At 38.3% G+C, this 124544-nt stretch overlaps 3 protein-coding genes across 6 annotated transcripts; 1 reads left to right on the top strand and 2 right to left on the bottom strand.

Annotated features, from left to right (window-relative positions):
* Window positions 1-2927: 2927 nt before the first annotated feature.
* LOC130905184 (chloride intracellular channel protein 5-like) lies at window positions 2928-93931 on the bottom strand. Of its 4 annotated transcripts, none has more exons than XM_057818340.1 (6): window positions 93828-93931; window positions 8628-8737; window positions 4290-4415; window positions 4078-4184; window positions 3814-3983; window positions 2928-3740 (listed from the first exon to the last, which is right to left on the bottom strand). In XM_057818340.1, the coding sequence occupies exons 2-6, from the start codon at window positions 8681-8683 to the stop codon at window positions 3576-3578; spliced, it is 624 nt and encodes a 207-aa protein (XP_057674323.1). In that variant the 5' UTR covers window positions 8684-8737; window positions 93828-93931; the 3' UTR covers window positions 2928-3575. The 4 variants fall into 4 exon arrangements, with proteins under 4 accessions (XP_057674323.1, XP_057674314.1, XP_057674319.1 ...); XM_057818331.1 differs by lacking the exon at window positions 93828-93931 and adding an exon at window positions 39874-40828; XM_057818336.1 differs by lacking the exon at window positions 93828-93931 and adding an exon at window positions 34558-35816.
* enpp4 (ectonucleotide pyrophosphatase/phosphodiesterase 4) lies at window positions 34829-56556 on the top strand. The gene is made up of 8 exons (XM_057818310.1): window positions 34829-35060; window positions 39899-40145; window positions 43719-44012; window positions 45947-46051; window positions 48760-48958; window positions 53557-53730; window positions 53796-54065; window positions 56274-56556. The coding sequence occupies exons 1-8, from the start codon at window positions 35035-35037 to the stop codon at window positions 56378-56380; spliced, it is 1422 nt and encodes a 473-aa protein (XP_057674293.1). The 5' UTR covers window positions 34829-35034; the 3' UTR covers window positions 56381-56556.
* On the bottom strand, window positions 85411-113500 carry xkr6a (XK, Kell blood group complex subunit-related family, member 6a). Its single transcript, XM_057818298.1, has 4 exons — window positions 112318-113500; window positions 93828-94024; window positions 88141-88558; window positions 85411-86257 (listed from the first exon to the last, which is right to left on the bottom strand). Exons 1-4 carry the CDS (start codon window positions 112887-112889, stop codon window positions 85753-85755), a joined length of 1692 nt encoding a protein of 563 aa, XP_057674281.1. The 5' UTR covers window positions 112890-113500; the 3' UTR covers window positions 85411-85752.
* Window positions 113501-124544: the final 11044 nt, after the last annotated feature.

Genomic DNA, 124544 nt, shown 5'->3' with positions numbered 1-124544 from the left:
TTAAAAATAATTTTAAAAAGAGAGAATATTCACTATTTTTTTTCCTATTTTTCTCTCTCTTTTTTTTTTTTTTAATTTAATGTTAAAAATTGTTTTTTTAAAAAAAGTTTTTTTGTTTTGTTTTTTTTTTAATCTGTTTTTTCCCTTACCAGCTGTTGTTAGAATTTAAACATGTAAGAAATTTAAATAAAATAAAACATTTTTTAAAAATGTTGAACTCTTTAGATTCAGCCATTGACGGCACTGGATGTCTAATCTATTCCAACCCTAACAAAAAACACTACCTGGTTAAATGACATTACATCCCAACCAATGCAATTTATTGATCAAAACAGACTCCATTAATTGCACATCAAAAAACACATTTGATTATTTTCCGTATTTTTCATATTGAACACATTTTGTTTTGTTCTTTCCCGGCCTAACCGTTATTGGTCAAAGTTAATTGGAAAAAAATTAGGAACGTTATAAGAAAATATTGAAAATAAAATAATGATTTATGACTATTTTTTTACTGCTAATATTTTGAGTTTTTAAATTACCAAACATAATCGCATGCCGAGAAAGGGCTAAACGTTTTATGTGTCCCAAAAAATAATAATATTGATTACATGAAATTACCAAAAATAGTCCCTTGCCCCTATAAAGAGTTAAAGATCTTAAGAGTCATCTTTTGAGTAGCTCTCCATTGTTGTGACCACAGCCCCTGAAAGGGTTAAATTCTGCTGAAAGACTACATAGAATTTTCTTTTCAAGAGTAAGGAAATTTCCATGAATGAGAATGTGACAAAGCTCATCCTCATTTGTTTGTAGAACAACTTTGACCCTATCGGTTTACATGTCAGGTCAGATCATATTCATAACTATTTTCCAGCACAAAGCTACAACTAACGACCTCTTGTACAAAATCCAGACAGACAGTACATTGTATTCAATGTCATGAAAAATTGACTTTGCATTCTCACACAAATGTTAAGGCGCAAAATCCATTGATGTATCATTATATCGAATTTTCTGCACAATACAAAGAGGAAATGTGAAGCATGGAGAGAAACCAAGGCAAAATAATGACTTCTTTATTGGGTGTCATGCTCCTTTCGAACTGATGTCTTAGTTTTAATTCAAATTTTATTAATTATTTATACAGTCTAGATGTCTAACCCATTTTGACTGGGAACAAATGATCGCTGACAGACCTCCAAGACAAAATGTACAGTGGGGCAAATAAGTATTTAGTCAACCTCCAATCGTGCAAGTTCTCCTACATGAAAAGATTAGAGAGGCCTGTAATTGTCAACATGGGTAAACCTCAACCATGAGAGACAGAATGTGGGGGGAAAAAAAACAGAAAATCACATTGTTTGATTTTTAAAGAATTTATTTCCAAATTAGAGTGGAAAATAAGTATTTGGTCACCTACAAACAAGCAAGATTTCTGGCTGTCAAAGAGGTCTAACTTCTTCAAACGAGGTCTAACGAGGCTCCACTCGTTACCTGTATTAATGGCACCTGATTTAACTCATTATCGGTATAAAAGACACCTGTCCACAAACTCAGTCAGTCACACTCCAAACTCCACGATGGCCAAGACCAAAGAGCTGTCGAAGGACAACAGAGACAAAATTTTAGACCTGCACCAGGCTGGGAAGACTGAATCTGCAAAAGGTAAAACGCTTATCTTAAAGAAATCAACTGTGGGAGCAATTATTAGAAAATGGAAGACATACAAGACCACTGATAATCTCCCTCGATCTGGGGCTCCATGCAAGATCTCACCCCATGGCGTCAAAATGATAACAAGAACGGTGAGCAAAAATCCCAGAACCACAAGGGGTGACCTAGTGAATGACCTACAGAGAGGTGGGACCACAGTAACAAAGGCTACTATCAGTAACACAATGCGCCGGCAGGGACTCAAATCGTCCAGTGCCGGACGTGTCCCCCTGCTGAAGAAAGTACACGTCCAGGCCCGTCTGAGGTTCGCTAGAGAGCATTTGGATGATCCAGAAGAGGACTGGGAGAATGTGTTATGGTCAGATGAAACCAAATTTTTTTGGTAGAAACACAGGTTCTCATGTATGGAGGGGAAAGAATACTGAATTGCATCCGAAGAACACCATACCCACTGTGAAGCAGGGGGGAGGAAACATCATGCTTTGGGGCTGTTTTTCGGCAAAGGGACCAGGACGACTGATCTGTGTAAAGGAAAGAATGAATGGGGCCATGTATCGAGAGATTTTGAGTGAAAATCTCCTTCCATCAACAAGGGCATTGAAGATGAGACGTGGCTAGGTCTTACAGCATGACAATGATCCCAAACACACAGCCAGGGCAACAAAGGAGTTGCTTCGTAAGAAGCATTTCAAGGTCCTGGAGTGGCTTAGCCAGTCTCCAGATCTCAACCCCATGGAAAATCTGTGGAGGGAGTTGAATGTCCGTGTTGCCCAACGACAGCCTCAAAACATCACTGCTCTAGAGGAGATCTGCATGGAGGAATGGGCCAAAATACCAGTAACAGTGTGTGAAAAGCTTGTGAACAGTTACAGAAAACATTTGGCCTCCGTTATTGCCAACAAAGGGTACATAACAAAGTGGTGAGATGAACTTTTGGTATTGACCAAATACTTACTTTCCACCATGATTTGCAAATAAATTCTTTAAAAATCAAACAATGTGATTTTCTGTTTTTTTTCCCCCACATGCTGTCTCTCACGGTTGAGGTTTACCCATGTTGACAATTACAGGCCTCTCTAATATTTTCAAGTGGGAGAACTTGCACAATTAGTGGTTGACTAAATACTAGGGCTGTCAAACGATTAAAATTTTTTAATTGAGTTAATTACAGCTTAAAAATTAATTAATCGTGATTAATCGCAATTCAAACCATCTATAAAATATGCCATATTTTTCCGTAAATGATTGTTGGAATGGAAAGATAAGACACAAGATGGATATATACATTCAACATACGGTACATAAGTACTGTATTTGTTTATTATAACAATAAATCAACAAGATGGGATTAACATTATTAACATTCTGTTAAAGCGATCCATGGATTGAAAGACTTGTAGTTCTTAAAAGATAAATGTTAGTACAAGTTATAGAAATTTTATATTAAAACCCCTCTATAATGTTTTCGTTTTAATAACATTTGTAAAATTTTCATTCAAAAAGTCAACTAGTAGCCCGCCATGTCACAAAAGCAAAAAAGAGCTGTGTTAAAGTCAAAGTTATGTTTGAAATGTATGCTTTTACAAAAATCTCAATTTCTCTGTTTTTCATCAGAGATTGGAAAATTGCTCAAACTAAGCTCTTTTCTAATGCTGATTTGTAAAGAATGGAAAAAGATATGAACTAACTTTTTTCCTGCTGAAAGAAGAGAGTCTAATCTTTCTTTTGGTGGGTTCCATGTTTATATAGCAATAGAACAGAATTTTCTGTGGGCCTTGCAAAATCAGTCAAAATCCAGTAAAACGGCCGGGAGCGAAGGGCCTTGCTCCGGTGAAAGTGGCTGGGAGTAAATGAGTTAATGACCTCAACGATGCAAGTCAGCTACTCTAAAGTATGACTGCTCATTTCCCGAGCGTTTTAGCGACATCCTTGTAAGCTAGCTCAATTTCCACATCAGCTGCACAAGTGTTGGTGAATTCATCTCTGCTGTACGCATTGCCGAGGTAACGCCACACGCCTCTATACTGGGAGGGGATGTCATAATTGCGGTATTTCTTCGCCACCACCTGGAGGTTAGATCGGATAACTTTGGTTAACACTGGATTCTGCTACAAAGGCGGAAGCGTCATTACTAGCTACCTTGACAACGTGAAGTTTGGGAAGAAGGTTACAGTCAGCTAGCGTCAGCTCATCACCGTCCAAGTACTTGCGTGTAGATTCTCCATTTACAAGGTGATCCTCATCTGAGAGCGGACTCAACAGATACTCATCGAGTTTTACTAGAGCTTTATTGAGACTCTGCTCCAAAGCTTAGAAAGAAAGACAAAAAAACATGCCACAAGGTCAAAGATTAATGGAAGCAGAGTGATAACAATGCTAACAGAACTTCCTTAAATGACTCACGCTGATTTTTATCAGGACTTGTGTTTTTAATGTAAGCCGAGAACTTGGCAAACACATCATTTCCTGCTGTGTTGGACTGTCGGTTCTTTACTGCCAGTTTGGGATACCTGAAGAAGAGGATGATGATTGAGCCATTTTTTTTGGACCTGGGATTATTACTCCATTTTGCCCGTGTGTACATGCGTGCACGTATTTGTGTACACATGGCCTACTTAGGTGGAGCAAGTGTTTCCTCTAAGTATTCCTCTATTTTGTTGACATCAGTCAGCACCTCTCCCTGGAATGTGAGAAAGGGTGGGTGTGTCCCTGGGGCCAGGTTGTGAAGGTCAGCTGGTTTCCTAATAGGAAAGAAGAAATTTCCTTTACACCGTAATCATAATCCAAGGTGGGTTATGGAGGTAGAGTTGTGTCTTTATTATTCAATCAAAAAAAAAAGTTGCTTCAATCAAATAAAAAGTTGCTTCAATCAAAATATATATTTTCAATTGAAGAAAAAGTCAGTTCAATAATAAAAAAAAAAAAATGTGTTTGAATGCAAAAATAAATTTGAAACTCAAAAAAATATATTTGAAAACTATTTTTCTTTGATTGGAATTTTTTTATTTTTTTATTTATTGAAACACCATTTTTGATTGAAGTCATGCAATTTTGCATTTGGACCACATTTTGGCTAGGACATTTGTGTCTTTATTATGCAATCAAAAAATAAGTTGCTTCGTCACGGGTACTCCGGTGAAATGCCGATGTCACACCCCCGTACCGGTGCCCTAAATTCGGCTTGGACTCCAGCAGAGTCCGATGGCTGGATGAAGCCCTGGTGGCCATTATTCTTGCTTCATACTTTTATGCCATTGGCGGAGTCACCTGCCACTCAAACACACCGGAACTAGCGTTGAAGTTGAATCTTTGTGTCAAAATGATTCAATCGAAAAAAAGCGCCTTCAAAACTTTTTCCTCTTAAAAAAAAGTGCGTTCAAAAGTTTTTCCACTTTAAAAAAAACAAGTTTAAAACTTTTTGCTTTGCAAAAAAAAGTGACACTTCAATTAAAAATATATATATTTCAAATAAAAAAATATATTTTCAAAAAATATACATTTTTGTGAATGATTTTTTTCTTTGATTAAAAATAGTTTTTTGATTAAAGCAACTTTTATTGCGATTGAATGATTTAGACACAAATGTCCTACCCCTAATATGGCTCAAACACAAAAAGGATTGCTTCAATCAAAGAAAACAGTTTGAATGAAAAATAAAGTGTTCAAATGCGAATTTCTGAGTCTCAAATATTTTTTCCACATTCAAACCTTTTTTTCTACGATTGAATTTTTTAAATTTTTGATTGAAGTGATTTTTCTTTTGAAAATATATTTTTTTTTTGTTTGAAGCAACTTATTTTTTGATTGCATAATAAAGACACAAATGCCCTAGCCAAAATGTGGTCCAAACGCAAAATTACATGACTTCAATCAAAAATGTTGTTTCAATAAAAAAAAAAAAAAAATATGACTCAAAAAAAAAAAAAAAAAATTAATCAAAGAAAAATAGTTTTCAAATATATTTTTTTGAGTTTCAAATTTATTTTTGCATTCAAACACATTTTTTTTTTTGATTGAAGTGACTTTTTCTTCGATTGAATATATATATTTTGATTGAAGCAACTTTTTATTTTATTGAAGCAACTTTTTTTTTGATTCAATAATAAAGACACAAATCTACCTCCATAGTGGGTAAGGTAGCCAAAACCTGTACTCAAATAAGAGTAGCATTTTTTCAAAATTTTATTACTAAAGTAGAAGTGGTCTTCTAATTTTTTAAACAATGGTACATTTTTTTTCTCAGCACGTCAGACCCTACTAGACCAAAAAAAAAAAAAAAAAAATACACAGAAATTCAGATTAGAAAATGAAACATAACGTCCAAAGAGCATGAGTGCCCTCTAGTGGAGCAAAAAAATCCTACCATGAAATGAAAATGATCATATCTCCGGTTTTCCGTGGACTGTCGGTGTCAAATAAAAACTGTGAGGAAAGTATAATCATCACGCCGGGCAGTTCAAGCATCTGGCACCTTTCAAGTGCCGTAAAAAATAAACAATTTCACAGAGAGCGCTGCCATTAACATGACTCGAAAGTAGGGGTGTGACAAAATACCGAAATGGTGATATATCGGGATACTTTGTATCCCAAAAGGTTATCGTTATGCTCCTGCCAAGAATCGAGATATCGTTTTGAAAATGAACCAACAAGTTGCTACCAAAATCTTTCACCATAATAGTGTCTCAGTTAACTCTAAGGCTGCATTGACGGTGCTCGCCACCCAATCCATAGTGACTGGGAATGTTCATTCATCCGAAACCAGAGCATTCACAGTCATTCTGTCCGATTTTCAGGACATTTACAGGTCACTTGCTGTTCATTTTAGGGCATTTACAGGTAATTTTCTGTTGAGTTTGAGTCACTGCCTATTCATCTGGATGATTCCAGGTCATTTCCTGTTCTGTAACTCTCAATAAACAGGGAGAGACCCATAAAATACCCCTAAATCAACAGGAAGTAACTGAAAATCAACAGGTAAATGACCTTAAATGGCCCAAAATTACCTCATTGCCTGGCGTTGGCTTCCTCTGACGGCCGTAGACATTCAATCAATGTTCATTCCCTGCCACCCTCCCGGTTCAAACGGATTGGACGTCTACCAGTGATAAACCAATTCCAATTCACAGCAAAAGCTTGTTTTTCTGTTTATTAGTTGTTTGTAGAATATCCTAGAATGATTTCCTGACCAAGATAATCGTTGTATCGCCATATCTTTAGATCATCGTTATCGTGAGCTACGTATCGCAAATCGTATTGTATCGTGAGGTACCAAGAGGTTCCCACGCCTACTTGAAAGCACAGATTTAAAACTTTCTCCCATTTTTCTCTGAAAAAGTTGTCGACTTGAACCCTCTCTATTGAAGGTAAAGAAAAGTGCAGCAGCAGTGTGTGAAAAGCTTGTGAAGAGTTCCAGAAAACGTTTGGCCTCCGTTATTGCCAACAAAGAGTACATAACTAAGTATTGAGATGAACTTTTGGAATGGACCAAATACTTATTTTCCACCATGATTTGCAAATAAATTCTTTAAAATACACACACATCCGCACAAATTGTTCCCACGACAAAATGGTAACAAAGGATGATTAAATGTCAGGGACCGAGAATAAGACATAAAATTGCTCTGGAGATATGCCCTCCAGTAAAATTAGATTACTGATCTGCCAATGTAACGCGAGTGCTGTGTTTAACCTGCTGTGAGATGGAGCTTGTTGACTGGACACTCAACTCTTTGGACAAACTATTTTCCACAATGAGACCTACACCAAACCAACTGCCATGTCCGGCCAACACCTTCACGTCTGGTTATGTGGAGGATGCCTGGGGAAAATGGAGGCCAATCTGCTTAACGTCTCTCCAGATTGAGGACGTCGAGGACCTCTTTATCTTCGGCTCTCTGATGGCGCTCGCCTTCCTGCTGCTTCTTGGTGCCCTCTGGGTACACCGATTCTCGGTGAGAATGAAGCGTCAACTCAACGAGGCAATGGAGGTTGCTCGTAACAACGGCGACAAATTATCCCAGGTGACGAAGGAACAAGCAGCGTTAAGTGATGCCACCGCTCAAATGGTCACAAAAATCATCAAGGAGCTCCGGGATCATGAAAGGCTCGCTCGCGGGAACCGGGCAAGGGAGGATGATGACTAATCTTTCGAAGCGGATACAGCAGACGTGGGCCTCCATGATACCCCCCGGTCATCCCTCCCTACACCAACATGGACATCAACTGATCCAATGAACCCACTCAAATTGACAATATGCGAAATCCATGGCAATCAATGACTTTTTTGAATTATATGTGAGTAAAAAACAACAACAACAAAAAACAACAACAACAAAAACTCAAAATAACTGGACTGTAACACAAACATGCTAGACTGTGCGTCCCAGGCTGTTGGGGGACGGGTATCGATAAGCATTGGCTTTTTCCCATTTTCCTTTGTCTGTCATCGTCTTTTTTTTTTTTCTTAGACTGTGTCAATGTTTCTCCTTTCTGGCCAAAATATCCCACACTCTGAAACTCAATGATTATGATGATGATGACAATGACAAGAAATTCATTCATTCATTCAAAAAAAAAAAAAAAAAAAAAAAATCAAACAATGTGATTTTCTTTTTTTTTTTTCCACATTCTGTCTCTCATGGTTTACCCATGTTGACAATCACAGGCCTCTCTAATATTTTCAAGTGGGAGAACTTGCACAATTAGTGGTTGACTAAATACTTATTTGCCCCACTGTATTTATAAACACACATCAATATAAAACGATATCTAGCCACATGGCAGCATTATTTAGTAAATGATTAGGATTATGATGATGAAGTTTCTATGCATGAAAATAATGCTGGGGTGTCTATATTTGATCTTTTAAAGACAGATATGGATTCAAACAATGGAAAATAAAGCAAATGTACAATATATTTAGTACTGTAATAGAGTGCCATCATGACGACTACCTTTTGAGGTCAACAGTGGTGACGTTGAAGACCACACCTTTTAGCCAAAGGACCATGAAAAGGCGTTGTGAGAATGGACAATTTCCAATACTTTCTCCATCACTGCCAGCCTGTGCACATATACAGTACATACAGTACATCATTCAAACAGTACATGTGTTGCACCGATACCATTTTTTCTGCTCCTGATACCGATTCCGAAACCCGGCTGTGTGGTATTGGCTGATGGTTATACAGTACAAATATTTTTTTTTCTTTTAATACTAAAGTACTGCATACTCATTGACTGTAAAGGAATTGCTATCATGGCTTGGTCAGACACTACTTAACTCATTGTTTGCCATTGACAGTGCTAGAATGCTCATTCGCTGTCACCCTCCCGCTTTAAATAGATTGGATGTCTACTCGTGATAAACTAATTGAAATTCACAGCAGAAGGATGATTGGGTGGCACACAAGTGGACGTACAATAGACCCTACCCACGTGACATCACAACTCCTTCCTCCTCACTGGTGCCGCCCATTTGTCAGTCAACACATCATGTTTACCTGTTACGGCTACGTACATTCCTCCTATTTACGACGTGTTTTTCTGCTCGTTAACATTAATAATCAAAATGGTGAAGGCGTGTGTGGCGGTTGGTTGCAATAACAGAGAAGATAGACGGAGAAGACGGAGAGACTTGAAGTTCTACCGGATTCCGAGAGACCCGGAGAGAAGAGAGCGAGATGGGCTGCTGCAATTCGACGAGAAAACTGGGCTCCAAACGATTACCACAGATTATGTAGTAGTCATTTTATATCTGGTAAGATGCATTTAATATATATTTAGAGGATTTTGGGCTGACAACCACAATTAAGATCATTGCTAGGCTAATCGCCGACAACATACACGTATGTATGTAGTGAGAGTGCTATCGCTAAACCATATAAACATTAAAAGCCCTAACTCCATTGACAAACGACATGAAATACATTAGACTTGACAGTGGATGTTAGCAATAACAAAAGATTTTGAATTGAAAATTTCGTAACTCACCTTTCCAAGCACAAGATAGATTCCTGCCGAATTTTCGTGGACGAGGACCTGTTTCACCCAACCAGCAACGAAGTATTTATAAGCCTCCAAGCTCTTAAAGTTTTTCAAACTTTCGTGAGAATAGGCTGATTTTGTGTGGACAAGATAGTTGTACATATCAGGGTAGCTAGCAGATGTCAGGCAAATACGGCGGAGACAGCGGGTCGAAAAACATCGATTTAGGCATCAAATATGGATCTGGCGAATGGATAAACTGAAGCTTTTCCACATAACGCCTTTTATGCAACGCATCAAATGAGTTTACGGCATCCGAAAGCACCGGGTCTTCGATGAAATGCATTATAAATTGCTCGATCAATTGAGACCATTGATAATACAGACACAAAATGACGGACAAGGGGGCGGAACCATACAGCGAGCACGCGATTTTGTGACGTCGGTGGGTAGGGTCTATATACAGTGTATCACAAAAGTGAGTACACCCCTTGCATTTCTGCAGATATTTAAGTACATCTTTTCATAGGACAACACTGACAAAATGACACTTTGACACAATGAAAAGTTGTCTGTTTGCAGCTTATATAATTTATTTTCCCCTCAGAATAAATAAAAATATAGCCATTAATATCTAAACCCCTGGCAAGTGAGTACACCCCTAAGAAACTACATCCCTAAATGTCCAAATTGAGTACTGCTTGTCATCTTCCCTCCAAAATGTCATTTGACTCGTTACAGGAGTGCTGTCAGCATTGCTGCAGAGATTGAAGAGGTGGTGGGTCAGCCTGATAGTGCTCAGACCATACGCCGTACTCTACATCAAATTGGTGTGCATGGCTGTCACCCCAGGAGGAAGCCTTTTCTGAGGACAGTACACAAGAAAGCCCGCAAACAGTTTGCTGAAGACATGTCAACAAAGCACATGGATTACTGGAACCATGTCCTATGGTCTGATGAGAAGGGCGGGCTTTCTTTTGTACCGTCTTCAGAAGAGGCTTCCTCCCGGGGGGGACAGCCATGCACACATTTGATGTAGAGTGTGGCGTATGGTCTTAGCACTAACAGGCTGAACCCCCACCTCTTCAAGCTCTGCAGGAATGCTGACAGCACTCCTGTAATGAGTCACATGACATTTTGAAGGGAAAATGACAGGCTGTACTCAATTTGGACATTTAGGGATTACGTCGTTTCTGAGGGGTGTACTGACTTTTGTTGCCAGTTGTTTGGATATTAATGGCTATATTTTGAGGGGAAAATAAATTATATAGGCTGCACACAGAATACTTTTCATTTTGTCAAAGTGTAATTTTCAGTGTTGTCCCATGAAAAGACATACTTAAATATCTGCAGAAATGCGTTGGGTGTACTCACTTTTGTGATACACCGTATCATCATCTTGGGTAGAGTGGCCAACGGTTGGAAACGAGATCTCGAAAAGTACATATATTGCACAGCATCAGCTCATTGTTTCTTATTACTGCCCGATACCGATGATGCCATTTTCGTACTGTTTTGGCAACACTAAGTCAGATGCCTGCCCAGTAGATTCTCAGTCATTCACATCATGGTTATCCTCAACTGTTAAAATCAAAGAAATTGGACTTTTTGAATGGTTGCAGATGTAGAAATAGAGTGACTTTTTACTCCACACATCCCTTTTTTCATCAAATTGAGGAACAGACTCTGCTTCTAAAAAATAGAACTGAAGAAGCCTTTTGCCATAATTTTTTTTTTTTTAAGTATTTGAAATTTAAGTGATTTTTATTATTTTTTTTCACAGAAGACAAAAAAAAAATACAGTGTGTCACAAAAGTGAGTACACCCCTCACATTTCTGCAGGTATTTAAGTATATCTTTTAATGGGACAACACTGACAAAATGACACTTTGACACAATGAAAAGTAGTCTGTGTGCAGTTTATAAAATAAAATTAATTTATTTTCCCCTCAAAATAACTCAAAATAGCCATTAATATCTAAACCCCTGGCAACAAAAGTGAGTACACCCCTTAGAAACTACATCCCTAAATGTCCAAATTGAGTACTGCTTGTCATTTTCCCTCCAAAATGTCATGTGACTCGTTACAGGAGTCCTGTCAGCATTGCTTCAGAGATTGAAGAGGTGGGGGGTCAGCCTGTTGGTGCTCAGACCATACGCCGCACTCTACATCAAATTGGTGTGTCATCCCAGGTGGAAACCTCTTCTAAAGACGTCACACAATAAAGCCTGCAAACAGTTTGCTGAAGACATGTCAACAAAGCACATGGATTACTGCAACCATGTCCTATGGTCTGATGAGACGGGCAAGCTTTCTTGTGTACGGTCTTTGGTGAAAATTGGTTTCAATTGCTCTTTAAGTCTCCTTAGGCAGAGGGTTCACTCATGTACTTTCCCCCCTTCTGTCATCGTTTGCATGCTATCCTCATTATAATATGTAAACCTATAAATGTTTGGGTTGTTTTAGTTCAAGCAGATACTGTATTTTCATCTGTGTGATTTTGACAAAGATCAAATCCCATTTGATGGTGATTTTATGCAGAAATGTGAGAAATTTCAAAAGGTTCAGCTACTTTTTCGTTCCACTGTATATAAATATGTATATGGCGGAAAACACAGACAAGACTGAAAAAGCAGTTTCTGCTCTTGCACCCCTCTTTAAAATAAAATGCAGTTTTTTAAGTGAAAAAGAACTGTTGTGTTTGATAGAACAATACGTCTATATGCTGCCATAGCAGATTCATGGCACATTCAGTCCCCAAACTATTTTTAATTTGTCCTTTTTACCTTTGAAACCCCATTTACAGACGTCACGCAACCGCTTTTGTTTCAACCTAGCCATAAAAAGAAGGTAAGTATTCGTATTTATTAACTTACTAATTCCATTCACTCATATGGATGTCGATGCCATTGACGGCCATGGACAGCCAAATTTTTCCCCATTCATTTTCAACGGCAAAAAATCCATTGTCCCCCAAATCAAAAGGAAATTACCAGATATCAATAGGACGTGTCCCCAAAATGTCCCCGATTCTATTGACGCTTATGGAGGTCATTTCCAATGACATTTACTTTGTTTTGTAATTTTGGTCTCAGAGCAGAACCTCAAGTCACCTGAGTGTTTTCCACCATTACCATTTAATTCAACTATCACAATCAGCACCAGTATCCGATCTTCAAAGAATGTACTTTAAAAAGTTCCCATAAAATTTCTCTTAATTGATCTTTCCTAGATTGATATGTAATATATTCGTAGTGGATATATGGAACAATCAATCTGGTGTGCCAGATTTGTTTTGCCATATTCTGAGATAATTGTTATCGTGAGCCTTAGATTGCAAATCGTATCGTATCAGGAGGTATCCTAAAGGTTACAACCCTCTAATAAAACCTTGGTAAAAATGATAAGTGATAAGTATATTTTTAATAGAATCAGTGCCTTTTTTTACGAGGATAATTTGATGTAGTGTATGAGTGTCGGCGGTGGAGAATCTGCGGCAGGACACGTAATACGAACCGAAGCACATCATGAATAATAAACCTTGGTTCCTTTAGCGGTCTGACTGCTCATTGGGAAAGGCCACTTTTCCCCTGTTTTTACAGTGTATTCATGAGAACATACGGAACCACATCTGTTGCTTCTTGAATTTTCATTCCAAATTTATGTTGTAAGGCTTTGAAATGTGTCTGTTTAAACAATGAAAAGTCATTTATATGTCAAACAAGGAAAACCTTGAAGATAAGGAGTAATAACGTGAATCATTGTTGAACTGCACAAAATTGGAATTATTATTTTGAAAATGTTAGCATTTGGATAATAACAAGGGGTGTAAATAACCCATTTCAAAAAAATGCAATATTTCTTTGGACACTGATATAATATTTTTTGGAGATCTCAAATTGATTCAAGGGCCTACCATCTATTTAATATATCATGTACACATCCAACTCAATGAATTACATTTCAACCAAAACAATAAAATATTCAAAGTAGGGCTGTCAAAATTATCGCGTTAACGAGCGGTAATTAATTTTTAAAATTAATCCTGTTAAAATATTTGACGCAATTAACGCACAAATGCCCCGCTCAAACAGATTAAAATGACAGCACAGTGAAAGGTGTACTTGTTGTGTTTTTCGGAGTTTTGCCGCCCTCTTCTGGTGCTTGGGTGCGACTGATTTTATAGGCTTCAGCACCCATGAGCATTGTATAAGTAATTATTGACATCAACAATGGCGGGCTACTAGTTTATTTTTTGATTGAAAATTTTACAAATTTTATTAAAACGAAAACATGAAGAGAGGTTTTAATATAAAATTTCTATAACTGGTACTAACATTTACCTTTTAAGAACTACAAGTCTTTCTATCCATGGATCGCTTTAACAGAATGTTAATAATGGTAATGTCATCTTGTTGATTTATTGTTATAATAAACAAATACAGTACTTATGTACCGTATGTTGAATGTATATATCCATCTTGTGTCTTATCTTTCCATTCCAACATTAATTTACAGAAAAATATGGCATATTTTATAGATAGTTTGAATTGCGATTAATTGCGATTAATTAATTTTTAAGCTGTAATTAACTCGATCAAAAATTGTAATCATTTGACACCCCTAATTCAAAGCAATTTCGACATTTTTGTTGGACATTTTCAGAATTGTACGTACAGTATCGATCTTGATTGGCGTTTCAATCGATTTGATTGTGGATCGTTGCTCAACTGTAATTGGATTTATCAGATTTCCTCTCACTTTCTTTTTTTTCAATTAGCTGTTGCTGTAAACTACTTTGATAGTCGCTAAAATGTTAATAGACTTTTGTAAGCTAAAAGTTTTCCAAATCCATTTTTTGGAGTGTCTCTGTTGCCAATTTTTTTTTTAATTTGTTACATTTGTTTACATTTTTCAAAAAGAAAAGAAGTTGGTAAAACTGTAAATATCCACAATTTTATTTATTTCTCGATTTCCTCCAGTTTTCATTTATTATTTTTTTATATACATTTTTGATTAAAAAGGGGAAAACAATATTCTTTTTTTTTTAATTGTTTCATTGTCATTTTATTAAATGAAAAAAGTAAGGAATTACATTTATGTCAAAAAAAGATTCAAACAAAACTTTTTAAATTGCAAGCGAAAAAACTAGTCTTCGAGCAAAAATAATGGAACTTAAGCAAACAAATGTATCTGAAAAGTAAATTAAACTCTTACAATGTTTGCAATTCTCTATTTTTTGTTCTCACTGCCCCCTATTTTTTTGCTTGCGAAACATGTTTCTCCCACGGGCTCAGAGGCGTCGCGTCCCATTACGAAAACCAGGCAATTGCCTAGGGCCCCCAGCCAGCAGGGGCCCCCTGAGGGCCAACAGATTTAGCACACGCAACTTTACTGCACTGTCGCAGCAACAAGTGTAGGGAGTGTTTCAATACCATGGAATCATTTGGCAGATTATCTAACGATTCTGTTATCAATGCTAATCAGCACTAACCATGTCACGTAGATTATACATGTTTACGAAAGTCCAGTCAGCTATTAATACCACATGATTTTTTTAAAGAGTGAGTCACCAAGAACTCTCTGGAAAGTCCTTGCCGAATTGTTTTACGTTGATTTTCACAGGCCACCTCATTATTCATGTGACTACTTAAAGAAATGGTGATTTTTCCAAAAAAAAGTCTATTAATATGAATGAAATCAGCAAAAAAATATAATTATAATGGGTCAAAATAATTTTTCCAACAGATCGTGTGACTAGCACCTTGGATGGTCATTTGCTTTGCTTAGCCAAAACCATCCGAGGACTGAAGAGGCAAGTTGGATATACGTAATTTTTTCAAACCTAAGATTTCAAAAGCGACAACAACTACTGAGCATTAACCAAGGATTGAAAATGTGGACCATGAAACGACAGACAGCACCGCCAAAATGGTTAGCGGAGTTTCAATTTGCCCCACTAAAGACAGTGTCTTGCCAATGTAGTTACCCCCCGTCAAAAATGGTATCCCCTGGCACACACACATTAGTTATGAGCTATGTCGACTTAAACAATTAAAGCCAGAAAAATTATTTATAGTCAGTTCTAACTAACTTATTATTATTAAATATATGTTATAGGTTATCCTACAAGTAAAACAGTAAAACATTGCCTTTTTTTACATTCAGAATATATGTTACTTTATACATTGGAATTTTCTTTTTTTTTTTTTTTTTTTTTTAATGGATGGGCCATTTTTAAAAACCTCATAGAAAAATACATCACCAAAACACAGAAATCAAACAAGCAGCGCAGTGACTCTGCCCAGGGGATACAATTTTTGACGGGGGTAACTACATTGGCACGACACCAGTGGGCGTACCATATTCAATGCATGACGATCTTGGCGAAAAGTATTGCTGTCCAAGCAGCCGGATTTAGAATTCCCCTCAAGAATGGGAAGAGTGGGAAACAAACAAACAAACAAACAAAAAAAAACCACGCTAATTTTCAACTTATTATAAATATTCTTGTAAGTTAGTTTTATTAATGACACTGTGTTTCGGGATCATAAACATGTGGTGCCACCCCTGCCCCAAACGTCAAACTCCGCCTATGCATAAAATCACTATCAAATGTGATCTGATGTTTGTCAAAACCACACAGATGAAAAAACATTGTCTGCTTTAACTAAAACCACCCAAACATTTATAGGTATTTATATTTTAATGAAAATAGTATGCAAACAATAACAGAAGGGGGAAAAATAAGTAAGTGAACCCTCTGCCTAAGGAGACTTAAAGAGCAATTGAAACCACTTTTTACTAAACATTTTAAGTGAGGTGTTTGCCCAAGCACTGATGAGTGGTTTAAAGCTGCCCTGCCTACCATAAAACACACACCGGGTATATCATTATGACAAGCATTGTCTTATGTGCATCACGGCTCGGTCAAAAGAGCTGTCTGAAGACCTGCGATCAAGGATTGTTGATTTGTATAAAGCCTGGAAAGGATACAAAATCCTCTCTAAAAATCTGGATGTCCATCAATCGACAGTCAGAGAAGTTGTCTACATATGGAGAGAGTTTGGCACTGTTGCTTCTCTCCCAAGGAGTGGCCGTCCACCAAAGATGACTCCAAGAGTTCAGTGCAGGATACTCAGAGAGGGAAAAAAGAACCCTACAGAAATTACTGGCACAGTCCAATATCTCTGTGCACACATCAACTATATGTAAAACAATGGCCAAGAATGGTGTTCATGGGAGTACTCCACGGAGGAAGCCACTGCTGTCTACAAAAAACATTGTTGCTCGTTTAATGTTCCCAAAAAGGCACTTGGGCACTCCACAGAAGGTTTGGCAAAATATTTTGTGGACTGATGAAACCGAAGTTGAATTGTGACACACGTCACGTGTGGAGGAAAAATGGAACAGCTCACCAACATCAACATCTCATCCCCACTGTGAAGCATGGTGAAGGAAGCATCATGTTTTGAGGCTGTTTTGCTACCTCAGGGCCTGGACAACTTCATATCATTAATGGAGGAATGAATTTAAAAGTTTATCAGGATGTTTTGCAGGAAAACCTGAGGCTGTCTGTTAGACAGTTGAAGCTAAAAAGAGGATGGATGCTGCAGCAAGACAATTATCCTGTTAGGTTTTGTTTGGGTTCCCTCCTAGTGTGTCCCTGCGATTGCCCGTTGATTTCACCTGTTTTAACTGCTCCCAGTGTATCCTCCAATCTGCGTCCTCCTGTGTCACCCATCTATTCCTTGTTGTCTCGTTACCCCTTGTCTGCGTAAGCTCCCAGTTTCTTTTCACTCCTTGTTGCGTCATTGTCAATGTCAATGTGCATGTCCATGTTCATGTCAGTGTTTTTCCCCCTGTCCCTCGTTCTGCTTTGAAAGGCAGTTAATTTGTTAGCCTGATTTTAGTTTGTTAAGAGTTTTTGGATTCCCCGGTCGTTTTGTTGGTACTTTGAGAGAGCACATCACCCCTGTGCTCCAGGCCCTTCACTGGATTCCAGTCGAGTTTAGAATAAAGATTAAAATCCTCCTTCTTACATTTAAGACCATTAACGGATTGGGGCCATCTTATCTCACCGATGTTCTGGTTCCATACCGCCCCAAGAGAACACTCCGTTCTCAGAATGCAGGTCTACTGGTAGTTCCCAGGGTTTCTAAAAGTACAGTCGGAGCTAGAGCCTTTAGCCACCAAGCTCCTGTTTTATGGAATCAGCTTCCAGCTAGTATTAAAGAAGCCAAGACAGTCTGTACATTTAAGATTAGACTAAAAACGTTCCTATTCGACAAAGCTTATGGTCAGGCAAGTTGAAATCTGACTAGACTCCCAGTTCAGTCTAAGCTGCACTAGAAGCTATAATGCTGGGAGAAGTACAGCCACTGAGTCCTATCTCCTTTTTCTTACTCTACCTACGTCTTGTCTTACTTTATTTCTATTTTCTAATTTTAATATCTAGTTGACTAGTCTCTTCATCACTTGTCACCCGGTGTCCCCTCCCCCCCCTCCCCTCTGGGGAGGGGCTATTTTTCAGCTGCAGCCTCCTGACTATCCGGACCACTGGCCGGATGGACATCCACGTTGTCCCCCCGTCTCATCTGGCTAGATGGACCTCTCCTTGTTCCCTTACTCTATTGCATCTTTACAAACTGTAACTCCGTCTGCTAATTCCCATTAGCAGTCCTGGTGCATCCTGTCTATCCGTCCTGGGAGTGGATCTCTCCTGACTGTGGTACACTCCAAGGTTTCTCATTTCTCCCAAAGAGTTTTGGAGTTTTTACTTGCCGACATGGATGGTCAAAGCATGGGGGATGCCCAAGACTTGACCTTTATTTATTTCATCTCTATTTACACTCACCGGCCACTTTATTAGGTACACCTGCCCAACTGCTCGTTAACACTTAATTTCTAATCAGCCAATCACCTGGCGGCAACTCAGTGAATTTAGGCATGAAGACATGGTTTAAGACAATCTCCTGCAGTTCAAACCAGCATCAATATGGAGAAGAAAGGCTATTTGAGTGACTTTGAAAGTGGCATGGTCGTTGGTGCCAGAAGGGCTGGTCTGAGTATTTCAGAAACTGCTGATCTACTGGGATTTTCACGCACAACCATCTCTAGGGTTTACAGAGAATGGTCCGAAAAAGAAAAAATATCTAGTGAGCGGCAGTTCTGTGGGCGGAAATGCCTTATTGATGCCAGAGGTCAGAGGAGAATGGCCAGACTGGTTCCAGCTGATAGAAAGGCAACAGTGACTCAAATAACCACCCGTTACAACCGAGGTAGGCAGAAGAGCATCTCTGAACGCACAGTGCGTCGAACTTTGAGGCAGATGGGCTACAGCAGCAGAAGACCGTGCCGGGTGCCACTCCTTTCAGCTAAGAACAAGAAAGTGAGGCTATAATTTGCACAAGCTCATCGAAATTGGACAATAAAAGATTGGAAAAACGTTGCCTGGTCTGATGAGTTTCGATTTCTGCTGCGACATTCGGATGGTAGGGTCAGAATTTGGCGTCAACAGCATGAAAGCATGGATCCATCCTGCCTTGTATCAACGGTTCAGGCTGGTGGTGGTGTAATGGTGTGGGGAATATTTTCTTGGCACTCTTTGGGCCCCTTGGTACCAATTGAGCATCGTTGGAACGCCACAGCCTAAATGAGTATTGTTGCTGACCATGTCCATCCCTTTATGACCACAATGTACCCAACTTCTGACTTCTACCTAATAAAGTGGCCGGTGAGTGTATTTCATCTTCTGTTTCTGACTGTGTATCATATTGCCTCTGCAAAGCCCTTTGAGACAACCTTGTTGTGATATAGGGCTATACAAATAAAACTGAATTGAACTTTGTTTTTTGGTCGCTTTCCTTAAATAATTTTTGCACCGTTCATCTGCCTCGCCTCCCTTTCCCTGGATTTGGGTCCACCTGCATGCCCGCCCTTCCTGACAAATCCAAAACACAGAAGTAAATCAACTTCAGAATGGTTTCAGAAGAACAAAATACATGTTCTGGAACGGCCAAGTCAAAGTCCAGACTTGAACCCCATTGAGATGCTGTGGTATGACCTAAAGACAGCGATTCATGCCAGACATCCCAGGAATCTGACTGAACTACAGCAGTTCTGTAGAGAAGAATGGGCCAAGATTAGTCCTGATCGATGTGCCAGACTGATCTGCATCTACAGGAAGTGGCTGGTTGAAGATATTGCTGCCAAAGGGGGGGCCACAAAATATTAAATGTGATGGTTCACTTACTTACTCATTGTTTGCCTACTATCCTCATTAAAATATGAAAACCTATCAGTGTTTGGGTGGTTTTAGTTAAAGCAGACACTGTTCTTTTATCTTTGTGATTTTGACAAAGATCAAATTACATTTGATGGTGATTTTATGCAGAAATGTGAGAAATTCCAAAAGGTTCAGATACTTTTTCACACTGCTGTATGTCAGATCTGGCCTCTGAGCCTTGAGTTAGGTACTTTTTCGCGAAAAGTTGACATCTACAGTGTCCTTTTTAAAGTTCAGTTCCTTAGCTTGTGCAGGTGTAACTTGTTTCCAAAATTGCAGAATTGAAACGAAAAAAGTGAAATTAGGATGAAGCCGTAGTGTTATTGAAGGAAGTTAAAAAACAAATGCTTGCAAACCTAACCCGAGGCCATTTTAAGCTTTTGCGACTCTGGCTATAATTCAGTGAGAGGGGTAGAGAGTGATTGTCCATGCATGTGGGTGTCCGGTTCACACAAGGGAAAGTCAACACAACAAAAACTGATCTAACACTCTACAAGTTCCACCCTGCAACCGACACACATAATCTTCATATTTGCAGTTTTGCACACACAGAGCCCACCTTGACAAAGAGCTCGATGTCTGGGTCCTTATCTTCCTCTGCTGCAATATCTGTCATAGTCACACATACACACACAAAAATTGCTGCTTGTGCGTCTCCGCTACACAAGTGTGTATTTATGATTGCAAATTCTACTCCGGGTCCATGAGGTGAAAGTTGTTTGGCGCAATAGCAGCTCCAGCACTGTCAACTGAGGAGGGATGTGTGTGTGTGTGCGTGTGGGGTGCATGTGTGTGTGTATGGACTCGGCAATGGGGCATAACGTATCAGTTAAAAATAACCCCCTGGTTGGGCCAGCTGAAACTGAAACATAGTTAACCATTTCATGCACGAATTACCGTATTGGCCCGGATATAAGACGGCCCTGATTATAAGACGACCCCCTTTTTCAAGACTCAAGTTTGAACAAAGACGTTTTGAACAACCAAATTAATTTTTGTACAGAAAATAATTACAGTACATCTGCAACAAATTATTATAACAATATATTTAAGAGAAAAAGCATGTTATTTTGCCTCATTCAAATCTTAATATCTGAACATTTAAATATGTAAACTAAAGTGAAATCACATTTGAATTTTGAAATGTAAATAAACCAATCTATTGTGATAAAACAACAAAATTGCAATAATTGCATCAACCATCAAAGTGAAGTCTAACTGTAACTGTAGTCTTGAAACAAATCTGAATATGGAAAAACATTGCAATAAAAGAATGCAAACTGGTTAAACTTGAGAGTAGCTGAGATCTGTCATGACAGAACATCGCTTCAATGAGATCTGGCGCCATCTAGCATCGTGAATGGGTATAATGTCTAGACCGCGAATATAAGACGATCCCTACTTTTTCAGTCTTATTTCAATGCAAAAGACACCGTCTTTTTACCGTCTTTTATCTATCTATCTATCTATCTATCTATCTATCTATCTATCTATCTATCTATCTATCTATCTATCTATCTATCTATCTATCTATCTATATATTAGGGCTGTAAAATTATCGCGTTAACGGGCGTTAATTAATTTTTTAAATTAATCACGTTAAAATATTTGACGCAATTAACGCAGATGGCCCGCTCAGACAGATTTAAATGACAGTGCAGTGAAACGCTCACTTGTTGTGTCTATGGAGTTTTGCCGCCCTCTGCTGGCGCTTGGGTGTGACTGATTTTATAGGCTTCAGCTCCCATGAATATTGTGTTAGTAATTATTGACATCAACAATGGCGGGCTCCTAGTTTATTTTTTGATTGAAAATTTTACAAAATTTATTAAAACGAAAACATTAAGAGGGGTTTTAATATAAAATTTCTATAACTTGTACTAACATTTTTTTTTTTTTAAGAACTACGAGTCTTTCTATCCATGGATCGCTTTAACAGAATGTTAATAATGTTAATGCCATCTTGTTGATTTATTGTTATAATAAACAAATACAGTCCTTATGTACTGTATGTTGAATGTATATATCCATCTTGTGCCTTATCTTTCCATTCCAACAATAATTTACAGAAAAATATGGCATATTTTATAGATGGTTTGAATTGCGATTAATTGTGATTATGATTAATTAATTTTTAAGCTGTAATTAACTCGATTAAAAATTTTAATCGTTTGACAGCCCTAATATATATGTGTATATATATATATATATGTGTGTGTGTGTGCGTGTGTGTATAGTATATACATACTGTGTGTATATATATATATATATATATAATATATATATATATATATATATATATTTAATTTTTCTCACTTTTCTAAGGGGAAGAAAAATTTTGAACAGGAGGGGTTCAAAATTTTTCTGTCCCTCAGAAAATTGAGATTTTAAGCTTTCCAATGATGAATCACACGTTAATATCGGACAATTTATACAATGTATACAATAATAATTGCTATTAAATTTTTCAAATGACCAAAAATAGTCACTTGCTCAATAAAGGGTTAAAGGCCATAAGTATCAAATTTTCAATAGCTGTCCACTGTAGTTACCACAGTCTCTGAAAGGGCAAAAGGAAGCCTGATCAGACCTCCCAATGGTTTACTCACCCATCAGCATTGCTACACAATACTGAGACCTGTGCACCTTTTACAACGTTTAGTCCTACTGACACTAAAAATACGGCAAATCAGCTGGACTCTTGTGAAATCCACCCTCCCATTATATTGCTTTAATTTACAAATCAGGAGTCTTCAAAGTGTCAGATTTTATAAACCATTTATACGCTAGTACATTTCAACTTTAATGTGACGATGGCTGATGCTACATGAACTAATGAGTGATTACAAGGGTCTTACGGCTGCTCGATGAGAACTCGACTATCAAGCAGTCTGAACATTCTCGCCACTTCAAGTTATATTTGGACTCAAAGCTGTTTGCTATGATGAGAAACACGTGCACTGCCACTGGTTGAAACGTCTGTCTGGTACAAGATTAGCTAAAAGACGATGGGACAATGTCGACCCCCACACACACACACAGATAAACATGTACTTATTCATTGCCATTTACAGTGATAGACATCTAATCTATTTGAATGGCTATAATGAGTAATCATGTTTCACTGCCAATGACAGAGATAGACGTTCAATCCAATTATTCTACATATTGGATTTGACTTTATTTTTGCTTGAGATGCCTACAGTGGTTCTACCAATTTCACCAATTAACATCACAACAATAATCACGACTCCATTATACTAGTCAGACCTAACAATATACACTGTAAAAAATTTCAGTGTAAAATAACGGTAAAGAGCTGGCAGCAGGGTTGCCATTTATATACTGTTCTTCTACGGTCTTGGTAATGTAAAAATGTTTCACAGTAATAGTCCGTAATCCAGAAAAACTGTTGATTCCTGTATTTATAGAAAATACAATAAAAGTCCGTCAGCAGGATTGCCATTACCAGACTGTTATTTTACAGTCTTGGTATTGTAAAAATGTTTCACAGTAATAGTCCGTAATCTACAAAAACTGTTGATTCCTGTATTTATAGAGAACACAGTAAAAGTCCGTCAGCAGGATTGCCATTACCAGACTGCTATTTTAGTCTTGGTAATGTAAAAATATTTAATAGTCTGTAATCCAGGAAAAACTGTATATTCCTGTATCACCAGAATTCACAGTAAAGAGCAGGCAACTGAGGAACTGCAGTATGCTGCATTTTTAACGATATACTGTGTTTTAACAGTATTATTTGGGAAAATGACTTTACAGTCCATGAATGCATATATTTCCGTCTAGTACAGAAAAAAATGCGGATGTCAGGTTTGAAACAGAACAGGTTTTATTTCATCGTGTTGGCAGGCGGTGAAAACGGACAGGAACTAGAGAGATGGTGCAGTCGGGTCGTGTAGGTCAGGCTGGAGATCTGGCGTAATCGGGTCAAGAAGGACAGGCTGGGTCAGAAGTGGTGATCGGTCAAGGACAAACGACGAGCAGGAGTGTGCTGAATCGTTGACGAACTGATACCAACTTTAGGAGGCCGTGCCTTTCTTTTTTCTTTTATTTGAGCAATGTGGAAACCTTTCTCCATTAGGTGAAAACCTTCAATAAACAATACAAAAAGAAAATGTCAACAGTCTAAATTCAACATTAACATTGAATCTCTTGCACTTAAACTACAACTATTTTAGAACAGTCAATTAACTCTAAATTGCACACAGTCAATAACTAATTTCAAATTACAGTGTTCAAATCTCTCATTTTTTAATATTTAAACTTTTATACCATAAAAGGACAAATTCATTACATTGTTTTAATTAACACAACAACAAAAAGTGAAAGCTAGAATACATTAAATGTCAATGTCAATATTAAAACAGTGTCTCAAATCCCAAATTACCCCTAAAATATATACTACAATTGTCCAAACATTTCCACCGGTGAGTCAAGCAATGTGGTAATGGCCGCTGCTGGCACATTTCATCTTTTAATTCTGCTGCTTACCGGCTGCCTCTCTGGTTATCTTTTGCCAACGTCTCCAGCTGCACAGGACTGCAATAGCCAAACCAGGGTGCCATCTTCCTTTCCTGCTTTTATAGCTCTGGGTTGCTTATGGGTTGATTGGCCAATCTCTTCCAGCTGTGAATCGTTTCCATAGTGCTTGCATGCCGGGGATTTTCCAGTTCACACCCTGTGGCCTATACTACGAAGCCGGTTTTCTGGCTTAGCAGGGTAACTTCGAGAGTAACTTTATCACGTGCGACGTAAGTTCGCGGCTATGCGAGACTACGAAAGGTGGATATGTTGGAACCGAGAAGTGTTGCCATGGCAACACACGCCACACGCCAAACCTGGTCGTGTCAGAGTTAGATCTTGCTTAACATCAGGATTCCAATTAACCACGCTCTATTTAAACGGCACTCCTCCGCGGACGTGTCCTCCTGACAATGGCAGCGTACTTGGAAGACCCATACGACATTGGCGCGCGGATTGTGAGGGGCTCTCTCCGGAGGGCACGGGTATTTCGGGACCGCCAGAATCCACTGGCGTACCCGGAAGATGTTCTCCATGAAAGATATAGATTTTCAGCTGAGGGAATTCTTTACCTATGCCAACTGATCTTGGCAGACGTCACTAATGTAACCCGCCGAGTCAGGCCCTCACAACCGCGCAGATTGTGTGTGCCTGTCCGTGCGCTCTTTCGCCAGGGACAATATATGTATTCCATCGGTGATGCTGAATATCTGCGTAAGAACACTGTATGCCGTGCGATTCGGAGTGGGGTATGGAAACGCTTCAAATTGATGCATTTATAATAATCATAGAAATATGTAGACTATTTAAACATTGAGATAACTTGCGTTTTTTTCTGCCAACTCGAGGAGATTAAATTAAATGTCAAATCCACTGATAGGACAGACGCACAAATATAAAAGATTTAAATGTTTATTGAATATGTATCTTACAGTCTTGTTTAACTGTGAAAAATCGTTACAAAAGACGGGCTTTTATTTACGCAACAACGCATGACATCCCCGCATTTCCTTCTTCTCCTGAGTCCTCACAAATATAACATAATTTTTTTTTTTTGGGGGGGTTGTCGGGCTCGGGCCCGCAAATCAAGTTTATTGATCGGACTCGGGTCGGGCTGGATTTTTTAGGTCCAAACTAAAAAAAGAACATACGTATTCGTACAGTCAAGGGGACTAAACATACAATCATCCTGTTTCGTGTGGTGATGCGTGACAATTATTTCTTACTGTTAATGTACCAAATCTTATTTTATTGTCCTGACAGCAGGCTTTATTTCTTTTCATGGACATAAATAAACTGGCATATTGACGCATTCACAAATCACACGATCTGTAAATTCGCTGTCAACAGACCCGTTGCGCTCTACTCGCCGAAGCGGTGTTGGATTTCGCGGTGAGGGTGGATTTTAATTCCTCATAATTCCGCATGATCATCGCGCATTCCTCCTCCGTGAAGTAAGGTGCCCGTGCCATCGTCATAAGTAGTGTTTGACTCTGGTCACCGCCCCCTTTTATGTGAACGCGCAGTAACTCTGACTGGGTTGACACAGGTTCGACTAATCAACCTCATAATCAGCGCCGTAGCACCGATTGACCACAAACTAGACAACCAGGTTTTGTCAACTCCGGTTACCCGATGGTAAACTGGATTACTTCTGGGGAGGTTGAACTCGGTTCGTAGTATAGGCCACTGGTTGTCTGCTCAATGCTTTTTTGTTGATGTTTATCAGGGTTTGACTTTACAATGGTTGAAAAATAATTGTCCATGTTGTTCTTCAATATGAAGAAGTAAGAGTTTGTAAAAAAAAAAATTGAAGCAAAAAAGCACCTGTCTAATTTACTCCAAATGTAAACATTGGTCACATGTGTGACGTGGGGACATAGTTTGTCGCAGGCAGAGACGTTTCCACAGTAATTCACCGCCATACCACTAGATTGGTGTGGCTTTGTCTTTGTACGGTTTTGGGGGACTCTTGTCGAATTCTTTTAATTTTCCACCAGTCATTGACAGCAATGGCAATGGAGATGAAACGTGTGCATTTGCAGCTGCAGCTAATTAATATTAAACAACAAATGTTGTCAATACAAATGTTGACGCGTAGGCGACACAGAAGTCGTTTGCGAATGTTTGAAAATGGTGTTGTTGTTGTTGTTGTGCTAAACCGGAAACAATGTTCTGAGCGGACCAATCAGTCCTTCGACGTTCACGTCACGTGCGTTGATGTGATGTGTAGTCAGGACTTTTTAGAGGTGCACATTAGGTTATGGCGTAGGGTCGTAATCGGGTCTGCGTTAATGGCGTAGGTCTGCCGTCACCGCTATGCAGAAGCATAAATCAGCCTTTATAGTGATGGAATGCTACAATTTTTGGAGAAGGGCCAGTTTAGATCAGAGTGGGGATACAACAGGAAACATAACATATGAGTAGAATAGAATGGAGGCGACGTCAAATAATATAATAATATAGCGTATAGGCCAACCAAACATCCAGTCTGGTGTTTGCGTCGATGTGATTGTGCTGTAGTCTGAGGCTCAACACCCATACATCATCCGGTACAGCTAACGCTAATGCATTTAGCTAACATTTGCAACATCAAAATTTAAAACTACTAACAATCAAAACATAAACATTATACATTTATCAAATAAATATTAATATAAATAGAGAAATAATTAAAAATAAATTGTATCGTGTTGTAACTCCACTGTTGGATACATATGAGACACTTTTATTTATTTCCCCCAAAAATTCTCTCAGCTGCATCTTTTGCAAAACAATAGAAAACTGCCCTCTACTGGCACTCCAGAGGAATTAACATCAATATTATATATCGCTATCCAGCATTCTCAGAACTTTAGTATAAACATTTTTAGGTAATATGAGTAAGACTTAATTAACTTACCGTTTATAAATTGGTACACATAAATCCCAAAATAAGTTGAACAACAAGCAATGAAGAGCAGCAAATGTCATCTAAAGTCATTTTCTGAAGAGTCTCCAACATCCAAATTGTGGGTAAATAAGTCCTCCGGGATTTGATGGCAAATTATTTGCGGTGTCTAGTTATTTTAATTTAAATTGGAAAAAAACATAGTCTATATTGCCACAATGCTCCAAATTTCCAGTCAAAACTCAGTTTCCAAAAAATACGGTAGTGTCATGTAATTGAAACATTAACATACCGTTTACAGCATTTGTCTTGTTTCTTTAATGTTGGTAACCCACAATGCATTGCTAACTACCCACAATGCATTGCTAACTACGGTAATAGACTGTTTAACATAAAAACGGTATTTTAGTGTTCAAAATTGGCCGTAAATTTACAGCAATTTTTTACAGTGTAGTCAAATGACCACACACAAGCTTGCAGTCGAAAGTCCTATAATCACACCTTGCCTGGTATACCAGACTCACTGCTGTTCCAGCGATTGAGTCTGGCGACCGTCCGGCGGATCCAGAGGCGTAGCAAGGGGTCCCCGGGGGCCCCAGGCAACAAGCAACATGGGGCCCTTCTGAGTCACGTGACTCACATAAATACTTGCGCAGTATAAAAAAACACAAATGTGGGGGGGGCGAGTGCGTGCACGTGCGGTCATCTTGGCCGTAAAAGTGGCGAACACTAAGCACTTTACACTGACTCATATGGATGTACTTACATTCGTTCATGGACGCACACATTTTAACAGGTGGCCGTCCTCTGCTCGAAATGCACACCTTACGCCTATTCTCGCTCCCAGAATACGCAGCGCTTGTGATGTAGGACAATAACAGGACTGGTTGCTATGGTAACGTACGCATACCCAAGGAACCTTGCTAAAAGGAGTATTAAAATTGCTAATAAAAATCGTTTAGGATTATTTTAGATGCATATATGTTATATTTTTCTTATAGAGTATTTGACGAGGAATACGATAGACCCATTAAGAGACTTTTTGGGAAAAATCCCCATTTCTTTAAGTAGTCACATGAATAATGAGGTGTCCTGTGAAAATCAACATTAAACAATTCAGCAAAAACTTTCCAGAGAGTTCTTGGTGACTCACTCTTTAAAAATATCATGTGGTATTAATAGCTGATTGGACTTTCTTAAACATGTATAATCTACGTGACATGGTTAGTGCTGATTAGGGTTGATAACATAATCGTTAGATAATCTGCCAAATGATTCCATGGTATAGAAACACCCCCTACACTTGTTGCTGTGACACTGCAGTAAAGTTGCGTGTGCTAAATCTGTTGGCCCTCTGGGGGCCCCTGCTGGCTGGGGGCCCTAGGCAATTGCCTGGTTTGCCTAATGGGACGCGACGCCTCTGGGCGGATCAAATTCCCAGGGCGGAGGGCAGAGTAATATAACAACATCATCATCGTATTGATGACATGCTGAGAAAAAAAAAATATATGGCATATGGCGGAAAACATGGACAAGACTGAAAAAGCAGTTTCTGCTCTTGCAACCCTCTTTAAAATAAACTGCTGTATTTTAAGCCAAAAGAATTGTTGTGTTTGAAAGAACAATATGTCTACATGGTGCCAAGCAGAATCATGGCACATTAAGCCCCCGAACTATTTTTATTTGTCCGTTTTACCCTCAAAACCCCCGTTTACAGATGTTGCACAACCCATCCATAAAGCGTAGGTAAATAATTATATTATTCAAAATGTCTGTCATTTTTAGCTTAGAATCATTAATTGATGTCTAATATTTTGTTTTTTAAAAAAAAGACAAAAATTGTTCACTCGCTTATTTTAAACTTTTAAACAAATACCATCACAATGAAAAAAATGGTGTCTATAAAAAAGTCACAGATATCAACCTCATAACTATCGTTTATTTGTATTTTTTTTTGTTACTGTCGCACTCTTAGCGCTATTTTAGATGGTAAATGATTGATCCAAACAAAGAAAAAAAAAAAAAAAAAAAAACGTTTAAAAGGGTAAATATATGAAAAAAAAAAAATCTCGACCACTGCTTGATGTCTGCGATTTCTGCATCGTGATGCCTGTTATATTAACATGTTTCACTTGTAAAATCCCCAAAAAATCCAAATGTGGCTATTCACAGCTGTGTCTTGACACTCGGTGATACATGCTACATGGAGTTTTTGGATCGAAACAAGGTAAGTACGCGATAATATCTCGTTAAAGTCATGGTGTCTGTAATTCTGCTCTCGCGTGCTCTCACCTCCAGATAGGGTTTTGCTGTTAATTTTTTTTTTTTTTTTTTTTAAATGCCCTCCTGTTCAAAATTTTTCTCAAAAGCTTTCCAATGATGTATCATATTGCACAAGTTTGAAATTTGGCCAAATTTGGGGTCTCAGAGCGGAACTTCAAGTCACCTGAGTGTTTTCCGCCATATACAGTGGGGAGAACAAGTATTTGATACACAGTCAATGGGAAAACCCATTGGCAGTGCATCAAATACTTGTTCTCCCCACTGTACAATTGTTAAAAAAAATAAAATAAAAAAAAAAACAGACATTGTAAGCAGTCACTCACAATATTACTCATTACTTGAGTAATCTTTTGACTGAATACTTTTTTAAAATTGTACTTGACAATTTTTTTTGGAGAAGTACTTTAATTTTTACTTGAGTAATTTCGTTTCGAAGTAACGCTATTCTTAATTGAGTAAAAAATTGGCTTCAAACCTCTGACTATAATTGACCTAAAGTGTATCACAAAAGTGAGTACACCCCTCGCATTTTTGCAGATATTTAAGTATATCTTTTCATGGGACAACACTGACAAAATGACACTTTGACACAATGAAAAGTAGTCTGTGTGCAGCTTATATAATAGAGTTAATTTATTTCCCCCTCAGAATAACTCAAAATATAGCCATTAATATCTAAACCCCTGGCAACAAAAGTGAGTACACCCCTTAGAAACTACATCCCTAAATGTCCAAATTGAGTACTGCTTGTCATTTTCCCTCCAAAATGTCATGTGACTCATTACAGGAGTACTGTCAGCATTGCTGCAGAGATTGAAGAGGTGGGAGGTCAGCCTGTTAGCTGTCACCTGTCAGCCTGGAACTACTCATGGTCTACATCAGACATGTCCAAAGTCCGGCCCGGGGACCAAATCCGGCCGGTGGTCAGATTTAATCCTCTGTCAAAAAAATCAGTAACGTCTGGCCCGCACACAAACTTAATCAATTGGTCAGCAGTACTGTTACCAGCAAATGAAGGAGCGTACACACTAAGTGCTGCTCCTCATTTACCCACTAAAAGGCAGCAGCACTCTAAGCAACATTACCCCGTGTGACCCTTTACTTTCAATTTTCTAAAGTGGCGACAACCACAAAAAAGTTGACTGCGACGGCCGACACTTCAAGGATAGGTGAAAATTGGATTACTTCTTCACTAAAACACGCAACTGTGTGTGCCTCATTTGCAAAGAGACACTCGCTGTTTTTAAAGAGTTCGATATGAGGCGATATTACCAAACATGACACGCTGACATGTACGACAAGATTATAGGGAAGATAAGTAGCGAGATATTGAAGCAACCTGAAGCTAGCATAATTTCACAGCAGCAGTATTTCGCAAGAGCCCGAGAGTCGAAAGCGAACGCCACAGAGGCTAGTTGAGAGATTATTTAAATTAATAATTTAAAAAAATATTAAAGCAAATGTGACACACAGAATGGCTTACTAAAATTTGCTTAAATATATTGTCTACGTAAAGGACGTCAGCGAAGGTCGGCCCCCCACATTTTTACTACACCAAATCTGGCCCCCTTTGTTTGGACACCCCTGGCCTACATCAACCACGTGACCACCCGCGGCGAGATCAAAGCCTGTCGTAACCCTCATTACATGGCCCTGATCCCAGCTGGATGCTCTCATCTCTTCTTCTCTGCATTATACGTACACACTCCTACAGCACCACTCACTGGCCTAACGGGTATTGTCACAACATAAACATTGCATGTGTCTGTAAACACAACAGAATGGGTTTTACAACGAAGGAAACCTTATTATTTTGCCTCCTCTACATCAAATTATAATCAATAGAAGAATTCATACTAATGCTTCGTTGTAGCTCCCAGCTAAGGTACATGTATGTCAAAAGAATGTTTTCTCCGTGAGCTTTTGAAAAATTAACAAACAAATAAACAAAAGTGCACTCCTGTGGAAAGAAACTTCATCACATCTGAGTTCAAAGATTGATATTTATATATAGGTTAAAAAAAAGCCCTGTGTTCATATACCGTTTATATAAGACGGCCATTATTATAAGACGACCCCGTCTTTTTCAAGACTCAAGTTTGAAAAAAGACTTTCTGAACACCAAATTAATTTTTATACAGAAAATAATAACAGTACATCTGAAAAAATGATTATATATTTGAGAGAAAAAGCATGTTATTTTGCCTCATTCAAATCTTAATATCTGAACCTTTAAATATGTAAACTAAAGTGCAATCATATTTGTAAATGAATGGCTTCTGGTTTTTGAAATGTAAATAAACTAATCCATTGTGATAAAACAACAAAATTGCAATAACTGCAATAACCATCAAATTGAGGTCTAACTGTAACTATAGTCTTGAAATAAATCTAAATAAGGAAAAACATTGCAATAAAATAATGCAAACTGGTTAAACTTGAGAGTAGCTGAGATCGGTCATGACAGAACATTACTCAAGTTCAGCATTCGCTTCAATGATGTCTGGCGCTATCTAGCGTCGTGAATGGGTATAACGTCTAGACAACCCCCACTTTTCCAGTCTTATTTCAATGCAAAAAACACCATCTTATATTCGGGCCAATACGGTAATTCATAAATTTCATGTTAATTGTATGCATGATAAATAATAATAATAAATTTTAAAATCATATAAATAATAATAATAATTTTAAATTCATATAATTAAAAAAAAAATCAAGACGGTAAGACATTAATAGGAACTAATGAATTTTTAAACTATAGATTTTTTGACCCTGCCTTTTTTATTTATTTATTTTTTTTTTTTACCCTGCCTCTTGGAATTGGAATCGTTCAATTTGAAACGATGCCCAACCCTAAACCTCCTATATTTGCGTTTTTCCATTCAGCAATAGATTATACACTGAAAAAGTAATAAAAATAAAAAGTAATAAACTGATGAGAATATATGATTTTTTTTTTTTTTTTAACCTTGAAGCCTCTGGTTAAAACTTCTATAATATTTTTCCATGTTAAACTGTATATAGCTTTTCTTTCTTTCTTTCTTTCTTTCTTTCTTTCTTTCTTTCTTTCTTTCTTTCTTTCTTTCTTTCTTTCTTTCTCAACTCATTTCAGTCTGGATTTCGGCCACAACACAGCACCGAGACCGTGCTTATCAAAGTCCTAAATGATATTCGTCGGAATACCGATGCAGGCAAATGATCTGTTCTGCTACTATTGGATCTCAGCGCCGCATTTGACACGGTTGATCACAACATACTACTCAGCAGATTGGAACAGTGGGTAGGGCTTACTGACACTATTCTTCAGTGGTTCACATCCTATTTACATGATAGGGATTTCTTTGTGTCAATTGGAAACTATCAGTCAGAACGAACCAAATTCACATGTGGAGTCCCTCAAGGGTCAATTCTTGGACCACTCTTATTTAACATCTATATGCTTCCGTTAGCTCAGATAATCTCCTATCACGCCTATGCAGATGACACACAACTGTACATTTCTGTGTCCCCACATGATTATAGTCCCTTAGTCTCCCTGAGTAAATGCATTCATCAAATCAATGAATGGATGTGCCAGAATTTTCTCCAGTTAAATGTGGAGAAGACAGAGGTGATCATTTTTGGGCCAAAAAAGGAAAGGTCAAAGATAAGCAGCCAATTTAGCACAATGTCACTTACAGCTACAAATCAAGTCAGAAACCTTGGCGTAATTATTGACTCAGACCTAAAATTTGATAGCCATCTAAAGTCCGTCACTAAATCCGCTTATTACCACCTAAAAAATATAACCAGAATTAAGGGCCTTCTGACTCAACAAGACATGGAAAAACTTATGCATGCATTCATTTTCAGCAGATTGGACTACTGCAACGGTATATTGACAGGTCTTGATAAAAAATCAGTCAGGAAGCTGCAGCTACTACAGAATGCTGCAGCCAGAGTCCTCACAAATACAAAGAAGCTGGACCACATTACACCGGTTTTGAAATCGCAACACTGGCTTCCAGTGAGTCAAAGGATAGACTATAAAATACTACTGCTCGTCTACAAAACACTTAATGGCCTTGGACCAAAATACATGCTTGACTTGTTAGATTCCTATGAGACATCTAGACCCCTAAGGTCGTCTGGAACGGGTCTTCTGCATGTTCCAAGAACAAGAACCAAGCAGGGTGAGGCAGCATTTAGTTATTATGCTCCTCACCTCTGGAACAAGTTACCCGAACGTCTGAAGTATGCTCAAACTGTTAGCTCCTTTAAATCAGGGCTAAAAACGCTTTTGTTTGGCACTGCATATTCATAACTGTCTATATATTTCAACCTACCTGCCTTCTATTCCTCTTGTGCTTATCTCCATTGCTTATTTCAATGATTATTATTAGTAGTAGTTTTTGCTTTATTTTTATTTTTGTTTTATTTTTATTTATTTATTTTTATTCTGTGATTAAATGCGATCTTTTGTCTTGGTTTTTACGTTGTGTTGATTTAAATGTGATTTTTATGGTCTTCATGTGATGTAAAGCACTTTGAATTGCCTTGTGTTGAATTGTGCTATATAAATAAATTTGCCTTGCCTTTCTTTCTTTCTTTCTTTCTTTCTTTCTTTCTTTCTTTCTTTCTTTCTTTCTTTCTTTCTTTCTTTCTTTCTTTCTTTCTTCCTTTCTTCCTTTTTCTTTCTCTATTACTGTCTCTTATTTTGCAATAATAATGTAACCGTGTTAATTACATCTGTATGAGTGAATTTTTTGCCAAATGACTGTTTTGTGAAGCAGAAGTTTGTATGCATGTAAATTCGGAAAATAAACAAATTAATAAAAAATCCACATCCAAAATGGCGACGACGTCGACGCACGACCCACCCCTCAAGGTGGAGATTACATGTTGACTCACCTTTTTCTGGTTTAAACCGATGGTATTTTGACAGCGAAAGAAACTTTTGGAGAATGAGTCTTTTAAGTAATAAAAACAAACGATATTCCTCTCAGGCCGTGAGGAAATTATTATTCGCGACAGTGTCGTATCGTCAAGTTAAAAAATAGAAATGAGTGCGTTTTCATTGGTTCCTTATTGATGCTGCAGTACACTCGGGGTTTTATGATAATTAGATTAGTCAGCGGTCTCCATTCCGTAATGACACCTCAGTTAAAGACAATTTTAATGATGGTCTATTTATATTTGTGAAGAATGTTCTTACCACCCGAGATTTCGAGTTGTGTTCAACGCAAGATATTTATTCTGAAAAGGATTAACCGGAAGTAGTCACAATATAGCAACGCTTACTTAAATGTGCGAATTCAGGAAGCCTAACCTGTCAAAACTACTACATAGCAGAAAGCACCGCAAAGCCACAAGAAATTGAGCTCGTCTATGTGGACGACTGCCAAGTCTGCAAGGTAAAGTAGACTAGTGGAACATCAGAAAATTTAGTCGTTTTTAAATAGCACTTGCTAATAACCAGTATTTTAGATGAATGTACTGCTTAAAGGTTGTCTTGAGGAACATTCGATTGAACCTTTTCATCCGCATGTTTCTCGCGTTTTAGGTAAACTGAATCTCGTGTTAGGTAAAGAATAACAGAATATTCTTTTTACTTCCTCATGTTTCATTTGTGGCTTCATTTTTCATAACATAGTGTAAGTTGCTTGATTTTGAGGACAAACGTACTGCTCCCTGCATTGGCGTAATTAAGGGGGGGGTTTAGGGGGGCGATGTGCACTGCCACCCCCCAAAAGCTTCACTTGACTTAGTTGGGTCTTGCCAAAAAATGTACTGTGCAGCATAGAAGCATTTTTTTAAAAAAAAAAATATTTTTTTGTTTCAAAGTTTACATGTTTACATGAGTTGTAAACATAGTTGCATGTTGTATTTTTTGCACAAAACGTTCTGCTTTGTATCTTAACCCTCACGAGTCCGATCAATCATGTGGCGTCTTAAAAACAAACTGTAATAATAAGTTTGCATAAGGATGGTAAGGACATAACACTACCAACTTTACAGGACGCTCAAATATCAAATTTTCCCCACCAACTTTTAAGCAACCTGATTTCCGTTATATAATCAGTGGTAAGAAAAAGTATCTGAACCTTTTGGAATTTCTCACATTTCTGCATAAAATCACCATCAAATGTGAGCTTATCTTTGTGAAAATCACACAGATGAAAAAACAGTGTTTGCTTTAACTAGAACCACCCAAACATGTATAGGTTTTCATATTTTAATGAGGATAGTATGCAAACAATGACAGAAGGGGGAAAATAAGTAAGTGAACTAAGTAAGTAAGTAAGTAATAAGCAGCGTTGGGAATAACCAGTGTTGTTAATAACGGCGTTAGAATATAGCGGCGTTATTTTTTTCAGTAATGAGTAATCTAATTGATTACTTTTCTCATCTTGGCAACGCTGTTACCGTTACTGAGGCGGGAAAGGAGTGCGTTACTATGCGTTACTAAGTTGGTTGAATAAAAGAGTCTGAGAGAGACGGACTCACGGAGACGAGAGAGCAGAGCAGGAGTGGGGAAGACGCCGTTGCAAACGTGATGCTAGGTGGCTCCAATAATATTTGACTGTAGCCGATAGCCTACAAACTACGCCCACATGATATGGTAGATATCACATATTATAGAACTAGATGCAAATGACAGAAACTGCTGCATTGGCAACATGTTTTAAGGACTACATGCCTTAGTAAACAGGCGCCATCTTAAAGCAGTAGATCTCCCAGGAAGGCTCTGTTGTAGAGAACCTTCCTAGTGAACCTAAGTAACTTTTTTATCTAAAATGCTCCTAAATCGGCAAAATCTTGACTTAAATCTAACTTTAAATGATGAAACAGCTTTAAAACTCACACATGTGGAAATTAGACAGAAGGGAACTAATGCAATAACGGGAGCAATTTTAACAACTTTAATGGTTGATTCACAACATTAAATGACTTCCACACATACTGTAGCAAAGATTACTATCTAGCTATCGCAATACCCCTGTGTCTAGTAAAGTGGAGGGTAAAGAATTAGGCTAGGGCCAATTGTCCCAAAAACCCTTTAAACTTCACATTGTGTGACTGTTTTATTTTATTTATTTATTTTTTTTTTTGAGGAAAAAAAAAAACATGAAAATTATCACTAGTTACTTTGCCAACTAACTAATTGCTCTTACATTCAAGTAACTGAGTTACTAACGCAATTACTTTTTGGGAGAAGTAATTTGTAACTGTAATTAATTACTTTTTTAAAGTAAGATTATTATATCGCTGCCCCTTATACATTCCCAACCATAAAAAAGGACAAATTCTGCAGCAGGATGGTGCTCCATTGCATACTTCAATCTCTACCTCAAAGTTCCTCAAGGCAAAGAAGATCAAGATCCTCCAGGACTGGCCAGCCCAGTCACCAGACATGAACATCATTGCGCATGTCTGGGGTAGGATGAAAGAGGAAGCATGGAAGACGAAACCCAAGAATGTTGATGAACTCTGGGAGGCATGCAAGACTGCTTTCTTTGATGTTCCTGATGACTTCATCAATAAATTATATGAATCTTTGCCGAAGCCCATGGAAGTCGTACAAAATATTACATTTTATCTCACAGCACCACCTAATTCGCTTATGTTATGTAACATATTTTTGTATTTGAAGTCCATTTTTTGTTCAGTTTTCACACTACTTTCTGTAGGCGACAAAACTTTTGTCTTGCCAAAATTTGACCTTGATGTCTTCATTAAATGATGAATCTTTTTTCAGTGAAACAAATATATTTTAAACATTCAACGTCATTTGGGAGGGTCTTAGCTTTCATATGAGCCATGTCTGAAACCAATTTAATAAGTAAAAGTCAAGTTATTAGCAATTGTTTCACAAAATGGAGAAGCGACAAAACATTTGTCAGGCACTGTACACTATAATATTAATGCTAGGTATTAGACAGACTGTGTGCAACTCCCGATTAACAAATGTTACACTAAATGCCTCCCAAAATGTCCCCCACGTCAATCTTAGACAGTTTAGCCTCTTGGACTATGCCACTTTAACAGAAATGGTGTCAAAATTAAAGCCCACAACATGCTGCCTTGATATCCTTCCTTCAAACTTTTTCAAAACTGTTTTTCATTGCATAGCCCCGGACATATATAAATACTTCTCTCCAAACAGGAGAGTTTCCTCAGACTTTAAAAACTGCAGTAATAAAACCGCTCCTAAAAAAAACCTAATCTGGATGCCTCAACCATTAGTAATTACAGGCCAATATCAAATCTGACATTCCTGGGGAAAATTATCGAAAGGGTTGTGTTCGAACAGATCCAGACTTTTATGATGCAAAACAATCTTTTTAACTCATTTCAGTCTGGATTTCGGCCACAACACAGCACCGAGACCGTGCTTATCAAAGTCCTAAATGATATTCGTCGGAATACCGATGCAGGCAAGTCATCTGTTCTGCTACTATTGGATCTCAGCACCGCATTTGACACGGTTGATCACAACATACTACTCAGCAGATTGGAACAGTGGGTAGGGCTTACTGAGACTATTCTTCAGTGGTTCACATCCTATTTATATGATAGGGATTTCTTTGTGTCAATCGGAAACTATCAGTCAGAACGAACCAAATTCACGTGTGGAGTCCCTCAAGGGTCAATTCTTGGACCACTCTTATTTAACATCTATATGCTTCCGTTAGCTCAGATAATGGAACAGTATGACATCTCCTATCACGCCTATGCAGATGACACACAACTGTACATTTCTGTGTCCCCGCATGATTATAGTCCCTTAGTCTCCCTGAGTAAATGCATTCATCAAATCAATGAATGGATGTGCCAGAATTTTCTCCAGTTAAATGTGGAGAAGACAGAGGTGATCATTTTTTGGGCCAAAAAAGGAAAGGTCAAAGATAAGCAGCCAACTTAGCACAATGTCACTTACAGCTACAAATCAAGTCAGAAACCTCGGCTTAATTATTGACTCAGACCTAAAATTTGATAGCCATCTAAAATCCGTCACTAAATCCGCTTATTACCACCTAAAAAATATAACCAGAATTTAGGGGCTTCTGACACAACAAAACATGGAAAAACTTATGCATGCATTCATTTTCAGCAGATTGGACTATTGCAACGGTATATTTACAGGTCTTGATAAAAAATCAGTAAGGAAGCTGCAGCTAGTACAGAATGCTGCAGCCAGAGTCCTCACAAATACAAGGAAGCTGGACCACATTACACCGGTTTTGAAATCGCTACACTGGCTTCCAGTGAGTCAAAGGATAGACTATAAAATACTACTGCTCGTCTACAAAACACTTAATGGCCTTGGACCAAAATACATGCTTGACTTGTTAGATTCCTATGAGACATCTAGACCCCTAAGGTCGTCTGGAACCGGTCTTCTGTATGTTCCAAGAACAAGAACCAAGCAGGGTGAGGCAGCATTTAGTTACTATGCTCCTCACCTCTGGAACAAGTTACCCGAACCACTGAAGTATGCTCAAACTGTTAGCTCTTTTAAATCAGGGCTAAAAACGCTTTTGTTTAGCACTGCATATCCGTAACTGTCTATATATTTCAATCTACCTGCTTTCTATTCCTCTTGTGCTTATCTCCATTGCTGATTTCAATTATTATTAGGAGTAGTAGTTTTTGTTTTATTTTTTACTTTTGTTTTATTTGTATTTATTTATTTTTATTCTGTGATTAAGTGTGATCTTTTGTCTTGGTTTTTACATTGTATTGATTTAAATGTGATTTTTATGATCTTCATGTGATGTAAAGCACTTTGAATTGCCTCGTGTTGAATTGTGCTATATAAATAAATTTGCCTTGCCTTGCCTATTTTTTTAAGAATTGTTTTAAATCATGTTGGAAAGGTGAAGTCAGTGTTCTGAATCTGTTTACATTCCATTCTTTTGCACTTGTTAATTCTATCAGCATTTGAACTCATTGTTAATTTGTGATTTATTATTGTTATTTACATGTTTATTTGTACTTTAATTGATAATTTAAGTGTTCCTAAATGTTTTTGTGAATTGATAAGCGTCAACAAAAATGTCATTGCTAAATTAGTAATTTTTTTTTTTTTTTTTTTTAATTATTAGATTAGTTGACTAATCGTAAAAATAGTCGGCTGACTAATCGGGAGAAAATTAGTCGTTTGGGACAGCCCTAGAAACATGTAGTATGTTAAATATTAATGTCAGAATTGAACCGTGTCACCTGATAATATTCTTTCTGTCTTCAGTATGTTCCTGAGAGTACTTGTAGGCTTCTGGCACCTGTTTGGTCTTTGGCTTCTGGTTACTGGAAGCGGTGCACGTGAGCAGAATCCTCCTCCGCCCCTGTTGCTGGTATCATTAGACGGCTTCCGAGCTGACTACCTGCAGAGATTCCCTATGCACAACTTAACACGCTTGTACAGCCAGGGGGTCCTGGTGGAGCAACTCACCAATGTCTTCGTCACAAAGACCTTTCCTAACCACTACAGCCTGGTAAGTTATTTATTCATAAAAAAAAAAAAAAAAAATTGGCCACTGACAGTCATAGGTGTCTAAACTGTGAGGGTGACACATTTTTCTCCATCCTTCATCGGACCAAACCGTGAGTCCACAGAGCCAGTTCTCGATCCGAGCCTCGACGAGATCTTCCAATACCTTGAATCGCACCGTCTGGTCCGTGGTCAATTTGTTGATTTCCTTGAAAGCTGCCATCTTAGAAGCTTTCCAGTAGAGCAGGGCACCTCCTAAGCCAAGCAGAAGGAACTCCACAACCGTCACGCCAAACAGCCAAATACCCTCAATATCTTGCACGGACAGGACAGTAACACACGCTGACTGCCGGTGATCCCATGAATCTCTCACATAACCAGCGGTGAAGGTCCCGCCCGGGCAAGACCTGGTGCACCGTGTCTTGTTGAAAAAATATTGTCAATTGCGCAGAGAGACCAACTAATCAGATCCATTTTCGTATGAGAGACCAGCGCGGATGATCCACAGAGGAAATACAAAAAAAGCAGACTGACTAGACTAGACGAAGATAGCAGCAAGCAGCAGCAGGGAGGAAACACGTCCGCCACCGTCGAAGGCAGGGAGAAGAAAAAGGATTTAGTGTAGGTTTTTGGGCTGTGGAACAAATTAATGGAATTACAGTGCCTTGCAAAAGTATACGGCCCACTTGAACCTTGCAACCTTTCGCCACATTCCAGGCTTCAAACATAAATATATAAAATTTTAATTTTTTGTCAAGAATCAACAACAAGTGGGACACAATCGTGAAGTGGAACAAAATGTATTGGATAATTTAAACTTTTTTAACAAATAAAAAACTGAAAAGTGGGGCGTGCGATATTATTCGGCCCCCTTGCGTTAATACTTTGTAGCACCCCCTTTATCTCCAATTACAGCTGCAAGTCGCTTGGGGTATGTTTCTATCAGTTTTGCACATCGAGAGACTGACATTCTTGCCCATTCTTCCTTGCAAAACAGCTCGAACTCAGTGAGGTTGGGTGGAGAGTGTTTGTGAACAGCAGTCTTCAGCTCTTTCCACAGATTCTCGATTGGATTCAGGTCTGGACTTTGACTTGGCCATTCTAACACCTGGATACGTTTATTTTTGAACCATTCCATTGTAGATTTGGCTTTATGTTTTGGCTCATTGTCCTGTTGGAAGATAAATCTCCGTCCCAGTCTCAGGTCTTGTGCAGATACCAACAGGTTTTCTTCCAGAATGTTCCTGCATTTGGCTGCATCCATCTTCCCGTCAATTTTAACCATCTTCCCTGTCCCTGCTGAAGAAAAGCAGGCCCAAACCATGATGTTGCCACCACCATGTTTGACAGTGGGGATGGTGTGTTCAGGGTGATGAGCTGTGTTGCTTTTACGCCAAACATATCGTTTTGCATTGTGGCCAAAAAGTTCAATTTTGGTTTCATCTGACCAGAGCACCTTCTTCCACATGTTTGGTGTGTCTCCCAGGTGGCTTGTGGCAAACTTTAAACGAGACTTTTTATGGATATCTTTGAGAAATGGCTTTCTTCTTGCCACTCTTTCATAAAGGCCAGATTTGTGCAGTGTACGACTGATTGTTGTCCTATGGACAGACTCTCCCACCTCAGCTGTAGATCTCTGCAGTTCATCCAGAGTGATCATGGGCCTCTTGGCTGCATCTCTGATCAGTTTTCTCCTTGTTTGAGAAGAAAGTTTGGAAGGACGGCCGGGTCTTGGTAGATTTGCAGTGGTCTGATGCTCCTTCCATTTCAATATGATGGCTTGCACAGTGCTCCTTGAGATGTTTAAAGCTTGGGAAATGTTTTTGTATCCAAATCCGGCTTTAAACTTCTCCACAACAGTATCTCGGACCTGCCTGGTGTGTTCCTTGGTTTTCATAATGCTCTCTGCACTTTAAACAGAACCCTGAGACTATCACAGAGCAGGTGCATTTATACGGAGACTTGATTACACACAGGTGGATTCTATTTATCATCATCGGTCATTTAGGACAACATTGGATCATTCAGAGATCCTCCTTTGGTGCACTGAAAGTAAAGGGGCCGAATAATATTGCACGCCCCACTTTTCAGTTTTTTATTTGTTAAAAAAGTTTAAATTATCCAATAAATGTTGTTCCACTTCACGATTGTGTACCACTTGTTGTTGATTCTTGACAAAAAAATTAAATTTCATATCTTTATGTTTGAAGCCTGAAATGTGGCGAAAGGTTGCAAGATTCAAGGGGTCGAATACTTTTGCAAGGCACTGTATAATGTATTCTTATGGCATAAGACATACACTCACCGGCCACTTTATTAGGTACACCATGCTAGTAACGGGTTGGACCCCCTTTTGCCTTCAGAACTGCCTCAATTCTTCGTGGCATAGATTCAACAAGGTGCTTGAAGCATTCCTCAGAGAGTTTGGTCCATATTGACATGATGGCATCACACAGTTGGTGCAGATTTGTCGGCTGCAGATCCATGATGAGAATCTCCCGTTCCACCACATCCCAAAGATGCTCTATTGGATTGAGATCTGGTGACTGTGGAGGCCATTTGAGTACAGTGAACTCATTGTCATTTTCAAGAAACCAGTCTGAGATGATTCCAGCTTTATGACATGGCACATTATCCTGCTGAAAGTAGCCATCAGAAGTTGGGTACATTGTGGTCATAAAGGGATGGACATGGTCAGGTAGGCTGTGGCATTCCAATGATGCTCAATTGGTACCAAGGGGCCCAAAGAGTGCCAAGAAAATATTCCCCACACCATTACACCACCACCAGCAGCCTGAACAGTTGATACAAGGCAGGATGGATATATGCTTTCATGTTGTTGACGCCAAATTCTGACCCTACCATCCAAATGTCGCAAATGTCGCAGCAGAAATCGAGACTCATCAGACCAGGCAACGTTTTTCCAATCTTCTATTGTCCAATTTCGATGAGCTTGTGCAAATTGTAGCCTCAGTTTCCTGTTCTTAGCTGAAAGGAGTGGCACCCGGCGTGGTCTTCTGCTACTGTAGCCCATCTGGCTCAAAGTTTGACGTACTGTGCATTCAGAGATGCCCTTCTGCCTACCTTGGTTGTAACAGGTGGTTATTTGAGTCACTGTTGCCTTTCTATCAGCTCGAACAATTCTGGCCATTCTCCTCTGACCTCTGGCATCAACATGGCATTTCCGCCCACAGAACTGCCGGTCACTGGATATCTTTTCTTTTTCGGACCGTTCTGTGTAAACCCTAGAGATGGTTTTGCGTGAAAATCCCAGTAGATCAGCTGTTTCTGAAATACTCAGACCAGCCCTTCTGGTACCAACAACCATGCCACGTTCAAAGTCACTGAAATCACCTTTGTTCCCCATACTGATGCTCGGTTTGAACTGCAGGAGATTGTCTTAAACCATGTCTACATGCCTAAATGCACTGAGTTGCCGCCATGTGATTGGCTGATTAGAAATTAAGTGTTAACGAGCAGTTAACAGGTGTACCTACCTAACTTCGTATATAGTGGAACAACTGTATATGTGTTTGAAATTGTAGTTGCTTAATTTAAATTTCTGCGTAACTCTCAGGTGACGGGACTCTACGCAGAGTCTCACGGCATCCTTGCCAGCTCGATGTATGACCCAAGCAGCCACAAGCACTTCCACATTAGCAATAGCAGCGATCCAATGTGGTGGAATGAGGCAACACCTATCTGGATCTCAGCACATGAAGCAGGCTACAGGACGGCCATAGCCATGTGGCCCGGCTCTGACGTTGCAATCCACAACCAAACTCCCACACACTTCTTACCTTACAGCTCTGAAGTGACCTTCCGCGAGCGTTTGGACAATGTGACAAAGTGGATGCTAGGAAGTGAGAAGGTAATATGCACAAACCCTAAATCCAATGAAGTTGGGACATTTAACCCTTTCATGCGCGAATTGTTTTTTGAATGAATGATGTTTCTTCCTGGTGTCGGCTGTCAACATTTTCAGACACAATAAACACTAAGAGTGTGACAAAATATCGAAATGGTGATATATCGTGATACTTTATATCCCAAAAGGTTATCGATATGCTAGTGCCAAGAATCGAGATATTTTAAAAAGGTGTCAATGTTAAAAAAAAAAAAAAAAAAAAAAAGGAACCAACAAATTGTTATCAAAATCTTCCACCATAATACAACCCCTCGCCAAAAGCATTTTTTATAAAGTAAGTAAAATGAATTAGTTCAAAAGTGCAACTGTTTAGCATTCAGAAACACGAAATGAATAAAAAAACATTGTGGTGGTCAGTAAATGTTAATTTTATAGAGCAATTGGAGGGAAATATATATGGAATCACTCCATTCTGAGGAAAAAAGATGGACTCATTAGAAACAAACAAAGAAATAACAATCAAAACACATCTCTAATATTTAGTAGCACCACCTGAGGCATGGACTTGATGAGTATTCTTCATCAATTTGTTGCCAACTCTTTGACTGCAGTTGCCAGTTCATCCATGCAGGTTGGAGCCTTGCTGTGGACCATTTTTTTTCCATTTCCACCACAGGTTATTAATAGGGTTGGGATCTGGACTATTTGCAGGCCATGACATTGACTGGATGAGTCTTTCTCCAAGGAATGCTTTAACAGTTTCAGCTCTGTGGCGTGATGCATTGTTATCTTGGAAAATGACAAACATATTTTCAATTGAAGGGATAAGAAAGCGGTCAAAAATTTCAATTGTGCATTTATTGAAGATTTAACCACAGCCATCTCCCCGGTGCCTTTGCCTGACATGCAGCCCAATATCATCAAGGACTGAGGCAATTTTGATGTCTTCTTCAGGCAATCATCTTTATAAATCTCACTGGAACGGCACCAAACAAAAGTTCCAGCATCATCACTTTGTCAAGAGTCAAGAATCTGCATTGGATTCTTGACAAGAGTCAAGAATCTGCATTGGACAAGGTGAGGATGCTGGAACTTTTGCTTGGTGCTGTTCCAGTGAGACCCTAAATGACCCAAAATTACCTAATTGCCTGGCATTGACTGCCACTGACAGCCATAGACGTCCAATCAGTTTGAAGTGGGAGGGATGGCAGCGAATGAACGAAAGTTCATTCGCTGTCCTGTGGCCATGGACATGCGACGTGGAGTTTTTGGATCAAAACAAGATACGTACGCGATAATTTCTCATTAAGTCATGGCGTCTGTAATTCTGCTCTCGCGTGTTCTCACCTCCAGATAGGATTTTGCTGTTTAAAAAACTTTTTTTTTTTTTTTTTTTTAAATGCCCTCCTGTCCAAAAATGTTCTTCCCCCAGAAAATTGAGATTTTAAACTTTCCAATGATGTATTACACATGCATATCGGACAATTTTGAAATTTGGCCAAATTGGGGGTCTCAGAGCGGAACTTCAAGTCACCTGAGTGCTTTTCGCCACATACCATTGTTTAGAAAAATATCAGCAATTGTGAACAGTTACTTACAATATTACCCATTTAGTATTCTTTTACAAGTATTTGAGTACATTTTTTTAATCATTAACCTACAGCTTATTGTCCGCAAAATACTTTAAAACAGATTACAATGATTTTCAAATTCTTTTATACCCATTAAATACAATACAAAGACATGTTCAAACTGAAGAAAAAAAAAAGTCAGGGTATGAACGCCTTGGGTATAAAACAGAAGATGTGTGAATGGATTGGACCTCATGTCCCAACTTCATTGGATTTTTTTTTAGTTTGTTATACTTTCCTATAAAGGAAAGAGGCACATGGCAGTTGAAAAGTTTGACTTACTGTGTAGAAGTTGTCTCATTCAAGGTGGAAGGAGCCAAGTTTGCAGCTCTCTACTGGGAGGAGCCCGACCGATCGGGTCACATTTATGGACCTGAAAATACTTCAGCCATTGGCAAAGTGCTGAAAGAAGTAAGAACCTTCCTGAATTTTCTCAGTCATTGAAGAATGGTAAACCATAGTGTCTTTAGGGGTTACACAGTTGTAATGTGCCTAATGGGAGTTCGATGTACTCTTTTAGTGTTTTTTTTATTTTTTAAATTTTATTTTATATTGTGTTGTTTATTGAAAAAATGTGGGTGAACAAAAAAAGAAAGAACAGAGGGAATAGTAGCTGGGTTTCCATTACTCCTACTAATTTCCAAAACGGGAATTTGGCAATGAAAAACACCTGAATGTAGAAAAAAAATAAATACTCAAATATTGCAAAAAGGTTTTTAAGCTGTCACATAGGGCACGTGCCAAACAAAAGTTCCAGCATCATCACCTTGTCCAATGCAGATTCTTGACTCTTGACCAGGGGTGAAAGTGGCTAGAATTTCTTGCAGGAACTCCCCTACGTGGAGGGTCCCACGGAGCCAGAAATGTTGCTTATTTTTGTATTTTCTTTTTTTTTTGGGGGGGGGGGGGGAAACCTCCTAAAACTACTGAAATGCAAAGAAAACTGTTTTGGCACAGTTATTTTTATAACACATACAAAAACTGATTTTCATTCAAAATTGTATTTTTTTCAATGATTTGCAAAATAAAAGTTAACAAAAACAGCAATAACGCCAACCACCATCTCCTAATTTTTATTTTCCCTCATTTCCTCACATACTAAATGCCAAATCTAAATTTTAACTACCTAAGAATACATGATGTACATTAAAATTGAAGTTAATGTCAACGTTTACTTTTGCTTTCTCTTTTTAATAATAACAATATAAGTAACATACATTCAGAAAAATACAATTGACTTATATTATGCAGAGTGAAAATGAATATGGTGGAAAACACTCAGGTGACTTAAAGTTGCGCTCTGAGACCCCCAATTTGGCCAAATTTCAAAATTGTCCGATATGCATGTGTGATACATCATTCGAAAGCTTAAAATCTCCATTTTCTCTGGGAAGAAAAATTTTGAACAGGCGGGCATTTTGAAAAAAAAAAAAGTTTTTTAAACAGCGAAACCGCCATGACTTTAACGAGATATTTTTGCGTACTTACCTTGTTTCCATCCAAAAACTCCATGTAGCATGTATCACTTAGTGTCAAGACACAGTTGTGAATGCTGGATTTTTTGGGGATTTTATGGGTGAAACATGGCAGTATAACAAGGGTCTCGATGCAGAAATCGCAGACATCAAGGAGTGGTCGAGATTTTCTTTTTCATATATTTACCCCTTTAAACATTTTTTTTTTTCAATTTCTCTTTGTTTGGATCAATTATTTATCATCTAACATATCGGAGAAAATACGACAGTAACACACACAAAAAAAAAAAAAAACAATTAAGCGATAGTTATGAGGTAGAAATCCATGACTTTTATACAGACGCCATTTTTTTCAGAGTGACATCATTTGTTTAAAAGTTTAAAATATGCGAGTGAATAATTAAAAAAAAATTTTTTTTTTTTTAAACGAAATGTTAGACACCAATTAATGATTCTAACCTAAAAATGACAGACATTTTGAGTAATAAATATGATTAATTACCTTCGTTTTATGGCTGGGTTGAAGCAAAAGTGGTTGTTCTGAACCTCCACATCAGAACAAATAAAACTAAATATGATAAATAAGCCTCCTCAGCTCTTTTCGTGCTCTTAAAGATTTGATCTATTTTCTGTTGCATCGCCCTTTTTTTGTCGTATCAATTCAAAAAACGTTTTTTGTTGTTGTTTCTGTTCCAGGAAACATGCACTAGCTAGCTAACTATCTCTGCTGATCACATGTCAGTATGTCAGCCAATTTAACGGATAAATGAGTCCAGGCGTTTTCCTTTGCTGTGTGCATTCGCACATTGACATGACTCCTCATCGTCAGACTGTGATAACTGCAGCAGCTAGGGAAACCTCCATGCCGTCCATGGAATAAAATAAATAATAAATATCGGTGGAAACGGATTACGCTACACAAGCACTTTATTATGCTTGTTATTAACACTTGTGCATGTAAATCTGATGTTGGTAGATTGTTTTCTTCTTGGAGATGAAATGCATGTGTGACAGCTCAGCATTAAAACATTTTTTTTTTTTACATAACGTTTTGACAGTTGCCGTCATATTTTTGGAATCAAAGCAGCATGTACTGGAACAGCATTCCGGCCCTGAATCTTATACTGGAACTGCGTTCCTGCCCTGAACCTTACACCGGAACTGCGTTCCTGACCGTTCTGGCCCACTTTCACCCCTGCTCTTGACATCTTATCCAATGCAGATTTCTTGACTCTTGACAAGGCTGGAACTTTGGTTTGGTGCTGTTCCAGTGAGATTTACAAAAATGACTTAAAAACGAATGGCACCATTTCAGGTCCATTTTGCAATAAACGCGGGGGCTGCGTGATGTCATGTCTTTAATATCTCAATATCTCAAAAATGATAGCCGCTCAAATGAACTTTTTTTCCAGCACAAACGTAGGATAAAACGATTGACACCACTTTTAGCCATTCATAATCAAAAATAGGGGGGGGGGGGGGGGGGGGTTGACCTATGATTGACCTATTAAAAGAATTGTTAATATCTCAAAAACGATAGCAGCACAAACGAAAAAAATTTCAGCACAAACTAATGACATCATTTTTCTATAAATTTGCGACAGATGGGGGCCAACTAAAGTAAGTGTCAAATTGTATGGCCAGGTTGACGACAACATCGGCCTGCTGATTTCGGAACTGAATCGGACCGGCCTGTGGGATCGCGTTAACGTTGTGGTGACGAGTGACCACGGCATGGCTCAGTGCTCTCCCGATCGCCTCATAAGGCTGGATGACTGCTTGCACCCTGACAACTACACACTGGTAGACCTCACACCTGTCGCAGCCCTCATCCCAAACAATGGTAAGCAGCCTTTTTCAGTGTTTGACCATAGACTTCATAATATATTGGCGGGACAAGAGGATGCATGGCCGATTAATAGGAAGACTATCTCCGTCAAAGCTGACAGAGTGCAAACTAGAGGAGTTCCAAAAAATCGATTATTACATGCATCCTGATTCGACACGTGACTATTCGATTACGATTCGTAAAGGTTCAAAAACGAGGATTTTCCCTCATAACTTTATAATAGCAGCTCGTAGCGGAACGAAATTCAAGACACGTTTGCCACCCGTCCACCGTTAACAGACGCAGGCACAACGTTATGATGGATGCTGCCGGTTACTGAGAGAGAGATTTACTCCTTTTTAAAAGACTGGAAAATAAATTTGTGTATGAGACCAGCAGACACAGAAGCGCGACCCGCTTTTGTGCGCAAGTTATTTTTTAGAGTGAGAGGGGAAGAGAGAGATAGTTCGTTGCTCCTTGTCTTTCAGATGTCCAGCAGTAGTTTTAAGGCATTTCAATTGAAAAATGTCCTGAGTGTGTTGCTAAGACCCGTATGCGTCTATAAGAGGTGAGTACACGAACCGTCTTGTACTGTTTAGCCTTTATTGTTGTTGTTTTCGAGATGTTAGTAGTTAGCGCCGAGCGCTAAGCTAATTAGCTAATTCGCTAGCATGTATTTCATATTCAGAACGTGTAAAACCATGATTAAGTACAGTGGTAACGCTACAAACGTGAAATAGTACAGAAATCTGTGAAAACAAAGTATATCGGTTAAAAGAAGTCTTATTTCTTAAGACATTTTGTTTCCAGAAAATGTGGAATTCATTCCACCTGTACTCCCTCTGAAATGGCTAATGTTTTTGCACTTTCTAAATAAAATAAAATAAAATAAAATAAACAAGTTAAGGGCAGCTTTTTGTTGTATGGGCATGTTTCCGCGATGATCGTCAATACCGTGATAATTGTTCAATAATTGAATCGTAGCACCCTGAATCGTAATCGAATCGAATCGTGGGGTGCCTAAGATGTCACACCCCTAGTGGAAACACAAAGAGCTTTTTATGTTGAAAATTCTTGTGAATAAATGCTTAAATCCCTGATATCTTTATAGATATGGACGTAAAACAGTCTCGATTCTTGGTTAAAAGCTAAAGAACCGGGCAGTTAGCATTTATTTTACGTAAATATGTTGAATGTGCTGCTGGTCTTTAAGCCACTGTAGCACCGCTTTATCACCATTAAAAGCTTTTTTTGTTGAAAATTATTGTGAATAAATGCTTAAATCCCTGAATTCTTTATTGATATGGACATAAAAGAGTCTCTATTCTTGGTTAAAAGCAAAAAAAATGGGCAGTGAGCATTTATTTTACATAAATATATCGAATGTGCTGCTAGTCTTTAAGCCACTGTGATGCCGCTTTAACCACAAAGAGCTTTTTACGTTGAAAATTATTGTGAATAAATGCTTAAATCCCTGAATTCTTTACAGATATGGACGGACAAGTCTTGATTCTTGGTGAAAAGTGAAAAAAAAAAAATAATCGGGCAGTTAGCATTTATTTTATGTAAATATTGAGAACTATGATGCTAGACCAGACATGTCCAAAGTCTGGCCCAGGGGCCAAATGCGGCCTGTGGTCAAATTTCATCCGGCCCCCAGCCTTTGTCTTAAGATCAATAACATCTGGCCCGCACACAGACTTAAAAAATTGGTCAGCAGTACCGCCACCAGCATATGAAGTAGCTTACACACTAAATGCTGCTCCTCATTTACCCACTAAAAGGCAGCAGCACTCTAAGCCACATTACCCCGTGTGACCCTTTACTCCCAATTTTCTAAAATGGCGACAATCAACAAAAAAAGTTGACTGCGACGGCCGACGCTTCAAGGATAGGTGAAAATTGGACTATTTCTTCACTAAAATATGCACCAACCATGTCTGCCTCATTTGCAAAGAGACAGTTGCTGTTTTTAAAGAGTTCAATGTGAGGCGATATTACCAAACAAGACACGCTGACCTGTACGACAAGATTACAGGCAGCGAGAAATTGAAGCAACTTGAAGCTGGTTTAATTTCACAGCAGCAGTATTTCGCTAGAGCCTGAGAGTCGAAAGAGAACGCCACAAGGCTAGTTGCGAGATTGTTGAAATTATTACCGTATTGGCCCGAATATAAGACGGCCCTGATTATAAGACGACCCCCTCTTTTTCAAGACTCAAGTTTGAATAAAAGACTTTTTGAACACCAAAATAATTTTTATACAGAAAATAATTATAGTACATCTGAAACAAATGATTATAACAATATATTTGAGAAAAAAAGCATGTTATTTTGCCTCATTCAAATCTCAATATCTGAACATTTAAATATGTAAACGAAAGTGCAATCACATTCCTAAATGAATGGCTTCTGGTTTTTGAAATGTAAATAAAAAAAATATATACAGTATATTGTCATAAAACAACAAAATTGCAATAACTGCATTAACCATCAAAGTGGAGTCTAACTGTAACTGTAGTCTTGAAACAAATCTGAAAGGAAAAACATTGCTAAAAAAAAATAATGGCAACTGGTTAAACTTGAGAGTAGCTGAGATCTGTCATGACAGAACATCGCTTCAATGATATCTGGCGCCATCTAGCGTCGTGAACGGGTATAACGTCTAGACCACGAATATAAGTCGACCCCCACTTTGTCAGTCTTATTTCCATGCAAAAAACACAGTCTAATATTAGGGCCAATACTGTAGTTAAAAAAGATAATGAGGCAAATGTGACACACAGAATGGCTTGCTAAAATTTGCTTAAATATTTTGTTCTATGTAAAGGTTGCCAGCCAAGGTTGGCCCCCCACATTTTTACCACACCAAATCTGGCCCCCTTTGCAAAAAGTTTGGACACCCCTGTGCTAGACCGTAAGCAAATGTAGCAGCCTAATGAAAACAAACAGCTTTTTCCATTGAAAATTCTTGTAGATAAATGCTTAAATCCATGAATTCTTTATAGATATGGACGTAAAAGAGTCGATTCTTTGGTAAAAGCAAAAAAATGTGCAGGTAGCATTTATTTTACGTAAATATGTCGAATGTGGTGCTAGTCTTCAAGCCACTGTGGTGCTGCTTTATCACCACAATGAGCTTTTACGTTGAAAGTTATTGTGAATAAATGCTTAAATCCCTGAATTCTTTACAGATTTGGACATAAAACAGTCTCGATTCTTGGTTAAAAGCAAATAAACGTGCAGTTAGCATTTATTTTATGTAAATATTGAGAACAATGATGCTAGTCAGTAAGCAAATGTAGCGGCGTTATGAAAACAAAGAGCTTTTTCAGTTGAAAATTCTTCTAAATAAATGCCTAAATCCCTGAATTCTGTATAGATATGGACGTAAAAGAGTCTTGATTCTTTGTTAAAAGAAAAAAGTGTGCAGGTAGCATTTATTTGACGTAAATATGTTGAATGCGCTGCTAGTCTTTACGCCACTGTGGCGCCGCTTTATCACCACAAAGAGTTTTTTTACGTTGAAAATTCTTGTGAATAAATGGGCTCAAATCCCTGAATTCTTTATAGATACGGACGTAAAAGAGTCTTGATTATTTGTTAAAAGCAAAAAAGTGTGCAGGTAGAATTTATTTTACGTAAATATGTAGAATGTGCTGCTAGTCTTTAAGCCACTGTGCCGCCGCTTTATCACCACAAAGAACTTTTTGCGTTGAAAATTCTTGTGAATAAATGCTTAACCCCCTGATTTCTTTATAGATATGGACATAAAACAGTCTTGATTCTTGGTTAAAAGCAAAAGACTGGGCAGTAAGCATTTATTTTAAGTAAATATTGAGAACTATGATGCTAGTCAGTAAGCAAATGTAGCGGTCTTATGAAAACAAAGAGCTTTTTCCATTGAAACTTCTTGTGAATAAATGCTGAAATCCCTGAATTATTTATAGATATGGACATAAAACAGTCTTGATTCTTTGTTAAAGGCAAAAAAAGTGTGCAGGTAGCATTTATTTTACGTAAATATTATGACGCCAATGCCGTAGCGGTTAACTTCTCCCATTGATTTTTTTTCACGTTGCATGCGTGGTACGAAAGCTGTAATAATTATCTTGAATCCTCTAACAAATCACTCCTGAGACAATCCTTCCTGTTTGTATGCGGTACAGCTTTCACACTTTTTCAACCTAAATCCTGCGTTGGATCGCTGCATGTGTTTGAGAATAAATGCGACCGACTTTGACCGACTGAAGCAGAGTGTGGGACGGCCCCATACTTGAAGGCATGGCGCAGTGTCTGGGGTAGAGCATAGATCTTGAGCCCGAACCCAAAATTCGGGCCGGGCCCAAAAATGTCATTTTCGGCCGTCTCGCGCCTACAAATAAAACATACAATTTAGGGTTTTTTCGGGCTCGGGCCTGCAAATCAAGTTAATTGATCGGGCCGGGTCGGGGTTAAATACACGCTGGCCGGGTCAGCTGGATTTTTTAGACCAGATCTAACCTCTAGTCCGGGGAATATGTCCCGTCAATATCATTATGAAGTCTATTGTTTGACAACACCTACAAATGCGTTGTGACTCATTGCTAGTGTGAACGTATCGTGTCGTTGCAGAGCCGGAGGCTGTCTTTGCCCTGCTTAAGAAATGCCACGCGCACATGACTGCCTATTTGAAAGAGGCCCTCCCCGATAGTTTGCATTACCGCAACAATGAACGCATCCAGCCCATTTTACTGATCGCTGACGAGGGATGGACCATAATCCGACGAGGGAACAAGCTACCGAGGCGTAGGACTACCGATTTAACTCGAGAAATATGACTGCCGAGCTGATCTCTCTGTTCCTTCCCTCAGTGGGCGATCACGGCTACGACAACTCCCTACCCAGCATGCATCCCTTTATGGCAGCTCGGGGTCCCAGCTTCCGCAGGGGTTACCGACTAAAGACTTTGGAAAGCGTGGATATTTACTCGCTCATGTGCCATCTGCTAGCCGTGTCCCCGCAACCTAACAATGGTACCCTAGCCAAGGCGCGGTGCATGCTCGTGGCCGAATGCGGCTGGGATGCGTCGGCACTGGTTGGTCTGGCGATGGGCATCATAATCGTATTCGCTACGCTAACTGGTGAGTACCAATAGTTATTTGCCGCTACTGATAGTATAGGCTATTGATTAAATTAGAGGTGCCAAACTAATATTTGTCGAGGGTTGCCTTGTATTTCCCGATCGATCGGGTCCGATTACATCATTTTCAAAAGTATCGGAATCGGCAAAAAAATATCGGACATGCCTTTTTTTAATATATATATTTTATTTAAATCGTTTCCTAATTGTATTTAACGTTACAGACAAAATGTCTTACACTCATCCAGAGTAGTTTTGGCTTAAAGTGGGGCTATCAAATTTATTGCGTTAACGGCGGTAACTAATTTTTTAAAAATTAATCACGTTGAGTAATTAACGCATGCGATGCACGACCCACTCACGCATTGTCGCGTTCAATCTATAAAGACGCTGTTTTACCTATAGATAGCGCTAAAAGGCAGCGTATAATGAGTAGAGAGAATTTTGACAGCCTTTGGGCCATTTTTTATGTGGCTAAAGCCTTACAATACCTCTCTCAGCAATTAAATATAACGTGGGAATGTGGGGAACAAAGGTAGTAGTTGATCATTTTCTTAACACACTATGTTCTTTCCCAACGCAGAAAAGATATATTAATTGGTAGCCCTACGCACAGTCATGGTTGCACTTCCCATCATGCATTTGGGCAGAAGTTAAATGGCTGCAGTATCATTTACTGAAAGCTCAACAAATACACTAGATGGCAATATTTAGTCACAATATACAAAGTCACATTTATCCTTTAAGAATTACATGTCTTTCTATCCGTGGATCCCTCTCACAGAAAGAATGTTAATAATGTAAATGCCATCTTGAGGATATATTGTCATAATAAACAAATACAGTACGTATGTACTGTATGTTGAATGTATATATTCGTCTGAGTTTTATTCATTTTTTTCTTAATGCATTGCCAAAATGTATATGAATGATTGGAATTGAATCGGGAGCAAAAAAAAAAAAGCAATCGGATCGGGAAATATCGGGATCGGCAGATACTCAAACTAAAACGATCGGGATCGGATCGGGAGCAAAAAAAACATGATCGGAACAACCTACTTCTAATAATGGCTTATTTAAGAATTGGAGAACATTTCTGCTACACATTCATGAACTATCAAAAGCTTGTAGTGCTGCAACGATTAATCGATTAGAAAAAAATATTCGAATTAAATTTTGTTGCTTCGAGTATTCGTTTAATCAAAGTGGCGTTGTAATGGTTTATTTTGAAAGTGTTTGCATTTAGTTTTATTGATTAGGGTGGATGCACTACCCTCTGGTCTGGCTCTTTTCACACAGCTGCTCCCTGTTAAGACCAACGTTTTCAGCTTTTTTTTTGTTTTTTTTTTTAGCTAATGTTTTTAATGCATTCATAATTTAGTTTATCGGTATATTTAGCCGTTTTTTGTTGGAATATGTGTCCGAACCATTTTTTAAGAGCATTGTAAAAAAACTTAAGCATTTTATAGCATTTAAGCTAGCAGACTTTTTCTATGTATGTTAGCCAATTGTTCTTTTGTTGTACATAAATCCTCATTTTAAAGAAATATTTTACCGTTTGAGGCTCATCTCAAGTATTTTAATTTTTCAAGTTTCTTATCCGATTACTCGATTATTCGAACTAAGTAGTCCATCGATTAATCGACTACTAAAATATTCGATAGCTGCAGCCCTAAAAGCTTGATCGATTCGCTAGTCTTAAAGATCGATGTTAAATTTTTGCTTAGATGATATATTGGATATTTACAAAATTTGGCATAATCGCAGTACCATATTTTTCGGACTACATGTCGCACCGGCGTATAAGTCTCAATTTTGGGAGAAATTTACTTGATAAAATCCAAAACATAAAACAGGTGTGTCATCTTGAAAGAAATTTTCAATAAAAATACAAAAAAGAACAACATACTGAATAAGTGTATAGTATGATACGGGACGGCCCACTATTTGAGAAGTACTGTTCTGAAGTAATATTATTTAAAAGTAATGTTACTCTTACTTGAGTAAGATTTTTTTGGCTACTCTACCCACTTCTTCCAGAATTTTATCTGTAAATTCTCCCAAGAAGTGCCATAAAAATCAGTTTCTTAAAAAATCATGAAACCTTAGCCGAAGTAGATCATTGTTTTTCCCCAGGCTTTGAGTTTGACAAAGTTACTTTGCAAGGAATTGGAAACTAAATTTCCTACAATTTGTTTTCCCTCCGCAGTTCTGTTCAAGCTAATGACCCGCTGGCTACAGCCATCCACTCCTCAACCCTTCCAGAGACTTGAAGTCGATCTCGTCGACGATGAAGAGGAAGCCCTGCTCGAGTAACTTGTTCATGCACTTGAACCACTTTAGCCGCTGACAGCTCAGTAGTTTTTTTCTCAAGTTGAACTCTGTTACTAAACACATTGGCTGCCGCTAACGACTGACGACTGTCGCCGTCAATACAGTGTATCACAAAAGTGAGTACACCCCTTGCATTTTTGCAGATTTTTAAGTATATCTTCTCATGGGACAACACTGACAAAATGATACTTTGACACAATGAAAAGTAGTCTGTGTGCAGCTTATATAATAGAGTTCATTTATTTTCCCCTCAAAATATAGCCATTAATATCTAAACCCCTGGCAACAAAAATGAGTACACCCCTTAGAAACTACGTACATCCCTAAATGTCCAAATTGAATACTGCTTGTCATTTTCGCTTCAAAATTTGTCATTTGATTCGTTACAGGAGTGCTGTCAGCATTGCTGCAGAGATTGAAGAGGTGGGGGGTCAGCCTCTTAGTGCTGAGACCAGACGCCGCACTCTACATCAAATTGGTGTGCATGGCTGTCCCCCCAGGAGGAAGCCTCATCTGAAGAAGGTACACAGGAAAGCACGCCTGTTTCATCAGACCATAGGACTTGGTTCCATGTAATCTATGTGCTTTGTTGACATGTCTTCAACAAACTGTTTGCGGGCTTTCTTGTGTACCGTCTTCAGGAGAGGCTTCCTCCTGGGGTGACAGCCATGCACACCTATTAGATGTAGAGTGCGGAGTTTGGTCTGAGAACTAGTAATGCACGATAATGCATTTTTTTAACCGATACCGATAACCACTAATTGCCCCCTCCTTCCAGCGGAGAACCGATAATGTCAAGCTGATAACTCTATTGAGAAGATATACGTATATACAAATTTAAATTACAAAAAACAGAAAATGTTAATGTGCAAAAATAGAATTTATTGCTACTTTTCCTAAATCAAATGTGAGCAGGTAGTTAATTCCAGCGTCGAATCAATGTATATTAACTAATATTAATAATGCTTCAAAGTAAATACTTAATTGCACAAAAATACCTCGAGGAGGGTTTGGGGCGCCGTCGCAGAATTTGACAAAACTGTGTTGGTTGCACACATTTGCAGTCTAAAACAGGTATAGAATTATCAGATTGCATTATCGGTTGAATTTTTTAAAATCTGTATTATCGGTGTGATGTCATAACTGCCATTATCGGCCGATAATTATCGGTAACCGATATTATCGTGCATGTTTACTGAGAACTAACAGGCTGACCCGCCACCTCTTCAATCTCTGCAGCAATGCTGAAAGCACTCCTGTAACGAGTCAAATGACATTTTAGAGGGAAATGACAAGCAGTACTCAATTTGGACATTTGAGGATTTAGTTTCTAAGGGGTGTACTCACTTTTGTTGCCAGGGGTTTAGATATTAATGGCTATATTTTGAGGGGAAAATAAATTAACGCTATTATATAAGCTGCACACAGACTACTTTTCATTGTGTGAAAGTGTCATTTTGTCAGTGTTGTCCCATGAAAAGATATACTTAAATATCTGCAGAAATGCAAGGGGTGTACTCACTTTTGTGATACACTGTAGCAGTGAAACATGACGGCCAACCCTGTTGAAATTTAATTCCACTGTCAACGGCAGTGAACGTGTTAAAAACTGATTGAGGAGACTTTTCAAAAATGAAAAAAAATCTTGCCAATCAAATAAGGTACTCAGTTATCTGGAGGAAAATATTTTTTACCGATTTTAGGTTAAAATTTCACCAGATATACTGTTTTTTGTTTTGTCTTTGCCGTACTAGTTTTTGTCAGTTGATGGCGTCAACCACTTTGCTCAAAGCAGTGAAGCACTTAGTACTTCAAACTTAAATCTACTGTGAAATGTTTTCGCTTGTGTTCATAAAGTGATGACATTATTTTGGAACATGTTGTACCATTTTGCACAAAAGCAGAAGTAGCAACAAAATGACACGTAGGTGATTTAGTAGGACATAAGTACTTTGAAATAGTTTCTCAGGGATGTCATCTAGACTTGTGTCATGCCAAAAATGTAGTGCAGCGGTCTCAAACTGGTGGCCCGCTGCATCAATTTGTCTGGCTCGTGAAAGTAAATCACATGCATCGACCTCATGTTTTTCACATTTTTGGAGGATATTTACTTTTCGTCTTGTCTTTTTTTTCACTGAATCATTTAAAAATACTTTGAAAAAATAAAGAGAATATTTACTGTTTGTCCTTTGTTTTTTTTAAAGGGTATGTAACGGCAAAGGGGGTGTGAGACATCAATAGAACCGTTATGTGCCAAGATAACAAATATTTATAAAGTTAACAAAAAAATCAATCACTTTAATGAGCAATTATCGAAAATAGATCGAAAATGACGAACATTTCCGAAAGTGTTCCGGAAACGGCCGAATGGGGCGGCGACGTCACGACAAGTGATTGACAGTCGAGGCGGAGCCAGGTGCCATTGTTTTTTATCGACGAGAGAGTAGTGTTCGGGTTTGTTTGACCAAAACATCTCTAAAATGGTTTAAAACTGCTGTGCTATGTGGTGTACAAATAGCTATATATCGGAATATAGTATCCATGAGTTCCCGAGCGCGAAAAAAAAAAGCTGGACTACGCAGACAATGGGTAAAGTCCGTCCGTGCAAAGAGGGCTAATTTTCTAGACCCAGCCTCCAGCACGGTTTTCTGTTATTTTCTACCTGAAAGCTTCTCGAACTATGGACAAGTGAAATTGTGTTTTTCTGCAAAATTGCTGCTCAAAGCAGATGCGGTGCCCACCATACACCAGCCACCTAAATGTCCCGAGATATCAAGAAAGAGGACGATGACTGGCAAAGGAGGCTAAGGCTAAGCAAAGGAGGGGAGCAGCCAAGCTCGAAATGGCCAGAGTGAGTACTCTTTTATAATTAAAAAATGTCACGCATTGGATACAGGACTGGACACATGTATAAATTATCGCTCGTAAAATATATAGAACAAATCTTCTGATCCCATTCATATTTGTGTCTGTTGGCAGAGCGAAAAACTATGATAGCGCAATAAATGATAATTATTCTATACATTATTTTGCGGTCAAGGTGTATCAGCTTCACAAAAAGAAATGCAAAAAATATAATTCGTTGTTTCCCACACGATCTGCTGCCGATGTTTCATCAGTGTCATTGCTCCCCTCAATGACCGTTTCATTACGCTGCATTGGCGTTCGTTTGGGCTCAAATTGGTAATCTAAAACACCGATTAAAGCTTCGTAACTCTCCTCGTCACCATTAGATGAACATTTGTTACGTCCTTCTACGTTGGATTCGTCGCTGAAACTAGAAACGAAATTGTCGGCCATCATCGCCGCCATTCAGTATTAAAGCACTGAGCCTTTTTTCTTGTTGAAGGAACACCCCTCACTGTAAATTCAGAATTCTCTTTTATTGACAACGAGGGTTGTTTCTTCATGAGGGAACCTGGAATATGTGCAGGACGAACACAATGCATCAGCATAAACAGCTCAAAACACCTCTAATTCTCCCCTCACTAGAAGGAATTATATTGATGCAGACAGGCGCTGCCCCCCTAGTGGCCGGTGGCACTATCTTCACTTGTCGTGACATCACGCACACAATCTGCCAGATCTCGGGCGCCGGTCGTTTTAGCTTGACAATCGAGCCAAATTTCTCTCATTTTCTTGTGTGTAATTACACGAAGTGGCATGATATGAATACAAAAGGCATGCGTTTATGGACAAATGATGGAATATTAACATTTTCCCAGGGCACGACATACTCTTTAAATTTAATCCATAAGTGAAAAAAAAGTTGTTGATCGAATCCTCCTCTGTTTCTCAAAATTGTAAATAAAATAGGGTGACCAAACGTCCTCTTTTGCCCGGACAAGTCCACTTTTCACGTCCTCTCTGTAACATACGGTCGGGTTTTATACATTCATGAAAATGTCCATTTTTAATGATTTTTCACGGAACCAATTTGAAGAGAATCCTTCCAGCTGCCGGGAGGACAGCGCCTGCCTGTGATGACGTGGCTCCTACTAGTAGGGGAAGAAGGAGTTCTTCTTTTTAGTTGGCGGTTTACCCCTTGTATCATCGGGCATTAGCGTCATCTACTGGGTTGACGGTTTGGGAAGAGATCAGGCAGTTACAGACTACAATAAGGAGTAGTTCTAAGAGATGTTTATGCTGTTGTAATGTATAAAAATGTTTAGTTGGCATGTAGCCAGCTGTGTGTGTGTATTGACTGGACTGCAGTCCCTGACAAAAGTCTTGTCGCTTATCCATTTTGTAGAAACAATTGCTAATAACCTGACTAATTATTCAATTGGTTTCAGAAATGGCTCATATGAAAACTAAGACCCTCCCAAATGATGTTGAATACACAAAAATATGTTTCCCTGAAAAAAGATTTATCATTTAATGAAGACATAAAGGTCCAATTTTGGCAGGACAAAAGTTTTGTTGCCTACAAAAAGGAGTGTGAAAATTGAACAAAAAATGTACTTCAAATACAAAAATATGTTACATAACATAAGCAAATTAAGTAGTGGTGCTGTGAGATCCAAATGTAATATTTTGTATGACTTCCATGGGCTTGAAGGACTGCATCCATGCAAGGATTCATACAATTTATTGATGAAGTCTTCAGGAACATCTCAGAAAGCAGTCTTACATGCCTCCCAGAGTTCATCAACATTCTTTCATCCTGTTCATGTCTGGTGACTGGGCTGGACAGTCCGGAAGGATCTTGATTTTCTTTGCCTTGAACTTTATGTGATGGAGCGCCATCCTGCTGCAGAATGTGTCCCTTTTTATGGTTAGGAGTGTAAAAGGCAGCTAAGATTTGTTGATATTTCAGACTATTTATGTGGCCTTCCACCCTGCAGATCTCTCGCATACCCCCATACTGGATGTAACCCCAGACCATGATTTTGCCACCACCAAACTTTTTCTGATTTTTCTGATGAATTTTCCATTGAATTACACCACAGTCGCCGCAAATATTGCAGGAAACCTACTGGAGCCCGCATGGATCCGAGATTCACTCAGAAAACAGTGAAGTTTGGTGGTGGCAAAATCGTGGTCCGGGGTTACATCCAGTATGGGGGTGTGTGAGAGATCTGCAGGGTGGAAGGCAACATAAATAGTCTAAAATATCAACAAATCTTAGCTGCCTCTTACATTCCTAACCATAAAAAGGGAACAATTCTGCAGCAGGATGGTGCTCCATCACATACTTCAATCTCTACCTCAAAGTTCCTCAAGGCAAAGAGGATCAAGTTCCTCCAGGACTGGCCAGCCCAGTCCCCAGACATGAAGAGGATGAAAGAGGAAGCATGGAAGACGAAACCCAAGAATGTTGATGAGCTCTGGGAGGCATGCAGGACTGCTTTCTTTGATGTTCCTAATGACTTCATCAATGAATTGTATGAATCCTTGCCGAACCGCATGGATGCAGTCCTTCAAGCCCATGGAAGTCATACAAAATATTACATTTGGATCTCACAGCACCACTACTTAATTTGCTTGTTATATATCATATTTTTGTATTTGAAGTACTTCTTTTGTTCAATTTTCACACTACTTTCTGCAGGCGACAAAACTTTTGTCTTGCCAAAATTTGACCTTTATGTCTTCATTAAATGATCAATCTTTTTTCAGTGAAACAAATATATTTTTGTACATTCAACATCATTTGGGAGGGTCTCAGCTTTCATATGAGCCATTTCTGAAACCAATTGAATAATTAAAAGTCAGGTTATTAGTAGGGCTGTCAAAATTATCGCGTTAACGGGCTGTAATTCATTTTTTAAATTAATCACGTTAAAATATTTGATGCGATTAACCCACATGCCCCGCTCAAACAGATTAATATGACAGCAGTGTAATGTCTGCTTGTTTCTTGTTTTTTGGTGTTCGGCGCCCTCTGCAAGCTCGGGTCCAAATGAGTTTATGGGTTTCAGCACAATGAGTGAGCATGGTGTAATGAAATCAACAATGGCGAGCTACTAGTTTATTTTTTGATTGAAAATTTTACAAATTAAAAAAAAAAAAATTAAGGGATTTTAATATAAAATTTCTATAACTTGTACTAACATTTATCTTTTAAGAACTACAAGTCTTTCTATCCATGGATCACTTTAAGAATGTTAATATTGTTAATGCCATCTTGTTGATTTATTGTTTCATAAACAAATACAGTACTTATGTACTGTATGTTGAATGTACAGTGGGAGAACAAGTATTTGATACACTGCCAATGGGTTTTCCCACTGTATATATCCGTCTTGTGTCCTTTCCATTCCAACAATAATTTACAGAAAAATATGGCAAATTTTATAGATGGTTTGAATTGCGATTAATTACGATTAATTTTTAAGCTGTAATTAAGTCGATTAAAAATTTTAATCGTTCGACAGCCCTAGTTATTAGCAATTGTTTTTACAAAATGGATAAGCGACAAGACTTTTGTCGGGGACTGCACATGTTGCGTTTGTCATATTGTTTCGTTATTTTGCCCTGGGAGTCGAATTTTCAGGCTTTTAAGAAAATATGAGTACAATGTTTTTTCGTTTGTGTGTGTGACGGTGCTACAGAGGTTGCGCTAGACATTTTCGTTGTCTGTCATTTTGACTGACAGGGTCATAAAAACCCGGTCATAATCTATTTTTATCCGTCACTTAAATTTTTAAAATGATAATGATGACATATTGAATAGTATTTAGTTTTCATTCATTTTTAATTAATATTGTAACGTTTGCTTGGCGGCAAAAAATTAGACACGGAAGTCGTGGTATTTTTCTCCCTCTTTTTACTCTGCTTACCGCCAACAACACCAACAAAACAACAACTCCACCCCCAAAGAAGAAGAGGCAACTATATAGACCCCAATCACCAACGTCACACAATGATCTTAATTGTGGTTGTCATCCCAAAATCTTCTAAATATAAATTAAATGCATCTTACCAGATATAAAATGACTACTACATAGTCTGTGGTGATCGTTTGGTGCCCAGTATTCTCGTCGAATTGCAGCAGTCCGTCTCGTTCTACTCTTCGGGTCTCTCGGAATACGGTAGAACTTCAAGTCTCTCCGCCTATCTTCCCTGTTACTGCAACCAACCGCCACACACGCCTTCACCATTTTGATTATTAATGTTAACGAGCAGAAAAACACGCCGTGATAGCAGGCATGTACGTAGCGGTAATGTGTAAACACGACGAGCTGACGGACAATATGGCGGCTCCGGTCAGGGGGGCAGAGTTGTGACGTCATGTGATTGGGGTTTATACACAGGCGGCAATCTAGTCCACCAATTGGATGACGCGCTGGCACACCGGGTGCACCAATAAGAACCTCGCGTTGATGTGTCAATCACGGTGCCGCCGCCAGACCCCGGTGACGCTATAATATTCTGACAGAATAGCCAACGACGTCATGCGTTAAGAGAGACAATAGCTAATTAATATGCTCACTCGCCACCCTGTGGTCTGGGGTGTGGATTGCAACCTGTCAAAATGACGTACGGACAGTTTTTTCCGTCACCGTTTTAAAAAACTGGTCAACGACGGAAAATATTCGGTTAACGCGACCCCTGCGGTGCTAGACTCATTCAGGCAAAATGAATTGGATGTCTAAGTATCGTCAATGGCATTGAAACATCACCATTCAATACGGTCCTCCCAGGTTAAATGAATTGGATGCCCGTATGTCCAAAGGCAATGATTTAACAAAGGTCCAGGATATTTGTACAGTAAGTTTCAATTTTTTCCCCCCTCGTTTCAAAGAAGAACATTTTTACAAATGTATTCATATTCCTTTATTATATATCTTTTCTTCATTGCAGTCACAACAAACAATACAGCGTAACAAAAGGGAAGTGCTGTATACATAATCCATTTTCAAATACAAATGAAACATTTCTGTATATTTGACATGACCGAACATGTCTACGCTACAGTACATAAACATAAATCTTTGCAGATAAATAGACTTCCATTTTGAGGAGGTATTGTAAGAAAAATAACATCTTTTTGAGACATTTTTGGGAAAATATTTAGCTCTTTCCCATAATGATTTGACACTATTGTAGACACAGTATATAAAGAAACCAGCGATTTGCAACGCTTGCATCTCACTGGCTTCCACTGAGACATTTGGTCTGAGTTTGGGGGTTTCTCCCCGAAGACAGGCTGGTTCCTGGATGAGAGTGAGGTGGACATGAACTGAACGTGATCCATCAACTAGCTTGCTTCTTAAGCAATGACACTGCTGCAGAAGCCTCTTTGATTATTTGCTCTTAATCTTTGCATGAGCGTTAACCTGCTTCAGAGTTTGCAGACCTTTCATTCTGCAAGGACAGTAACCATTAAAAAAAGTTTGAAGACCCAAAATCAACAAGAAGTGACACTTGAATGCAACAAAATTAAATGAAAATCAACCACAATCGACATGAAGTGACTCATGAATTCCCCAAAATGAATTCGAAATGACCAATAAATGCCCCAAAATCAGTAGGAAGTGACTCATAATGCCCCCATAATCAACAGGTAGTGACCTAGATTGCTCCCAAATCAACTGGATATGACCCGGAAAGGCCCCCCAAAATAAGAAAGTAACTTATGAAAGACCCAAAATCAATAGGAAGTCCCAAATGTCCCAAAATCTACATGAACCAAAACCAATAGCGAGTGATGTGTGAAAGCCCCAAATTTAGCACGAAATGACCTGTAAATGCCCCAAAATAAACAAGAAGTCAACCAAAATCAACAGGAAGTGACCCATAATAGCCCCAAAATTGAAAGAAAATGAACCAAAATCAACAAGAACTGACTCTTGAAAGCCCCCGAATTAATAAAGTGAGCACAAATCAATAGTAAATGAACTGTAAATGCCCCAAAAATCATAGGCAGTGACTCATGAAAGACCCAAAATCAATAGGAAGTGACCCCTAAATGACCCAAAATCTAGATGAACCAAAACCAATAGCAAAAAAACGTGTAAAAGCCCCAAATTTAGCACGAAATGACCTGTAAATGCCCCAAAATGAACAAAAAGTCAACCAAAATCAACAGGAAGTGACCCATAATAGCCCCAAAATTGAAAGAAAATGAACCAAAATCAACAAGAACTGACTCTTGAAAGTCCCCGAATTCATAGAAAGTGAGCACAAATCAATAGTAAATGAACTGTAAATGCCCCAAAATCAATAGGAAGTGACTCATGAAAGACCCAAAATCAATAGGAAGTGACCCCTAAATGTCCCAAAATCTAGATGAACCAAAACCAATAGCAAAAAAACAACGTGTAAAAGCCCCAAATTTAGCACGAAATGACCTGTAAATGCGCCAAAATGAAGAAAAAGTCAACCAAAATCAACAGGAAGTGACCCATAATAGCCCTAAAATTGAAAGAAAATGAACCAAAATCAACAAGAAGTGACTCTTAAATGACCCCAAATCAATAGGGAGTGACCACAAATTAATAGGAAATGAACTGTAAATGCCCCAAAATCAATAGGAAGGGACCCATTGAACCCCACAAATCAACAAGAAGTGACCTGGAATGCCCAAAAATCATTAGGAAATGACACAAAACCAACCCAAAATGAAATATGAAAAATTACCTGAACCTTTTGGAATTTCTCACATTTCTGGATGAAATCACTATCAAATGTGAGCTGATATTTGTCAAAATCACACAGATGAAAAAACAGTGTCTCCTTTAACTAAACCAATCCAAACATTGATAGGTTTTCATTAGGGTTGTTCCGATCATGTTTTTTTGCACCCGATCGTTTTAGTTTGAGTATCTACCGATCCCGATATTTCCCAATCCGATTGTTTTTTTTTTTGCTCCCGATTCAATTCCAATCATTCGCGATAATTTTTCCCAATCATATACATTTTGGCATTGCATTAAGAAAAAAATGAATAAAACTCGGATGAATATATACATTCAACATACATAAGTACTGTATTTGTTTATTATGACAATAAATCCTCAAGATGGCATTTACATTATTAACATTCTTTCTGTGAAAGTGATCCACGGATAGAAAGACTTGTAATTCTTGTGACTTTGTATATTGTCACTAAATATTGCTATCTTGGGGTGGCGTGGCTCAGTGGTAGAGTAGTTGTCCCCCAACCCAGGGGTTGTGGGTTCAATTCTCCTCCCTGATAACCTTACCTAAGTGTCCTTGAGCAAGATACTGAACCCCACGTTGCTCCTGGTGCTCCGTCACCAGTAGGTAGATGGCGAGATAGTGTAAAGCGCTTTGAGCGCCTTGAAAGGTGGAAAAGCGCGATATAAGTATAACACCATTTACCATCTAGTGTATTTGTTGAGCTTTCAGTAAATGATACTGTAGCCATTTAACTGTTCTGCCCAAATGCATGATGGGAAGTGCAACCATGACCGTGCGTAGTGGCACCAATTGACATATCTTCTCTGCGTTAGGAAGTAACATAGGGTGTTAAGGAAAAGATCACCCACTCGTTCTTCCCCACATTGCTTCCCACGATATTTCTAATTGTTGGGTGAGGGATTTTAAGGCTTTAGCCAATTAAAAAGAGGCTCCAAAACACTGCCAAAATTCTCTCTACTCATTTTACGCTGCCTGTTAGCTCTATATATATATATAGGTAAAACGGCGCCATTATAGATTGAACGCGACAATGCGTGAGTGGGTCGTGCAGCGCATGCGTTAACTGCATTAAATATTTTAACGTGATTAATTTTTAAAAAATTAATTACCGCCGTTTACGCGATAAATTTGATAGCCGTACTTTAAGCCAAAACTAAAGACTCTGGATGCATGGAAGACATTTTGTTTGTAACGTTAAATACAATTAGAAAACGATTTAATTAAAAAAAAAAAAAAAATTAAAAAAAGGCATGTCCGATATTTATTTGTCGATTCCGATACCTTGAAAATGACGTGATCGGACCCGATCGGTCGGGATGACATCTTTAGTTTTCATATTATAATGAGGATAGTATGCAAACAATGACAGAAGGGAGACAAATAAGTAAGTGAAGCATTATATTTAATATTTTGTTTGCATCAGTCCAGTAAATATTTAGCCATCACTTCTATAGTGTCCAACTGCCTTTTTGCGAACATTAAATGAGCAACATTGTTTTTTTAAACAGCAGTGGCTTCCTCTGTGGAGTACTCCCATGAACACCATTCTTGGCCATAGTTTTACATATACAGTCCCTGACCAAAGTCTTGTCGCTTATCCATTTTGTAGAAACAATTGCTAATAACCTGACTTTTAATAATTCAATTGGTTTCAGAAATGACTCATATGAAAACTAAGACCCTCCCAAATGATGTTGAATGTACAAAAATTTATTTGTTTCACTGAAAAACGATTGATCATTTAATGAAGACAAAAGTCAAATTTTGTCAAGACAAAAGTTTGGTCGCCTACTAAAAGTAGAGTGAAAATTGAACAAAAATGTACTTCAAATACAAAAATATCTTACATAAAATAAGCGAATTAAGTAGTGGTGCTGTGAGATCCAAATTTAATATTTTGTATGACTTCCATGGGCTTCGGCAAGGATTCATACAATTCGTCAGGAACATCTAAGAAAGTAGTCTTTCATGCCTCCCAGAGTTCATCAACATTCTTGGGTTTCGTCTTCCATGCTTCCTCTTTCATCCTGTTCATGTCTGGTGACTGGGCTGGCCAGTCCTCGAGGATCTTGATCTTCTTTGCCTTGAGGAACTTTGAGGTTGAGATTGAAGTATGCGATCCTGCTGCAGAATTTGTCCCTTTTTATGGTTAGGAATGTAAGAGGATTTGTTGATATTTCAGACTATTTATGTTGCCTTCCACCCTGCAGATCTCTCGCAAACCCCATACTGTATGTAACCCCATAGCATGATTTTGCCACCACTAACCTTTACTGTTTTGTGGCAAACGGTGGATTTTTCAGATGAATATTCCATTGAATTACACCACAGTCGCGGCAAATATTGCAGGAGACCTGCTGGAGCCTGTGTGGATCCGAGATTCGCTCAGAAAACTTTTGATTGAATAATAAAGACAAAAATATCTTTGCCAAAATGTGGCCCAAACACAAATACATTCAAATCAACATTACTTCAATCAAAAAAGTTGCTTAAAAAAAAAAAAAAAATCAATCAAAGAAAAAAAGCTTTCACAAGAATTTTTTTTTTTAGTTTCAAATTTATTTTTACATTCAAGCACATTTTTTATTTTATTGAAGCGACTTTTTGGGGGTTGAAAATATATATTGTGATTGAAGCATTTTTTTTTATGATTGAATAATAAAGACACAAATATACCTCCGTATGGCTCCGCCCAGGGGATGCAATTTTTGACTGGGGTAACTACATTGGCACGACAGTGGTGGGCGTACCATATTCAATGGATGATGATCTTGGCGAAAATTATTGCCTAAGAGCCTGATTTAGAATTCCCCTCAAGAATGATGGGAAACAAAAAACACTCTTCGTCAACTTATTATTATAAATATTCTTATAAGTGATTTTTTTTTTGCTGACACTGCTTTTCGGGGTCATCAACATGTTGTGCCCCCCGTGCCCCAAAAGTCAAACTCCGCCTATGGGCAGAGGGTTCACTTATTTTTCCCTCCGTCTGTCATTGTTTGCATGCTATCCTCATTAAAATATGACAACCTACCAATGTTTGTGTTTTAGTTAAAGCAGACACTGTTTTTTCCATCTGTGTGATTTTGACAAAGATCAGATCACATTTGAATGGTGATTTTATGAAATGTGAGAAATTCCAAAAAGGTTCAGATACTTTTTCATACCACTGTAAATGCTCCAAAATGACCTGTGGGACCGGTAGAAAAAAAACATCCCAATGCAATTCCTCCAGAAACTGCATTTTGTAGCTTTAAATACAGGTACAACAAATTAGAATACTTTAATTTCTTTGCATGTGACCCAGAAATCAAATAAAATGAAAAACAAAAGCCACTTTGTCACAAGTCTTCCCAAAACCTAATCATTGTGCTTCTATTCAGGACAACACAGTTGCACAGACTCCTACGAAAACACCTGTATTATCTTCTCTCACCATACATTCTGAATATTTATAGAGAACATTTACTAGCCTTGGAAATTCGCAATCTATAAGTACTCTTAGTCAGCATTGAGAAAATGGATGAAATTACAGGAAACGCTATTTACAATCAAAAATGCCACAAGAAATCAAACATTACTTTAGCACAGTTTCTACAGCTACTTATTTTCAAGTTGAAGACCACAGGAGAAATTAGAAAAGCATGACACCCAACCCCTCAAAAATAAAAATCTTAGATATATATATTTGCTTTACCTGATTAAAAGTGGGAGATGATACTTTCACAACTATGGAACAATCTTTTTTTTTTCTCCTTTTTTTTTAGATTAGTAAAATGAATGACTCCGCATATACAGCCTCACATAGGCATAATACGACCCTGATAGTGGAACATTTAAGTTCTTTTTCTTCATAATAGGATGCACATTCCTTAGTCAGTTTTAAACCCTCTTCCAACTCATTTGAAAACATTCCAAATGAGTTAAATATCTCATAATACACTTTGAAAAATCATCACAAAGGCAAAGAAATATGGGGACAATACGTTATCCTCCTTTGCACCATATGATAAAAAAAAAAAAAAAGACAATTAAAAAAGGAAAAAAAGTGATAGTACCCAGAACCTTAGTTTGTGTAATCTTGCATAGCAATCCAACAGTGGAAAAAAAATGGAAGTGCCTTTGCATGTACAGTGATGCAGAGTCGCCTGTAGCAAGACCGAAGCAATGAGGGAGATACCTGAGGCTACAATCAAGTCTGAACACTGCACATGCAAAGTTGGACGTTTAGGTCACAAGTACTGCAATGGAGCTTGAAATTAAGAGGTTTCTCCAAATTATGGCCGTCTAAAATTTAATCACGAATCAGAGGACTTTCAAAATTGACTGTTTTTACTTTGACCACAGCTTTGATACAGTGCCTTGCAAAAGTATTCGGCCCCCTTGAGCCTTGCAACCTTTCGCCACATTTCAGGCTTCAAACATAAAGATATAAAATTTTAATTTTTTGTCAAGAATCAACAACAAGTGGGACACAATCGTGAAGTGGAACAACATTTATTGGATAATTTAAACTTATTTAACAAATAAAAAACTGAAAAGTGGGGCGTGCAATATTATTCGGGCCCCCTTGCGTTAATACTTTTTAGTGCCACCTTTTGCTCCAGTTACAGCTGCAAGTCGCTTGGGGTATGTTTCTATCAGTTTTGCACATCGAGAGACTGACATTCTTGCCCATTCTTCCTTGCAAAACAGCTCGAGCTCAGTGAGGTTGGATGGAGAGTGTTTGTGAACAGCAGTCTTCAGCTCTTTCCACAGATTCTCGATTGGATTCAGGTCTGGACTTTGACTTGGCCATTCTAACACCTGGATACGTTTATTTTCGAACCGTTCCATTGTAGATTTGGCTTTGTTTTGGATCATTGTCCTGTTGGAAGATAAATCTCCGTCCCAGTCTCAGGTCTTGTGCAGATACCAACAGGTTTTCTTCCAGAATGTTCCTGTATTTGGCTGCATCCATCTTCCCGTCAGTTTTAACCATCTTCCCTGTCCCTGCTGAAGAAAAGCAGGCCCAAACCATGATGCTGCCACCACCATGTTTGACAGAGGGGATGGTGTGTTCAGGGTGATGAGCTGTGTTGCTTTTACGCCAAACATATCGTTTTGCATTGTGGCCAAAAAAATTCAATTTTGGTTTCATCTGACCAGAGCACCTTCTTCCACATGTTTGGTGTGTCTCCCAGGTGGCTTGTGGCAAACTTTAAACGAGACTTTTTATGGATATCTTTGAGAAATGGCTTTCTTCTTGCCACTCTTCCATAAAGGCCAGATTTGTGCAGTGTACGACTGATTGTTGTCCTATGGACAGACTCTCCCACCTCAGCTGTAGATCTCTGCAGTTCATCCAGAGTGATCATGGGCCTCTTGGCTGCATCTCTGATCAGTTTTCTCCTTGTTTGAGAAGAAAGTTTGGAAGGACGGCCGGGTCTTGGTAGATTTGCAGTGGTCTGATGCTCCTTCCATTTCAATATGATGGCTTGCACAGTGCTCCTTGAGATGTTTAAAGCTTGGGAAATCTTTTTGTATCCAAATCCGGCTTTAAACTTCTCCACAACAGTATCTCGGACCTGCCTGGTGTGTTCCTTGGTTTTCATAATGCTCTCTGCACTTTAAACAGAACTCTGAGACTATCACAGAGCAGGTGCATTTATACGGAGACTTGATTACACACAGGTGGATTCCATTTATCATCATCGGTCATTTAGGACAACATTGGATCATTCAGAGATCCTCACTGAACTTCTGGAGTGAGTTTGCTGCACTGAAAGTAAAGGGGCCGAAAAATATTGCACGCCCCACTTTTCAGTTTTTTATTTGTTAAAAAAGTTTAAATTATCCAATAAATGTTGTTCCACTTGACGATTGTGTCCCACTTGTTGTTGATTCTTGACAAAAAAATTAAATTTCATATCTTTATGTTTGAAGCCTGAAATGTGGCGAAAGGTTGCAAGATTCAAGGGGGCCGAATACTTTTGCAAGGCACTGTATGTACCGTATGTTGAATGTATATATCCGTCTTGTGTCTTATCTTTCCATTCCAACAATAATTTACAGAAAAATATGGCATATTTTAGAGATGGTTTGAATTGCGATGAATTACGATTAATTAATTTTTAAGCTGTAATTAACTCGATTAAAAATTTTAATCGTTTGACAGCCCTAATTTTTATATTAAATTGCCTTTCAAGATGACATATCTGTTCTATGTGTTGGATTTTATCATGTAAATTTCCCCCAAAAATGCGACTTATACTCCAGTGCGACTTATGCTTTTTTTCTCTTCGTTGGGGATTTCATGGCTCGTGCGACTTATACTCAGGTGCGACTTGTAGTCCGAAAAATACGGTACGTATAATATTTATCTTTTTTTTTTTTTTTTAAGAAAAAAAAAAAAAAATCCTAATAGTTTAAAAACTGACATGATACAGAAAAACTGTGATCAGGTTTGGATTCCGCAACCAAACGCGAGTTAAAATAAGCTGTCAGATATAACTAAAAAAAAATGCTGTCCCTTTTTACCATTTATGATCCATGTCAAGGACTGATTCCAAACAGAATGCCGGTGTCAGCTGATCTGTTTCTTCATTTTTGAATGGTGAAACCTCTTAAGTTCAAGAATGCTGATAGTACTTTTTGGTTGTTTAGACCTGATTTGGTTGTGAAACACCTGATTGGCTGGATATCTGAAAATATCAGTGTGGTTGTTAGGGCGTCTGCTTAGTATGTGAATAAAGCACCCGCAAAACACTAACTAATAAGCAATTCACATAGCACATGGATTCTTGGGTGTTTTTGTTAGATGGCACAAGAGCTTGTCCATATAAGTGTGTAGCACCAACACCACCTAAGTTTGCCCTTCAGAAAAATATCCATGTCCTCTCTGTTTCAGAGAGTGTTGCTGCCTGTAGCACATCAAATTTGGCTAGATTCTCCAAGACACTGTAACAGAGCACACAAAACCCACCCATCTTCACTTGATAGCACCATTTGAATCTTTTCCAAAATTGTAAAGCAGTAAGGGGTAAGTTGTGTGTGTCTAAGAAGTGAAATCTAGATAAATCATTAGCTGCCATTGATGGTTTTAAACTAACTACTGTAGATCTGCTTTAAAAAAATAAACAAATTCTATATTGATCATACAGCATACCTGTCAAGTTGTACGGTTTTGGCGTAATTTGTACAAGGGAGCACTGATTTTTAAATGTGTACGCCGTACGTTCAAAATCTGTACGTTTTTCATGCAATATGTTTTTTTTTCTCCGTTCGGATTTTGTCACCGTTTCGGCAACAAGACCATGTGCGTTACGATGCGTTACTACGTTGGTTGAATGACGCCAGAAAAGTCAGAGACACTGAGAGAGAAGAGCGTTGTGACGCTGTAGCAAACGCGATGCTAGGCTAGGTGGCTCCAGTATTTCCTGACTAGATATCTAGATATCAAATGCTTATAGAACTACATGCGAAATGACAGATAATAAACGGCCGACATTTTGAAGCAGTAGACTTCTCAGAAAGGCGCTGTTGTAGTGAACCTTCCTAGCGAACTTAAGTAACTTTTTATCCAAAATACTCCTAAATCGGCAAACTCTTGACTTGAATTTATCTTTAAATGAAGAAACAGTTTTAAAACTTTAACATGTCAAAAGTAGACAGAAGGGAACTAATGCAAAAATGGCAGCAATGTTTACAACTTTAACAGTTGATTCACAACATTAAACGATTTTCAAACATAGCAAAGGTTGCTATGTTTTTTTTGTTGTTGTTTTTTTTTTAAATGAAAAAAAAAAAAAAAAACATGACAGGTAACACCAGTTACTTTGCCAAGTAACTAATTACTTTTACCTTCAGGTAGAGTATGTACGGATAAAGAGCGGCTAATTTAGCAAAGTTAGCGGCTATGCACTTTCCGTAGCGTCAAAACAGCTCCGTTGAAATGAACAACGTTGAGCATCTCGTGAGCAGAGGTGGGTAGTAACTACTGATTCACCGATACCAGTATCGGCAAAGGGGGCCGATCCGGCACGAAATGGTGGTACCGGTATCGGCGACTACCAACAACCTGGGCGCCGATACCGTTTACCGGTCCATTATAACACTTGGCCGCAGCCTTTTTTCCTCCTGAAGCTCACTACACTCTGTCTCTGTGTTGTGTGATGACACATGATCACTTTGTATGCCAGTTAAATGTGGAGAAGACAGAAGTGATCATTTTTGGGCCAAAAAAGGAAAGGTCAAAGATAAGCAGACACCTTAGCACAGTGTCACTTACAGCCACAAATCAAGTCAGAAATCTTGGCGTAATTATTGACGCAGACCTAAAATTTGATAGCCGTCTAAAGTCCGTCACTAAATCTGCTTATTACCACCTTAAAAACATAGTCAGAATTAAGGGGCTTCTGACTCAACAAGATATGGAAAAATTTATGCATGCATTCATTTTCAGCAGATTGGACTATTGCAACGGTATATTTACAGGTCTTGATAAAAAAATCAGTCAGGAAGCTGCAGCTAGTACAGAATGCTGCAGCCAGAGTCCTCACAAATACAAGGAAACTAGACCACATTACACCGGTTTTGAAATCGTTACAGTGGCTTCTAGTGAGTCAAAGGATAGTCTATAAAATACTACTGCTCGTCTACAAAACACTTAATGGCCTTGGACCTAAATACATGCTTGATTTGTTAGATTCCTATGAAACATCTAGACCCCTAAGGTTGTCTGGAACTGGTCTCCTGTAGGTTCCAAGAACAAGAACCAAGCAGGGTGAGGCAGCATTTAGTTATTATGCTCCTCACCTCTGGAACAAGTTCCCTGCACGTCTGAAGTATGCTCAAATTGTTAGCTCTTTTATATCAGGGCTACTAACATAATACCACATAGCACATAATAACTATCCATATATTTCAATCTATTTGCTTTCTATTACTATTGTGCTTTATCTCCATTGCTGATTTCAATTATTAGTAGTAGCAGTAGTATTTTTTTTAATTTCTTATTCTATTCGTGATTAAATGCGATTTTTATTTATAATTTCATTTCCTGTTTCGATTGTCTGTTTTACGTTCTATTGACTTGATGTGATTTTTATGATCTTAATGTGATGTAAAGCACTTTGAATTGCCTTGTGTTGAATTGTACTATATAAATAAATTTGCCTTGCCTTGCCAAACAGCTATCACTATTGGCCTGCTCCAGACCAATGAGAGTGGGCCAATAGCCACTCTTAACCAATGCTGGGGCAGCTTTTTCATATGGTGGAAAAACCAACTAATATACAATATTTCAGCATAGAAATTCAGTCGATTACAATCAATGGCTGCATGCAAGATTTGCGGCCTGAAAGCTTCGAGAGGTGGAGTTAAATCGGCCACTTTCAATACCTCGAACCTGATAAAACATTTGAATAACAAAAATGAACGAACACAAAGAGTTTGAGGCTGCAACAACAGGACTGCAGTCCAGAGGAAGGGGGACGGACCGGAGCAACAATCTCCGGTCAGTTCACAGTCTACTTTACTTTTATTATCATTTACTGAAAGAAATGACGCAATAATTTGAGACCTGTTTCCAAACCTTCGGCATATTACCGCTTCCAACGAACGCTATCAGCTCTCGCCGTCGAAACGGATCGGACGTCTATCACCATCAATGGCAGTGAATGAGTTAACGTTACATACTATTTCCCTATATGCATGAACAAATTAGCACCCTGCTTTACAGGTTCAAACAGTTGTGTGCGTGTGGGTGTGTGTTAACTAAGCACATCTCTTTGTAATGAGAGAGTTGCATAGCAGTGGTCTGTGTAGCGGTAGCCTTTAGGCCACAAACTGAAGGCAGTACAAGTTGCACCATATCATTGAAAGTGACAATCTGCCCCCTTTTTGCACCTTAATGACGCATGTGTGTGTGTGTTATATATATATTTGCAAAAGAACATATGACTGCAACGTCAGACTAATCTGTTGGCAGCAAATGAACTGCAGCACCCCAGAAAGAAGTGGGAATGAAATCATTGGTAGTGTTGTAGTTTTAAAAGTGAGCTGCCGTACTTAGACCCTGTAGGGCACAAAAGCATATTTGGCAACGTAAATGATTAAGGCATTAGAACCTCAATGCAGAATGTTAATATTAACATTGAAAGAAAAAGTGCATTATATGTATACTGGTACACCACTGTAATTATTAGTACAATCATATTATTATAATTAATCAGAACTTTTGGTTTTGAATTTCCAATCATTCCATTGCACTCATTTAAATACTGTACTATGAAAAAAACAAAAACAAAAAAAAACTTTTCATCTTTAGTGTTATTCCGAGCCGTAAGAGTTCATTTTTATTATTATTTTTTGATTTTAATTGCAGACCTCCACCAGAAATTCATTTTGTGGCTTCATCAACCCAAAATGTAATCACCTCTTTATGTTACAAACGTATTCTGCAAGTTTGATAATAATCAACAATTCATTCTTGAATTAACCTGAACAAAAACTCTTACACAGCCAATGAGAGCAAATGACTGTTTCTAAACAACTTAACTTGATCAAAAATATATCATTTTTAAATTATTATTGTATTTTATTTATTTATGGCGGAAAACACTCAGGTGACTTAAAGTTCTGCTCTAAGACTCCCAATTTGGCGAACTTTCAAAACTGTCCGATATGCATTTGTGTGAGACATCATTGGTTGGAAAGCTTAAAATCTTGAATTTTCTGGGGGAAGAACAATTTTGAACAGGAGGGCATTTAAAAAAAATAATAATAATAAACAGAATTACAGTGTATCACAAAAGTGAGTACACCCCTCGCATTTCTGCAGATATTTAAGTATATCTTTTCATGGGACAACACTGACACAATGACACTTTGACACAATGAAAAGTAGTCTGTGTGCATCTTATATAATAAAGTTCATTTATTTTCCCCTCAAAATAACTCAAAATATAGCCAATAATATCTAAACCCCTGGCAACAAAAGTGAGTACACCCCTTAGAAACTACATCCCTAAATGTCCAAATTGAGTACTGCTTGTCACCCCCCCTCCAAAAAAAAAAGTCTTATGACTCGTTATAGAAGTGCTGTCAGCATTACTGTAGAGATTGAAGAGATGGGGGGTCAGCCTGTTAGTGCTCAGACCATACGCCGCATTCTACATCAAATGGCGTACCGCACGCAGGCTATTTTTAGACCGTGACGTCCTATCGTAAAGCTGAAGTAAAGCCGAAGTGGGACATTATAGACCCGCCCTCGTATAGACCCAACGTAATTTGTGCTACTTTTCTCCGGTAATCTTTCAAAAACGAACATGCCGATCACGCATTGCTTTTTTTGGAACTTGTAGAAACGACTCTAGACATTACGACACATGTTTTCTTCATACGTTTAGAGAAACCAAAAACTCGGGAGGAAAAAATGTGAAGACCGAATCAACTTGCGCGGACTTTTACCACCACCTCGGTGAATCCATTCACATTTCATATGCAGTAAAAATTATGTTGGGTTGGCATGGTCTTTCAGAGAGGTAAGCCATTTTTATATTTTTAACTTATTTTTTTAACGTAACATTGTGCCGTACCGCTTCTGTCTGACAATGAATGTCCTGAAAAGAATTACAAATATATAAACAACTTTATTAAGGGGGGAGTGTAAATAAATTATAGAATTAAGATGTGTTATCAATGAAAAAATTAAAAGTGTTCGTTGGCTGTCACTGAGTAGCATTTGCTACACAAAGCTAACTAAATTACCCCCAAGAACGGTAAGAGACGCAGGTAACCAGAGGATATATAAGAAAGACAGGGCTGATGGTAAAGGATAGCTTGTTGTAACAGGAGAATGTCATTGTCAATCGCGTCGATAAAAAAGCTAAAGCTATGTTTAGGTGGCTCGTTTTTTTTGCCTTTTTCAGCCTTCGACATGAAAGCCATCTCTTTAACTGAACATTTTTATGTTCTTCCACATCTTTGCCAGTCAATTTGGCACCAGGCACATCATTTTCGGAGAGAATTGGTAGATTTAGCTCTGTAAACATCTCTTTCGTACACGATTTCCATTCATTTCCTATTAGGGACAAACGGTTGCTTGTCCCTACTTAGCAACAGTAGCTAATGTTATGAATATTAATGAGCGGAAGTGACGTGTTGCTTGCGGTACGCCATTGGTGTGCATGGCTGTCACCCCAGGAGGAAGCCTCTTCTGAAGACTGTAGACAAGAAAGCCCACCCGTCTCATCAGACCATAGGACATGGTTCCAGTAATCCCTGTTCTTTGTTGACATGTCTTTCTTGTGTACCAGAAGAGGCTTCCTCCTGGGGTGACAGCCATGCACATCAATTTAATGTAGGGTACAGCGAATGGTCTAAGCACTAACAGGCTGACCCCCCACCTCTTCAATCTCTCCAGCAATGCTGACAGCACTCATGTAACGAGTCACATGACATTTTGGACGGAAAATGACAAGCAGTACACAATTTGGAGATTTAAGTATGTAGTTTCTAAGGGGTGTACTCACTTTGTTGCCAGGGGTTTAGATATTAATGGCAATATTGTATAAGCTGCACACAGCTTGTCATTGTCATTGCTGTATTGGCTTGAAATACAGCAGTTTATTTTAAAGAGGAGTGCAAGAGCAGAAACTGCTTTTTCAGTCTTGTCTGTGTTTTCCGCCATATATATATTTTTAAAAAATTTTAAAAGATAAAAATAAAATGAATAAATTATTGTCATGTTAATAGTAATATGCCAACTCATTCACTCCCATTGACAGCAATAGGACATGTGACCCGTTTTGGTCATTTAAAAAAAGTTAAATTCAATAGCAATTATTAGTATATAATTTTTAAAATTTTCAAATTATTCATTGATATTGTTTTTTCCATTATTTTTTATATAAATAAATGCATTTTCTTTTATTATATTTATAATATAAAAACTCATTCACTCCCGTTTTTGATCATTTAAAAAAAATCATTAAAAAAAAAAACAACACTAATATTGGTTTTTAATATATATATTTTTTTCCTAATTTTGTATAAATGAATAAAAAGTTCATAAAAACTAAATTACTTAAATTAAAATTTCTTAGAACAGAATTAAACCCCAGTAATGCTCAAAAGTGGAAAGAAAAAGAAAAAAAGATAACTTTTTTAAATGTCAAATACAATTTCAAATATCTTTTTTTTTTTTTTAGTTTAATATATTTAATTTCATATAATTTAAAAAATGCTCCTGTTGAATTTTTTTTTTTAAATCATAGTATTTGAATGAGTGCACCATTGCAAATAATGATTCATTTTTGCTCCAGAAAATCTTTGTTACCGTTTCCGACACAAACCAGTATACAGTACATTGTAAACAAAAAGGAGTTTTCACCTTCTTCATTGCATTTTCATTTGACACGCATCTTTGTACCTTCTTAAGACAGCAGCAAAAATAATAATCTGTGTATTTTGACTTCTTCAGCTTGCACCGCGTGACATTCCGTATGCAAAAATTGACCCTGTTTGATTCCCAAAGTCCTCCCCGACAGTCCGTCCAAAGGCTAACTGTCTGTTCATGCAGCACCCTGACGACATGTGATCAAGAGATGAGTAAGAATCGTGCTTTGCCTCCTGCCAATGGAACAGCTTGGATTGGAGGGGAAAAACAAATCCTCTGAAATAAATATATAAAATTCACAGATTCGCTGTAGGTGGCTTTGGCTGGACAGTGGACAGTTGAAAAATCTGACAAATTTAGGAAAATAGCCTTGCATTTGCTCATGTTGAAATGCAACTGTCTAGCATACCGCTCTAACATCTTCGTTTTAACCCCATATTAGTTATCTTAGTTTCAGCTTTTTCACACCAGCCCAAAAGGTGCGCACCATGAACTTTTTTGGTTTGGTCCGGACCAAACAGGGCAGGTGTGAATACGCCTTTATTACATTCAGACACAACTGAATACTGTGATGTATTTGGACATTTAAACTTTAGTTGTGTTGCTTAGGCTGTAATTAAATGAATGACTTGTTAATATGTTACATTATTATTATTTTTTTTCATAATTTGTTTTTATGACATTCATATCGGACAGGGGTCTCAAACTTGCGGCCCGGGAGCCAATTATGGCCCACAGGACAATATTTTCCCGTGTTGCCCGCACAGATTTTGCGATGGGCAAAATAAAACCCAACTAAAAATCATTTTAACATAAAATGAATGAATTCTTTGAAGGATCTATTTTCTCACAAATTAAAAAAAGCCATGAGTAATAAAAAATATAATTCTCAACAAAATAAAACTAACCTAACCCTTATAACAAATTGTAATACAATGGTACCTCTACTAATGTGGTAGCTCGACATCCGACGTAAAATTTGGCTGGCCATTTGTTTCTACACAAATATGACGACATGACAGCACCGCAGACAAACGTACGGCAGATTTTCTTGAGTGAGAAACCAACACAGGTTTCAAAAAGGTTGGTACAGGTGGTGAAACACGTAAAAAGGTGACGCTTACCTTCTGAATGAAGATGCAAATTATCGAGAAATATGAGCGTGGGGTGCGCATCCGTCAACTGGCTCAACAATATAACTCCACGGTCCTCCTCCGACCACCATTCGCCAGTCTTTATAAGTTAAGGTGACAATTATTATTGTGGTAACATCGCCAAAGAAGTCGCCAGCTTCGTCACGTTTTTATCATTTATTTCACAACTTATCCAATACAAAACGCCTACCGCAGTAGTAACTCAGCCACGCGGTGCGTTCAGGGACAGTACACTAAACACGTCTACTTCATTAGAACCCGAGTCATTACATTATTAGAGGAATTATTGTTATTATTATTATATTATTATTCCGATTTTGTATTCAAAATTTATTATTTTTGCTATGTGTAATTGCCATTTGTAATTGTGCCGGCAGTATTTATTAAGGATTTAGTGTAGGTTTTTGGGCTGTGGAACATATTAATGGAAATATAATGTATTCCTATGGGAAAATTGTGCTTGACATATGACCATTTTGACTTACAAACAAGGTACTGGACTTTGTATGTAGTAGAGATGTCCCGATCGATCGGGACACCGATCACTTCATTTTCAAAGTATCGGATTCGGCAAAAAAAATATCGGACATGCCTTTTTTTAATTTATATATATATATATATATATATATATATATATATATATATATATATATATATATATATATATATATACATTTTTTTTTTTTTTGATCAAATCGTTTTTTTAATTGTATTTAACGTTACAGACATAATATGTTACACTCATCCAGAGTCTTTAGTTTAGGCTTAAGGTAGGGTTATCAAATTTATCCCGATAACGGCGGTAATTGATATTTTAAGAAATGTATCACGTTAAAATATTTAACGCAATTAATGCATGCGCTGCACCACCCACTCACGCTTTGTCGCGCACAATCTGTAATGGTGCCGTTTTACCTATATAGAGAGATAAAAGGCAGCATATAATGAGTAGAGTGAATTTTGGCAGCCTTTGGAGCCTTTTTTTAATTAGCTAAAGCCTTACAATCCCTCTACCTACGATTAGAAATATCATGGGAAGCAATGTGGGGAAGCAAGGTAGCAATTGATCTTTTCTTAAACACCTTATGTTATTTCCCAACACAGAGAAGATATATCAATTGGTAGCACTATGCACAGTCATGGTTCCACTTCCCATAATGCATTTGGGCGTGGCTACAGTATCATTTACTGAAAGCTCAACAAATACACTAGATGGCAATATTCAGTCACAATATACAAAGTCACAAGTCTTTCTATCCGTGGATCCCTCTCACAGAAAGAATTAATAACGTAAATGCCATCTTGAGGATTTATTGTCATAATAAACAAATACAGTACTTATGTACTGTATGTTGAAAGTATCCGTCCGAGTTTTATTCATTTTTTCTTAATGCATTGCCAAAATGTATATGATCGGGAAAAATTATCGGGAATGATTAGAATTGAAACGGGAGCAAAAAAAAAAAAAAAAAAAAAGCAATCAGATCGGGAAATATCGAGATCGGCAGATACTCAAACTAAAACAATCGGGATCAGATCGGGAGCAAAAAAACATGATCAGAACAACCCTAGTATGTAGAGGTACCACTGTAATTGGTTCTGGAAGTAGTTTTGTAAAGTGAAGATTCCGTAAGTGGAGACGGGTTTTCCATGTATATGCCCTAATCCGTTCCAAGCACCCCTAAAATTCAGACATAAATCTTTTATAAATCATAAAAATGAATCAAAACATGTAACAAATACATGCTATAAATTAATTATAGCACAATAAATATAAAATCTGAGGTGTGCATAATGTAAAAAACAACAAGAATAAAGAAAAAAAGGTAATACGCTCATGTAAAGCTGTCGGAACACGAGGAGCGAATGAAGAGGACGCTGTGATACACACAAACACATACAGTAGAGGTCCCTCTTAGCTAATCGGATGCCAGGAAGATGCTGGGCAATAGCCAATGGCACAGCAGCGATAAGTATGTTATGTTCAGTAAACTCTTGAAGCTGAGAGAAGCATTCTATACTGGATTTTTGCCTTTGGTATCCTGAAATTTCTTAACAAAAGGCAATATTTCCCAGTTGAGATGTGTCTTAACCTGAAAATTCCTTATGTAGAGATATTCCTAAGTAGAGGTACCATTGTCAATTTGGGCCGTGAAGAATAAGACAAGCTGTAAATTCAAATAAGTGTGGCACATGTATATTTTGCTCTGGGAATTTTACTTATCTATTTTTTTTAAATAAATATCTGTTGTGTTGAACTTTATTCATACTCCAGTACAATGTATGTTTTTTTTTCTCCCCTTTTTCGTGTATTTTTTAGCAAGTGCGACTTCTACTCCGAAAAATACGAAATTACTGTTGGTCTTGTCGTCTTAAACGAAGGGGGCCCGGGGCCGATTACAGCCCGTGGGACAATATTTTATGGCCCCTTAATTGACAGCAAATTGTAGTATTAGTAATTCAGATAAAATTTCAATAGAACTACCAAGGGTGGATCAGTTGATACAAATACCTTTTGTATCCAAAGAAATGTAATCTGACCCTAATCAGCATATCTTTTAGGAGCATTGAGGTCTTCATTAGTCATTCCCATTCACACTCACAAAACCACAGGATTGGATTGATCCAATTAGCATCTTGAGTGTTTGCAGGGCAGGGGTGCCTTGGCTTTGTCAGACAGTGGACCGCTCTGGCAGGTATTCGGGTGGACAACCTCTTTACATCTTCCAAAAGCTGCAATTTGCCTATATACAAGGGACGGTGTAATAAAAAAACAAAACATTTTTCATTTGGTGATATATGACACTTTTCCCGGGGCTAGGTGTTGGAGATTGTTGCAGAAGAAATTTTTCCTTCTGCGCCTTCTTTGCGTCCACATGAGATTAAGCCAATTCCTTCCAAGTCCACCCGTCTCGCTTGCCTTCCGGTGCATGCTCGATACAACACATATGCATTCAGTGCTGCCATGTCAATCATATTGTATAGAAAACAACGACTGGCCATCTCCGTGTTTGACAAAGCAAAGGGTTTGCAAATATTTCAGATGCAAATTGCAGATATCCAGAGTGAAAACCCCCTTCACACCAAGGCAGCGACTCCACAGGAGTGTGTAGGGAGGTTGTGTGCTTGATTGCTTGTTTGAGTGGTCTATTGTTTGACAAAGCCAAGTTTGGTATCGTGTTAATTTGACGCCTTTCTGGTCTTTCTTTATAGTCCAAAAAACCCCAGGGAGTTCCAGTGTTTGGAAATTAGGAATAATACACAATGCCCTGAGTAATTAACAATAGATTAGATAAATAATTCCAATTAATATACAATTATTCTATTGATTTTTTAAAAATTAGAATAAAATTGGTGTTTCCATCAACTAGTGAGCCAAACTAAGCATTATTCTCTTTATTCAGGGAATCTCTTATCAATTTCTGATCCATCCCAAACCGTTTCCAGCACCCCCCAGGTCCCCCAAAATTGAGTTTGAGACCCCTGTTTTAAATGGAGTTTCCCCTCCACAACCTTTCTTTCAACTACAGATACTTTCCGATGACTTAATTCATTCCACCAATGAGACGCTCCCCATTAGTGTAACATCACGTGATGTTTATTAACCTACAGTGTATGACAAAAGTGAGTACACCCCTCGCATTTCTGCAGATATTTAAGTATATCTTTTCATGGGACAACACTGACAAAATGACACTTTGACACAATGGAAATTAGTCTGTGTGTAGCTTATATAATATAGTTAATTTATTTTTCCCTCAAAATAATTCAAAATATAGCCATTAATATCTAAACCCATGGCAACAAAAGTGAGTGCACCCCTTAGAAACTACCGCCCTAAATGTCAAAATTGTGTACTGCTTGTCATTTTCCCTCCAAAATGTCATGTGACTCGTTACATGAGTGCTGTCAGTTAGTGCTCAGACCCTACGCCGCACTATACATCAAATTGGTGTGCATGGCTGTCACCCAAGGAGGAAGCCTCTTCTGAAGACGGTACACAAGAAAGCTCGCTTGTCTCATCAGACCATAGGAAATGGTTCGAGTAATCCATGTGCTTTGTTGAGATGTCTTCAGCAAACTGTTTGCAGGCTTTCTTGTGTGCCATCTTCAGAAGAGGCTTCCTCCTGGGGTGACAGCCATGCACATCAATTTGATGTAGAGTGTGGCGTATGGTCTAAACCAGGGGTGCTCAAAGTTTTTTGCTCCAAGATCTACTTTTAAATGAGACAACGTCCCGCGATCTACCTTAAGAGAGGAGGGTGAACTAAAAAAAAAAGAAAAACATTTAAATGTACAGTTACAGTAATTATGCTTTGTGAGCAACATATGAGGTTATGTTGCTCACAAAACACAAATAACTATGTACATTTAAAAAAATATAAAAAATGGACGGTAAATTATGTTTGCTCACATAACATAATTAACTATGTACATAAAAAAAAAAAAAATTTTTTTTTTTTTTTTGATGCTGCGAGCTACCCACACTAGCGTTGCGATCGACTGGTCGATCGCGATCGACGTAATGCCCACCCCTGGTCTAAACACTAACAGGCTGATCCCCCCACCTCTTCAATCTCTGCAGCAATGCTGACAGCACTCCTGTAACAAGTCCCATGACATTTTGGAGGGAAAATGACAAGCAGTACTCAATTGGGACATTTAGGGATCTAGTTTCTAAGATATGTACTCACTTTTGTTGCCAGGGGTTTAGATATTAATGGCTATATTTTGAGGGCAAAATAAATTAACTCTATTAAATGAGCTGCACACAGATTACTTTTCATTGTGTCAAAGTGTCATTTTGTCGGTGTTGTCCCATGAAAAGATATACTTAAAGATCTGCAGAAATGCGAGGGGTGTACTCACTTTTGTGATACACTGTAGGTGAAATTGCGTGTTCCCGGTTGGTCAACTTTGACACAAATGAACGGCGGCAGCTGCAAACGTGGAGGACAAGGCCCTCACCTCACTGAGGCAACTTGTTGTGTCATGGCAAAAAGCCTCGCAGGTTGAAGGTGCTTGCAAGGAATGTTTTTTTGTGAGGTTGTGTGCATTAAAATGTGTCCGATTGCTTATATCGTGTCTCTGTGCTTATACCAAGTGTGACGCGTACGTTTCGTATTCCTCTCTTAATGTGACGACCTATGGACGCAAACGTGTATCTTCACAGTGTGCCTGCCCTTTTATGTGTAAGTGTGTGTGTGTCAGAGTGAAGACTCATACTGTAAAAGTTCAAAGAGCAGGGGTCCGTCACGGTAGCGGATGCCCACGGCGGCCGGCGTGATGTACTGCAGGATGTTTATAGTCCTTCGCAGACGCCTGTCGACGTAGTGGGCGTCCCACGCCGGGTAACGCTTCCTGGGCATGTCGATCTTTATGAGCGGGCCTTCCGGCTTGGAAGCGGGGGGCAGCGACCTCACCTGGAAGACGGGAAGACACGTCTCAGCCACGTCGTCTTCTGTCTGGGACTTGGTCATGTGAGCAGGGGTGGGTGGAGCGCTAGGCGGGGCGGAAGGGGGAAGGGGAAGACCCCAAAGCAGCTGGGCGCAACAGGAGGAGGCGGGGCTCGGCTGGAGGTGGGCGGTGGCCGGGTGCAGGAAGCCGTAGTACAAGAGCATAACCAGGACGCCACTGGCAAACGTCAAGTAGACGCCGCACAATGCTGGCACGGCGTACGAGTCGGTCAGAATGGGATCCCTGTATGTGTACCTGCATTAGGACAGTGATATTAGTACTTCCTTGACAGCGTATGTCATGTGGCAGTTCAACTTCTAAAAAAAAAAAAAAACAACCAAACAAAAAAGCTTTCTTTGTTGTTGTCCATGCTTCAATGTGGTCTTCCGTCATCGTCATGAAAAACGACAGTACCTCAACGAATCGGATGGGATGAGCGGGATTTTGTATTGCCCAGAGCCTTGTAGAAAGAAAGTTGTGACACTCCCTTATGGCACCATTGTACGCTTTCTTGCTACCTACTTCGGGGTTATGGAGCCTAAAATCCTAATTAGGGCTGCAGCTATCGAATATTTTAGTAATCGAGTAATCGACTGAAAATTCTATCGATTAATCGAGTAATCGGATAAAACAAATATATTTTTAGGTGAAGAGCAATTATAAATATACATGAGAAAACAAGACATTTCATCTAAGTTTGAACCATTTTCAGTCAATCAATGTCTTTATTTTCGATGTATATTGTTGAAAACGGCCAACAATTGCATCTCAGATGTAACTAGAAAAAAAAAAAAGACTAATTCACTGCTTTCACTCAAAAAACTTTTAGATCTTATTAAAAAAAAAATATATATATATATATATCTTACCTAAAAATGCCGTTATGCTTGATAACACACATCACTTAAAAGTTAGGATTTTTTCCCCTCATGTTTCAATTGAATTTCTATTTGTGTCAAGCCATTTTTAAGTTCTAGTTAAGTTTTAAGTTAGTCTAAACTGCAAGTCCTGATAGGATTTTGAGTTTTTGCAGTGTTCAAAATAAATGTATGATACAGGCTGTATTGGAGCACATTAGGGACCAGTGCTACTTGGTGTTTTATCCAGCAATGACTATTGAACTAAAATTGATAGTTAGCATTATTGAGTTTTTATTTTACACCCTCATCACTCCACAACGCTATGTTATGTTAAAGCCTGTATGTAAGACACGTTAGCCACGCATCGACAGTGGTCATAATTAATAGAAACCTAGCCCTCCGCAGGGCTAACATTACGTGAGCTTGTGACAGTAACGTTAATCTTATTTATTAGCGCTTAGCGCTCTTTATTAGCGCTTAGCGCTCTACTGCTTTAAGATGGCGGCGATTTACTAAGGCTGCCCAGACGCGGCCGAGTCTGTCATTTCGCATTTAGTTCAACATACATTTGATCTCTATGAGACGCATCAGACGCTACCTGCTACCAACTCGCATCAGTGCAGGTAAGTATTTAGCAACGTCGGCGTCGTGTGTAGCGGCTGTCTGCTGCAGTAAGTTGTTTTTTTTTTGTTTTTTTTTTTTTGCTTCGTTCTCTACGCACGTAACATCAGCGCGTTGTCCCGCAGTAAAAGTAGTCCGAGCAAAACGTGATGCTTAGAGCTGTCAAAATAAACGAATACTCGAGGTGAATAAAATTACTCGGATCAGTTTTTAAACTCGAGTTACTCGAGTTGCTCGAGTATTCGTTTCAGCTCTAATCCTAATCATTCCAAACGTCGGTTCTGCAAGGACGGGGGCCGTTAATTGGAATTGTTGGTCTTTGAATACTAGTCCTTCTTAAAAAATTAGCATATTTTGATAAAGTTCATTATTTTCTGTAATGTACTGATTAACATTAGACTTTCATATATGTTAGATTCATTACACACAATTGAAGTAGTTCAAGCCACTTCTTATTGATTTTTTGGTAAAAAGTATAAGATATTTTTGGGGGAGTCCTCCAAATGAGATTTTTGTGAGGATTTGAACAGGACAGAATGAAGAATTTCATGAGGGTGTTGATCAGAATTGGTGATGTCACGATGTTATGGTGAATGTGCCATTGGAAATGAGTGTGGCTTTTTTTTTTTAACATTTTGGAGTAGCAATCTTACTCACCACAGGCCAGTGAGGATGGTGTTCTCGGCCAAAACCACCGTGTAGTACGTAATCATCCTATGTCGAGTCTGGCCCTCTTTCACATTAAACCAGCAGAAGATGTAGACGATGCCCACCACCATGTTGAAAAGCACTTCTTCCCACTTGGACATGCAGAAATCCGTGCCCCCGTGCACCACCCAGAAGGCCATGGCGGACCAGTGGACCACCACGAAGATGCCGAAGTAAATATGAAATAGCGAGGCGAAGAGGGCGAGCGAGAGGACTCGGGACGAGATGGTGAAGAGGCGCCAGAAGAAGTGCAGGAGGGCCCCGCGGTAGCTCATGCTGCGCTGGTCGTCGCGCGAGTCCCGCAAAAGTTTGTGGTAGGAGGCTAAGACCCAGGCGAGAGACAGGAGGGAGGCGAGGGAGGAGATGCCTGCCAGGACACAGACAAGACTCACGCTTCATTAAATCCTTTTAGAAGAAAGTTGGGAGTGAGTAGACAAATTTAGGTTGAGCCAGTGAAGCAGTGGGGGTTGTTTTCAACTGGAACCAAGAAAGTCTTCCTCAAGGTTCATTATTACAATTGTATTTTGGCTCATTTGAGTCAACATATTACGTTTATTGATAGTATTTCGTCTGCAACTAATCAATTAGCAATCAACTGGAGTGGTACCTCTACATATGAATTTAACTCCTTCCAGGACCTTCTTTGTAAGTCAAAATGGTCATATCTCGAGCAGGATTTTCCCATAAGAATACAGTCCCTGACGAAAGTTTTGTCGCTTATCCATTTTGTAGAAACAAATGGGCTGGAAATGCGGAAAATAAACTACAGAAATTTCCCGAATATAAGGCGCACCCGTGTGTAATGCGCACCCCAAATTTATTTGTAAAATCTAGGGAAAATTATTGTACCCGTTTATAACGCGCACCCTAATTTTAGCACCAATAAATAGAAGAATACAAGGAAACAGAGCTCGTGTCCAGATACAGATATGTCATTTTACTGATCTGGTGAAACACTGCACAAGCATAGCATATTGGTAGTTCAAAACATTACCATTAACTGACAATATTTACGGTAATAATATGATTTGACAACTTCTCCAACTTACCAGAATCTGGAAGAAAACAAAACAGATTTGACCTTTCTTTTAAAGGCTGCTGTATAACTTGCTCGTTTCATCATGATGAATCAATGTTTCTTCCATGGATTCATACGGTAAAATGAAAGTGAGAACGTAAGTCGGAAATCCGAGAGCGCTCATCGTTGTCGACACGACAGTAACAATAGGAACTATTGTTATTTGGGTTTGAGTTTCCCGAGGGACAGATATTAGTGATGCACGATAATACATTTTTCAACCGATACCGATAACCGATCATTTCCTCCTCATTCCAACTGATAACCGATAATGTCAAGCCGATAATTCTATTTAAAGATTTATGTAAAATGTTAAAGTATACACAAAAGAAAATATTACTGTGTATTATTTTTTGTGCAAAAATATAATTTATTGCTCTTTTTTTCAACATAAAATATGAACAAGTATTCAATTCCAACATCTAATTAATGACAGATTGTCTGACATTGTGTAATGGTAAACTTTTAGCAACAATTTCTTACAGAGTAAATACCTAAGTTGCACAAAAATGCCTTCAAAAGTAAGCCATTCCTAACATATATAACATTTAATACACTGCAAAACACACCTCCTTAAAACTACTCTCTTTTAAGTGTAAATCTATTGGAAATAAGGGAAATTATCTGCCAGCGCTTCAAGTGTATTTCTCTCATATTTCTTGGAAGAAAAATAGCTATCTGAAAATAATCTTAACAGCCGTATTTTAAGCAATACATTATTATACTTAATCCTAAACAAAAAAACTTGGAAGAAGAAAAGATTTTGAATAATATTTGTGGCTACAGAATGTTATTGTTATTTCATTAAAACAGGAATGTGCATATTTAAATTGATAAGTGTTAATAAGTGCCAATAAGTTTTGATTATCTACTGTGACTAATTGAGCAGACAAATAAATTAGATTAATTTGAAAAGTGATTGCTAATGGTATATGCTTTATTGCGCACTGTGAAAATGATAACTCAAAGAGCGAGATGTAATGAACCCATTCTGCAGCGCTTTGTTTACATTTGCGGCATTCACGACATGTGCTTTACAGCAGCTAAACTGATACACGGCAGTACTATTTGGATGGAGTTGGAGCTCGCATCTCCGTGCGTGTTGTTTTGTGCCTGAGTTTTGTTAAGCCGAAAATAAAGGCAGCGTTACAAAGTCATCTGACCTCTCGTCATTTTACATACTGAATGCATTATTGAGTGGCTGACTTCGTTTTCTCCATCTTTAAATTATCATGTAACCACTGTGCCGTCGTCATGATAAGCTTGCTTACTGGACATCACTTCCAAATATCCGTGGTGACCCCTATAAATTGGTTGGCCACCCCCCTGGGGGCGCCACTGCCGAGTTGCGGAGCTGCAATAAACGACTCAAACGAGTTCAAGAAACTAAATTCTGTGCTTTATGAAGAGTGAAAAAAGCAGAATTTAACACAAACGAAATCATTCGGCCGATCAGAGTGAAGTATTACCGAAACAAAATGGTGACGTCAGGGACCGTAATGGTGGGCAACGGATCGCCGCATACGTTTCTTCAACACAACGTGGCAGTGTCAATTAAAAAAAAAAAAAAAAAAAAAAAACGGTTTATATTCCGATCGATCGGGTCCGATCACGTCATTTTCAAAGTATCGGAATTTGCAAAAAAATATCGGCCATGCCTTTTTTTAATATATATATATATTTTTTTAATTAAATCGTTTTCTAATTGTATTTAACGTTACAGACATAATATGTTACACTTATCCAGAGTCTTTAGTTTAGGCTTAAGGTAGGGTTATCAAATTTATCTCCAATAACGGCGGTAATTAATTTTTTAAAAAACGTATCACGTTATAATATTTAACGTAATTAATGCATGCGCTGCACGACCCACTCACGCATTGTCGCGCTCCATCTGTAATGGAGCCGTTTTGCCTATATAGAGAGCTAAAAGGCAGCGTAAAATGAGTAGAGTGAATTTTGGCAGTCTTTGGAGCCTTATTTTAATTGGCTAATGACTTACAATCCCGCTCCCTACGATTAGAAATAACATGGGAAGCAATGTGGGGAAGCAAGGTAGCAACTGATCTTTTTCTTAACACCTTAAGTTATATCCCATTGCAGAGAAGATATATGAATTGGTAGCACTACGCACAGTCGTGATTTCACTTGTCATGGTTCCACTTCCCATCATGCTTGGGCATGGCCTTCAGTATCATTTACTGAAAGCTCAACAAATACACTAAACGGCAATATTTAGTCACAATATACAAAGTCACAAGTCTTTCTATCCGTGGATCCCTCTCACAGAAAGAATGTTAATAATGTAAATGCCATCTTGAGGATTTATTGTCATAATAAACAAATACAGTACTTATGGACTGTATGTTGAATGTATATATTCGTCCGAGTTTTATTCATTTTTTTCTTAATGCATTAGGAAGTAGTAGGAACAAATGGTGAGTCAAATTTTACGTCAAAAGTCGAAAAGATCCTGTGTCGAAGCGATCTATGTCGAGGTACCACTGTATTTTATAATTACTAAGTATTTAAAAAAATCAACTATTTAATCAATTGGCCATTAAGAGAAATTGTTGATTAGTCACTATCGCTTTTTTGATCGTCTTAATAAATGCAAAAGTTCGCTTATGAGATTTAATTCATGGAACATTTTTTAATTTCATTTTATAATTGTGTTTATTGGTAATTTATTATTTTTCTAATAAAAAGAAAATAGGGATAAAAAAGTCCTTTTAAAATTCATTTTTAAATGTATAAAAAAAAAAAGAAAATATTGTATTTATTGGCAATTTATTATTTTTTTAAATAAAAACAAAATAGGTATAAAAATCCTTTTAAAATTAATTTTTCAATTTATAAAAAAAAAGAAAATACAAATATTCACTATTATTTATTTTCGTGCATTTATTGATTTTTTAAACAGAGAAATATACTCTTTTTATAATTTATTTTCAGTTTTGTTTGTCTATTTACTATTGTTTGAATAAGAATTTAAAAATATGGACAAATGTTTTTTTTAATTGATCTTTTTAATTTAAAAAAGGGTGAAAATACTATGCATTATTCATTTGTAAGTGATGTTTTCTACATGCATTTTTTGAAATAAAAAAAAAAACAAGTACAACAAGTAATACTCTTTTATAAATATTGTTTTTTAATTCAATAATTTATAATTCAATTAAATTTTTTTTTTTTTAATTTCTAAATAAATTTTGATGATTTACATAAGGTATACTCAGAACCCCGCAGTAAAACTGACCTTAAAAACTTTAAATTTCTTTTTAAACTGTTTGAATTTCAGAATTATTTTTTAAAGAAAAAAAAGTACAGTGGTACCTCTACATACGATCACTTCGACACACGATCTTTTCGACATCCGACGTAAAATTTGAGCCGCCATTTGTTTCTACATCCGACGAGTTGCTCGAAATACGACGACATGACAGCACTGCAAACGAACGCACGGTGGATTTTCTTGTGTGAGAAATCAACACAGTTTTCAAAAAAAGTTGATAAAGTTGGAGAAACAAGGAAAAAAGTGATGCTTACCTTTGAAATGAAGATGCAAGTTATAGAAAAATATGAGCTTGGGGTGCGCGTCCCTGAACTGGCTCAACAATACAGCTCCATTGTCCTCTTCCGACCACCGTTCGCCACTATTTATAAGTTAAGGTGACAATTATTATTGTGGTAACATTGCCAAGGAAATCGCCAGCTTCGTCACGTTTTTATCATTTATTTAAGAACTTATCCAACACAAAACGCCCATTGTCTTAAGCAGTTGACTGCTCTTAAGAAAACGAAAGTATTATCTCTACCGCACCGACCTATCTCACTGAGACGTCAGCATTCGCGGTGCGTTCAGGGACAGTAAAAAGTGTCCGCCATATTAGAATCCGATTCGTTACATTATTTACAGGAATAATTATTAATTATTCTTCTTATTATTATATTATTCTGAATTATTTATTTATAACTTATTTGTTTTTCTATGTTTAATTGCCATTTGTAACAGTGCCAGCAGTATTTATTAAGAATTTAGTGTATGTTTTTAGGCTTTGGAACGAATTAATGGAATTATAATGTATTCCTATGGGAAAATCCTGCTCGACATACGACCATTTCGACTTACAAACAAGGTCCTGGAACGAATTAAATTCGTATGTAGAGGTACCACTGTATATCATTCTCTGATTTCTTTCTTTCTTTTTTTTTTTTTTTTTTCAAGTGAGGATGACAGAAATATCATTTGAATTTTCTTTTAGCAAGCAAGTCGGATCACATGATTACTTTCGTGTGCCGGACCATTAATTCGACGCTTGCACTTTCCTTTCAATTTGTTAGTATTGGTGAAATCAAGGATTATTATCTGTCTTCCTTTCATGTGATGACTAACACAAGCGGGTGACGATGTAGCAATCAGATACTGATGGCTGACTGGCGACCACTTCAACACGCTTTGCAAAAAAAAAAAAAAAAAAATCATCGCTAGACAAATGACTGAGCACAATGAATGTAAATAGCTAATCCTTATTTGAACAGTTGGCGAGCCACCTACATTGCAGCGTCTCAGCACGGTTCTCCTGGATCATGATGCACAGCTGCAGGACCAGCTGAGGCGCGGACTCCAAGAAAGTCTCCAGCAATCGAAGCATGTTGACGTCCGCGTACTCGAACATCATGGCCCAGTACCAGCGGCGCTGGTGCTCCTTCTGGCGTCGTGACATGAGGCCGAGGTACAGTGTCCTGATGTACCTGTATAAATGGCAAATGAATATAGCACTTTGATCGACTGCGTGGGTTTCAAACTTCCAGTTTGGGGCCCAATTTAGGCTCGCGGGGCAGTATTTTGCAGAATTCGATTGACAACCAAATGTTTGTATTATGTACTTTGTAATCGGTGGTAGCTACCATCTCTAATACTCCTATCGTTTGACACTCCACGTAGGATTTGTTTTTTGTTTTAACATTTTTGTAAAAATCCCATTTACACATAAAAAATTTCAGGAAGTTAAGGGGCACAAAGGTTGTGTACATATTAGGTGAGTAAAGGTACACATCGGTTTGGTACAAAAGGGAAAACAAAAAGGTTTTTTTTAATTATTATCACATCATTTGAAGGTTCTATTGGCTAAAACTAAAAATCAGCTCTTATTAAAGTGCATAATAAATAGAAGGAAACATCAAACTTGTCAATTTGTGTTTTTATTATTTTAACATTCTTTATATCACAGTTTATGTGCAATATTAGACATCACACCTTTTTTTGTAGGCATTGACTGAGGTAAAAGTTAAAGAGCATATGACAGGAGAAAAAAAGTCTTAAATAGCATTATTATGTGAATTAGAATCATATTTTGAGACGATTAGACTATATACAACAATTTAGCAAAGCGCAGATGACGAGAAATTAGTCTTTTAATCTGCCGTTTAGCCACGCCTACCATTATAGGGCTCGAGCGTCCCCAACCGGTGGATGACGTCAGCGGGAGACTGGGCTCATCGGTTTTACTATACAGCCCATTGAGGGGGAATTATTCAGAACGAGGAAAACGCGACGAAGTGAGCCGCAAAATGTCATTGTTTCAGTCTCTCTACTCCAGTATTTTTACAGAATATTCTTTTTATCCAAGTACTTTTCCCCAATAGCTAAATAAATGGCTTGAGAAGGACCAGTCAGCCTGTCGAGGGGGAACTATTCACAACGAGGAAAACGCGACGAAGAGATCTGCAAACTGTCATTGTTTCTGTCTCTTTACTTCAATATTTTTACAGGATATTCTTTTTATCCAAGTATTTTCCCCAACTGCTAAATAAATGGCATGGTCATGACAGTCTGGTGCTAAATGGAATACGAAATAATAAAAAAGCATTTATTCAGGACGACATGGCAAAATTACTCCATAATGGTCAAAACTGTCGACTTCACCTTTACTGTCGCACCTCCCGAACGATATTTTATGACACCTGAATCGGACATATGTCATTTCCCTTCCCCGGCTTCGGAGAATGTAAACAAACCAAGAGGCGTGCCAGCTAGCCGACATGCTAACGGACCGAGTAATGTTTCAAAGTCTTCGAAGCGGAAAATCACACATAACTAGCCCGGATTATTTGACATGACGACTGGGTTGTCGATTGTCTTTGCGGATCGGCAAACCGCCCGGCGGAGAGCAATTTACAGCTTGTTCCCCGGAGGAGGGCGGCTGCAGATGTTGTGCAGCTAACGTGCAGCTAACGTGCATGAGGAGAGCTTTTTACATGCCTATCAATGATCAAACGTAAGTAGTCCTTTATTTAAAGAAGGTTTGTAGTTTACTTTGTAATCGCTGTATTCGTATTTGACATAATACAAAACAAGATGTTTACTCACTTCCTCGTAGGTCCCACAGTAGTAGGGCCTGTTTTGGCCAATATCCACGGTGGATGGGAACCTTTTGAAACTCCAAAAAGGCGCACACGCCTCTCCCTCATACAGCAAGATTTTTCTGCAGCCGTTTGGCTGGCGTGATGCGAAAAATAAACGTATTAATCCGAAAAATCAGCTGAATCCTTAGTCCTCATACACAACAGTACCCCTGTATAGTGAAGAGGACTCCTTCTCCCGTACACGTCACAGCGCCCTCCTCCTCAATGCAAGACCGAAGCCGGAAGTCACTCATTTTCATGGCGCGGGATTAATAAAACTAAATAAATATAGCGATCGCTTCCACACCCATCCAAGCGGTCCATATCATTCAGGAGTATAAAATACCGCGTGTATGATGAAATAAACATGCTTTTTCGTTTCACATGCACTTTAAAGTCAGGTAGCACTCATGAGCTAGCAACCATGGTCAGTATTGTCAACGATTACTTGAAAAAGTAATTTAATTACCAATTACGCCTCAAAAAGTAATCTAGTTACTTTACTGATTACTTCATTATCAAAGTAACTAACGTACTTTAATTTATCAGTTACTTTTTACGCATTTTTTTGCCCTTGCTGCCTCAACATAGGAATGACAACAGAAAAATGTCATGCATGGAATTGACTTCCCGAGAATTTAAATTAAAGCTGAAAGTCACTATTTTTCACATAGTCTTAATCTTCGAGTTAGCGGGGGTTTAATTAGTCAATGGAGTTGATTTCAACCATCATTGACTTGTGCTAGATTAGCCACTGTGGAGTCCTGAAACTAACAAATAACTGACAAACTGCACGGAATTTGTTGAAATCAACTCCAAGGAATAATTATACCTTAGCTAACTTGAAGATTAAGCCTAATGTCAGGAATTCTGAACTTCCCCTTTAAAATAAAGACCTACAGTGTATCACAAAAGTGAGTACACCCCTCGCTTCTTACGAAGCCACTCCTTTGTTGCCCTGGCTGTGTGTTTGGGATCATTGTCATGCTGAAAGACCCAGCCACGTCTCATCTTCAATGCTCTTGCTGATGGAAGGAGATTTTCACTTAAAATCTCTCGATACATGGCCCCATTCATTCTTTCCTTTACACAGATCAGTCGTCCTGGTCCCTTTGCAGAAAAACAGCCCCAAAGCATGATGTTTCCACCCCCATGCTTCACAGTGCGTATGGTGTTCTCCGGATGCAATTCAGTATTCTTTCTCCTCCAAACAGGAGAACCTGTGTTTCTACCAAAAAGTTCTATTTTGGTTTCATCTGACCATAACACATTCTCCCAGTCCTTTTCTGGATCATCCAAATGCTCTCTAGCGAACCGCAGATGGGCCTGGACGTGTACTTTCTTCAGCAGGGGGACACGTCTGGCAGTGCAGGATTTGAGTCCCTGGTGGCGCATTGTGTTACTGATAGTAGCCTTTGTTACTGTGGTCCCAGCTCTCTGTAGGGTCATTCACTCGGTCCCCCCGTGTGGTTCTGGGATTATAGTTCACCGTTCTTGTTATTTTGACGCCACGTGGTGAGATCTTGCATGGAGCCCCAGATCGAGAGGGATTATCAGTGTTCTTGTATGTCTTCTATTTTCTAATAATTGCTCCCACAGTTGATTTTTTTTAAACCAAGCATTTTACCTATTACAGATTCAGTCTTCCCAGCCTGGTGCAGGTCTAAAATTTTGTCCCTGGTGTCCTTCGACAGCTCTTTGGTCTTGGCCATAGTGGAGTTTGGAGTGTGACTGACTGAAGTTGTGGACAGGTGTCTTTTATACCGATAATGAGTTAAAACAGGTGCCATTAATACAGGTAACAAGTTGAGCCTCGTTCGACCTCGTTAGAAGAAGTTAGACCCCTTTGACAGCCAGAAATCTTGCTTGTTTGTAGGTGACCAAATACTTATATTCCACTCTAATTTGGAAATAAATTCTTTAAAAACCAAACAATGTGATTTTTTTCCCCACATTCTGTCTCTCATGGTTGAGGTTTACCCACGTTGAAAATTACAGGCCTCTCTAATCTTTTCAAGTAGGAGAACTTGCACAATTGGTGGTTGACTAAATACTTATTTGCCCCACTGTATGTGTAAATAAATTATTACTTTGCTATCAAAAGCTCTATGCATTGTTGATAAAATATATTAATCTCTCACGTGGGTGGAAGAGTAAAGAACTTCAATGTATAAGCCCCAGGGCTCTTAGTGTTTACCTTAATGTTAATTTTCAAATTCATAGGAGTCAGTGCTTGCTTTTATAGCATGCCTGGTGTAGCGTTAGCATTAGAATCTTCTGCTTTGCAAAAAGTACCAGTTACATCCACATGGCATGAATAATGCAGTAATCAAAGAGGAGCTTATACACGCACACCCTTGTGGAATGACCATTTGTTTCCAATTGTATGGTGACCTTGACTCAAGAATGATCAAGATTTTTCCTAATCAGTATTACATGTAGAAAGATGGTGTCGCAGGTGACCCCTGGCAGCTGCTTGCAGTTCATTACAAATAAGAGTAGATGGATCTTCTACATCAACCATCCCCCTCACGCGCTCCCTTTTCATCTCCCATCCCCCTTTTAGCGGTATTGTGTGCAAGCAACCTTTTCCCACTACTTCCTCTCCTTCTTCCTCCCCCTTACATCCACTTTTCTCACTTCCTTTCTCCTCCTCATTCATCTCTCGCCCCCACCATCTTCTCCACAGCCTGGCTCCATCTCGTAACGATCCATCTCAATCAATCTGAAGCCTTCCCCAGCCCTGCACCCTCTCCTTGTGTTCCTCAATTATTCCCAGGTAGGAAAGTCCATTCTGCAGTCTACCTGGGGTGCTCGGGTGTTGGGGCGAATGGGGAAGGTGACGCCACTGGGCGATATGGAAAAAAAACTTCTATTCACAATATGGCCCATTTTATGACAAAACTTGTCTTGCCAAAATTTGACCTTTTTTGTCTTCATTACATGATAGGGGTGTAATCTCGGTTCAGTACGTACCTCGGTTTTGAGGTCACGGTTCGGTTCATTTTCGGTACAGTAAGAAAATAAAATGCAAAATATAAATGTCCTAATTGTTTATTACACACTTTTGTGCTTTCAACAATAGGAACAGTAGCCTATACAAAGCTAGAATTCTGCTCAAAAAGAAGCAGGTATTTAAAGATAATAATCCAACAACAATTTGCCTTTCAGACCCCGCGTATTGGTGAGCTTTGTTTCTGAAAGAAAGAAGAAAAAAGAAGTCCTGTGCTAAAGAGAAAAGCAATACCAATGACAAAGACTTTAACATGTATTTTACAAATGAATTTTTTTTTCTTATGAACGGTTTTCAAAAGCTTTATTGGTGGATTTTCTCAAGTTAAAGAGTCACACAGAAATTAATAAATTTAATTGTGTAAGCAGGATCTGTGTATTATTCTTATTATTCAATTACAGGTGTCTTAGCTCATTTCAATCTATTTTATTAAAATGGGCTATTATTTATTGTATTATGTGTTTGTATTTTACAAATGTGATGTAGTACCGTATTTTTCGGACTATAAATCGCGTTTTTTTTCATATTTTGGCTGGGGGTGCGACTTATACTCAGGAGCGACTTATGTGTGGAATTATTAACACATTATGATATAATTTCACGTTATTTTGGTGTTTTGCAGTGACACTGATGGTTTTGTAAAGTTGTTAGCATGTTCTTATGCTATAGTTAACTGAATAACTCTTTATAGCTATGGCCACGTTCCCGTTCTGCCTTTGGCAGTGTATGTTCAATTGTATTATTGACTTTTTTTATCTTGAAATGGATGCATTTAGTTTGTGGCGCTTTCACGCCCACGTGAGGGCGCAGTCGCACTTGTTTACGTGAAGAAGAGTGCTCACACGCCAGAAGAAGACGGACAGCTACGTAGCTCTGAGTGAGTGAGTGGGCGAGTTAGCGAGAGAGAATAGACGGCTGCGAACCTACTTTCATTGTTTATGCTTTTAAATCATCTCTACAGAGGCTACGCCTGCGTGTATCATCTTTTCTGTTGTTGTGTGTTTTCCACCCGCGATCGGACAGCTGCACGTCGCTTGGGGTATGTTTCTATCATTTTTGCACATCGAGAGACTGACATTATTGCCCATTCTTCCTTGCAAAACAGCTCGAGCTCAGTGAGCTTGGATGGAGAGTGTTTGTGAACAGCAGTCTTCAGCTCTTTCCAAAGATTCTCGATTGGATTCAGGTCTGGACTTTGACTTGGCCATTCTAACACCTGGATACGTTTATTTTTGAACCATTCCATTGTAGATTTGGCTTTATGTTTTGGATCATTGTCCTGTTGGAAGATAGATCTCCGTCCCAGTCTCAGGTCTTGTGCAGATACCAACAGGTTTTCTTCCAGAATATTCCTGTATTTGGCTGCATCCATCTTCCCGTCAATTTTAACCATCTTCCCTGTCCCTGCTGAAGAAAAGCAGGCCCAAACCATGATGCTGCCACCACCATGTTTGACAGTGGGGATGGTGTGTTCAGGGTGATGAGCTGTGTTGCTTTTACGCCAAACATATCGTTTTGCATTGTGGCCAAAAAGTTCAATTTTGGTTTCATCTGACCAGAGCACCTTCTTCCACATGTTTGGTGTGTCTCCCAGGTGGCTTGTGGTAAACTTTAAACGAGAGTTTTTATGGATATCTTTGAGAAATGGCTTTCTTCTTGCCACTCTTCCATAAAGGCCAGATTTGTGCAGTGTACGACTGATTGTTGTCCTATGAACAGACTCTCCCACCTCAGCTGTAGATCTCTGCAGTTCATCCAGAGTGATCATGGGCCTCTTGGCTGCATCTCTGATCAGTTTTCTCCTTGTTTGAGAAGAAAGTTTGGAAGGACGGCCAGGTCTTGGTAGATTTGCAGTGGTCTGATGCTCCTTCCATTTCAATATGATGGCTTGCACAGTGCTGCTTGAGATGTTTAAAGCTTGGGAAATCTTTTTGTATCCAAATCCGGCTTTAAACTTCTCCACAACAGTATCTCGGACCTGCCTGGTGTGTACCTTGGTTTTCATAATGCTCTCTGCACTTTAAATAGAACCCTGAGACTATCACAGAGCAGGTGCATTTATAAGGAGACTTGATTACACACAGGTGGATTCTATTTATCATCATCGGTCATTTAGGACAACATTGGATCATTCAGAGATCCTCACTGAACTTCTGGAGTGAGTTTGCTGCACTGAAAGTAAAGGGGCCGAATAATGTTGCACGCCCCACTTTTCAGTTTTTTATTTGTTAAAAAAGTTTAAATTATCCAATAAATGTTGTTCCACTTCACGATTGTGTCCCACTTGTTGATTCTTGACCAAAAAATTAAATTTCATATCTTTATGTTTGAAGCCTGAAATGTGGCGAAAGGTTGCAAGATTCAAGGGGGCCGAATACTTTTGCAAGGCACTGTACTTCACAAGTGTATGTAAACCTTTGACCACAACTGTATATATTAGTCCGAGTTTTATTCTTTTTTTTCTCCATGCATTGCCAAAATGTATATGATCGGGAAAAATTATCAGGAATGATTGGAATTGAATCGGGAGCAAAAAAAAGCAATCGGATCGGGAAATATCGGGATCGGCAGATACTCAAACTATAACGATCGGGATCAGATCGGGAGCAAAAAAACATGATCGGAACAACCCTAGTTACAACCTTATTAAATGATAAATCTATTTTCAGTGAAACAAATATATTTTTGTAAATTCAACATCATTTGTGAGGGTCTTAGCTTTCATTTGAGCCATTTCTGAAACCAACTGAATAAGTAAAAGTCAGGTTATTAGCAAATGTTTCTACAAAATGGATAAGCGACAAGACTTTTGTCAGGGACTGTACACACGGGCACACACAGTCAAAGTATTTGTTTTTTGCCCAGAGGCAAGTGGACACCATAAAAAATCTCAGAGAAATCAGCTGGGTAGGGTATGAGCAACTCGCCAATTGTTTTTGGAGTTTGAGTCGAATGGCCAAAGGCCGGAGCACGCCACACGAAAGCGACCCGACTCGTTTGTCGTGCAGTACTCACAGTATTCATGATGGCGCTTTGTGAGTGGCTTGCCATCAACAACTAGTTTAGTCCAAATAGCCACAGAGCGCTAGAAAATAAATGTGCCAACGCTATTTACATCAAATGACGTGATAGGCCAGATCTGGCCCCTGGGCCTTGAATTTGACACCAGTGAATTGTCGGGGAATGAATTGGCAGATGAGCAGATGCTTTCCCTCAGAGCACTTTCTATGTACTCTGACACCCACTGGGAGCAATCTCACGCACCCCCCCCCCCCCACTCAGCACACATTGACAAACATACAAATGTTTGATGCTGGCCTTTTGCAGCAAAAGGGTTTCGAGAGTTCTTAAGATATTGAACAGTTTTTGGATTGATTTGGGGGCACAGATGTTTCCATTTCAGCATTTTTCCACAGAACGGAATTAGTGTGTTCTACTAAGTGAAGCGTGAGAGAGGCCGCAGAGAAGCTCGCTCACCGAGTTTTCGTCGCGGAGCAAGCTCTTCTCCCGTTCAGCTTCATCTAGTCGACACGGCATTTTCCCCGAGCTTGAGTTTCTCCAACACCGTTGTAGTGTAAGAATTGGAGTTAGGAGTGAGTTTCACGTTGTCTTGAATTGTTTGCTTACGCAAAGGCAAAAAAAGTTACCATATTTTTTGGACTATAAGTCGCACCTGAGTTTAAGTCGCACCAGCCAAAAATGCGCAATGAAAAGGGAAAAAACATATATAAGTCGCACCGGAGTATAAGTCGCAATTTTGGGGGGAAATTTATTTGATAGAATCCAGCACCAAGAACAGACATGCCAGCTTGAAAGGCAATTAAAATACAATAGAGAACAACAGGGTGAATAGGTGTACGGTATGTTAACATTACATGATGCTAGAGGTTAGATCGGGCCTAAAAAATCTAGCCCGACCCGAACGGCCCACGAGCATTAAATCCCGACCTGGCCCGCCGATCAATTACTAGGATTGTTCCGATCATGTTTTTTTGCTCCCGATCCGATCCCGATCGTCTTAGTTTGAGTATCTGCCGATCCCGTTATTTCCCGATCCGATTGCTTTTTTTTTGCTCCCGATTTAATTCCAATCATTCCCGATAATTTTTCCCGATCATATACATTTTGGCAATGCATTAAGAAAAAAATGAATAAAACTCGGACGAATATATACATTCAACATACAGTACTTAAGTACTGTATTTGTTTATTATGACAATAAATCCTCAAGATGGCATTTACATTATTAACATTCTTTCTGTGAGAAGGATCCACGGATAGAAAGACTTGTGACTTTGTATATTGTAACTAAATATTGCCATCTAGTGTATTTGTTGAGCTTTCAGTAAACGATACTGTAGCCATGGCCAAATGCATGATGGGAAGTGGAACCATGACTGTGCGTAGTGCTACCAATTCATACATATATCTTCTCTGCGTTGGGAAATAACATAAGGTGTTAAGAAAAAGCTTGCTTCCCCACATTGCTTCCCATGATATTTCTAATCGTAGGGAGAGGGATTGTAAGGCTTTGGCCAATTAAAAACAGGTTCCAAAGGCTGCCAAATTTCACTCTACTCATTTTATGCTGCCTTTAATCTCTCTATATAGGAAAACGGCGCCATTACAGATTGAGCGCGACAATGCGTGAGTGGGTCGTGCAGCGCATACATTAATTGATAAATTTTTTAAAAAATTAATTACTGCCGTTATTGGGATAAATTTGATAACCCTACCTTAAGCCTAAACTAAAGACTCTGGGTGAGTGCAACATATTATGTCTGGAACGTTAAATACAATTAGAAAACGATTCAATTAAAAAATATATCTAAAAAAAGGCATGGCCAATATGTTTTTGCCGATTCCGATACTTTGAAAATGACGTGATCGGACCTGATCCCGATCGATCGGGACATCTCTATCAATTACCTTGATTTGCAGGTCCGAGCCTGAAAAAAACCCGAAATGTTATGTTTTATTTGTAGGCATGAGCCCTAAAAAAAAAAAAAAAAAACGAAATTCTATGTTTTATTTGTGAGGACTCAGGAGAAGGAGGAAATGTAGGGATGCGATGCGTGGTTGTGTTTTGTGTGATCACATTTGTGATGATGCCGGTGCATATATGCATAATGATAAAAAAATAAAGCCTGTCTTTTGTAACGAATTTTCCCAGTTAAACAAGACTAAGATGGATATTCAATAAACATTTATATCTTTTATATTTGTGTGTCTGTTCTAACAGGCGGATAGTTGATTTGACATTTATTTTAATCTCTTCCGAGTTGGCAGAAAAAAAAGTTTTCTCAATGTTTAAATAGTCTATATATTTTAATGATCATTATAAATGCATTTACACAACAGGATAACGCTGGAAAAGTTTGTGAAATATATTTCTCGTATGAGACCAAAGCGCCACATTCGTTTACATTCAGTGAAGTCGACACAGGTTTCTGTATAGCATCTTCAACTATTTGAATCCTTTCCATACCCCACTCCTACTGCAGTTGTTTGCTTTTCAATTCCCCTGTCTTTAGTTTGTTTTTCACTCCTAACTGCTGCATATCGAAAAGGAAATACCAGGATGTGGACTCATGGAGGGTGCCAGGGTGGGAGGGGAAGATTGAAAAGAGAGCGGGGCCAGCGCGTTCACATGTGCAGGCATGCACAGTGCCTTCTCTGTTTTATCCAAATCATTTATTTTATTTCACATCCATACATCGTTTTGGTATAAATATATGAATACATATTTATTTTAAAAAAAGTTAGCGAGAGAGAAGTCCGGCCCGACCCAACCGTAAACAATCACAGTTTGCTTAAAAGTTGGTGGGGACTATTTGACCATCCTGAAAAGTTGGTAGTGTTATGACCCTACCGTCCCAATGCAAACCTACGCCCTTGGGCGAAAAATCAATGACTCCCCCACTATGTGTCATCCACTGTTGACCTTTTTTTTTTTTTTTTTTTTTTTTTTAACCGGTTATAATATGAAAACTAATGTTGCACCGTTATCATTTTATGGCTCCCAATACTGCCGATATTGTACCAATACCACATGTTTATAAAGAATATATATCAGCAGTCAAATTGGATTACACATCTATCACCATCAATGGCAGTGAAACATGATCGCTCAATGCAAGGCTTTTCCATTCAATTAGATTCCACACTGTCTATCACTGTCATTGACAATGAATGAGTTAAGAGCTACAGTGTTTCACAAAAGTGAGTACACCCCTTACATTACACAATGAAAAGTAGTCTGTGTGCAGCTTATATAATAGAGTTAATTAATTTTCCCCTCAAAATAACTCAAAATATAGCCATCAATATCTAAACCCCTGGCAACAAAAGTGAGTACAACCCTTAGAAACTACATCCCTAATGTCCAAATTGAGTACTGCTTGTCATTTTCCCTCCAAAATGTCATGTGACTCGTAAGTGTTACTAGGTCCAGGTGTGCATAAGGAGCAGGTGTGTTCAAATTTGTAGTGCAGCTCTCACACTCGCTCATACTGGTCACTGAAAGTTCCAACATGGCACCACATGGCTAAGAACTCTCTGAGGATCTTAAAAGACGTATTGTTGCACTACATGAAGACGACCAAGGATACAAGAAGATTGCCAACACCCTGAAAGTGACACAAGAACACAAGAAAGCCCGCAAACAGTTTGCTGCAGACATGTCAACAAAGCACATGGATTACTGGAACCATGTCCTATGGTCTGATGAGACGAAAATTAATTTGTTTGGTTCTGATGGTCTCAAGCATGTGTGGCCGTGACCAGGTGAGTACAAAGATAAGTGTGTCATGCCTACAATCAAGCATGGTGGTGGGAATGTCATGGTCTGGGGCTGCATGAGTGCTGCAGGTGTTGCAGAGCTACATTCCATTGAGGGAAACGTGAACTCCAACATGTACTTTGAAATACTGCAGCAGAGCATGATCCCCTGCCTCCAGAAACTAGGTCGCAGGGCAGTGTTCCAGCATGACAATGACACCAAACACACCTCCAATATGACCACTGCTTTACTGAAGAGGCTGAGGGTAAAGGTGATGGACTGGCCAAGCATGTCTCCAGACTTGAACCCAATAGAACATCTTTGGGGGATCCTCAAGCAGAAGGTGGAGGTGCGCAAAGTCTCAAATATCCAGCCGCTCCGCTACGTCGTCATGGAGGAGTGGAAGAGCATTCCAGTGGCAACCTGTGAAGCTCTGGTCAACTTCATGCCCAAGAGGGTAAAGGCAGTTCTGGATAATAGTGGTGGCCACACAAAATATTGACAGGTGACAATTTGTATGTTAATATTGACAACTTACAATATGGGGTGTACTCACTTTTGTTGCCAGGGGTTTAGATATGAAAAGCTATATTTTGAGTTATTTTGAGGGGAAAATAAATGAAGTCTATTATATAAGTTGCACACAGACTACTTTTCATTGTGTCAAAGTGTCATTTTGTCAGTGTTGTCCCATGAACAAATATTCTTAAATATCTGCAGAAATGCCAGGGGTGTACTCAATTTTGTGATGCATTGTAAAAGGCAGAAAATAATCCAGCGGTATAAAGACTACGGATATAATATCTTTTTTGTTCATTTCATTCATTTTTTTTTGTTTGTGGTTAGTTTTATTGCTTTACAACTTTTATAGACGATATTTTACCGGAAAACTCTTAATTTTAAAATGATATATAGGAAAGCCAATTATATACAATGACACTTTTTGGCCAGCATGGAGGGAGGGCGGGGGGCTGGCCCACCCTTAAACTCCGCTTATGGTCTGAGCATGTAATTTTGAGAAGATCAGGTGGAAAAACATCATGTCTTAAAGATCTTCAAAATATATTTATTTAAGGGCTACAACGCAACGAAACAAGATGCACTAGGATATCGTCAAAAGAAACAAACAAACAAAATGATAATTGTACTCATAAGCGTCGTTTAAGGGGGGGGACAGTGGGTCAAGGCCCCCCAACCCCGGAGGCCGAAAAGTGTCATTGCATGTAATTGACTTTCCTATACATATATAAGTAAACTAAAGCAATGAAAAAGCAACAAAAATGAAATAAATGAACAAAAAGAGATATTTTATAATGGATTAAAATGAATTTTTAAAACAGATCATGTGACCAGCACCTTAGATGGTCATTTGCTTTGCATATTATTAAAATAAATAAATAAATAAATATGAGAGGGCAATTTTATTTTTCAAATGATTTTTTTTCATTGTTTGAAAATATTTTTTTTAGATTGAAGCAACTTTTGGGGGGATTGAAAGACATAAATGTCACACAAAAAGGATTGCTAAAATCAAAGAAAACTTTTTAAATGAAAAATTCAGTGTTCAAATGCAAATATTTGAGTCTCAAATATTTTTTTCGTGTTCAAAAACTTTTTTTCTATTATTGAAAATTTTCTTTTTTTGATTGAACTGATTTTTCTTTTGAAAATATACATTTTTTGTTTGAAGCAACTTATTTTTTGATTGAATAATAAAAACACAAATGTCCCAGCCAAAATTTGGCCCAAACGCAAAACATTACTTCAATCAAAAAAGTTGCTTCAACCCCAAAAAAAATTGACTTCACAAAAACAAAAAAAAATCAAAGAAAAATAGCTTTCAAATGCATTTTGTTGAGTTTCAAATTTATTTTTGCATTCACTTTTTTTTTTTTTTTTTTTTTTGATTAAAGTGACCTTTTTTATTGAAAATATATATTTTGATTGAAGCAATTTTTTTTTTTTTTTTGGATTGAAGCAACTTTTTTGGGGGAATAATGAAGACATAAATCTCCCTCCATATGGCTCCGCCCAGTGGATAACATTTTTGACTGGGGTAACTACATTGGAACGACACCGGCGGGCGTACCATATTCAATGGATGACCATCTTGACGAAAAGTATTGCCTAAGCAGCCTGATTTAGAATTCCCCTCAAGAATGATGGGAAACAAAAAAAAAACGCTCATTTTCAACTTATTATTATAAATATTTTTGTAAATTAAGTTTTATTTCTGACACTGCTTTTTGTGGTCATCAACATGTTGTGCCCCCCCCTGCCCCAAAAGTCAAACTTTGTCTATGATTGTACTACGCACCATTTTTAGAAGACCGGTGTTCTGCCAAAATCTCTTACATCGGTGAAACGTCCTACATTAGTCGAATTTGACACCCAAAGTACTACCGTGCGCTCTAAACTTGTTTTGTTTAGATGCATACAGGAATAACGTACTAAAAAAATGCCTGCAGAAAATACTTAAATGTAGTTATATCAAATAGGGACGGTTTGAATACGCTACGTGACTAAAGTGGTCAACTGCTTTGAAGCTAACACCAAAAAACTAGGGCTGTCAAAATTATCGCGTTAACAGGCGGTAATTAATTTTTTAAAAATTAATCACGTTAAAATATTTGACGCAATTAACGCACATGTCCCGCTCAGACAGATTTAAATGTCAGTAGAGTGAAATGCCCACTTGTTAATTGTGTTTTATGGAGTTTTGCCGCCCTCTGCTGGCGCTTGGGTGCGACTGATTTTATAGGCTTCAGCACCCATGAGTATTGTGTAAGTAATTATTGACATCAACAATGGCGGGCTACTAGTTTATTTTTTGATTGAAAATTTTACAAATTTTATTAAAACGAAAACATTAAGAGTGGTTTTAATATAAAATTTCAATAACTTGTACTAACATTTATCTTTTAAGAACTACAAGTCTTTCTATCCATGGATCGCTTTAACAGAATGTTAATAATGTTAATGCCATCTTGTTGATTTATTGTTATAATAAACAAATACAGTCCTTATGTACCGTATGTTGAATGTATATATCCATCTTGTGTCTTATCTTTCCATTCTAAAAGTTTATTTTACAGAATATATATATAATTTACAGAAAAATATGGCATATTTTATAGCTGGTTTGTTTTGCGATTAATTGCGATTAATTACGATTAATTAATTTTTAGCTGTAATTAACTTGATTAAAAATTTTAATCGTTTGACAGCCTTAAAAAAACACAATGGTTAAACGTATGAGAGGGTAATACATGCAAAAAGTATCTTTGAGGCAGTGAAAAGGTTCCAAATAACTAAGTAAAAACAAAAATAGTACTCGCGCTTCTAACCGTTATGCGCATGCGTGTGGATGCTTGCGCAAGCGCGCTGAGCATTGTGTAGACCAGGGGCGTCCAAACTTTTTGCAAAGGGGGCCAGATTTGGTGTGGTAAAAATGTGGAGGGCCGACCTTTGCCTTTACATAGAACGATATATTTCAGCAAATTTTAGCAAGCATTTTGATTGAAAATTTTACATATTTTATTAAAAAGAAAACATTAAGAGGAGTTTTAATATAAAATTTCTATAACTTGTACTAACATTTATCTTTTAAGAACTACAAGTCTTTCTATCCATGGATCGCTTTAACAGAATGTTAATGCCATCTTGTTGATTTAATGTCATGATAAACAAATACAGTACTTATGTACAGTATGTTGAATGTACAGTGCCTTGCAAAAGTATTCGGCCCCCTTGAATCTTGCAACCTTTCGCCACATTTCAGGCTTCAAACATAAAGATATGAAATTTAATTTTTTTGTCAAGAATCAACAACAAGTGGGACACAATCGTGAAGTGGAACAACATTTATTGGATAATATAAACTTTTTTAACAAATAAAAAACTGAAAAGTGGGGCGTGCAATATTATTCGGCCCCTTTACTTTCAGTGCAGCAAACTCACTCCAGAAGTTCAGTGAGGATCTCTGAATGATCCAATGTTGTCCTAAATGACCGATGATGATAAATAGAATCCACCTGTGTGTAATCAAGTCTCCGTATAAATGCACCTGCTCTGTGATAGTCTCAGGGTTCTGTTTAAAGTGCAGAGAGCATTATGAAAACCAAGTAACACACCAGGCAGGTCCCAGATACTGTTGTGGAGAAGTTTAAAGCCGAATTTGGATACAAAAAGATTTCCCAAGCTTTAAACATCTCAAGGAGCACTGTGCAAGCCATCATATTGAAATGGAAGGAGCATCAGACCACTGCAAATCTACCAAGACCCGGCCGTCCTTCCAAACTTTCTTCTCAAACAAGGAGAAAACTGATCAGAGATGCAGCCAAGAGGCCCATGATCACTCTGGATGAACTGCAGAGATCTACAGCTGAGGTGGGAGAGTCTGTCCATAGGACAACAATCAGTCGTACACTGCACAAATCTGGCCTTTATGGAAGAGTGGCAAGAGGAAAGCCATTTCTCAAAGATATCCATAAAAAGTCTCGTTTAAAGTTTGCCACAAGCCACCTGGGAGACACACCACACATGTGGAAGAAGGTGCTCTGGTCAGATGAAACCAAAATTGAACTTTGTGGCCAAAATGCAAAACGATATGTTTGGTGTAAAAGCAACACAGCTCATCACCCTGAACACACCATCCCCACTGTCAAACATGGTGGTGGCAGCATCATGGTTTGGGCCTGCTTTTCTTCAGCACGGACAGGGAAGATGGTTAAAATTGACGGGAAGATGGATGCAGCCAAATACAGGAACATTCTGGAAGAAAACCTGTTGGTATCTGCACAAGACCTGAGACTGGGACGGAGATTTATCTTCCAACAGGACAATGATCCAAAACATAAAGCCAAATCTACAATGGAATGGTTCAAAAATAAACGTATCCAGGTGTTAGAATGGCCAAGTCAAAGTCCAGACCTGAATCCAATCGAGAATCTGTGGAAAGAGCTGAAGACTGCTGTTCACAAACACTCTCCATCCAACCTCACTGAGCTCGAGCTGTTTTGCAAGGAAGAATGGGCAAGAATGTCAGTCTCTCGATGTGCAAAACTGATAGAAACACACCCCAAGCGACTTGCAGCTGTAATTGGAGCAAAAGGTGGCGCTACAAAGTATTAATGCAAGGGGGCTGAATAAAATTGCACGCCCCACTTTTCAGTTTTTTATTTGTTAAAAAAGTTTAAATTATCCAATAAATGTTGTTCCACTTCACGACTGTGTCCCAATTGTTGTTGATTCTTGACAAAAAATTAAAATTTTATATCTTTATGTTTGAAGCCTGAAATGTGGCGAAAGGTTGCAAGGTTCAAGGGGGCCGAATACTTTTGCAAGGCACTGTATATAGCCATCTTGTGTCTTATCTTTCCATTCCAATAATAATTTACATTATTATATTTATATGGCATATTTTATAAATGGTTTGAATTGCGATTAATTACGATTTATTAATTTTTAAGCTGTGATTAACGCGATTAAAAATTTCAAACGTTTGACAGCCCTAAATTACAGTAATTATTTCAACAATCTCGCAACTAGCCTTTGTGGCGTTCTCTTTCGACTCTCGGGCTCTTGCGAAATACTGCTGCTGTAAAATTAAACTAGCTTCAAGTTGCTTCAATTTCTCGCTACATATCTTCCCTGTAATCTTGTCGTACATGTCAGCGTGTCTTGTTTGTTAATATCGCCTCACATTGAACTCTTTAAAAACAACGACTGTCTCTTTGCAAATACTACAGGGGATACTACACATGCGAGCCTCCATAGCACCCCAGGCCTTCCCACCCTTCACCTACTTGGACATGAACTGATAAAAGACACTCAAATTACTATATGCGAAATCTCCATGGCAATCAATGACTTTTGAACGAAATGTGGACTGGACTGATACATAACATGCTGCTTGCGCGACCCAGGTGGAAGGGGGACGGGTTTATGATAAGCTTCTGCTTTTCCCGTCTTCCTTGTCTTGTCTGTTTTCATCTTTCCTTCGGGTAAACAAATTACACTCTTTTTTTTTTCTTTATTCTTGTTTATGATGATCCTTTCTTCATGATGATTTCTGTTATGATAATCTGATGATGATGATTATGACAATGACAATAAATTCATTCATTCATTCAATGACGCAGACACAGTTGTTGCATATTTTAGAGAAGAAATACAGTAGTCAAATTTCCACCTATCCTTGAAGCGTCGGCCGTCACAGTCAACTTTCTTTTTTTTGTTGATTGTCGCCATTTTAGAAATGGGGAATAAAGGGTAACGCGGGGGATGCTGCTTAGAGTGCTGCTGCCTTTTAGTGGGTAAATGAGGAGCAGCATTTAGTGTGTAAGCTACTTCATATGCTGGTAGCAGTACTGCTGACCAATTTATTAAGTCTGTGTGCGGGCCAGACGTTATTGATTTTATGACAGAAGCTGGGGGCCGGATGAAATTTGACCAAGGGCCGCATTTGGCCCCCGGGCCGGACTTTGGACATGTCTGGTGTAGACGTTTTGCCTCGGAGTAAGGAATGGCCGAACACCTGAATCCGGTGGGGGAAAAGATTTTGTATTTAAGATTTTTTAATAGGTAAAATGCAACAGAATATGATTGACAAGGATGTTGTAAAAAAAAAAAATGCATTATTTTGTAATGAAGGAATAAATAAATTATTACATTGCTGAGGTATCGGATCAGTATGGGCAGATCCTCCAACGCACGTGTGCTCTAGTTTGGTCACTAAACTAATCAAACTGTGATATTTGAGAGGAGCTTTGTGCGTAAGCAAGCGTGTGTTGACATAAAATGTGCCCACCAAACGCCACTCCCACCACACACAAGCCCACTTACCTCCACACTTGCCCCAGCTGAAGGATGTGTATGGTGGCCTGCCACAGCCAGATAGTGGCCAGCTGCAGGCGATCCTTGCCAGCATAGTGGCACCCCAAAGTCACCGCCCCCCGTTTTGTCAAGCCCTCCACTTCACCAAGCCCCCCGCCAGTATAGTCCTGCACAAACCAGCGGAAACTCAAAATCTGGACCAGAACAGAAGGAACCAGCACGAAGAAGAGCGTGAGGCCAAACCACAGGTAGTCCTGCCTCTGGTAGTAGTCCATGGCGAGGCACAGGTCGGTGCCGACGTCCCAGAAGAAGACGAGGAGGGCCAGTATGATCCAGAGACAGTCCAACCACAGCTGTTCCCGGGGTGGGCAGTGAGTCTCCCTGATGCCGACCCCTCCGACGGAGGCTTGGCCCCCGCCGAGCAATGAGCCGAGGCAGGCGGAGCGGCAGCCCCAGTAGCACGCCGAAGAACGGCAGCACTGGCAGATGTGGATCGCCGCAGAATCCAGCGGTTCGTCGGCATCGACGTCGTAAAGCTGGGCGAAACCCACCCCGGTTTTACCGTCCGACTGCGCGGCCATGTTCCCCTTCCCGCTGCCGCTCGCCCCCTCCGGTGAAAAGCACGACAGCCGCACCGTGGTGCCTCTTTTTTGCGGGGTGCGGACACCTCGACGCTTCTCAGATACCTGCTGCTGCTGCTATACGCTTCCCTCGGTGTTTCCTTCCAACCCGGGCCGCGAAGAGCCATCAGAGCTCCATTCCCTGGTCCATAAAGACCACGACTTGCGTCACCAGAACCGGAGACCTTGTCCACGAGCCCGCATCATCTGGTCATCTTGCACTACTGGAGCGTATGACGTCATGCATCGTGTTGGAGTAAAAAAAAATAAAAACAAAATGACTGAACGTGAATGGACGTGCTCGCAACAGCTGCTTCTCCGTCCCGGTTGCTTGGCTACTTTCACCTGGCTTCCCTAACAGCCCGCGTCCAGGCTGGCCCGGCTCCCTGAGCTCATCTTCTTGCGCTGTCCAGCACCGCTGGCACGCTCCATCTCTCACTCTGCCTTGGAATGGAGAACGAGTTGAACACGGAGTTTAACACAGACAGTTGATCGCCTCTGCTCCCAGCTGCGACACGTATGCCGGACCGCCATGTTGGATGTGGCACACATCGTGTCAGTAATTAAGCCAAACCTCATTAAGCACACCAATTGCTAACTTAGATGTTCATATATGTTTTTTTTTTGTTTTATGTTTGGTGGTATTTTAAAAAATCTTGGTTAACCCCAGGGACGTTACTAGACCTAATACAATACTGGGGCACTGATGAGCGAACAAAAAACAAAATGTAGCACTAAAATAGTGCTTTAAACTAGAGCTGAAACGAATACTCGAGCAACTCGAGTAACTCGAGTTTAAAAACTGATCCGAGTAATTTTATTCACCTCGAGTAATCGTTTATTTTGACAGCTCTAAGTATCACGTTTTGCTCGGACTACTTTTAATGCGGGACAACGCACTGATGTCACGTGCGGAGAGGAAGAAGGAAAAAAAAAAAAAAAAAAAAAAAACTTACTGCAGCCGATAGCCGCTACAAACGACCCCGACGTTGCTAAATACTAACCCGCACGATGCTACGTTGGTAGCAGGTAGCGTCTGATGCGTCTCATAGAGATCACATGTATGTTGAACTAGACGCGAAATGACAGACTCGGCCGCGTCTGGGCAGCGTTAGTAAACAGCCGCCATATTAAAGCAGTAGAGCGCTAAGCGCTAATAAAGAGCGCTAAGTGCTAATAAATAACATTAACATTACTATCACTACTAGCTCACGTAACGTTAGCCCTGCTGAGGGCTAGGTTTCTATTAATTATGACCACTGTCGATGCGTGGCTAATGTGTCTTACATACAGGCTTTAACATAACATAGCATTGTGGAGTGATGAGGGTGTAAAATAAAAACTTAATAATGCTAACTATCAATTTTAGCTCAGTAGTCATTGCTGGATAAAACACCAAGTAGCACTGGTCCCTAATGTGCTCCAATACAGCCTGTATCATACATTTATTTTGAACACTGCAAAAACTCTAAATCCTATCAGGACTTACAGTTTAGACTAACTTAAAACTTAACTAGAACTTAAAAATGGCTTGACACAAATAGAAATTCAATTGAAACACGTGGGGAAAAATCCTAACTTTTAAATGATGTGTGTTATCAAGCGTAACGGCATTTTTTGATATATATATATATATATATATATATATATATATATATATATATATTTTTTTTTTTTTTTTTTTTTTTTTAATAATATCTAAAAGTTTTTTGAGTGAAAGCAGTGAATTAGTCTTCTTTTTTTTTATTCCAGTTACATCTGAGATGCAATTGATGGCTGTTTTCCACAATATACATCGAAAATAAAGACATTGATTGACTGAAAATGGTTCAAGATTAAATGAAAAGTCTTGTTTTCTCATGTATATTTATAATTGCTCTTCACCTAAACATTTATTTGTTTTATGATTACTCGATTAATCGATAGAATTTTCAGTCGATTACTCGATTACTAAAATATTCGATAGCTGCAGCCCTACTTTAAACTACACACCTGTATTGGCCGGCAATCTAAGACAGTGTTTTTTGCATTGAAATAAGACTGAAAAAGTGGGGGTCATCTTATATTCGCGGTCTAGAAGTTATACCCATTCACGACGCTAGATGGCGCCAGATATCATTGAAGCGATGTTCTGTCTTGACAGATCTCAGCTACTCTCATGTTTGCATTTATTGCAATATTTTTCCTTATTCAGATTTGTTTCAAGACAACAGTTACAGTTAAGACTTCACTTTGATGGTTAATTCAGTTATTGCAATTTTGTTGTTTTATCACAATAGATTGGTTTATTTACATTTCAAAAACCAGAAGCCATTCATTTACGAAAGTGATTGCACTTTAGTTTACATATTTAAAGGTTCAGATATTAAGATTTGAATGAGGCACAAAAACATACTTTTTCTCTAAAAAAAATATTGTTATAATCATTTATTTCAGATGTACTTTAATCATTTTCTGTATAAATATTAATTTGGTGTTCAAAAAGGTCTTTTTTCAAACTTCATGAAAAAGAGGGGGTCGTCTTATAATCAGGGCCGTCTAATATTCGGGCCAATACCGTATAATTAAAATCAAAATACAAGTTAATCTAATAACGTCCGGGGGCACTGAAAATCTAATTGACCAATGAGAATGCACTTTACTTTTCATTTATATATATATATATATATATATATATATATATATATATATATATATATATATATATATATATACAGTGCCTTGCAAAAGTATTCGGCCCCCTTGAACCTTGCAACCTTTCGCCACATTTCAGGCTTCAAACATAAAGATATAAAATTTTAATTTTTTTGTCAAGAATCAACAACAAGTGGGACACAATCGTGAAGTGGAACAAAATTTATTGGATCATTTAAACTTTTTTAACAAATAAAAAACTGAAAAGTGGGGCGTGCAATATTATTCGGCCCCCTTGCGTTAATACTTTGTAGCGCCACCTTTTGCTCCAATTACAGCTGCAAGTTGCTTGGGGTATGTTTCTATCAGTTTTGCACATCGAGAGACTGACATTCTTGCCCATTCTTCCTTTCAAAATAGCTCGAGCTCAGTGAGGTTGGATTGAGAGTGTTTGTGAACAGCAGTCTTCAGCTCTTTCCACAGATTCTCGATTGGATTCAGGTCTGGACTTTGACTTGGCCATTCTAACACCTGGATACGTTTATTTTTGAACCATTCCATTGTAGATTTGGCTTTATGTTTTGGATCATTGTCCTGTTGGAAGATAAATCTCCGTCCCAGTCTCAGGTCTTGTGCAGATACCAACAGGTTTTCTTCCAGAATGTTCCTGTATTTGGCTGCATCCATCTTCCCGTCAATTTTAACCATCTTCCCTGTCCCTGCTGAAGAAAAGCAGGCCCAAACCTTGATGCTGCCACCACCATGTTTGACAGTGGGGATGGTGTGTTCAGGGTGATGAGCTGTGTAGCTTTTACGCCAAACATATCGTTTTGCATTGTGGCCAAAAAGTTCAATTTTGGTTTCATCTGACCAGAGCATCTTCTTCCACATGTTTGGTGTGTCTCCCAGGTGGCTTGTGGTAAACTTTAAACGAGACTTTTTATGGATATCTTTGAGAAATGGCTTTCTTCTTGCCACTCTTCCATAAAGGCCAGATTTGTGCAGTGTACGACTGATTGTTGTCCTATGGACAGACTCTCCCACCTCAGCTGTAGATCTCTGCAGTTCATCCAGAGTGATCATGGGCCTCTTGGCTGCATCTCTGATCAGTTTTCTCTTTGTTTGAGAAGAAAGTTTGGAAGGACGGCCAGGTCTTGGTAGATTTGCAGTGGTCTGATGCTCCTTCCATTTCAATATGATGGCTTGCACAGTGCTCCTTGAGATGTTTAAAGCTTGGGAAATCTTTTTGTATCCAAATCCGGCTTTAAATTTCTCCACAACAGTATCTCGGACCTGCCTGGTGTGTTCCTTGGTTTTCATAATGCTCTCTGCAGTTTAAACAGAACCCTGAGACTATCACAGAGCAGGTGCATTTATACGGAGACTTGATTACACACAAGTGGATTCAATTTATCATCATCGGTCATTTAGGACAACGTTGGATCATTCAGAGATCCTCACTGAACTTCTGGAGTGAGTTTGCTGCACTGAAAGTAAAAGGGCCGAATAATATTGCACGCCCCACTTTTCAGTTTTTTATTTGTTAAAAAAGTTTAAATTATCCAACAAATGTTGTTCCACTTCACGATTGTGTCCCACTTGTTGTTGACTCTTGACAAAAAAATTAAATTTCATATCTTTATGTTTGAAGCCTGAAATGTGGCGAAAGGTTGCAAGATTCAAGGGGGCCGAATATTTTTGCAAGGCACTGTGTATATATATATTTATATATACAGTATATCTATATATATAATGTGTATATATATTTATATATACATAGTATATATATATATATATAGGCCTATACACAGTATATATATATATATATATATATATATATATATATACAGTATATATAGTATATATATAGGCCTATACACAGTATATATATATATATATATATATATATATATATATATATATATATATATATATATATATATATATATATATATATATATATATATTCAAAATTTTTCTTCCCCCAGAAAATTGAGATTTTAAGCTTTCCAATGATGTATCACACATGCATATCGGACAATTTTGAAAGTTGGCTAAATTGGGGGTCTCAGAGCGGAACTATAAGTCGAGTTTTTCATATATATATATATATATATATTATTTTTTTGTACATTTCTTTTTTTTTTTAATTTGTTCGTTTTATCCTGGAACCCCCCGTTTACAGACATCGCACAACCGCTTTTGTTTCAACCCAGCCATAAAAAGAAGCTCAGTAATTATATTTATTATTCGAAATGCCTGTCATTTTTAGCTTAGAATCATTAATTGATGTCTAATACTTAGTTTATTAAAAAAAAAAAAACACTTAAAAAAATTATTCACTGGCATATTTTAAACTTTTAAACAAATTAAGTCACAATGAAAAAAATTGTCTGTAAAAAGGTCACAGATATCGACCTCATAACTATCGCTTAATTGTATTTTTTTTTGTTCCCATCACATATTTTCCAATATTTTAGATGATAAACAATCGATCCAAACAAAGAAAAAAAAAAAAAACTTTTAAAAGGGTAAATATATGAAAAAGAAAATCTCGACCAATCCTCGATGTCTGCGATTTCTGCATCGCGACCCTTGTTATATTACCATGTGTGACATCAGGCGGGGACAGGTAGTGGAGGGCCGTTACATTCCTTTTCCAGAGCAGAAGAATCAAGTCAAAATGGCCGCCAGCCTAAAGACTACAATTCCCAGCATGCCGCACAACGCAGCCAGGTGTGGCTGCTTAAGCCACCTAATTGCAGCTGGCCTGGAGGACAAGATAAAAGACGACCAGATGAAGCAAAGGGGAAGGCGTAAGGAGATTGACAGAGAGACTTGGAAGAAAGTATATTGAGAACAGACCTAAGTTGCCACTTGTAAGACATTTTGAGTATTTTGATGAGAACAGACCTAAGTTGCCATTTTTGAGACATTTTAGTTGATTGTTTGCTTTGTTACTGTTTGTGCCACATTTGGGCCTTTTTCTTTTGGGGAAACCCGCTGGTTTTGCTGATTAAAGAACTGTTTGGTTGGACACATTGGCGTCTCAAGCTCCTTCCTGGCCAGTCCTAACTCGTGTGCGGTCACACATGTTTTACCCATAAAATCCCAAGAAAAATCCTGTTGTGGCCATTTACAGCTGTCTTGACACTCAGAGATACATGCTACATGGAGTTTTTGGATCGAAACAAGGTAAGTATGCGATAATATCTAGTTAAAGTCATGGCGTCTTTAATTCTGCTCTTTTATGCTCTCACGTCCAAATAGGGTATCGCTGTTTATTTATTTATTTTTTTAATGCCCTCCTGTTCAAAACTTTCTTCCCCCAGAAAATTGAGATTTTAAGCTTTCCGATGATGTATCATCATGCATATCGGACAACTTCAAGTCACCTGAGTGTTTTCTGCCATATATACAGTGTATCATAAAAGTGAGTAAGCCACTCGCATTTCTACAGATATTTAAGTATATCTTTTCATGGGACAACACTGACAAAATGACACTTTGACACAATGAAAAGTGTGTGCAGCTTTTATAATAGAGTTAATTTATTTTCTCCTCAGAATAACTCAAAATTTAGCCATTAATATCTAAACTCTTGGCAACAAAAGTGATTACACCCCTTAGAAACTACCTACATCCCTAAATGTCCAAATTGAGTACTGCTTATCATTTTCCCTCCAAAATGTCATGTGACTCGTTACAGGAGTGCTGTCAGCATCGCTGCAGAGATTGAAGAGGTAGGGGGTCAGCCTGTTCATGCTCAGATCATACGACGCACTCTACATCAAATTGTTGTGCATGGCTGTCACCCCAGGAGGAAGCCTCATCTGGAGACGGTACACAAGAACCAGTCTCATCAGACCATAGGACATGGTTCCAGTAATCCATGTGCTTTGTTGACATGTCTTCAGCAAACTTTTTGCAGGCTTTCTTGTGTACAGTCTTCAGAAGTTTTTTTCCCTTTCATTTTTCTTAAAGCAGCCCCAAGAAGAAAAAAAGTTCAGACACCCCTTCAGTCGATAATCCATTGTAAATTTGTCACTATTTACTTCCATAGTTATGTAAGAACCACCCCAAGCCCTTCAAATAAAGACCTCAGATCCAATGTGACCTGCCCACATGCTGACTAATGAGTTGGGATGCATGGGCAAAGGGAGGCTTTCAGATAAGTAAATCTGAAAAGAGTTCCTCTTTAGAGATAAGAATAATTATGAGTTTTTATCTTCTCTGTGCACGTAGAAACACAAAAGATGTGATTAGTCAAATCTGGCAGAGCAAATCTTTGTATCTGACAGAACTGCATGAGTCAAGAAATGAATTCATATAGTATATTGCGACATCATTTAGAGTCATATAGCTTAACGGGTATTGAATAGTTTAATAACTACCACAAGTGCGTCATCTTTCACACTCAAAGCTCGGGGGCCAAATCCAGCACGACACATCATTTTTTGTGGCTCGCAAAAGATCATATGCATCCACTTCACGTTTCTTTCTAATATATTATTTACCGTATACATTTGCGTATAGGTTGCTTTTTTTTTTTTAACCAAAGTTTTTGTCCAAAAATGCAGGTGTGACCTATACGCCCAATATGTTGTCCTCGCTCTGACCGTTGCCCAATTTGGGCTGTCGTAAAACTGAAGAAGCATACAATTTAGCATTAGCTACACAGGGTAACTATCCAGACAAGTTATGCTCAAAATAATCTCCAAATATCTGATATAAAAAAAAAAAACATACAACAAAAATTAGCACTGTGTTCATAAGCGGATTTTGCCCCCCTGGTGACCGAAACGCGTCACTGCATTTAATTGACTTTCATATATATATATATATATATATGTATGTATATATATATATATATGTATGTATATATATATAGTTGTATATATAGTTGTTTATATAAGTTGTAAAGCAATAAAACTGCAACAAAAATGAATGAAATGAACAAAAAAACATATTTTTATAATGGGTCAAAATTATTTTTAGAGCACCTTAGACAGTCATTTGCTTTGCATACATATAATATATATATATATATATATATATATATATGTATGTATATGTAGTTGTATATATAGTTGTTTATATAAGTTGTAAAGCAATAAAACTGCAACAAAAACGAATGAAATGAACAAAAAAACATATTTTTATAATGGGTCAAAATTATTTTTAGAGCACCTTAGACAGTCATTTGCTTTGCATACATATAATATATATATATATATATATATATATATATATATATGAGAAAAAATATTTTTAAATTATTATAGTCCCTTAGTCTCCCTGAGTAAATGCATTCATCAAATCAATGAATGGATGTGCCAGAATTTTCTCCAGTTAAATGTGGAGAAGACAGAGGTGATCATTTTTGGGCCAAAAAACGAAAGGTCAAAGATAAGCAGCCAACTTAGCACAATGTCACTTACAGCTACAAATCAAGTCAGAAACCTTGGCGTAATTATTGACTCAGACCTAAAATTTGATAGACATCTAAAGTCCGTCACTAAATCCGCTTATTACCACCTAAAAAATATAACCAGAATTAAGGGGCTTCTGACTCAACAAGACATGGAAAAACTTATGCATGCATTCATTTTCAGCAGATTGGACTACTGCAACGGTATATTTACAGGTCTTGATAAAAAATCAGTCAGGAAGCTGCAGCTAGTACAGAATGCTGCAGCCAGAGTCCTCACAAATACAAGGAAGCTGGACCACATTACACCGGTTTTGAAACCGCTACACTGGCTTCCAGTGAGTCAAAGGATAGACTATAAAATACTACTGCTCGTCTACAAAACACTTAATGGCCTTGGACCAAAATACATGCTTGACTTGTTAGATTTCTATGAGACATCTAGACCCCTAAGGTCGTCTGGAACGGGTCTTCTGCATGTTCCAAGAACAAGAACCAAGCAGGGTGAGGCAGCATTTAGTTATTATGCTCCTCACCTCTGGAACAAGTTACCCGAACGTCTGAAGTATGCTCAAACTGTTAGCTCCTTTAAATCAGGGCTAAAACGCTTTTGTTTGGCACTGCATATCCATAATTGTCTATATATTTCAACCTACCTGCCTTCTATTCCTCTTGTGCTTATCTCCATTGCTGATTTCAATGATTATTATTAGTAGTAGTTTTTGCTTTATTTTTATTTTTGTTTTATTTTTATTTATTTATTTTTATTCTGTGATTAAATGCGATCTTTTGTCTTGGTTTTTACGTTGTGTTGATTTAAATGTGATTTTTATGGTCTTCATGTGATGTAAAGCACTTTGAATTGCCTTGTGTTGAATTGTGCTATATAAATAAATTTGCCTTGCCTTGCCTTGCCTTTAAAAATGTTTTTTTTTTCTTTTTTTTATTTTATTTAAGCAACTTTTGTGGGGATTGAATGATTTAGACACAAATGTCCTAATCATAATATGGCCCAAACACAAAAAGGATTGCTTCAATCAAAGAAAACTTTTTCAATGAAAAATTAAGTGTTCAAATGCAAATTTTTCAATCTCAAATATTTTTTTCGCATTCAAAAACTTTTTTCTATGATTGAAAATGTTCTTTTTTTGATGGAAGTGATTTTTCTTTTTGAAAATCTACATTTTTTGAAGCAATTTAAATAATAGAAAAATAGCCAAAAAAATTAGCCAAAATGTGGCCCAAGCACAAATCAACATTACTTCAATCAAAAAGTTGCTTCAAAAAAAAAAAATTTTTTTTTTAAAAACTTGACTTGAATAACAAATAAATAAATACATTTATTAATTAATCAAAGGAAAATAGCTTTCTCATGCATTTGTTTTAGTTTTTTGAGTTTCAAATTTATTTTTGCATTAAACACTTTTTTTTTTTTTTTTTGATTGAAGCGACTTTTTTTTTTGGTTGAAAATATATATTTTGATTAAGACAACTTTTTTTTTTTAATTGAATTTTTTTTTGATTGAATAATGAAGAGCCAAATCTACCTCCATATGGCTCCACCCAGCGGATACAATTTATGACTGGGGTAACTACATTGGCACGACACTGGTGGGCATACCAAATTCAATGAATGACGATCTTGGCGTCTCTGCTTTTTGGGGTTATCAACATATTGTGCCCACCTGCCCCCAAAGTCAAGCTCCGCCTATGACTGTGTTTTAGACAAACAGGACGTACAAACAAAATTTGGGCAAGGAAGAAATAAAGACCAATATCACAGCCGAAGCTGCAACTGTGTACGTCGTGCAGCTATCTCAGCTTTCACAACAATGTCGCCCAGCGACCTCAAGAGGGTGCCCTAGGGCAGTGTTTTTCAACCTTTTCTGAGTCACAGGATGTTTTTACTGTACATGGGAAAAAATGTTGCAGCACACCGCAAACCAAAAATGTTCCAAAATTACTTCCTGTACAGTATATTTACTTATCCAATAATTTCTCAATATTTATTCTAACTCAGTGTGACTTGTGCCTGTTTAGATGAACACAAAGACAATCCTGGCTGGAATTTAAGAAAGACTCTTTTTCAACAGCTCTTTGTCACACTGTTTTTTTTTAATTTTTTTCATTTTTTTTTTCTCTTTTCTCGCAGTTAGGCTTGAAAAGCTCAGACTTATCATACAAGGGGACTTTAGTAATGTCTTTAACCGCATCAGGGCCGAGCATCTCGCTGACAATTTGCAGGCAGGTAGAATTAATTTCTCTGTGACAGTGTGGGACTTTTTGAATTTAGCAACAAGTTCAGCAACAAGGTCACTGGCTTTGAGGCCTTTCTCATTTACCCTTGTAGTTGTTCCTCGGAAAAGTTGCCTGTTTCTATGTATTTTCACAAAGGCGAGCAAAATATCAGTCGACTTGTTTTGAAGTGACGGGTGTTTTGTTTGGAGATGACGTTTAACCTTGCTTGGCAGTATGGCGCTGTTGGATAGCTGCTCGTGTCTCATTCAAGAACTACTCTAATTTTAGCTTTTTTTTTGGTTTCAAAACTTTTGGCCGTGTTCAACGCGGGGGAGCGCGGCCTCGGCGAGAGGCGTGTTGACTTGTGAGAGACAACCTATCAAAGCAACCCCGACAGTGGCGCCTCCAGAAATTTTTCATAGGGGTGGCCAGATGGGGCCACTTAAAATCTTGGGGTGGCCAAAACTAAAAGCCATAATTTCAAGTTTTCATTATATTATTGCAGTAAAAAGGTCAGGGGAAAACTATCAGAAAGACTTAAGGAGACGGCTACTGATATACTTTGGTGTATTGTGTAACATTTGATGTTACTAATGATTTAATGTGCATAGTCCGTAACTGTCCAGTCAACATTTTGAGTTCCACAACAATTCTGTATTATTATGTTATGTATATGTTAGGCATAAGGTGTACATTTAACTAGGGCTGTCAAACGATTAAAATTTTTAATCGAGTTAATCACAGTTTAAAAATGAATTAATCGTAATTAATCGCAATTCAAACCATCTCTAAACTATGCCATATTTTTCTGTAAATTATTGTTGGAACGGAAAGATAAGACTAGACGGATATATACATTCAACATACTGTACATAAGTACAGTATTAGTTTATTATAACAATAAACCCACAAGATGGCATTAACATTCTTTCTGTGAAAGGGATCCATGGATAGAAAGACTTGTAATTCTTAAAGGATAAATGTGAGTTTGTATATTGTGACTAAATATTGCCATCTAGTGTATTTGTTGAGGTTTCAGTAAATGATACTCTAGTGACTTAACTGTTCTGCCCAAATGGATGATGGGAAGTGGTGCAACCATGACTGTGTGTGGTGGCTGCAAATGCTATATCTTCTCTGCGTTGGATACACTACAGGGTATTAAGAAAAAGATCAACTCCTGTCATTCTTCCCCACGCCGCTTCCCACAATATTTATAGTATCTGTGGGAGAGATGACAATGCTTTTGCCGATTAAAAGCACAGCCCCAATGAATGCTTTTATCTACTCCACTAACTTGACACTGCCTCTTA

Source organism: Corythoichthys intestinalis, chromosome 2 (genome assembly GCF_030265065.1).
Source record: "Corythoichthys intestinalis isolate RoL2023-P3 chromosome 2, ASM3026506v1, whole genome shotgun sequence".
Taxonomy (NCBI): Eukaryota; Metazoa; Chordata; class Actinopteri; order Syngnathiformes; family Syngnathidae; genus Corythoichthys; species Corythoichthys intestinalis.
Note: the sequence above shows the minus strand (reverse complement) of the source record. Positions and strands in the feature narration are given on the sequence as shown.

Excerpts from the sequence above, each read along its gene's own strand:
- LOC130905184 (XM_057818321.1), bottom strand. The coding sequence starts at position 20,565 with ATGACAGATATTGCAGCAGAGGAAGATAAGGACCCAGACATCGAGCTC. Across the intron at positions 8,738-20,508 it reads ACATCGAGCTCTTTGTCAAG|GCTGGCAGTGATGGAGAAAG; the intron begins GTGGGCTCTGTG and ends ATATGTGCACAG. Across the intron at positions 4,185-4,289 it reads GAAACACTTGCTCCACCTAA|GTATCCCAAACTGGCAGTAA; the intron begins GTAGGCCATGTG and ends CCTCTTCTTCAG.
- xkr6a (XM_057818298.1), bottom strand. The coding sequence starts at position 112,889 with ATGGCCGCGCAGTCGGACGGTAAAACCGGGGTGGGTTTCGCCCAGCTT. Across the intron at positions 88,559-93,827 it reads CCGTGCTGAGACGCTGCAAT|GCATCTCCTCCCTCGCCTCC; the intron begins GTAGGTGGCTCG and ends GTGTCCTGGCAG. Across the intron at positions 86,258-88,140 it reads ACCATCCTCACTGGCCTGTG|GTACACATACAGGGATCCCA; the intron begins GTGAGTAAGATT and ends GTCCTAATGCAG.
- enpp4 (XM_057818310.1), top strand. The coding sequence starts at position 35,035 with ATGTGGACGACTGCCAAGTCTGCAAG. Across the intron at positions 35,061-39,898 it reads ACGACTGCCAAGTCTGCAAG|TATGTTCCTGAGAGTACTTG; the intron begins GTAAAGTAGACT and ends TTCTGTCTTCAG. Across the intron at positions 44,013-45,946 it reads GGATGCTAGGAAGTGAGAAG|GTGGAAGGAGCCAAGTTTGC; the intron begins GTAATATGCACA and ends GTCTCATTCAAG.